This window comes from Cynocephalus volans, chromosome 6 (genome assembly GCF_027409185.1).
Source record: "Cynocephalus volans isolate mCynVol1 chromosome 6, mCynVol1.pri, whole genome shotgun sequence".
Lineage (NCBI taxonomy): Eukaryota > Metazoa > Chordata > Mammalia > Dermoptera > Cynocephalidae > Cynocephalus > Cynocephalus volans.
The window spans coordinates 147,083,382-147,227,560 of NC_084465.1; positions in this window are offsets into that span (position 1 = coordinate 147,083,382).

Below are 144,179 nucleotides of genomic sequence, written 5' to 3' on the forward strand. Positions count from 1 at the left end.
ACTGCTTTTTTCCCAGATTCTTGCCTGGGGATATTTAGGATAAACATCCAGGAATATACCATTTCTTACCATTTCTTACACAATTTCTTAGATTTTGGTATTTTCTTCTTTTCATCTTAAGTAAACTAAAAGTCAGCTAAACATTACAAACCTCGAGAGAAAAAAATGCCTCAAGATATATTCAGGAAAAATCTTTGCAACTATTTATGTGTTTTCTGTACATGATTCTACAAGGACATTAATGCAATTTTTTTTTGACCACGGGAGCAAGAAGCTTCAGTGCCTTTGCATCCATTTAAGAAAGCTGAAGTATCCAGACAAGAAATTACTTTTAAGAGGGATACCAGGAGTCAGAGAAAGAGTTAGATTGAATTCAAGTTTCAAACACTCTACAACCAGAGAAAAAGTTGGAAGAACAGCTCCTATGCAAAAAGATTATGGTGACAATGCCATTTGCAGTGTCTGTAAGGAGATTAAATTTAAAGGTGTTTAATGTAAAAAGTAGGCACACAGAAAATTAAAATATCTTGGAGAAGAGTTATAAGAGAATGCTGGAGTTATCTCACACTGCCTTGGCAACATTATGTACACTGGAAGCTCCTGACATGAATTTTAGGGTACTTTTCATCTAAATGAAATTGCCCCACTTTCCCGTAAGACCAGATCTGAACTTTTTAGATGCATATTTTAAATATTTTCTTAGATTGGGTTGGCACAAACCGATGGCTTTGTGCTGCCAACTCCTGATGCAACTGATGAACCAAGGATACCACTTCACCCTCCCTTTGCTAACCCACCACCCAGGGCAGCTTGAGAGGGAGCAGGCATCAAAGAACAGCTGCCTTAGAGTTTTCCCCAATGTCCCCCGTTCCAGTTCCTCTGTGTCCCCACCTCCTACAGCATAACACCTTCATCTAGTAAATATGTGCCTGGAAAGTTTCCCCAAGAGCCACATTCACTTATGTCCGCATTTCTGAGTGGTAGGTGATGGAGGTGGAGAGGGAATATGCAAGTTACCCACCCTACTGAGGACTTTGGAAAACACTCCAGTCTTACATCTCATTTCTAAATGCATACTTCGGGAATAAAAGCAAAGAATCAGGAAATCAGTGGGATCAACTAAATTCACTGCCCTCTTATTCCTTATTTTTATAACACTTTAGGGTTTTTTGTCTCATTAAGAACCTGGCAAAGCACTCATTACAGTGGTCCCATGTTCCAGATAAGAGTAACAGGTTCTCTTGCGATTTTTGGCTCATTTGCTTTAAGTGTTTCTTCAAGAACACAAGAATGAGTGTCAAGTCACCTCCAGCTCGGAATAAAGGAACTGACTTCAGGAGAAATTGTGCGAAGACCACTTTTAATTTAAGGGTGTAAAAATCCTTAAACCCTACTGTGTTCTAATCATTGCATGGAATTGAACAGATTCTGCTGAATTTTCATCAATATTTCTTCTTTCCATCTCCTTCTATGGCATTAGCCTGTAGGAACTAGTCAACAATCGCTACAGAGAAGCCTAATGCTAATGTGCAGAGTTCCTTCTCAGACAACAACTAAGCCAGGAGAAGAGGGAATGGAGAGATGAAGCAGAAAGCAGACACTGAAAAAGCTAGAGGTCACGTTCTTTGTACAATCTGCTGCTTGGCTCCATTCAGTGAGCTTTGATTTCCTGTAGTCTTGGGAAGGGGGGTTGTGTTTACTTTTTCTGACTAGGTTAGCTACCTCTAAATACAGTGAAATAATTCAGAAACTGCTATTTCAAAGACCTTAGGAAATATGGGAGAAGAAAGTAAGGAAGAAAAGAGAGACAGACCCACAACCCAAATCCTTGCCATTTCCTATAGAAAAGCTGTAAACTGTGCCTTGCAACCACTGAAGGCTAGATCTCCAGCCTAAGAAGAAACTCCCTTCTCCTAGAGCATAGGAGGGGAGGCTGCCTGGGAGTTCCCCAGAGTGAGCTCACGTTACCGTCATTGGGCCTTTGTATTCAAGACACCTGTATTAAGTTCCCACTGCTGTAACAAACTAGCACACACAGTGGCTTAAAACAATGTAAATTCATGCTCTCATAGTTCTGGAGACCAGAAGTCCAAAATTAGCTTCAGTTCGCTAAAATCAAGGTGCTGGCAGGGCTGTGCTCCCTCCAAAGGTCCTAGGGGAGAATCTGTACCTTGTCACTTCCAGCTTCTGGTGGTTGCTGGAATTCATTGGCTTGCGGGACATCACTACAATCTCTGCCTCCATGGTGACATTGCCATCCCCTCCTCTGTCTGAAATCTCCCTCTGCCTCCTTTTTATGACACTTGTGATCTAAGTGTCAGATAATCCAGAATAATCTTTCCATTTTATGATCCTTAGTCACATCTGCAAAGTTTTTGCCATGTAAGGCAGCACACATGGCTTCTCAAGAGAAGGGCCATGATTCAGTCCCCAGTATCCACAGTTTCCCTGATACTCAGATTACAAGAAAGTGGACTTGTTCATCATCTCTCTGAAGGGGAGTTAATTCCAAAGACTGACGAGCACAGTTTTGTCATGCTCAGGCCAGATTGAGGGACTACCATACATGAAGATCTGAACTAGGATTTCTAGGACTTGGAGTTGAATGTGTGTTAATTATACTAAAAGTTTTCATTCAACCTCCTGGATATAAAGCCATCCTCTGTGTACTTTGAGGGATTTTGAATTACAGGATGTTCCCATTTGTCTGAAATTTAGTCCACCCCTGGTGCTAAGCCACACGAATGGGAAAGGACACACAACCTGGTGTGGGGAAGGCAGGAGAGAGGTAAACAAGAAGTGGAAAACGGGCTACAGTGACAGCAGGAGGTAGCATTTAGGCTGGGTTTGGAAGGATGGGCATCTTTTAGGAAACCATCCATGACCATTTCTCCCAACATATACTAGTTTAGAGGACCCCTCCCATGTCCTTCCATGTCAAGCTTTGTCTCTGTTGCAAGACTTCTCACACTGTGTCTCATTGTCTGTTTACCCAGCTGATCTCCCAAACTAGGCTGAGGTCAAAGGTTTCTCTTGGTCGTTCACTCAGAGATCCCCAGTATGTAATGTAGCATGGTGCCTGCTGCATAGTAGAAGCTCAATAAATACGTGCTGGGTTGAATGAATGTGTGGAGAAGAGAAAGAAGGAAATTCCAGGTGGAAGGATATCTGGAGGCAGGGTGATTTTGCTCAAGTCCACAAAGGGTTAGTCACAGTGAAAAAAGTGGGGCAGTGTGACTAACTGGGCTGGGGGAGGGTTTAGCAAAAAGGAAGTGGGGACAGGGCTGCTCTGTGCTCAGTGTGGCTGGCAGTGCACCTTCAGCTGTTCTTGGCAGGTGTGAAGGAGGTGGCTGGCTGTCCCGGCAGAACACTGACGTGGGGCGTGGTGAGGAAAATGGGATGAGAGCATGAACCGCTCAGTTCGAGGCCAAGTTCAGCCTCCTGTGTGAGCTTGGGCACATTGCTTAGACTCCCTAGGTTATGGTTTTCTTGTCTGTAAAATGCAAGTACATCCAACAGCTCTGATCTGTGGATAAATAAGACAAGCCATGTAAAGACTGCAGCACCATGCCTGGGATGTAGGTAATGCTATTATCATGATTATATATCATATCTGTTAGGCTCCTCGCTGGAGGGAATGCCAGCCACACTGGGTGCTGGGTGTGCTTTGTCCACAGGACTGACTGGTGCTGACATCTGAGCCTTCTCTTCCTTGCATATTGGGCAACTGGCACTTGTGTGACTTTGTTAGGTCCCAGAGCAACTTTGAAGAGGAGTGTAGGGATTCTCGAGAGCAAAGGCTAATGTCTCTGAGGCCCTGCGTGCAAGCATAAGCACCCATACAGTGTTTTCTAAGGACTGTTCTGGCTCTGGGTCCATAGTCTACTTCCAGCTTGCAGAGCTCTTGTCTTGCAGCCTTGAGAAGCTTAGTGAAAGTACTCTAGAAGCTCTGAAGCATCCTAACCTTGTTTGAAAATAAGGGTCAAATGAGGGAATCTACAGTGCCAGATCTGATCTTAGAGCCAGACTATGTCTTTGGACCTACCTCTCAAAGAGATTAGACCAGGGATCAGAGCCAGTGGGACCTTTTCCAGTGTTAATTGGAATTAATTATAAACAACACAGAAATCCCTCCCTGTTGTGAGGCTGCCACACAGAAAAGGAACCAGAATACCCAAATGAGAATTTAAAAGGGGGTTTTTATTGGCCAGATGGTGACTGTTCCTCCAAGAAAGTTTTGGAAGGAAGCAGCCCTGAACTGAAGTTTAGAGGTATTTTTAAAGGGTACATTTTTACATTAGTCACACAGTTAAAATTATCAAATAGTCACACACTTACAGTTATTATATAGTCACGCACACACATACATACCCTCCTGGCATGAGGAGGGGGTTTGGGGAGGCCTAGTGCAAGCTGATAACTGAAGCTGAAAGAAGCCAGTTAATCACTTAGGGATGGCAAAAACTTTCACAGGGCGGTTTTCTTCTTAGGTTGTCTAGATACATCTGGATACAGCTCTTGGTCTTATCAGTCAGGGGCAGCATAGGCAGGAAACAGCAAGGGCAGGCTAACATTTAGCTTTTAACTTCTATTGGGGGGGGCTAAAGAGCCGAGGGGGATTTTAAAACAATAACACCATTTAAACTTAATTAATCTATCTTGTCACACAGCAAGCAATTTCACAGAAGCGAATTGAGTATGTTATAAAAGTGAAGGTCACCCTGTCTCATCCCCACGGCCTCTCCTGGTGCCTGTCTTACATGCTGAAACATACTGGGGAGATGCTAGCTGGTTTTAAGGTCTTCCCTCCCATGGCAAAGGCTGCACAGGTTTCCTCCTCCTCAGGAGGGTCAAAGGTCAGAAAGAGCAGTGCATTTCAAGTAACTTGATGGACTAGGTAAAACCCATTTACCAGTTGGATTTTTTTTTTTTAACAGATGAGGCCCTCACCAGAGTTCTAATTAAAAATCAATGTGATATATAATTAAATTCTAGTGATCACATATGCACCAGCCCGTCTCTATAGCTTTCAGCCAAAGGCAGAGGAGGAATGCTGGTATCGATCAATGCAGGAGCCTGTTGAGGTTGTCAATATGAGATGTCTCCATGGAGGGCGGCCTGGCTGTCCGGAGCCTGGCGGCATTCAGAGCCTGAAGGACACTCCACTGATTCCAGAGATGGGGTCCAATGTCCCTAATTATTTAAGTGCCCTGCCCAGAGGACCAGGATCCAGTCCACAGTCTCCACCTGCCATCCATCTCTCCAAGAAGCAAACTCTGAGGGGGAGGCCATCAAAAAGCAGAGGAAACCAGTCAGTGTTTTTCAGCCTCACATTGTCATGTTAGCTTTCCTTTTCCATTCGACCACAGTTGAGTCCCTCTGATTATTTTCAGTGTAGTCTGTCCAGGACAAAATTAAGTCTGCTGAGTCAGGATGACTAAGGATCACATTGTTAAAGACTTATATGAAGGCAGCTGAAGTGTTTAGGGAGTTGAGTCCAATCCGAGGTTCCACCTCTATTGTATGCAAAACTATTATTGGTATTTTCCATTTTTTTGAAAAAGATAGGTGTTGATGTTTCTTTGTATGCATTCATGGCGACTTCCCAAGCAATTTACTGTTAAAGCCTCATGTGTGTGAAGCATTTAAATCCTTCTCAAAGGACTTCCACATTTTTGGTTTTGTCTGCTGATTTGATCGTCATCACAGTATGTGAAGCATGGACGTGGTATTTTTATCCCCACTTTATATACGAGCATTTCCTCCTCACCAGAGGCAGAGACGGTTAAAGGATTTATCCAGGTTCATCAGCCTAAGAGATTTTTGGAGTAGAACTCGGGTCTTCTGTGTTCCATGCCCTGAGCCATTTATTCCTGCCTGGGCTTCCTGCTTTTCAGAAGACTTTGCCTCTCTCTTTTTAGAGCTCATTTAGTGAATATATATTTTTATCTTTGACTCCCCCCTTTTTATTCTTATTATTTGTATTACGCAAATACTAATACATCTTTGTTGTAAAGGATTGAAATTCTGTATGAGAATGTAAGGTACACCATGAAAGGTTCCCTTCATGGCTTGGAGCGCATGCCCCCCCACCGCTCTCCTGGGCCACTGGAAGGGAGTGACACTTCTTCCCTTTCCTCCCCTCCTCGTCCTTCCTTTTTTCTCTCTCTCCCTCCCCTCATGCCTCCACCCCCCATATCCATTTAAATAAAATAAAGATACCATTTTGCACAAAGAAAATGATAGTTTTAGAAACCTGCCTTGGTGGAAAGCAAGAATTTTACCAAAATTCACTATATGAAGGAAAAAGTCTGAAAGCCCTCGATCTCAGAATTCTCCCGTAGTGTAGAGCTGGGGCTAAAGTTAGGAAGAAAGAGGATATGACATAAATGGAGGAAATGGGCAGTTGATTGCTCATGTTCATCAGCTTCTGGGGAGAAGTGGGGAGCGAAGGCCAGGGGAAGATATGTAAACCCCCCTGAGTCACCTCCTGTTTTTCTCCTTTTCTCCTATTCCATGTAGAAGCTACCAGCAAATCTTCTCCACTCTGTCTTCATAATACACCAAAATTTGACCCCTTTTGACCACCTCCCAATTAACATCTTGGTTTAAGCCATGAGTATTCTCTCCCTGGGATTATTGCAACTGACTCTGTGGTATGCAGGAACTGGCTTGGTAAATCACAAGAGCCAATGGTTAAATTTCTAGGAATTTTGCAAGTCAGTTAAGCACAGCCATTACTAAAAATTAAGTAAGATAAACTTAGCATTAAATAATATTAAAAACCAAGGCAATACATATTTAAAGGTCATCACTTTCTAATTTTACACCAGTTTACTATAATCTGTGCTCCTGAGGCTATTGACATCTATTGTATTTGAATAGTGGAAATACTATATAGTAGTGGACTACTGAACATCTCTTTCCAACTCTGGTTTCAGTCTTATTGGTAGCTGGAAATCAGCTATGGTGAGAGTGTTAACACCATCGAAATTGGCTTACACTACAGATCAGTAATGGTCAATACTTTATGAACACTTACTGTGGATGTTTCACTCGGAATGATCAAAAGGCCCCATCTTCTGAAAGAAGAACTCATCAGATCTGAAACTACTGCACAGTTCCCAACATACACCTTCTCTAATCTGGGTAAGATTATCCTATTATACTCTGCTTAGAAGCCCAGCTAAAGTCTTATCTCTGTAATAAAACTTTCCTTCTATTTTATTAATCTTGTCTCCCCCTTTTCAAACTTTTCATTCCATAGATTGGTGCACAGCCTTAACACTAACTTGGTCCTATGTGTCTTTGCCTGTTCTATATATAAGTTTCGGGACAGAGTCAGTACACGTTAGTTACTAAATAAGGATCTACCAATGATTTGGGAGTAGGGACCTGTCCCAGGAGAGGATAATGTTACCAAGAGTAGTGAAAACAGATATTAAATAGCATTTCCATCGTACTCACCATTACCATCATCGGAGGGAGCCAACATTTGCCCTTTGTCATTGGTTTCACTCATTCGCATAGCTATCTGTGTGGTAAGCAGTACCTTCTCCACCTCACAGATGAGGAAGTTCAGAAACTTGCCCAGGCTCGACGGCTAGTAGGAGGCAAAGCTGGAACTGAAATCTGTATTCTTTCTAAGAGGAGGAATTTCAGCAGATTTTGCTGGAGGAAAATGACTGAGGTTTCCATGATGAACTGAATTTTCTTGGGAACTATAAATGACATTGGAGAGTGCTCTTGTGGTACCACTGAGGCCCTGGAATTGGAAACCTTTGTTTTCCAGATAAAGAGACTGTAAGAGGTATGTTGACTTTTCCAGAGTCACAATGTTCATGTAAGGCTTTCTGTGGTTCAGACATTTGTAACTAGGGGAGTGTTATCCTGTTGGGAGGTGGTGGGGGCTATTGGAAGTGATTTGCCTTGGTTTCTCAGTGGGGGGTCTGAAGTCAGTGGCCAATGACACCCTTGCTTGCCATGGGTGTCTATCACAAAAGAAGACATGTATCACCCCCTCCACAGCCTGAACAGGAGTTAATGTGGACCCTAGAAGGCTAACTAACATGGGTCCTCTTCTTTCGGGCCTGCTTTTGAATTATGCCGAGGTGGTCATGGTGATCTCAAAATCAAGTAATGCAGGTCATCCCAGAACCAGCTCATTTGATCTTAAATTTTGCATCTCTTCTGATACACTGAGATCATGTACCAGGACAGCAGCAAAACAGTGCAGGACTGCTGAGACAGATGGATCTGAGTGTTAACCTTGGCTTTGGCTCTTACTGGCTATTGCCTGAGGCCAGTTATTTTGCCTCTCTCAGCCTCAGTTTCTTCATTTGTACGATGGGGATATTGTTTGGATTAAATGGAATATAGTATGGAAAGTGCCTAACAGTGTCTGGCACATGATCAGCACTCATCAAGTCTGGGTTTTCTTCCAGAAATACAGGTCAGGGCCCCTCAGTGGGGATTTGGCTGGCCCTACCTGATGTCATTTTTCCCACCAGTTTCAAACTGGGCTGCTTGCCTGTGGCCAGGGAGTGGATTCCAAAGCATTCCTGTTCGCCAGCTCAAGCCTCAGGCTGCTGTGAAGTTGCAGTTCTTTTCATGGAGCTCATGTGTGTGACAGGGTGTGCCCCGCTCTTAAAGCGCTTTGATGAAAATGCCTTTGTGCTGCTAAAAGCTCTATAAATACAAGGAGCAGACCTGGGTGTGGTGTTTCCAGAATGCTCCCAATGTGAGCCATCATCAAAGGCTCAGGTCATAGAAAAGCTGGAAATGGAGGTGGTTTGCCAATTCAGTGATTCTCCAAAGCCGGAGTGGCTTTTCTTTTACAATTTCCATTTCTTGACTCATTTTGCTTGATTGTATAGGCCGATCTTGCCTTTCTTGTGTCCAGAGCTACAAAAACCTGATTTCAAGTATCCTTTCAAAGAACTACCAATCACATACTCTCACCCACTTCTCCCACACCCTGGTGACCCACCATCCAGCACCACCCAACAGCTCCCCCTGGTGGTCAGCATGGAAAGAGAGTCTCTAACCCCACACCTCTAGATCTCCTTTCCTTATCCTCCAGTAGGAATGCACATCATTCATTCATTCATTCATTCATGCATTCATTCAACCACTTTTTATTGGTTAACTACTATGCACAAGGCATTCTGTTAGATGCTAGAGGTACCAATAGAACAGATACGGTTCCTGACCTCATGGAATCACCGCTCAGTAAGGAAACAGACAAATAAATGATTATAATTACACAAAGATTGTGGCATAATAGAAGTATACAGAGGATACAATGGAAGCAGCAAAGAGGGAAACAGATGCATGTTTATCTTGAAGATAATGTAGCTGAAGCTTCAAGGCCTGCTCATTTGCCTGGGTTGCTTCTGAGGCCCTGACACTATGTTCATATGGTCACGTATTTTTATGAAGTATCCACTAGCAAGCTGTGTTAAAGGAATCAGGCAAAATTACACTTTTCTTCTACTCTAATCTTTTCTGTCATATTTCTCCTATTTGGTGACATGGAAACAGCAAAAGGTGTTTTTGGAACTGCCTAAGGGAAGGCCGAGTTGGGGATAGATTTTGTTTGGGCTTAGTGGGATATCTTTATGTGGCTCTTAGTCAAGTTACCATGAGGCCTCCTCCTGTAGGGATGGCTTCCAGAAATACTTCTATCACCCACTGTTCTGAATCCACAGCACCGTGACATAGAGCTTAACGATCAAAAGCTATATCACAATTTAAACATGTCTTCCAGCTCCCGGCACCAGAATTATGTGGAGGAGAAACATGGTTTATGTATGAAGCCAGAAGCTAGTCTGTGGAATGTTCTTCAAATGATCAGATGTGTCGTTTTGTAAGCAGAGGATTTGGTTATGGAAAAATTTGAGAGGTTTCCTCAGATTTAACAGCAATCTTAAAGTTTTATATGACATGACCCATATTGAGTTGTGAAGCTAAAACAAATGTTTTCAAACAACCTATAACCTAAAGCAAATTACCATAAACTATGTTACAGGAAAGAATGGATCTTTCAATTCTCTGCATAGAAAACAGAAGATATGAAATTGTCCTATGAAGTGATCAAAGAGCATGCAGATAAAAAGTAGAGGAAAGATAGGTATTACAGAGGTATGCTAGGCAATCACTATTTTCTGTGGATTTTGTAATAGCTGTGGTATTTGTCAATGTCCTGATGTTAGGAATTTTTTTTTTCTTATTCTCAATGAATATTCACTTTCATGCCTAATTTTTTCTTTGTAATTTTGTATTCTTTTCTGTAAAGTGGGCTTCCTATACTGTATAAACTTCAGACCCTATGAAACTTGGATCTGGCCCTGGGAAGAGACCCTAAGTTTGGCCTGGGGACACGACGGGGGCTTCACAGAGGGCCAGTGTGTGAACCAAGAGATGGAGGAAACTGATGAGTTTTCCCAGTAGAAAGCGATGACGGAACTTTCCCGGTAGAGGGACAAAGGTGAGAGGCAGGTGAGAGAACTTCCATACAGCAAAGTGGGACACTGCAACTGAGGGCACAAGAGGCTGGAGGGGCACAGAGGCCAGATGGTGGGGACTGCTTCTGCCATCTAAGGGGTAGCAAGGGAGGAATGCTGGAGAGTTTCAGCAGGGGATGAACAGAAACACATTTGGGTGTGCTCTCACTTTTCCTCTGTCTTTGTCTCTTGCAACTTCTGGTTAATTCTACCTCTTTCACTCTTTCTCACCTGTCTGCACATATCCTCTTTCATCTTCCTCCTTCCTCATACTGTGGGTTCATTCAGGACAATATTTCCCTTGTCTGCCTTCCCCACCACCCTGTCCATGCAAACAAATGCTTATTTCTCTCTTCCCCATTCACTTGTGAAATAGGAATGACTATAGTCATCAAATGAAATAAAACAATACCAAGGCGCACCCATTATATGTTAGGTGCTGAATAATTACTTGGTAATTAAAACAGTAAAGACCCTGCCGTAGAGGATCCTATGGGCTAGGGGGAGATTTAGCTAAACAGGCAACCAGACATCCAATTTTTAATAAGTGCCAGGAGAGAAACCGTATACCACAATTTGTTTATCCACTCATGAACTGATGGACATTTGGGCTGTTTTTTGACATTTGGGTTATTGTGAATAGTGCTGCTATGAACTTTCACCTGCAAGCATTTATTGGAGCACCACATTTCATTTCTTCGGGGCACATACCTGGGAGTGGAATTGCTGCCACTTGTTTTGATGCTTTGTAATCCTCTCTCTGGAATTTTGATTTATCGATTATTTTTTTTTGTTTCTTTAATATTCCCATTTCTACCATCTTCTGCTCCCTGTTGTACAAACATATTGAAAGACTCAGTTTGAAATAATTGTTCAAATACCTTGAAAGAAAGTTTCTGTGATTTTTGAATAGAGTGCCTCAATGTCAAACCATTGTAGAAAAATCTCTATTTTACAAAAGGATCTAAAAAGTATAATGGGAACTGAGGAAAAAGAAAACTTTAACAAATACAGTTCTAGGAAACCATTTCTCATCAGCCTCATTTCTTGAGCCATCATGATCATGATTGGCGGTTTCTACTTCTGTGTTGATTGGTTTTTATTGTATTGATTCATGAACTTATGAACACAAAAGTTTCACGCAAATTGAGGCTAACTTCTCTCCCTTTCCTTATGTTGATTTGTTTCTTGATTGAGCGAGCTTGCAAGTACAGATAGATTGCTTTTACATGCTGCTTTATAAGATTGAGAAACCTCAAGTCAGGTCGAAACAAGAGGTGATCAATTCAGCATACCGCAAAGGCCTTGCCTTTGTGTGGTGGGAAGGACATAGGCTGGGGAATTACAGACTGTATTCCTGGACAACCAAAGGCATTCTGTACTCTGCAGAAGTGGGAAGTATCTTTTCAACAATGTCTAAGTTGCTTTCTAAGGTTTCTTTCAAATTTAGAAGGCTAAAATTCTAAATATATTGCAGGCTTTGTCATGTGAATAGATACAAAATCAGCACCATTCCTATTGATGCTTCTTACTCTGAGTGTAAGCATAATAGATTTGTTGAAATATAAATTGGCTGCTAAACATATTTCCGTTTCTAAAAAGTACATTTACTTCACTTCCCTTTGCACTTGTAAGTTGTCCATGTTTCGTGTCGAGTGTTTGGTAAAGAATGTCTCCTAAGAGGGTCCTGGCGTTAGCAACGTGAAAGAATTCTTCAGTTGAAATTCCATGTAGTTCTTACCAGATGCTTTTTCAAGCCCCCGAATAGCAAGAGTGAAATGTCTTGACATTTTTATAAAACTCTTGAAAGACATTATGCATTCTGTTTTGTAAAACTGTACCATTTCATGCTACTACTACATTCTTTGCATTCTCTCCTTTAATCTCAAAGGTACTTGCTTCTCTATCAGTGACTTTTATATGTTTTTAAAAAACATATTATAATTTCTTTTACTTTTATTTGGATGGGGGTTCATATCCATGTTGTTTTAAAGTGGCATGCTTGAGTCCTGGGAAGCTTATTTTATTTGAGTGACAGGTGAATATGTATCATTTAGGCTTGTTTGTCCCACTTGCTGAGCCATTTTCAGAGAGTCTGCATATATTCACTTCTCTTTCCCACAGTGTGTCTGTTGTGCTTTGCTTCAATCCATCTATGCAGTCAGGTTGAGGTAGTCTTCTTGCTGTTTGCGATTCTTTCTTCCCATATGGGCATCCTCTGTTTGTACCGACTTGGAGACACGACACATCATTGATTCCTTCTTGTATTGTTTCCATTACCACTTGGTGTTTGACTCTAAAAGGGACTTGCTCAAATAATGTCTCCAGGATAAATGGCATGAAGGTCTTAGTCACTTAAATATTTCCTGCCTGTGTATATTTTCAGGTATTGACAATGGCTGCCCAATGAATATACTGTTCTCGCAGGGTCAGTAGTTTCTGGATCTCCAGGGGTCATCTTGTCTACTGATGAGACCATGGGGATTTTCAAAAAACATATATTTGCTTTGATATTTCATTGTGTAAGGACATGGATTGAGCAACTTGAGTGTGTTGATATTAGAGCTGCAGTGGCTGGAGGATTTTTTCATGGAAGAATGAAAAAAATTCTGCATTTTCTTCTCATTTAATCCCAGCATGATTTTTAAAATATAATAATAAGGAGAGCTAAATAGTTTATGAGAATAAACTATAATAATCAGTGAGAATGGGCTCATCAGGAGTAGTACATTTTAGCAACACTGAAGCCCTGTATGTGTTGAACTCCAGAAGAATTTGCAAGTACATATTTCACTTGAAAGTACTTACCATCTCCACCTCCCCCCAATAATGTGCATCGTGTAAATGCTCCCTTCCTCAAGAATTTGTTCATTTGACTACTATTTACTGGCTGTCCATTCTGTGGGAAGCACTGGGCTCCCCCTGGGCACACGGACGTCTACAGTCAGGTCCTGTGTCCTTAAAAAGCTGGCAAAGTTGCCCGAGGGGAAAAAGAGAAGAAAAATGTAATTGAGGGGCTATTTGTGTACAAACACTAAGCTCCAACATTTGCAAATTCAATAATGAGCCCCCAAGTTAATAGTAAACAACTTTCCAGCCCCGAAGTCTTCATGCCTCTGTTGAGGCTGGATAAATAATTCTACCACAAAATATTGGATTAGAAGAAATTCATTTATGGTTTACTGGGTTATAACAAAAATGTGAGCGCTGCTAGGATGTCTTCTACTTGTCTAAACTCAGAAAAATCTCTGAGCCCCTTCATTTTGGTAAAGAAGTGAATTTTCTTTTTTAGTGACTGTTGTCAATGGGCTTACTTTCTTGATTTCCTGTTAGTTCATTATTGGAGAATATAAGTGCAATTGATTTGGGGGCAATTTATTTTGTATCCTGCAATGGTACCGAAATTATCAACCAGCTCTATGAGTTTTTCGATAGAGTCTTCAGGTTTTTCTATATATAGTATCATGTCATCTGCAAATAGGAACAGTTTGACTTCATCTTTTCCAATCTGGATGCCCCTTATTTCTTTCTCTTGCCAAGAAGTGAATTTTCTTTTAGCTGCTCTTTGGACCGTGAAAACACAGAGAAGCTAGGCTCTACTCTCCTTTGTTTGCCTCCACTTCTGTCTTGAGTAATAAGCCCTGGAAATAAAGAGATACAGTTCATGGTTAGGGCTTACTTGGCGCTGATGTAGTTTTGTTTTAAAGACTGGTCAGAAATACAGAAACCATCACCTGGACCTTTAGATCGGAAGTCATCAGGAGGAAGCCACCAAAGAAAAAAGGAAACTACTGCTCTTGCTTTCACTGGTTGATGTCTGTGTTTCCTCTGGGCAGAAATGCAGCTTTCTCTGCGTTTGTATGGTTTTCTCTATTGTTTTTCCTCCATGCCTGTAAGAAGTTTAAGAGGAAGTAGAATGTGGATAAGAAACCTGTACATCCACATTTATTTTTAGAAATAACTTTGAGGCCTTCAGTGTAAAACAGTGATACATATACTTTCCTGTTCTAGTTCATTAATCATGTTAACATTTATGAGCCATAATATTTTTATTGTTTGAGAGAAAAAATTTGAAGACGATGTTTACACAAATTAAATTTTTATGGGCCTTCATATCTTGAGAAATGTCTGTTGGGAAAAGCAACATGCTTAGAGCGTGGTGAGGGTTTAAGTCCTCGCAGTCCATGCCCAGTTCTCATGGCCGCTTCCCAGTGCCTCTCATCTGTGAGCCTTTGACCCCAGACAGTAAATGACCTTGGTGAAGATTTTCAGTGCATCGTCCTACAATTGCTTTAGCCCTTCTGTGTTTCCTTACCTTTTTCTATCCCTAAAACCACACCAACATCATAGTCAATAGCATACATGGAAGTGAGATTTCTACTTTTGGTCTCCCATGAAGACTGGGCCACGCTGTTGGTGGGGGTGTGCAGGTGAGGGCTGCATAGCGCCATTAGGGATAGCAGAAAGAAGGTGCCAGCATTATGGGGAAATTGGTAAGAAAAAACATTTCTTGGGAACCTGAGTCTTTTATCCCTCCCTCAGCAGCACTTCTGATTTCTGGCCACTTCCATCACCAGGAGAAGCATAGCGCTCAATGCAAGGAGAATGGAACTGTTTTCTATATTTGGCATTTGCTCCTGGTGATTTTTTTCAGTTTAGTTTCAGGTCCTAGGCTGTGGGTTGACACAGCATTTCTGGACTTTGAGGACTGATGTGTACACATCAATTTGCACATGCACTCCAATTTAGCCACTTGGATTAATTAAGCTGTCAATCTGGCTCACTTGGTGGTTAATCAGATAAAATGTTTGAGCAGAATTTCATGTGGAGACTGTAGGTTCTACGGAGAAATGTCGTAAGTGTTCAAGTCCAGATTGAATTTGTGGTGTGGTGGGGGAAGAGGGCTTTGGGTGGGAAGTAAAGCAAGAGGGGATGGAAAAAATGTCAGCATGTTCAGAAACACAATTAAACTCACACTTCCAGGCTCTGGGCAAGTAAGAATTTAGACTAACATGGAGAACAACCTCTCGGCCCTTCCAACATCCTTGGCCAGCTTCATGGAGGAAGCCAGGACTGTGTGGACTCCACATATTCTGAATCCTGTCTCTGAAACACTAATGTGGAGCTCTTGATGTGGCAACACAGAAACACATCATGGGAGTTATATGCTGGCTGCCTGAGGACGCATCTTTCTGAGGAAGCTTGCGTAGAACAAGAATGAGAACTTTCCAGAAGCCTGCTCTGGGGTCAGAGGTCACTGTTACCTTTTGAGGTCTGCAGTGCTTGTCCTTATGTAGAGGAACAGAGGACAGAAAATGTCAGCTGTCATGTAGGCAGTGGGGACCACGCTGGTCTCCAGGTGGCCTCTACCACTTTGCAGCTGTGCACGTTTTCCCTTCCCTGGCCTAGGACCCCCGGCAGCACCCCCTAGAGGATGTTTCCTGTAACTAAATCCAAGGCGAAGAGACCTCCAGTCTCTAATGGGGAATTTTTATTACTGCCATGTAGCGGTAACTGAGAACTTGCCTCCTTTGTCGAAGGCGTATTTTGATCCTCTGGTAGGTGATTTATTTTATCTGCCTATTGACACAAATCACCTGAAGAACTCTTTGTTTATCATATGAAGAATTATTTCTAATAATTATGAGAGCTCTGAAAGAGGGGGCTCCATTATTTTCTGTTTCCAATAAAAGGCCTCACTAAAGATCGCAAGTGTACTAAGTTGTTTTTATTTAAACATGAAAATATTAATCATTTGTCTTTTTTTCTGTTCACAAAAGCAATATGTTTATGATATTTCTTTATATGTCTGTATTTTTTCTACAGTTCCATAATTAGAGCATTTCATTTTTCATGACATTACATTTTTTCTGTAGTAATATCTTTAATGGTTTTATTATATTTCTTTCTATATGTGCCATAATCTGATTAATTAATTTCCTATTGTCATACAGTTCTTATTGGTTCCAAGCTCTCTTTTTAAGCACTACCACATTGATGTATGCTTCTCCCAGAAACATACGATAGCATCCATATCCTCAAAAATGATCTACAAAGGGTATAATCACTTAAAAATTTTTTAAAAAATCAATTTAATAGGTAAAAAGGGCATCTTACTGTTGCTTAAAATTGCATCTTTTTGGTAACTTGTAGGGCTGAGTACATTTTCAAATGTTTATTAGTCAATTGCGTATTTTTGTGAATTTCACCTTTTATTCTTTCTGTATTTGGGGAAGGGATGTGTATTTTTTCCAGTTAATTATAAAGAGTTTTAAGACTATATTATGGATGTGATATGTTGCAAAGGAATTTTGTCATTTGCCCTTAAACTGCATTTACAGTTTTTGTGTTTTTTTGACACATAAAACATTTTATTGTTGTCCGAACTGCTCAAAGGTCCTGGAAGAAATAACAAATGTGTAAAGCACTATCTCTGTCTTTAAGTAACGTACAATTCAGTTGTGGAAATCAGAGATAAATATGTGTAAAATAAACTATACAATATTTAAAACAGCAGCTTTTTACAAAAAGTAGCCACTAAGAGATGGGACTTGTGCAGTATTTAAAAAACCCCTTAGACGCTGCTCACCGTCACTCTCCCCCTGCCCTGGTTGATAACCACAGATTTGAATATCGGGCTGGACAAGAATAAAGAGCATCTCCAGGCAGCGTGTGATTAATAGCACACGAATGTGCTAATGCACTTGGCTGACCCTCCTGACAGCCCTGACATATGTTCTCTCTTCTGGGCAACGGACTGCATATTTGTGCCAGCACTTTTGATGCTATCAGTGATCAGATAAGTTGTGTTGATCTGTGCTTTGTGAAAACTTAGGAAAGTGTTTGGAAAAGAATTTGGGGAGAAATGAGACTCAACATGCTATAGACTGGATGCCCCCCCACCCCAACCTCACTGAGCTTAAATCCCCACTGTAACTGTTGAGGGTGGGAAATCCTATTATGGTAATTGAAAGGTGGGGCCAAAGAGGTGATTAGCTTGCAAGACCATGCTGTAGTGAATGGATTAAAAATGATGGTCATGGACGTGGATTGGACGGTTTTAAAAGCAGAGTGAATGAGGTTATTCTCTCTGCTCTCTCTGCTATGCCATTTTTGCAATGTGACACCTTGTCATCACCAAAGTCACCACCAAAGAAAGCCCTCACCAGATGTGTTCCCTGGACTTTGGACTTCTAGCCGCTGAAACTGTAAGTGATACATTTAGTTTTATTTTAAAAATACACAGTTCTGTATATTTTGTTATAAGCAACAGATATGGACAAATACACGACATGAACTCTATTTTCTTTCTGTAACTTTGAAATTATATTTTGTTGTGCTTAAGAGTCAAGGTCTTGCTTGTCTTTGTACCTTTCTTAGTACCCTTTAGAGTACCAAGCATATCTGTCAGAATTCGCAATGCTTTTTAAAGACTAGAAACCAGGACCTGGCTATGTGTGGGGTGTTGCTGTGGTTTGAATGTTTGTGACCCTCCAAAATTTATGTTGAAACTTAACCCCCGGTGCAATATATCGAGAGGTGGGGTCTTTAGGAGTGATTAGGTCAGGGCTCTTCCCTCATGAATGGGATTAGTGCCCTTGTAAAGGGCTTATGAGAGCCTATTTGGCTATTTTGCCCTTCAGCCATGTGAGGATTCAGCAAGTAGGCCCCAGTTCAGGAGCAGACAGCAAGCCCGCACAAAACATTGAATCTGCTGGCACCTTGGCCTTGGACTTCTCAGCCTCCAGAACAGTGAGAAATAAATTTCTATTGTTTACAAATAACCCAGTCTAAGGTATTTTGCTACTAGCAGCCTGAACTAAGATAGGTGTGTATAGTGGGGAGGGGACAGGGAGAGATGACTATGGTTAAATAACCTGGTTGCAGAAATCAAGGAAACTCAAGGAAGCAGCTGCCCAAGCTAACTGAGGCCCAGTTTGTGAGGCAAGAGTGAAGGATGCGGTGTGAAGTATCTCTCTGGATGGTTCTGCAAAGCAGCAGGAGACATCCAGAGAGCAGGAACTTTTCCAATTTAGGTAGACTTCAGCCAGTGGGGTGCTGGTAAATACGTAACCGCCAGCTCTCTAGGGGAGCATAGTCCTGCTTGGAAGCATTTGTCAATTTCTGTGGTATAAATCCTCTCACCATAGTTGATTGCGAGCTACTCTACGAGGGAAGTCACTGAAGGTGCAGCTAGAAGGAGATGTATACCATGGGCTCTCATGAGCTGCTGTGAGCTGATGGCATTTTGTGTAATCCACCCATCCACCTATCCATCCATATATCCACCCATCCATCCATTCCATCCATTCATCTATTACTCATCCATCCATCCATCCATCCATCCATCCATCCATCCATCCATCCATCCATCCATCCATGGCAGGACCACAATCACTTCTTGAAGCAGGAGACAGAGGGGGCAGAGTCCAGCACCTCAAGGAAGGCCACCAGCACAGAACAGAAAGCAGGTACAAGCCTCATGTACAAGAATCAGGGCCTGGCTTAGAGGCAGCAGGACCTTGTGCTAAGCTGAAGAGCTTAGGCAAATTTCAGTTCTGACAGTGGGGTAGGAGGAAGACTGAACTCAGAGAGGCTGCAACAGCATCCAGCACTCATCTCTGGCCAGTTTCAAAACTGATCCCATGATTGATGCCCTCAAAGCTGTGGGTGTCCTTCCTTTCCTGCTTAGACCTGGCTTGCACAGACAAGGGGGAACCGGCTGAGGGACAACACTAAGGGCTCCGAAGCCAAGGGCTGGGTGGGACAATAAACAGCTAGTGAATGAATCTGATGTCTTAAGTCACCCACATATGGGGGGATGGAGTATTCCTATTACTACAATATTTGGCTCTTATGGGGAGTTACATTACATAATTCATTCAATTGACAAATATTTTTAGGTGAACCAGAGAGACAAGATTTTGCTGTCATGGAGTCTGCATTCTTGTGGAGGAGACAAAATAGTTTCAGACTGCGATGAAAGCAAGGAAAGACTGAGTTGTGACAGCAGGGACAAGAGATGTGCCACTTTAGTAAGGTAGGTGTGTCGTTTCTGAGAAGACATTTGAACTGAGGATGGGAAGATGGGAAGGGACCAGTCAGTCAAAGAGCTGGGGCAAAGGCAGGAGGTAAAGCAGGTGCCCAGGGCCTGGGTCAGGAAGAGAAAGGAAAACAGCATAGCATGTTGGAGGAAAAGGTGGGGGGACAGAGTGCTGACACCTGATGAGAGGTACAGCATGAAGTCGGAGAGAGGGTGAGCCCCTGCTCTGATAAGGCCTTGAAAGCCAAGATGGGAAGTTTACATTGTGTTCTAGGTGAAATGAGAAGAATCCTCATTACTCTAAATGGAGTCCATGGGCCAGGAAAAGGGCACAACCTAAAAGATCTGCCCCTGCCCCCGACATACTAAATCAGAGTACGTTTTAACAAGATCCCCAGATGGTTCATAGGTACTCTAATAGTCTGCTTGGGATGACATAGCAAAATATCGTAGACCGGGTGCCTTGAACAACAGAAACTTATTTTCTCACAATTCTGGAAGCTGGAAGTCCAAGATCAAAGTGCCAGCATGGTTGGGTTCTGGTGAGAACCCTCTCCTGTCTTGTAGGTGGCTGTGCCCACATGTGGGAGAGGGGTAGAGGGAGGGGGAGAGAGAGAGAGAGAGAGAGAGATGTTCCTCTTTTTGTAAGGCCACAGTTCAATAAGATTAGGGCTCCATCCTTATAATTTTATTCAACCTTAGTTACCTCCTGAAGACCCTATCTCCAGACACAGTCATATTGGGGTTTAGGGCTTCAAAATATGAATTTGGGGGGGGGGACACAGTTCAGTACGTAGTATGTACATTGTCTTTGAGCAGCACTGATCTAATATTAGTAATTATCAAACTTTGCATGCATAGAAACCACCTAGGGGGATTGATGAAACTCAGATGGGCCCCAGAGATGCTTATTTAGTTGCTCTGGATTTGATTCAATAGATCTGCCCAAGCATTTCCATTGCTGACAAGCTCTTAGGTGAGGCCGATGCTGCTGGGCCATGGGCCATAAGTTGAGTAGCACTGAATTAGACAACATATTTGGGTAACTAGTTTTCAAAAAACTAAGTATCATTTCATATTTAGAGAATTAAAAAACTTTAGTCATTTAAACCATTATACATGTTTAAATCTTTTATTTTAACTGATTTGTTGTTATTCTGGCTAAATGAAGTTTCTCTTATCTTCTTACCTTTGATAGCCTAAAAGTGCTTTGCAAGTATTTTGTTAACCTTTAAATCTACTCCAGGGAGAATAGTAAGTAGGTAAAAAAGTTAAATATGGAGTCTAGAAAACTTGAGGTATGGATAAGTCAGTGCTTTGTACAAATCAGCAGCAGAGCAGGAAGCAGGAAGAGGAGTTTGTTAAACAGAAGTCTATCAGTGTAGAGAGTGATGCTTTGGTTTTTTTTTCCCTTTCTAATATTTATTTATTTATTTATTTATAATTGATTATACATATTCATGGGGTACAGAGCTGACTGTCAGCACCTGTGCCCAAGAGGTGACGATCATATGCATTGTCACAGATTGCAGTTATTCCCCATGTCCTCCACCCAACCTCTCCTCAATCTCTCTCCCCCACCCCCACCCCCACTGTGACAACCCCAGGTCTGTTCTCTCCCTCTGCAAATCCAACACACCACTACAGTTTTTCTTTCCTTTCTTCTTTCTTTCTTAGCTCCCACTTATGAGTGAGGACATATGGTATTTTTCCCTCTGTGCCTGGCTTTTAAATTAAGCAAAGCACTTTTCACATTCATTAATGCATAGACACGAAGTTTCGCTTTTAATATTGAGTCTGCAAAAATCCACATTGTCTTGGGTCACAGTTTCCTGAATGTGTAATAATAAAACCCAATAAGGGCGCTTATATATCAGTTGTAGTTCCTCCTGGTAGTTTGCAGCAGCTAACTTAGAACACTTTTCAAAACACTGAAAGTTGTGAAGTTTAGCAACAATGCAATAATGAATTACAAAAGCTGTATTGTTTCCATTATACCACCATCTAACCTAATTATTTCTGGTATAAATCCCAGTGGAAACAATGCATATTTTGTTATTAAACTCTAGCCAGAAACTTTGGACCTCAGACAGTAGGAAACTTTGGCAAACACCCCATATAAAACTGTAGTATGTAAATTCCCACATACATAAAATGAAGCATTAAAATAAAATATCATGCTAAGAGCACATCACTGAATATTTGTGCATTTTCTATTAGAACTCATCTTGCTGTGAGGATAGCTGATTTTTTTTGCCTATAACTCAAAAATGTTAATTTAGTTATTGTCAGGTACAGCTCATTTCAAAGTGTATCATTTCCAAATTCACCTAAAGAAATGTTTAGGAGGAAGGACAATGTATTTGCAGTTAGTAAAGCCCATTCCTTTAAATACATACAAATAGGAGAATGCTATTGACACATTCACCTTGGGGAACACTGTGTTCCCAGATACAACTTAAGGTGACTGGAAGAAGACATGGTGCCATAAACTTCACAAGAGAGGCTTTTCCTATGTCAGAGATAGTTTTAAAATTACACTTTCTATTTTAAGGTATTTGTAGTGTTATGCAATTCAAGCAATAATACAGGGAGGTCCAAGACACACAGGTTTCCCTCAATGTTAACATCTTGCAAACCTATAGTACAACCAGGATATTGACATTAATAGTGAAGATGCAGAACATCGTCATCATCACAAGGATCTCTCATGTCCCCTTTTTACAACCTCACCCACTTACTTCCTGTCCCCACTCCCACCTTAACCCCTAGCATCCACAAGGCGTGTTCTCCATTTTTATAATTTTGTCATTTTAAGAATGGTATAGAAACGCAGTCATTCAGTATGTGACATTTTATAATTTACCTTTTTTCCTCAGCATAATTCTTCAGAGACTCATCCAGGTTGTTTTGTATCAACAGATCATTCCTTTTTATTGCTGAGTAGTATTCCACAGTACGGACATGCCACAGTTTGTTTAACCATTCACCTATTGAAGGTTACCTGCATTGTTTCTAGGTTTTTGGTGACTCTGAATAAAGCTGCTGTAAACATTTAAATACAGGCTTTTGTGTGTGCTCAAGTCTTTGTTTCTCTGGGATAAATGCCCAGGAGTGTAGTTGTGTCAAATGGCAGTTGCATATTTAGATAGTTAAGAAACTGTTTTTCAGGGTGGCTGTGTGATTTTACGCTCCTTCCAGCCATGTGTGAGCGATCCAGTTTACCTTCATCCTTGAGAGACTTTGTTGTTGTCACTATATTTCATTTTATTTTATTTTAGCCATTCTGATTGGAATATAGTGATATCTCATTGTGGTTTTAAGTTGCATTTTCCTAGTGGCTAATGATGCTAAACACCTTTTCACTGGCATCTTTACCAACTGTATATCTTCTTCAGTGAAATGTCTGTGTAAATGTTTTGTCATGTTCTAATTGGAAGGCTTGCTTTTTTACTGTTGAGTTTTGACAGTTCTTTAGATTCTAGACACTAGTCCTTTGTCAGTTATGTGGTTTGCAAATGTTTTCTCCCACTCTTTAGCTTGCTTTTTCATCTTTTAACAGGGTCTTTCACAAAGCAAAAGTTTTTAGCTTAGATATAGTGCAATCCATCAACTTCTAATTTGGTGGATTGTACCTTAGGTGTCAAGTCCAAGAACTCTTTGTCTAGACCTAGGCCTTGAAGATTTTTTTCTAAAAGCTTTATAGTTTTGCACTTAAGTTTGTGATCCATTTTGGATTAATTTTTGAACAAAATGTGAGATTTAGGTTTGAGGTTCAGTTTTTAGTTGTGAGTGTCCAATTGCTCCAGCACCATTTGTTGGAAAGATTATCCTTTCTCCATTGAATCACTTTTGCACATTCATCAAAAATTTGTTGAGTGTATTCATGTGGGTCTACTTCTGGGTCCTCTATTCCTTGATCTGTATGTTTATCCTTCTACCAGTACTACACATGTTGATTACTGTGGCCATATAGTAAGTCTTAAAATTGAGTAGACTGATTCCTCCCGCTTTATTTTTTTATTATTATTTTTTTAAAAACACAACTGGGGGCCGAGCCCGTGGTACACTCGGGAGAGTGCGGCGCTGGAGCACAGTGACACTCCTGCCACGGCAATGCTCCCGCCGCGGGTTCGGATCCTATATAGGACTTGCCGGTGCACTCACTGGCTGAGTGCCGGTCACAAAAAAGACAAAAAAAACCCCAAAAAAAACCCCACAACTGGTAAGGGGATCTTAACCTCTGACTTGGTGTTGTCAGCACTGCACTCTTCCAAGTGAACTAACCGGCCATCCCTATATAAGGATCCAAACCCTTGGCCTTGGTGTTATCAGCACCACGCACTCCCAAGTGAGCCACAGGCTGGCCCTACTTTCTTTCTTTCTTTTTTTTTTTTTCAAAATTGTTTTGGCTATTCTAGTTCCTTTTTTCCATATAAACTTTAGAATTTATATGAATATAACCTATGTCATATCTATAAATAAAACATATGGATGGAAATTGTGTTACATCTGTATTGATTTGGGAAGAATTGACATCTTTATTATATTAAGACTTCCAAACCATGATGTACTATATCTGTCCACTTGTTTAGATCTTGTTTGATTTCTTTCATCATCATTGTGTAGTTTTCAGCATTCAAAGTCCTATACAAGTTTTGTTAGATTTATACCTAAATATTTCTTCTTGAGCAATTCAAAATGACAGTATATTTTTAATTATATACTAGCACATATTCATTGCTAGTATATAGCAATTGATTTTTGTATATTTATCTTGTATCCTGTAAACTTGAGGATCTCATTTATTAGTTCTATGAGGGTTTTTTTTTGCAGGGGGGGGATTTTCTATGCAGACAATCATGTCTTCTGCAAATAGGGATAGTTTTATTTTTTTCCTTTCCAATATGTATGCCTTGCATTTTCTTTTCTTGCCTTATCATATGGCTAGAGTTTCTAGCATTATTTTGAGAAAAAGTGATGACAGTGGACATCATTGTCTTGTTCCTGATCTCAAGTGAAGCACTCAGTCTCTCACAATTAAGTATAATATTAGAAGTAGGTTTTTGTAGATGTTCTTTATCAAGTTGAATAAGTTTGCCTTTAAGATACTTGTTTTTATTTAAAAATTTGGCTATTTAGATCATATGAACATTATTGGAGTTTTGTTTTCTCTAAGTATTTCTTTTATATGATAAAATCATACTTTTCATCTTTTCTTTCAAGTTTACAAAAGGACTTTGTCATCTATTCCCACTGAAAGGATGCTGTATGATCATTTTACTTTCTGTAAATGTGTTGTGGAATGCTCTGCTTACATATTGTTCGCTATTGATCTTAAACCAACGAGACAAAAGAGAGAATAAGTCTCAGATCATATTTGGCTAGAGAAGGATGCACTTCTTTATAGCTTTGAGCATAACTCAGGAAGGTTGTTGGGAGACAGCAGAGGAAGAGACTTTAGGTTTAATGGTTATATGGTTCTCTCTGTCTTTACTCCACCCATGCCTCCCAGGCCTGCAGAGAGCTGGTGTTTCAGGCTAAATCAAAGGGTCAGAAGGATCTTTTTCTCCTAACTCTAATTCCTTTGTGCCCACTTGGTATTACCGAGCTCAGACAAAGCCCCTGTCCATCTCTGCCTCCTGCCTGAGCTCTCCTGAACCTTCTTTCCTTCTAGATCAGGGCTGTTCACCCAGCCTGTTCAGTGGGAGCTGCGGAACATGAAGGCCAGCCATGTTGCTTTCCTTTCCTTCTTTCTCAGACTTTCCAGGCCCATAGGGTTCTAAGTGTTTCTCTACTGTTTGCCCACTAAGACTTGCCCACGACAGAACTCTTCTGGTGTTACATTTTTGCTTTAAAAGGGCAAGAATTGATAAAGGGCCACGAAAAAATCAATTGCATTGTATAATGTTGAATATATTCATTATCCTAATTTGAAAACCACATATTGCACAGAGGTATTGATATTCAGTGCTGTATCCCGCAGATATATACAATTAACTATGTTCCAATAAAAATAAATATAAGAAGATGAGCCTCCATCCTAGGCTCTAAGTATTGCCAATCACAAAATTAAATAAAAATCTGTCAGATTCTGTAGTTCAGCCCTGTAGATATGAAGTAGGGTGGGATTTTGTTTGTTTTAGTTTGTTTGCTTTAATAATTTGGGTGGGGTCTCTACATTAATCAAACCTCTTTGGCAACTTCCAGTCCTTTTTCTTGCTCAGGTTTATGTTAACGTAACTTACTCTCTGTCCTTGGGCTCTCATTTTGTTTTCCTTTTCTGCTATCTTCTCTTTGAGAGGTGAAACTCCACATGATGCTACCACCCAGGATCACAATATGGGAAGCCCAGTTCACAGCTGCACAACATTTTGGAAACACAAAGCCCCTGTTAACCACATAATGCCCCTGATTTACTTTTGGCATCTTAGTGACTTCCCTCTGAGAAGCACAAAACATTTCAGATTCTTTATTCTGTCACTGGGAAATTTCATAAAATGCAACATATACCAGGGTTGACAGTCACTGCCATGTGCGGTTCTGCATTTTATTGACAGAGTGTTTTACGTAATTTTTAATGAAAACAGTTTTATGCACTTTATCCCACAGACCCTTTGAACATCCCTGGCTCTGAGAGGAGCTCTTATATTTGTTGCTTTGGCTACTAATATTTCCCCAATTGCTCTAAGTGATTTATGTGTTTAAAAAAGCATTAACACAGACCCTGAGTCTCTGGAACTGAGTAGAATGTAGAGAAGTTGTCAGTCCTCCTCAGCTAGTAAAGCCGGATAAGAGAGCTGGGTCCTGGCTACTGCGGCAGAGCTTTGGTACAACTGTGCCATCAGATCTGACCACGTGGTATCTCTACTTGGATGGGTAACTTCAGATATTATTTGGCATGGACTGTATCCTAGAAGAAGTTATGGAACCTAAGTTTGGGTACAGGGGGACTAGAAGGAAAATATCTCTGAATTGGCTTCAGTTGCAAATTGCTGCCTTAGAGGAGGCTTAAAAAGACTAAAAATAGGCCTAGCTTTAACAGAAGAAGCATTCTTATAACTCGAGGCAATGTAATGACAGTATAGCATTTCTTGCAATGTGGCCCAACTGGTCTGATCACAGACAGTGACATTGATCCACCTACTAGATGAACTGGCACCATCTTCGTATGGTTAGTGTCCAGTGCTCTGAGCAAGATGACGTTAGTTCCTTACCTCTAGGACAATAAAGCACGGATGACTCCTTCAGATAAATGGTCATTCGTGAGGCCTGTCCCTTTATCTATGTTCCTCTTACTGACAGCAAATCACATGTATTTATAAGAGGTGTGCACAAACAAGATTCTTATCGGCACATTTCTGTCTTTCTGTCAGGTTTTCCATTTCTGGAAAATCAGCAGCGAATGACTGTTCCTGGTGTTGAAAAGTGGGGCAAGTTGGTGTAGTCACAACTCAAGTTTGGGCCCAAGTACAAAGTTATGATAGCTGAAAAGTCTGTGAAGATAAAATTCGAGAGAGATAGATATGTAGGAAAAGTAGAGGTTGGACAGGGATCATAAAAAGAAATAATAACTATAGCTGTAACTATTAACTCACACTTGGAACTAGAAATGCACATCTGTCTTCTGTGAAAATTAGAAATGACCATGACATGTTCCATTCCCCTTCTAGAAATACACTGGCACCATTTAGGTTCTACCCATTTATCAGCACAACTGGCCTCTCCCCCGATCTGGTCAGCTAACCCTGAACACTCTAACCAAGAGAAGGTGAATTTGGGACCATGAATCTGACTCTCTAATGGACTGCTCTTGGTACATAGTGATAGACATTTACATTTTTGAGTTCATATCTTATTTCCTTATCAATATTTTATGCCTCCTAAGAGCAGGGTCAATGTCTTTCAGTTCTTCCTCGTGTGGTACCCTGCACCAGGAAGTGCTAGTGAATGTTTCCAATGCATGGTGATTGAAATAAAAAAGTATGGAGACAAAGCTGAGAGTTTAAAGAAAAAAAACAAAAAACAAAAAACAATGCTCAACTCTATGATTTATAAATTCAAGATTAACTCAATATTAAAGAAATGCACCGTGTTGGAGTTATAATGCTGTTTACATTCTTCCCCTCTGTGGGCCGTGTTCTGGAATGTGCCCATAAAGCAGTATAAAAATATCATCACTGCTCTGTTTCATAGCCTGAACATTGCTGTATACTTACAAGCTAGTATATGTATCAGGTCATAAGATTGATTTAAATGTAGTGATCATATCTTGAGCAGCCAAAGAGTAATTGGGGATGGCAAGATGGTTTTATAGCAAACGATTACACAAAATCTTACCTGAATCTTTTCAGGTTATCATTCTACTGTGCAATGTTTCATTAGCTAATTGTTATTGAGACAATGGAGGAATCGGTTCCAAAACAGTCAATTACTTAGTCCAATTGGTAATAAAAACATTGTGTGAATTGAAATATAGTTCACTTTGAAAGGAAATTGTGCCTCCCTGGAGGCTGTTAAATGGTTTGGGGAAAATGGTTCTTCTACTTGCCTCTTGGTTGCAACATTGTAGGTTGGAAAAATACACTTAATTATATTTTGGTTCACTCTAAAGACTTTCTGGCGCAAACTGCTAGGATATCAACAAAAAGAATTTGCATGCAAGAGTTGTATAGAGGAGGAACCTGGCTTCCAGAGAGGAAATAGGATGCACCCAAAGTGCGGCAGACGGGCCTGACAGCTTTGATCACTTGACTTTGAACCCAGCTGTCATTCTATTACTCCATACAGCAAAAACTGCAAATAACCAAACAGTTATTCAGAAAGGTCCCATATAGTTTAGGTAATGTATTTTATGTTCGACATAAAAGTGCTGATGTCTTTGGGAATTTGTAATTGTAAATTGTTTTTAAAATTTTTATTAGTTTGACTTCTATTTTTAGTAGTGAAAATGCATATTCTACTCAACAGTTACTAGATAAACATAATATTTTTTGCTCCACTTAAAAAAGCTTTTTGATGGCCTTTAGGAAGGCCTGAAAATGAGTCATTGTCATAAAACAATGTGTTTAGAAGGCTTCAAATTTCTTGAAAGATGTCATTTGCCACTACTGTCTTCTCTGCCATGTGTTTAACACGGATCCCCTCTCCTAACACCACCATAACTCACCAAGCAGCTTAGAAGGAGGGTTTTCTTGGGGCATAAAGATAGTGAATGTGGTAGAACAGTTCCTTTTGTTTTAAAAAATAGTTCTAATATTTCTCTCTCTTCTTCTTCTAATTTGTTGTTTCCTCTAACCCCTACTGCAGAGGTGTGCAGACACACAGACACACACACACACACACACACACACACACACACACACACACGTCTGGGCTTCATTTTGAATCTGGACGTGAGCCTCACACTGTGTTGTTATTTAGGACCTAACTGGCTGCATAAGAAGGATCTAGAGCCGCCTGTGCCCTTTACCTGCATATCCCATCTGAAGGTCTGCAGAGTGGTGTTCGCTCATGAGGAGCTCTGTCTACAAGTGACCCATCTGAGGAGTCAGAAGAGCTTGTCTAGGCACCAAGGATATTATCCCAGCTGCTGCTCTTTATCACTCTAGTGGGACCCAGCAGCAGTGCCACCACCTAGGTGTTCTCTGGTGAGTGGCATGACCCTGAGACACATTCTGTCTAGATGCAGTAATAAAACCCAACTGTCCTACCCACCTTGTGAGATATTCCAACTGCTTACGACTTCAGAGCCTGTCTCTGAAAGAGCAGAACAGCTTCAAATAAACTATGATTTTAGTAACCTGATGAAATTGGAAGCAACACGATATTTGAAGAGTTTATATGGTTATTCATTTCCTTGCCTCACACCTTTTCAAAATCACCTATAATCTCTTTTATACTGATGAATGCATAGTAGATACTAAACTTAATATTACTGAAACTGAACTGCTTCAAAAAGTAGAAATGTGTGTTACATACAGAGTATGGCTGCCTACCACTTTTCAAAATTATATAAGGTGATAAGTTGCAAAATACTATAGTCTATTTGTGATAGATGAATTGAACGAATGGCCCCAATTCATCCTCTGTCTATGACCTTTGCAATGTGCCGTTGCAGTTTTCCCATCCAGAAATGGAATATATTTCCTTAGCTCTGAATTCTGAGTTCAGACATATAACTTGCTTTGGCTAAAGTGGGTTAGCAGACTTGAGGTAAGCAGATTCTTAGGAAGGGCCTTTCACATTCCTACTTTTTATCTTGGTGCTCTGCCTATGCAACGAGAACATTCCCATGCTGGAATATGAGACAAGTCACCCTCAGTTGTCCAAACTGAGGCCATCCTAGACCACTGGCAGCCACCCCTTACCGTACCCTTTCCCCACTGACATATGAGAGAGGCCAGCCAAGAACAGCAGAGATGTCTAGTCAACTTAGGGTGACTGTCATTGTATGAGTAAGCCCAGCCAAGCCCAGAAAAGGTGCCCAGCTAACCCATAGACTCATGAGCTAAATAAGTGCTTAATATTTTACACTATTGAGTTTTGGGATTTTTGTTACCCAGCATCATTGTGGCGATAGATTACTAATAAAATATTGAACACAATGTAATCTTTCTTTGATTCAGGAGTTATTTCAGAATTTCACACCAGAGTAATTGTTATGAAGATTAAGTATTTCTTATTTCAAGTCTATGCAAAAGCATACAGAATAATATAACAAGCATCCATGATTTAAACCATATTAACTATCCAGATTTAACAGATAATAACGTTGTTTCCTATATTTGCTTCAGATTTTTCTCTCTCTTTCTCTAACAAAGTAAAATGTTTCAATTACTGTACAGCCAGATTTACCTCCAACCTTCTCCTCTACCTCCTGGTGCCCCAAAGATAATTGCTTAAATACTCTTCCCACACTTGTCTTGACTCATTTCTACATATGTCTCTATCCAGAAACAACATATTATGTTTTAAGTGTTTAGAATTTTATTTAGATGACATTGCATTGTCGGTATCTTTTGGCAACTTATTTTTTCACATTATTCTTGTTTTTTTTTTTTTTTTTTTTTTTGTCTTTTTGTGACCGGTAAGGGGATCGCAACCCTTGGCTTGGTGTTGCCCGCACCGCGCTCAGCCAGTGAGTGCACCGGCCATTCCTATATAGGATCCGAACCCACGGTGGGAGCGTCGCTGTGCTCCGAAGCGCCGCACTCTCCCGAGTGTGCCACAGGGCCGGCCCTTGTTTTTTTTTTTTTTTTTTTTTAACAAGATTATCTTATTTTATAAATAAAATATCTTTTCAAACTAAAAAAAAAAAAGAAAGAAAGAAAATTAAGTATTTTCATCAGGTCAGAGACATAGGAAAATGGAGAAGATGGGAGTGAATCTGCACAGATCCTCCTATCATATGGCTGTATATTCATCTTTAGACAAAGATTTGGGGTATGGGGTTTGATAAACATAAGAGGTGTTTATGACAAAAAATAGGAAAATTGTGGTCAAGTGAAGAAACGTACAATTATTCTATATACCCAAGTTATATAAAAATAAACAACAAAAGCAAAAACAGCAAGGCTCTTGTGGTTTCCCATCGTTTGCCTTTTTCTCATAAAAATCACAGGACTTAGATTATTTAACTTTATACTTAAACGGATTCTGGATAAATGTAAATGAACGGTTTGTACTTATATATATAACTCAGAACATCAAGGTTCATCATTTGCAAGCAACAGAAACTTAGTTTATCAGAAGAGGCATTTAATAGAAGTGCAAGGGGAGCTCACTGAGTCAAAGGGAAGGCTAAAAGACCAGCTTGGAAGTGGGTGGAAACAGGTCCAGCTCTTAGGATCAAAAGGGGAATAAATGCAAAAAGAATTTTTTAAAAATGTAGAGTCTACTATATATGGCTTTCATTTTAGTTTTCCACTGACAAGTGCTTTTTACACACATTCCCTTATACCAGGAGGAAACAAAGTCACCTCGAGGCCTTGTTTGTTGAAGGAAATGCTGTCTGGGGAGTTGTCTAAAGATAACTGGGTAAGGGAATCTGTCCTAGTGGTCCCTATGATGAGAGGTGAAGTTAGACCCCCCAATCTAAATTCTCTGGTCTGCAGAGGTAACACTCACAGCTGCCCGTGAGGCTGGAGCTACTGTTACCTGAAGGCACAGATGCACAAGAATGAACGGGTGGGGACCAGCTACCTTTGAGCTGGGAGACTCAGGTGAGTTTCTCAACCTCTCTGAGCCTCAGTTTCCTTATCTGTAAAATGAGGATAATATCCCAATATAATGCCTCCTAGGGTTGCAGAAAAGGCTGTGTACAGAATCCCTCAGCTACAGTTAGGTAACTTCCACTCGAGAGGAAGTGGGTGGGAGGATGAGTGGTTTGCTCCTCACAATGGTGAAGATTGAGGCAGGTGGTGAGGGGAAAGCCATTTGTTCTTGGCTAAATCTTTTCAAATCCTGGCTATATTCTTACTCTGTCCCTACAGTTGAGAGGATTTGGGGGGGGGCTGGGGGTGTGTGAGCAGGGAGAATGATTGCTTTTATTAAGGTAGGAGGGTGGGAAGGAAGGAAGGAAGGAGAAAGGGAAGGAGGGAAGGAGGGGGAAGGGTAGGAAAAACTATTTCAAGGAATACACCAGGGTTCAAGTTTCCCAGATTGAAATTTATATTTGGAGGACATAATGTTGGGTTAACTCCAAACTCTATGAATACAGGGTGTCCCTGCATCTAACGTGGCTTCATCTCCCCCTTTCCCTCCCACCCCTGCTTTCAAAGTCTTTCAAATCCATGCTTTCTCTCTTTTGGACTAAAATGGAGATGCTATATCCTTTAGAGTGGGATTTCTTAGAGAGAAGAGTTTAAAAACTTGGCAGACATTCACATAAAAGCAAAGAACTCTATTTGGGGCAAAGCCATTAAGTGAAAAGATAATGGAACTTGGGAAATCTGGTTCAGCTTAATATCTGTGATTCATTCACAGCCAGAGCACAGGGTTTTTCTTTAAATAAAAACAAAATAGTAATTTGCTGAAATGATGGTGCTTCTCCCCGTGTGCCTCAGATGGCAATGCATCCCACAAGGCTCTCTTTGGTCTACTGTGACATTTTTGTTTCTGCTTCCCCTCTGAGTGGCTCACTGCTAAGATTTTGCTTCTTCGACTTTGTCAGGAAGCAGAATAGTCTCAGGGCCAAAGATCTAGTCGTTTAGTTGATTCCCTATACTGGGAGACTCAGGCAACAAAGTGATAATTTAACACATTTAGAAAATGTGTTATTACGAATGCTCTCCGTCGTCTAGCTCCAATCTCTGTTTAGTTTTCCTAACAGCTAAGGTTCATTAAACTTCTTAAGTGTTGATTTTGTTCCATCCACTGATGTAAGTGCTTTCCATGGTTTAAGTCATGTTAACACTTGTGAGTGCCACAAGGATATTGGTCTGTTTTTGTTTGCAGATAAATCCCAAGAGCCTAGAACAGTGCTGGGCAGATAGTTGGTGCCCAATACATAGTATTTGTGTGAGAGTAAAAATCCCTCTTGACAGCCCTGTGATAGGTAGGCTATAGATGAGGAAACCAGGAGCCCAAGAAGCTAGGTGACCATGGCAGGGTTCCATGGCTAGGAAATGGAAGAGGTGGTACAGGGCAGAACCGGCAGTTGGCTACAGAGCCTGTGGTCTCGGCCACTACGAGGTGCGGTCTTGCTTCCTTTCAACCTGCTCCAGGAACCTAAAGCTCCAGAAAGACTGGTCCCTGCTTAACAATACCACAGACCTGCCCTATTCCTGCTATGCACTTCACCTATATACCCAAGTCCATTACAACCACACCCCCATTTCTTCTGCCCCCCTTTCTCCTGCTGGCATCTGCTAAATCTCATTCATCTTTTCATGGCCAGGTGAAACAATTTTTTTTCCCTCCTTAGCTGTCAGGGATCTCTTCTTGCCTAGAGGTGCCTATACCACTCCTTCAACACTTGCCAAATGAAGTCTTGGTTACCTTTCATATCCATGAAGATTTTGTTCCTCCAGTTGGATCACAAGCTCCTAAGGAGCAGTGACAATCTTGGGTGCTTAGCTCTAGGCCTTGATCAAGCATAATTGTCTAGCAGGGAAAAGGAGGAGTGACCAGTCACCATTCTCTTCCCCCAATCTCTCACCCCAACTTTGTGCTGTTTTCTTCCTCATAGTAATGAGAAATCACATCTAAAGGGGCTAGTGATTAAAGAAAGGTTAAATAAAGCTGAAGGCAAGGTTAAGTGTAGGAGAGGTAATTGAACACAGTGCTTAAGAGTGTGGACACTACCCTCAATTCACTCAAGTTGGAATCTGAGGGACATTCTATGAATGATCTATTGCTATAACAAATTGCCCAAGAACTCAGTGCTGTAAAGTAACATTAAACATCATACATGTTATTCCTCCAGGGTCTCTCATGAGGCCGCAGTCATCTGATGGCTCAACTGGGGCTGGAGGATTGGCCTTCAGGGGGCTCACTCACACTGTTGATAAGACATCTCAGTTCCTTGCCATGTGGCCCTCTCTGCATCACTTCTGCCATATGCTGTTGGTCACACGGACCAACATGTGATGGGACAAGAAAAGGACATGGATACAAGGATGTGAAGATTGCTGAGGACCACCTGGAGGCTGGCCACCACACCCACCTTTTATAGCTGTATCAGCTGGGACAATTTACTTAATGACTCTAAGCCCAATTCTCTCATCTCTATAATAGGAATAATTATTGTCACTATATCACATAAAGCTGTTGCAAGAATTAAATGAATTAATACAGATAAGGTGCTTAAGTCACTATTCAAATACTATTGTGATTAGAAAGCACAAACTCATCTCAGAGTAGCAGAAAAGAGGGAGTGAGTGATAGTGTGAGTTAAGAAATCCACTGCTAGGACCAGGAGAGTTGTGTGAGTACACCTCAGATCCGGGGATCTGTGCATGTTGATTGCTAGGCAAGTGTTGATGCAGCCCAATTTCCATGTCACCTTTGGGGTTGTCATTACTACACCTCATTCAAATCACATCACACACACTGTGATCAAAATAGTGACTGTGTCACTTGGACACAGGATGACAATTGTAGTGATTTCTACAGAATTCGTGTCTTTGGGAGAACTGCACAGAATATAAATTACTTCATGCTGATTTGTTACTCACTCAGAAAATCAGTGATTAACCAGATCCAAATCTGACTGCAGCTTTGCAGAAACCTAAACATAAAGAAACAGAGACAGACATACAGACAATCAAAGGGAGTTTTGTTTCTCAATAGATATGTTCCTGAAATGTTCGTCAATTTTTAGTAAACCAAATAATATGTTTTGCTTTAACTTTATATTCTCATTTCAGAGATAATTAATCTTAATTTATTTTCAAATGACAATGAATCTTAATGTTTTTGACTAAAAGTTACTTTCCTTGTTCTTTCTTTCTCCTCTACTTCCCCCACCCCAATTTTTTGTGAAGAATTTAATGATCTAAAAACACTTAAAGCCATTAGGAAGTTACCATAAGGAGAAGAATCCTTTCACAGTATTATTAATTCATGGCTCTACTGAGGCACTGAGGTCCAGCATATGTTTAAAGGACAATATTCTGGAGACAGGAGTCTGAAGCAGAGGACCTCTGACTTAAGGGCCCAGTGAAGTTTATGACGCAGAATAGAAATGTGACTTCTCATCTGCTTTCATTCCTTTACTTGAAGGTTTTCTTTCTTGGCCTGGACATATGCACAAATTAAAAAAAGGAAATTCTCAAAGACACATACAGCCTATATTATAGTCACGAACACTGGAAGACTGTCAAAGAAAAAAAAGGGGAGGGAGGAAGTAGCAAAGTTAATTGAAACTTGAGTCCTAATTCACTATTTCATGCCTTGGCAATGGAGTTGATACAACAATAATATATCAGGGGGCCTTCCAACTCCAGGTGGGAAAGCTACAAATTATGGGTTAGTACGTTTTCCTTTGTACTGAGAATGGAAAACTGGCCCCAACTTAAAGGCAATTGGCACAGTAGGTGATCTAAAGACAGTTTCAACTTGATCCCAACATGCATATGCACAAAAATTGATTTTTTTCAGTAAATTTTGTGAGCATTCTTAACATAATTAAGGAAGTAATATTCAGAGCAAGAGAATATCTATGTATGTTCCTTTTTCAAATAGAAAAGAATATGAGGATATTGGGTGTGACGTTCCTTTTCATAGTTGCATTTTGGAGTTCAATCTCTGTCCAATGTCTCCTAACAAATGAAAAAGCTGTTTTGACTACTCATGTTGCAAGCAGAGGCAGAATTAAAAAATCATTTACATGGGGACTTTACTGCTATAAGGCTCTTTGGATATTGCTCATTGGTTACCTGAAAACATCCTCAAGTTAATTCTGAACATATTCCCTCCAATCCTCCTGGAACAGGTTAAAGAGAGCTGAAAATTCCTTGACACTTGTAATGAGATGGAGTCTTTATCCCCTCCCGTTGAATCTGGTCAGGATCTGTGACTTCTTGGACAAATGGAATATAGTAGAGGTGACACTGTGCCAATGTCCAGGCTCAGGTTTGAAAGGCCTGGCAGTTTCCACTTTGTTTCTCACATCCCTGCCATATAGGAAGTCAACTATTGTCAGAGAGACTACGTAGAGAGGCCTGGCCAACACATACAGAAGGAGAAGGATGTAGCTGGACCCAGCCTTCCTGACGCCCCTGTGAAGATGTCAGGCATATGTGGGAAGCCATCCTGGACCTTCCAGCCCAGCCCAGCTGCCAGCTGAAGATCACCTGGTGTCCTCGGTCAATGTCACATACAACAGAAAAAGTGCCTAGTCCAAGCCTGCTGAATTTTTGACCCACAGATCATGAGAATATATACAATTATTTTTGTCAAGAAGCAAGTCTCTAAGAAACTTTGAACCATCAAAAAAAAAAAAAATGTTTTCCTATTTTAGGAACTCCTTTCTAAGACACATGACTCATTTATAAGCCACCTGCAGATTACAATCTACAGCACAAATTCCAGGCAGTGCTGGGGCATCTAAATTTGATTAGGCAGACAAAAAAAATTCCTATATTAAATTCTTATCTGGTTTTGAAAACTTTCTCATAGACGCCTTGAGAACAGATGCCATTCATTCTTACTGACCTTTGCTCAACTGATCATAATCACATTCCCAGTCAGAAAATGCAGTAGATCAGAACAAATCATCATTTTTAATAGGTTGTTTCAGGAGCAATATATTAGATTTGTAGAAACCTCATTCCAGAGCATCAAGTGTGATTCTGTTGAGGAAATATAAGAACTAAGCTCTTCTACCTTGCAAGAACTTAAAGGTATTGGATGGCTAAAGTTACAAATTGATTTGATATACATCATAGTTGGAGATACAACTCTTCTGTCTAAAATAAATCAATAATTGCAATCAGTCTTTGCTCTGTTCATAGAGTGCTCTACAGACAGACAAACTCCTGTTTATCTAAAATGGTTGGAATGTTCTGGTTATTCAAATATTTTACATAGTTAAGAATTCTTATCCATACCATACAGCATTTACCAATTTCAAAAAATTACAAATAAATGAATTACCTTACAATTTCCACCAAACACTACTTTTTTCTTACTTGATGCTTAAAAAGGCTCTTCCTTTCCACAGTGCCCAAGGGCATGGTGAGGAACCTCACACTGTACATGAAGAAAGCCCATGAAACTGGGAAATTCACCTTAAATCTGTTTCTATTCAGAGGTTGTTGTGTAGAATTCATCCCTCATAGCAACTTGTTCATTTATCATTTCTCTTTTGTTTTCATGAAAGTAGAGCTTGGAAAAAAAAAGTCCATCTGCTTGTTTAACTTTTCTGTGTGTTCGAATTGGGTGTAAATGGAAGATTTCCTATCCATAAATATGTGCTGTACCTACTCCCTGTGAATAATGTTTTCTTGGTAAGCTCCTGGAAGTGGTGGGATGCATTCTCAAGGGACCCTCGCAGGAACCATTTAAAATCTCCCTGGCAGGAGCGTACTGGATCCTGGGAACCGCGGTGGCTGTTAAGAATGAAGCCAGAGTGAGCCCTTGCCTCCCGGGCTGCAGCGCGGTCACCGGTTCTGGCGATTTCATCGGTGACTTCTGAGACCAGCTCTCATAACTCTGCCTCTCCCTCATTGAGGAGTTAGCATCGTGGCTGTGTAATTGCCGTCCTCCCTTCATGTCACAGAGGGAAAGGGAGGCGAAGGTGCTTGTCACCATCCATATTAGAAATTAAGACGAGATGACATAGGGGTGGATCTCAGGGTTGGACAAGGACAGGGAGAATCCACTTCTTTCCAGTCCTGCACAGAGACGTCTATGGGGCAGTTTCCCTAATGGCCTGGGCCACAGCACGAGAGGAACCTACAGAGGAAATGTCACAACTTAAGGAGCCTCTGGAGGCCAGCCTTGGTCAGGCATTTCCCCAAATGTGTCCATGTGTTCACAAATGCAGACACTTCACTGCCAGTTGCGGGTGGCCAGAGTGCTCAGCATTCGGAGTTTTTTTTTTTTTTTTTTTTTGCTGAAGCTTTGGAGACTTTGTATACACGATTGGCAGAGCTAACCCCAATTTCTAACCGACCTGGACCTTTCACTTGCAAACTGGCTTTGAAGCACATAGAATATCCATATCAATTCCTTTTCATGAACATATATTTTAAATAGAAAAAATGGCAATATTATCAAGCTAAAATTTCCTTATGCCTTTCAGATATCTGCAAACATGAAGCACAGGGAATGTATGAACGGCTACTGAGTTTGCTGAATCATCTATGTCAGTTTCCTGTGGTGAACCCACCAGCAGCAGCTCCCGTTAGGGGAAATAAAGATCTATAGGAGTGAATGAATATCTAGCAGATAATTGAGTTAATTATAAGTGAATTAGACATAAAGACATTGATTTTGCCCATCTCAACATTCTGAACATGTGAAACCTCCTGGGTTGCTTGGGCACATGCTTTCATTCATTGATTCATTGTTCATTCAGCAACTGTTGATTGGGTGCCTGCCATATGCCTAGCTCTGTGCTAAATACTGAAGATATAGCATGAAACTAGACAGACATGATCCCTGCCTGCATAGAGCTTACAACCGGAGGTGAAGCCATGCTAGACAAGTTATTATGTAAATTACTAATTATCACGTGTCAAGTGTGTTAACGGAGCTGAGCAGGGTCCTGTGAGAGCATAATATAAAAGACATAACCCAGAAAGGTGGTAGATTACAGCAAGATTCTCTGTAAAAGGGACATTTAAGTCTATAGGAGTTAGCTAGGGTAGAAGGGAAAGGTGTTGTAGGCAGAAGGAACAGCAGTGGGAAAACCCTACAGTTACACAAGAGCTTGGCCCATCAGAGGAGCTGAGAGGAAACTTACTAGCTAGTGAAGTGGGAGAGGTAGACAGAGATCACCAAGGACCTTATAGAATACTTTACAGATTCAGGATTTTATGCTAATGATAGTGGAGAAGCACTATGGGTTTTAAGCAGTGATGTGATGTGATCAGATATGAATTTTTCACAGATGACCTTGGTTGCCCTATGGAGAATGTGCTGGAAGGACCAAGGATGGATACAGAGAGAGCAATTAGGAGGCTACTGCAGAATTCACGAGATGGATGCTGGTGGTCTTGCCTGAGAGCTGGAGGTTGGGGACAGAAAAGGATCTTTGATGTCTTCACGTCTCCTTTCCATAGCATGCTCACCCCACAGCCTGCCACTCATTTTTGAAGTGGAAACGGGTCATAAGAGAATAGAAGCAGGAGGGGGAAATTGTCAAAGGTCTGGTCATTTTATAACTGTTTATTGCACACATATCAGGCGCTGTTTATAGTACTGGGAGAACAGCAGTGAACAAAACAGAAAATTAAAAGACCCTCATTCCGTCTGCTCTTTTGAGGGCTTGTAGCCTTAAAGGCTATATTCCCCCGGTTTAATGAACCTCCAGCACTTCTCTGTCCCACATTATGTACTGTGAGGAAGCTCCATACAATGTTTGCAACTTTTCCTACATTTCTTTTTCCAGCATTTTTGTTTTTCTCCTCTCTTCTGAGATAAAGTCCAAAGACTTGTTATCAATTTGATTCTACCTTTCAAAAAAAAAAAAAAAAAGCTTGAAAAATGAAATGCTAAAAAGTTGAAAATGTATCCCCCCAATTCCCTTCTGCATAGAGAGTGACTTCCCCTTGCTTTGTGATCCAAAAGTGAGATATTTATTTATTTGGCACTTACCAGGAGCTGTATTTTATATATTTATTAAGTACATGTATATGCTTAATATATGTATATACTTAATTCTCTTAATAATTTATCTTTATAGCATTAGTAAGTACTATAACTATCCCTATTTTATCCCCATTTTATAGATAAAAAAGTTTAGGCACACAGCAATTAAGTAATTGCAGAGGGCTACACAGCTAGCAGCAGCAGAGTACTGTGCTGCCTCTCCAGACAAAGAGACACGTGGGCTTCCTTCTTTCATACCAGTCTCTACAGGGCCATTGCCCTCAAATCTAAGCTTAAAACATCCATAACCCCAAATCCATCTCCATCAGAATGACATCCTCAGGAGACTCTGCAAACCCATTATGCCGCTTTCCCTTTGTGTCACAGGCCTATGGCTGCTGCTCTCCCTATAAGGAGCCTGATTCCTTTGCGCTCTGGTAGCCACACTTTCCCATGCAGGACCCTCAGTATGCCATTGAGAGCCACGATAATGTGATCACATGGTACAAGGCCAGAAAGGGGGAACAAAGGGAGAGAATGGTCCTCAGTTTCATCAGCCCATGGAATGATCAATGATCTTTTGGAGGATGAAGTTTATAAGCCACAAGTGAACCTGAGATTCTGTCTGACCAGACTCTGAAACACTTCCCGTCTGTTTTGTGAATAAAATGGGCTTTTCATTTGCAGAGAAGTTTCAAATCAGGGATTATGTTAATGCTAGAGATGGAAACATTGCCAAGAGTAACATCACTCAGATGGGATTTTTTTTGGAGAATCTACTGAAATTAGTTGCCTGATCCATGATCTGTTTCCCGAGTGAATGGGCACAATCCTGCTTGGTTCCACTTCTGGCCCACGGCCTCCTTGACAGCTAAATAAGGAGGAGATTGGTGGGGAGAGGGGTGGGGAGCCGTGACACAGCAGGGAAGGGGATGTGGAGACAGGAGACAGGGTAAGGAGAAGAGAGTGGTTAGGGAAGAAATCAGCTCAGTGGACGGGGATGAGTCTCGATGCTTGTGTGGTGTTAGGAAACTCGAACTGTCTATGCTGTCCAGGGGTGACAGCCTCAGTTTGATTTATCTTGTGTGAAATCACCACAGCACCATAGAGGGCCCTGCCGTGAAATGGATCTGCTTGACCGAGGAACGAGGAGGAACGAGGCATGTCTTTTCTTACTTGTATTTCTCCTCCAATCCCTTTGATGGGTCCCCTCCCAACGAAGGGTCTGAAAGAAACTTCTATGTCCAAAGTGAGAAAAATGATGCAGAGAGGCCGCGTTCATCACCATTGTTAGAGAGCACTGGGACTGGAAGGTTTGAAGGCAGTGCTTGAAGGCCAGTCCACTAGAATTCCCAGAAAGGTGTCTTTAACACAGAGATCTCCGTGTGGAATGCAGGCCACTCGCTGGGCTCTGTCTCCACCAAAGAAGACACGACACAAGGAAGTAGGCTCAAATGGCCATATGAAAACGTCTTGTTCAGCATGATATGAATAGACAGTAAAAGAAAAGTCCCTGTATGGGAGAAAGAATCTGACAGTTGACCCAGGCCCCAGGTCCAGAGCCCAGGAACTGATTTTTAAACTTTATTGTGAAAATACCTCTGTGGCTCTGGAAATGATCGTAATGTCATTTTGATGCACCAAACAGTGATTGTTCGGTGGACGTACTGATGGAGATGGTGGGGGTACTGATGGGGACAGCAGGGGTGCTGATGGAGACGGTGGGGATACTGATGGAGATGGTGGGGATACTGATGGGGACGGTGGGGATACTGATGGGGACGGTGGGGATACTGAAGTGGATCATGTGGGTAGTGATAGATATGGCAGGTGTAGTAATGGGTTTGTGGGGGTTACTATATCTCTGAATAGCTTAACAAGTACAGATGTCTTCCCTATCACCAGCATCCTCATATCCAGCACCTCCACCTCCAACATCTCCATCAGTTCCCTTGCCACCCCCATCACTACCCCCGCCGTCCCCATCACTACCCCTCCCGTCCCCATCACTACCCCCGCCGTCCCCATGAGTACCCCTCCTGTCCCCATCACTACCCCTCCCGTCCCCATTACTACCCCTGCCGTCCGCATCAGTTCCTGGCCGTCCCTATCACTATGGAGATGTTGGAAGTGGGGGTGCTAGATATGGGGATGCTGCTGATGGGGAAGGCCTCTGGACTTGTTAAGCTAGTTAGAGATGTGGTAACTTAAGAGACTGGAATAGTTGTATCTTCTCTTCCTCAGTCTCACTTCAATGTTGGGTATGAGAATGGTTAAACCAAAGTATGTGTAGGAGCCCTCCCCAGCCTAGGATGCAAAGAGTGCCAGTTAAAGGGAGGGACTTCATGTGGCAGAGGACATGGGAGAACTTTGGGGCCGGCTGTGGGTTGCTGTCACTGCCCGTCATCCAGGCCTCAGAGCAGTGTGTGCATGTGTGCGTGTGTGTACGAGGGAGGATATCTGCAGAGCCAGTGGCCCGATTTGCAGTCACCTTAATTTCACGGCATAGGTGACGGAGGATGGACATAGCATGGTTCACCTCCACCCCTGTCTTGATGGGGACGAAAGGCAGAGGCTTACTGCCAGCAGGACTGACCTGAATGGATTCTCTAAGATGCTAAGTGATTGGAGATGGCACACGCCCTCCTTCTAGAATTCCCACAGAAGCTTTTCCCTCTGACAATGAAAAAGCAAAATCCTCCCAGACAATAGAATGTTCAGCCTTTTCATTTTCTCACCTGAAAAAGAAGACATCTTGTAGGACAGTTCTTGAGACATCTTGTAGGACAGTTCTCATTGACTGTGACATTAGGGACTAAGAAAATAAAAATTTCGATATTTTAGCATACGGTTGCCACTGCTGACGGGAATCAAATTTACAACACCAGGAAAGTCTGGTTTTGATTCCCGCCGCCTTCCTGGGAGAGTGGGTGGCATGGTTAATAAAGCTGATCTCTCACTTCTGGAATTGGACTGTGTTCCCAAGCTGAAACACGTCTGCATTTAATTTGGATCTGCTGTGTATTCCAATGAGAAATGGGGCTTAATGTATGCACCGTGGCACTGACTGAGGGGCATTTTAAGGGGTTACAGGTCTCCTAAGACACGGGGATTGTAAGCCATTGCTTTTCAAAAGTTGAATCTGATTGTGCATGTGTCAAAGGGAAAGTGGTGGCAGCGGAAGGGGGGACACGGTGTTTTACAAAGAGTCATAAAAACGGAGGTGCATTTAGCCAGATAGTTCTCTTTACTTTGCATGCATATCTAGGAAATAAGCCAGAAACTTAGTAAAGAATCAGAGTGATTAGTGATACTACACAGCTAAAAAATGTCTCCTCCCTGGTAGTTTCTGTTTCTGCCAGAGGTGGCTGTTTCTAAAGGACTTCAAAATCTTGGTGTGAATTAATATGAACAGAGCTAAGAAGAAAATCATGTGATTATCTCTGATAATGTTCAAGAAACACATTTGACAAAAATTCTCAACCATCCATGTTAAAACAGAGGAATTGAGAAAACTTTCTTAACATGATAAAATATGTGTATACCTCGGCCCAAAGCCTGCATTTACTTAGTGGGAAAACACTAGAGGTTTATTCACTAACTCGGGAGCAAGACAAAGGTGGCCACTCTTTCCGTCACTGTTTTACCCTGTACTGAAGGCATTAGCTGATGCAATTGGACAAGAGAAAGAAGACAAAGAGCTGGAGAAGAGGCAGTAAAACTATCCCCATTTGCAGATGATATGATTATACATCTGGAAAACCCAAAAGAATCAATGAAAAATCTACTCTGAAAATTCACTAAATTTTCACAGAGGCAGGATATAAAACTCACAGAAATCAAAAACCATACACACACAATCACACACACATAATAACTAGTCAGAAAAGATAATAGAAAATAAACCACAAAGTAGCAAAAGTCAAAATACCCAGGCTTAAACTGAATAAGAAATGTTCAAGTTATATGAAGAAAACTATAAAACATTCTTGAAAGCCACAAAAGTAAACTTGAATAAAATAAGACACACCATGTTCTTGCGTTATCAAGGTCCAGCAGATGTCAATTCTCCCTATGTTAATTTAAATATTTAATGTGATCCAAAGAAAACCACCATCAGTTCCCACTCCCTACCCCCCTTCAGAGCTAGACAAATTGATTTTAAAGCCCATTTAGAAGGATTAAAAAAAAAAAAAAAAAAAGAGGGAGGGGTGAAGGGGGACTAGCTCTACAAGATATTAAAATATTTTTAGTTGGTATTAATGTATAAATAGACAGACTGATGAAATCAGATAGAAAAATTCAGAAATAGACACAAGTGTGTAAGGAAAGTTAGTACATGGTAAAGGTAAAATCTCAAATCAGTGGAGGGAAAAGAAGGACTTTTTAGTATATAGATAACTGAATAGTCATATAGGAAAATATAAAATTTAGATATTTTCCTCACACTATACACCAAGATAATTCCAAATGGGTCACAGATCTAAATGTAAAAAGTAAAAACATTTGAATACTAGAATAAATATGGGTGAATTCCTTTAAAATCCTTGGCTGAAGAAAACCTTATTAAGTATACTCAAGATTAAGCAGCAACCAGAAAAAAAAAAAAGAATAACTGCAAAAGATTGAAACACATCAAATATATGAAAACTCATGTGTCATAATGAAACCCGAAAAAGAAAACTCATTGATCATTTTTGGAGGTTGTTAGAACATCAACTCATTATTCCGAAAATTCATATAAGAAAAAAATTTAAGTTATTTTTCTTCCCTTTTCTGTAAGGACTATATTTCAAAGTAACCAAATAGTTGATGGAAGAAATTTCTTCCTTAGAGAAGAATTGCTGTGAATAAATGCAGAAGGGCTGACAGAATTAGAAAAATCACTGTTTTGCAACTCTAATGAAATAATACACCTAACAGACAGTCGACAGTGACAGCTAAACCCGTTCGGTGAAACACCGATGGAACAATTTTATAACAGATGGTTTGACTGGCACCTGAACCCAGTGATGTTATCTTATCACCACTAAAATTGGCATAACCAGGCATTATGTGCACTCTGATGTGATGCATCAGGAAGTACTCAGCACCACCTGTGAAATATTCTTTTTTAAAACTTTGACCCAGAATATAGTCAAGCCTTTAAATCTGACAACGTGTTTGCAAAATTATGAAGGGTAGAAGAACATGGTAAACAATAACATGAGAATGAGGGAAACTTCTATTGGACAAATGATCCAATTTCTTCAGCAAACAAATAGCATGGGAATAAAAGAAAAAGAGATGAATTATAAATTTAAAAAGACTTAAGAGACATAATCAAGTGCAGTGTATATTTTTATTTGGATTCTGATTTGAACAAATCAACTGTAAAAAGACATTTTTAGACAACCAGGAAAATCTGAGTATTGAAGAACTACTGTTAATTTTGTAGAGTGACAATGGTGTTCTAACTGTATTTTTAAGTCTCTATCTGTTTGAGGTACACACGAAAATATCTTGGGGTATAATATAATACCTGGGATTTAATTTAGAATATTCCAACAAAGTTAAGCATGGCAAGGGATTCAGATGAAGCGAGTAGGATAGAATGTATATGTCTTGAAACTAGGTGATAGGTACACTGAAGTTTATTAATTTTTTTTTAATCTTGTGGTTAAAAAAGGGACAATATGAGAATATCATGTAACATTTTAAATGAAACCTGTGGAGTGAGAATAAAGCATTTAAATCCATCCAATTCAAGAAAGCAAAGACTGTTCTTTGGCCATAGTCCCAAGCTATGAATAAGTAACCACCAAAATTTGTTTTAAACTCTTCCCAATCATCAGCAACAACTTCCCTTTGGTTCTCATACTTCTGAAAGTCAGCTAATCAGAACAGCCTCGGTTCATCAACAAGGCTTTCATGGCTAAAGATCAACCAATCTCTCAACACATTCATTTCCAAAAGTCTCCCAGTCTCCAAATTTTATGTATCCCCAAACCCTAGATTAGAACACCAGTGTGCTTTGTTCAGTAGGACTGTAATTTAAAAGTCCAGGTCTTCCCTGCAACAAGTAATACATTTAAGTCTTTGTTTCAGATCATGCGTGGTGGCCTCTTCCTTTGATAAAAGAATAAATCCATTCAAAACAATTTGTGAAAGTCTGCTAAAATCAGCCAGACCAAATTCTGGGGCCTTGACCTGCATTTGTAATCAGCTCAAGTTGCACCTGCCTTTTGAAGGCAAATTCTAGATAAGGCCCAGCCATTGAATATGAACTCCCATCTCTCTTCTCTCTTCCCTGAGCAGGAGGAATCAACCCTATTAATAAAATCTGGCACTACTAGAGAAGTACTGGGAAAAGGGGAGAGAGCAAAGTTATGTTTTGTAAGATACTTAAGGATGATTTATGGACTTTGTAGTTCACCTTCCACCCTGAAACAAACTGCTAATCAATGAATGTTTTCAAAGGGGCGTTTATTGTTTCAAAGGGGCATATACTTTATGTGCGCTTTTAGATTTCCATGTGTCTGTCATAAAAGGAAAAAAGGCTCAGGTCACTCTCTCAAAATGTTCATTTCAACTGTAATATTTACACTGAATGAATTAAAAAACCATGTCCCAAACCACGTTGTTTCCTGAGTAAGATCTATAGTTTACAGAAGTGCATGTATAAATGTTGAAACTCCAAAAGAACCATTCTCTGACCTATGATCTGAGTAATACTTTTCATTTGAGACCTCAAAAAGAGAAGATAATATATATAAAAACATATGATGTGGCGATGCTTGGATTAATTTATTCAAGATATAGGTTATAAAACTGGTCCTTTTTAAAGCTTTTTTTTTTTATCAAAGTTATCATTAGGACATTTGTTCAGGAGTCAGTATCATCTGTATCTTATCAAACTGTGAAGAGTTTCAGTATGGTAATTTAGAGACTTATTATGCAGGAATGTCAGATAGCACAGGACTTTGCTGCTATTTTTTTTATACTAAGAAATGACTTCATAGATTTTTCTGATGACTCTGATTAAGTTGTTTTTAGTCTGTCAAACTGATATAAAAACTTACCACCATCTTGAAATGATCAAATATTAAATACTCAACTATATGTAATCTGAGTACACCACTAAAAAATCAAACGCTTTGTGAATGAATACAGTTAAAAAGAAATATTTGGGAAGCTGTGTGTGAATATTTTTGAAAATTGAGGCATACTTGTGGATAGAGTATTTAGTACTTTCTTTTATGGTCTAATTTTTGGATGTTTCCCTATGGATAACATTTCAAGTACTTCTCCGATTTTATCAACGTGCCTGGTACTATTCCTTTATTTTTGTAAGTTGTGACATTCACATAATTTACTGGGTGATGGATAGAAAATTATAATATCAATTAGAACAAGCAATAACTATGGTTCTAATATATTTACTGAGACAACTAAACTGAGCAAAATGTTCCAAAAGACAAGATTAGGAGTGGCAAAATGATAAGAAAAAGCCATTTTAAAACAGGTTCTTACTCTGGTTTTAAGAGTCAGGAATCTCCAGAAACGTGCATTTTTTTGGAAAGAGAGTCTTTAGCCTATCAGATTTTCCAAGTGGTCCTTAACTGTGTAGTCAGATTAAGGCTAAGTTTGCAATGCCAACATTTGGATGGTGTCCAAACATTTCAGCTATCTGGATATTTTGTCTGCATAAACCAAACCAACCACTATCTGATAACAACGATGTCCTACTTTTACCTGGATATGCTAACCACATTTATTATTATCCTCATTTTCCAGATAAGAAAACTGGGTCTTAGAGTGGTTAAGTGTCTTCTGCAAGGCCACACACAGTGGTAGAGCTGGGATCGAGGTCCAGGCAAACTGATTCCAGAGCTCTCCTATTCTTAACTATTGTATAATTCCATATTCCCCAAGAATAGCTTAACTCAGGGAAAATAAAGTTATCTCAGTTGAAACTAATATTTTGTTGAATGCCTTTCTCCTTCTTTTATGTGTTCTCATTACATCCATTCATTCAGCTTGAGTAATCATGGGTTACTGGTCTGCTCCCCTTCTGAACTAGAAGGCCTGTTAGTACAAGGGTTGTTTCTCATGTTTCACTATATCTCTAGCACTTAGTATGAAGTGCACACATAATACGTTCTAAATTAATATTTGCTGAATGAATTAATGTATTTTTTTTCCCTTTGTAGCTATGCATGAAGGAGAATAATCTTGGAAGCTATTGCCTTATCTAGACTTGGTATTGGTTTTAGTTTGTATTTCAATATCAACCAGTGAGGATCTAGCCAGATCAAGGAAAACAAGGTGTTCCAGAAAGTCAGATGCCCTACACACCATACCCTGACTCATTTTTCTATTAGTGTAATCTGAAAATAGTAAGTAAGAGGTTATGTACAACGATCTGCAAGATAAAATTCTGAGTTAGGCAATATGTGGCTCTAGCCATCATCTTGTACCTGACTAGGGGGAGTGGAGGAAAACAAAACAAAGCACCAACGAAGGACCCCAAAGATGTGCCTCTTCTAGGGGCTCAGAGCAAGAACTTATTTGTGAGTTGAGGTTTGCAGGAACTCCCTACCATGATATGCAAAATTTGGTTGCTTGTGCAAGAGGGTGCATCTCTAAGAACCAGGCTTTCCTCAGTGGCTTAAAGATTGTGGCACTTTAAATAAAGGGTTAATAAGCACAGTTTGGGGGAAGCTGCATAATCTTGTGGTAATAACCACATCTTCTCCTGGGCTGCGCTGTCAAAGCATCTGTGTCAGAGCCCCAGCTCGCCAACCCGGTAATTGCTGGTAAACTTTCTTTCTGCTCCACTGGTCTTTGAGAAGAGAGAATGTGTTTTCATTCATTTTTGTGTCCCTAACACCTAGCATGGAGCCTGGTAATGAAAGAGTCTCAATAAATCAGGAAAGAATGAAGACTTATTCTTGAATAAGTTGAAATTGTGGATAGTGCAGTCTTCAGAATCTTGTAGAATCTCTGGAATAGATTAATAATCTTTTATCATGTATCTCAGTTTCTTAGCACGTAAATTGGGGCCAGTATTACACATTCTGGGGGAAAAATAGATAGCAAATGCTTAGCTGCTTCAGAGACTAATTGCAGGAATAACAATGTACTTTTTTTCTTCCTGGATTCATTTGCTTCACATTTTAATTATGAAAAAAATAAAATCCTAGATATTTTTCTGACCAACTAGTTTGGCCAATAGTAGGAAAAATGTGAGTCTTTAGTACATTGTGGCTCAAGTCTTTTGAAGTCTTTTGAGAATTTTCCTCTAAAATTCCTAGAACTCTGTATTTTGCCAGATGCTCTTCTTGAGGCTTATGGAAGAAACCTATTACTAGAAACTCACAGAACTAGAAAGAATTTGAGCTGCACAAACAGGGCAACCAGCATTGAACTAGAAAAAAAAACTTGGGACTTAGTCTAAGTTCAGTTATTAACTCAAAGGTGATCTTAAGCATGTCATTTAATCTCTGAGGACCTCTATTTCATCAATCTGTAAAGTGAGAGGGCTGGTTTAGATAATCCTTAAACACTCTTTTTGGCTCTCACAATCTATAAATCTTTAACCTAGTTCATTTCCTCTTTTGAGCAGGAACAGAGCAATTTAGCCTGACAGTCTAATGAGAAGCAATCCTTTTGGATTAAAGTATATGTCCTGGATTTCTCTGTATGCATCTCAGATCCATTCCCACCTATCTCCACCTTATTCTCTGTCCCCAGAGGTTGACCTTTAAGGATTTTATCACCAGGCTCTGTTGCCCTCTGGCTTTTGGTTAAGTTTAACTCCTGGAGGCACCAGCAGGAGATGAGAAGATGGGAGCAAGGAGGGAAAGGTCAAGGTTCTCACTGCCCGGCCCTGGTCTCCCCTGGGGCCCCCTGGTGGCGGGGGCTGCACTTCTCTGTTGCACTTTTCATGATTCCTGTCTCGTGCTCTCAGTGATAGCTACAGCTCTGGAAATTCCTCCTGCTTTTCTCTGTAGGTCTAGGGGTGATAGTGGCTTCCTGCTCTTGCTACTCCTGAGGTGCTTCCACACCTCCTATCGTTGGGTTCTCTTCATCCTGCAAAGAGCTCATTTATTAAACTGTCTTCCACCCTTTTCCATTTTGGGAATGAGGTAAGCTATGTCTACTCATTAGCAGAAGAGTGGTTCTGAGAATCATGCCAGCTGGGAGTTTTAAAGCTGATTTAGATAAGCAAAAAACAGGAATTTATTAAACACTTTGATAAAAGTGGATCTGCACAGGGACCCAATAGAAATTACCTATACTTTTGAAATCCTGAAAATTATTTCACAGGGTAAATAGACTATTTTGACTAACCTTTCAATCTTTCTTAAACATCAAAATGATAATAGTTCCTAGATTTATTGGCAGGGAATGGAGAGGTTAGGGTTGATCTCTGTTTGTAAAAGTGCATTTTAGTTTGTTTACACTCAGTCTAATTTCTTTAATTAGATTACTCTCCCTTGGAAGGTGAGCTTATATTTTCTAATAAAAAAATACCCACAGTATATCCTAGAAGACTGAGCACTCTGCAATGTGGTTGACCAGTTGAACAATGGCGTAATTCAAACATAGACTCTTGGCATGTTAATGGCAAATTTTCCCCAAAAAACAAATCTGGTGAATGTCACCCTAGTTGAACTCTATGTCTCATGAAAGAATTGTAAAAACAGGATTTTTAGAGAAGATGCTGAGGACCTCTATAACCTTAGCTCATTGAGATCTCTTCTGGAGTCAGAGTAAAAGCAGAAATAGTAACAAGTTCTTTAAAAGACTAAGAAGAATTTAATGGTTTTGCTGATATATTAAGATTTAAATAAGTCCTAAAGGTGAGATAAGGATTTGTAGGTAGAATGGGGAAGGGAAAAGGCTTTCACAGCTAAAAAGGAAGCAAAGGCACTGGCGCACGGAATGACTTAGTCCTTTCAGGGTCAGCAAGGAGAAGGATTCTACTATAGAGCTCAAGGTAGAGCTATAGCTGGAGAACAGACTAGAAAGGTTGTGTATGCTGTGCCAAGGACTTTGTACATTATCCTATAAGCCAGGAATTAGTTACCATATGAATTAAATTGTATCTCCCAAAAAGAAGTGCTGAAGTTCTAACCCCTGGAACATGTGAATGGATCCTATTTGGAAAAAAGGCCTTTACAGATGTAATCAAGTTGAGTTGAGGTCATTAGAGTGGGCCCTAATTCAATATGACTGGTGCCCTTATAAGAAAAGGAAAACATCATGTGAAGACAGAGACAGACACTGGAGTGACTGAAGCAGCTGCAAACCAAGGAACTGCAAGGACTGACAGTCACTACGAAAAGCTAGGACGAGGCAAGGAAAGATTCTCCTGAGACAGTCTCAGAGGCAGCATGGTCCTGCCTACACCTTGATTTTGGACTTCTAGTCTCCAAAACTGTGAGAGAGTAAATTTCTGTTGTTTTAAGCCACCTAGTTTAAAGTACTTTGTTATGTGATTACATAAGTACCTGTAGGGACAAGGATTGTCACATAAATGGGTGACATGGACCAAGTATAAGATAATAGGGGGTGGAGGTAATTGTGGTAAACTGGAGAATCTGCAGTCTCCTTCGTATTCAAATACTGTTAGAACATGACCTACAGCAAATAGGAACAATCTGTGGACCAAATTAGACCCAGAAGCTCCCAAGAGTGTGACTTGTACTTTATAATGGTAAAAATTCTAGGGGTGTTAAGTTGAGGGCTGATGTTAGTTTTGCATTGCAGAAAAATTGCTCTGGTGGCAATTGGAGGATAGATTAAAGAAGCATGGTAAACAGAATTTTGTATGAAGCAGGTGAGAGATGATAGGAGATGTAGACTAAGAAAAGGACAGTGGAAATGGAGAGGCAGGGCTGTAGATCAAAAGCATGTGGGTTTTAAAGTAAGGAAGTGGGCGAGCTGGATTGGGAGAGGGCACTGAATAGGTGGTGAATGAATTAGCTCTTGTCATGAGTAAGCTGTATAACAAACCACCTCAAGACTCAGTGTCTGAAAACAACAATGATTTATTCACAGGGATCTGAAGGTTGGTTGTGGCTGGGTGATCTAGACTGGGCTTCGCTAGATGGCTCTGCTTCAGGCTGTAGCAGCTGGGACAACTGTGCTTCTCAGTGAGAGTCTCTGGTCTGGGTGAAATAGTGCTGCTTCTTGTGTCCCTCATCCTGTTCAAATCAGCAAGCTGCAAGGGCCTGTCCCACTGTTGGCAGTGGCAGAGATGCAAGAGGGCAAGCAGAAGCACACCACACCTCCAATGACTGGGCTCAGAATGGGCACATTGTCTACTCCACACATGTCCACTGGCAAGCAAGTCACATGACTATGACCAAGGTCAAGGGACAGGGAAGTGCACTCCTCCCACAATGAAGCTGTGGCAGTCATGTGGATGCAGGAGGGGAGAAGAACTGGGGCCAATAACTCAATTTGCAATAGTCTGCCCACTGACCACAATTATTCACATCTCTTCCACATGCAAAATGTACTCACCAGCATCCCAGTAGACCCAAAGTCTCACTGAATCGTGGCATCCGGCTCAAAGTCCAAGACATCATCATTCACATCAGGTCCAAATGTGGCTTTTCTTAATTCAGAGACCTATGAACTAAATAGACAGGTTTTGTGCTCCATACATGCCTAACATACAATGATGAAAACAAGGACAAGATAAACACAACAAACACTCCCAATGGAAAAGAGGAAGAAAACACATAGTGTTGGCCCATAGCAATTTGGAAATCTATCCCAGCAAATGTTGCTAGGTCCTCTTACCTTCAGTGGGGAATATTTCTTGATTAGACCCAGGTGGTGACCCTGAGAGTGACCTCTTAGTTCTTTGGTATTCATGGCTCTTGGTTACCCATTCTAGGATGGCTTTTTATTTCCACCTTCTTAATCAGTCATTTCTGAAGAGAACATGAAAACTCGTCCATTTTGTTGCCTGAGCAGCTTTCCTTTAGAAGGTTAGGGGCCTTTAATTTTGATAAGGTTTGGTCTCTTTCAATTCAGGCTGGCAGTTCTTTCTTGTAGATCTTTATAAATAGGCAGCAAAAAGTAACCATTTCATGCTTTTAACACTTCAAAAAACTATCTTGCCCAAGTGTATAGGTTCATTAAGAACCTACCTTGTCTATCTTCCGAAATTTCATAGGTAGCAGTCTTACTAATCTTTTTACCTCTGCATATAACGGGCCACCAGTGTTTCAGCCCCTGTAACACTTTTATTTCCATTGTTTGACAATCCTATGACAATTTCTTCACCTCTTGCCACCCAATGTTGTCCTAAAGCCAATATTACATATGTAAAGTTTTTCTTATGGAGCACCTCACTCCCAGACAGAATGTCTGCTTTGGTTAGCTATTGCTACAAAAATGTCACTCCAGTTCTCAGTGGTTTAAAACAAGACTCCTAAATCCCCACGGATCTGAGAGTTGTCTGGCATATGGCTGGGGGCTGCACTGAGCTGGACACAGTGAGACCACGGCTAAGATGAAGATGCAGGATACCTACTGTTCACCATGATAAGTGAGAAGGAGGGAAGAGAAGACCTGGTGGGAGGGTGAAAGCTGAGTTTTGGATACATTGATCTTGTGATGCTGGTGGGACACTTAGGTGGAAAAGACATAGCATGGAGCCAGAGAGAATGAGCTTGGCTAGAGAGAGGGAGTAAAGTGTCATCAGATTATAAACTGGAACTAAGGACATAGGAATAGATGACAGTCCAAGGTGATCACATACAGTGACAAGAGGCTATAATATGAAACCTTAGTGTGCACCAACATTTAAGAGGTGTGGAAAGGAAGAAAAGCTACAAAAAAAAAAACTTGTATGGAACAGAAGTACAGGAGAGGATGATGTCATGGTAGGGAGAAGAGTGTTATTATTGTGAGATTGAATAACACTGTCAAACACTGCAGAGTGGACAAGCAATGTGAAACAGAAATGAGTCTTTTGGATTTGGCAATTAGGAGATCATTTGATAGAGAGACCAAATAATTTATCTTCAAACTAGGACACCTTTGAGAGTGAACAGAGGTGCTATTAATAATTACCGCAGAACGACACGTGTTCTTGGGCAAACAAAGACATATGGTCACATTAGTGTCTAGGGATCTTTGCCAGGCTGTTTCTACAGAGTAAGTGGAATATGAGCTTGGTTTGCAGTGGGTGGAAGAGTGATAGGAAATGCGGAAGAGTTGAGACAGCCAGAGTAGACTTCTTTACGGGAGCTTGCTTGGATAAGGAAGTGGGACGAGAGGACAATGACAAAACTGCAGGCTTCGTAGAGATGCTGGAATCTTCTTATAACACAGAAGTCCTCCAACAGCTTTTAGGATTGTGTATCCAAATACAACCGACCATGAGATTTTTCTAAGAGGATTTAGAAAGCAAAACCAGCTGGTAAGACCACCCTTCACATTTTTTTTTAGCAACAGAGGGGGCAGATGTGTTGTTCTCTGAATGTATCAGAAGGTAATGCACAATGGAAAAGAACGATCACCTGGGTTCAGGTTGGGATATCCTTTTCAGCAAGAACAAAACCATATTATATACATGATCTTGAAAAATTCTATTGTCAAAGGACCTCAGTGTTACAGCGATACGCACTAGGGAAAACCCAACATAAATAAATATGCTATGATACAACCAAGTCTCAAAGTGCATAGAGACTATAAAACAATCTAGAATGTGATGTACAGCTGCCCCTCCCTCCTCCACCACAACCAGTCTCCTGTTAAAAATCATTCTAAAGCCAGACTGGTGGCATAGGTCCCAGTTTAACAAACACTCTTTGTTAGCAGCATCAGTTGGCTCAGGAGTTCATGTGAGCAGGCATCAAGAATAATTTCATGATAATCTAGGTCAAGTTTTCTCTTTCCCATCAGTGCCAGAGAGTGAGAATGCCAGTTTCACTGATTTCAGGAGCCAGCATGGGACACAGGACTGGGCTTTATCTGGGTAGTCATGTTTCTTTTACTGGGCTGCCTGTGGGGGGATAACAAAATCCCTGCTGTCAGGCATCACCGTGAATGATTCTGAGAGATTTACTTGATCTCAAACCCTATCAGTGTATTTATGCACATTTGGGTTCTTTTTTTCCAACACTTTCAGTTCACTAGTGACTAATAGAATAACAGTACATTTTGGAGAAGCAGAATGTGAGAAGCGAAGTTCCATTTGAAAAATAATCTCTTCTTTTAGGACATAAAAGATAATTGGCTAAACAACTGGCAACAGTAAAACCACTCTACCAATAACAGAGTCCCAAGATGTAAGCCAACCTATTTTAAACATTTAACTTCACTGAAATTTCAGGACTGCTGTAAAAAAAAAAAAAAAGTTGAAAAAAAAATTGAACAAAAGAGCTTTAAAGACAAGTACATGACATGTAAATTGCTTCCTCACACTATGGCAGACTAATGGGCCATTGTTGTATTCTTCCTTTTGAACAGGAGTGGGAAATGATCACCAGCTCTGGGGGTCTGCTTTAACCTGGACTCGGTGAAGAGTGGCTAAGTCAGAGCTGACTTCTAAGTCACCCCTCCTTTCATTAGCTGTGCTACTTTGGGTAAGTTAACTAACCTTGCTGTTTTTGATTCTTCCTCACCTGTAAATAAGGAGAAATCATAATGGCCACCTCCTAGGACTCTGTTGTAAATATTAAATAAGAGTGTGTGTGTAAAGCATCTGATACAGGACCAATTATAATGTAAAAGCTCAATAAATGTGAACTATCTTACTATTTCTCTTGTCTTGGATCCTGCCTGAGGAACCCCAGAAACCAACCTCAACAAGACTCTAGAACACCCTCGTATTTGGGAAGAACTCTTGCAATCTCCAAATCTCAGGTCTGAACAATGGGACATGGGCACTCTGATGCTCTCTACACATAAATGTTTAAGTTCAGAGAACCCCTGTTATTAGGGGAAGAGGAGGCTTAACTGAGAACAGGACTTATACATCCTCCAGCCCCAGTACAGGCCTGTCCTCGAGCAGCATCACGATGGGCTTCTGTGTGCTCCACACATTGAAACTCTCCAAGTTATTGGCCTGGTTCTCCACCTACAGTGCTTGAACCTTGGGCCTTCTAGAGTCTTAGCTCTAGTAGGTCCATGGTCAGGGAATCGTGGCCTTTTGACCTGGCCTCGCAGCTGTGGCCTACAGCTTATCTCATAATGATTGCCACTCCTGGCCTGCCACTCCTCCCCTAAGAGAGACCCTCCTTCACTGTTTGGGAGGCTGTCTCAATTCTACATGAGAGCAGGACATTTCATCACTAATGGTAGGGGATCAGGTGGTATATTATGACTAAGTAATATACAGATATTATCCTCTGTAAACCAAACTCACTCGTAGGTTTTATTTGGCTTGTTTAGTGCCATGTGTCTGTGAGATGTTTTTTAAAATATAATAAACACAATAAATATAAAATGACAACAGAAAAGTCAGTCTCAAAATAACTCTTTATTGTGACTTTTAGACTATGTTGTAGAACTATTTGGATTGTAAAGTCGTGGGAGCTTATTTTTTTAAAAGCAGTTTTAAGTTCTTACAGTTGGATAGGCGATTGTGGAAGGAAAGTGTTCTTTGTAAGTTCCAGTAGAATAGACACATTCCACTTTGCTAGAGATGCTAAGAAGGGGAACAGTATTGATGATAGATGTTCTATCACCCCTGAGCATGTTCCACAGTGCTTTAAAAAGTCACTTTTAATGTGTGAATTTATATATATCTTTACAGAAACAATTTTATAGAATACTCCAAAAGTTTTAAATATGTTTATAACTTTTTACCCAGAAATTCCAGTTCTAAGGTGCTATCCTACGACAAATATTTATTGAGTGCCTACTGCATGTCAAGAACATTTCTGGGCATTTGAGATACATCAGAGAAGAATGTCATTTGTCACTGTCCTCTCTGAGCTTACATTCTAGCAGGTAGATACAGAGCATAATAAGTAAATTATATAGAGTATGTCTGAAGAATATGTGCTATAGGAATAAAAGTAGAGCAGGTGGGGGGATCAGGAGTATGGAGACAGCAAAGAGCAGGTTACAGCATAAATAGGGATGCATACAACATTTTTAATGGATGCATAATATTCCATAATTTGGAAGCACCATAATTGGTTAACCAATTTAGTTTATTACTAATCCACTATTATACATAAAACTTCAATGATCATTCTTATACGTATGTATATATGTCTACCTATCTATCTAATATCTGTCTGATTGTTTTCTTAGGATAAATATTTGGAAGTTAAATTAGTAAGTCAAATACTATAAACAGGTTCAAGGGTTACCTCACAGAAAGTCTGAACCAATTTATGCTTCTTCCAGCACTTACACTTTTTACTCTTGCCCAACTACATTTTTATGATACATGCTGCGATATAAAATGAAAACCAAACAATAATCTATTTGATGTGACACTTATTAGATTATACACACACTTTACTAGATGTTAGTATATCAGCATTTTAATAGTTTTTCTCTAATACAAGTATGATACTACTGGTGATTTTTGCTTTTTTCTTCATACTTTTCTCTATTTTCCAGGTTTTTACACTCAGAATGAATTTACTCCCTATACTAGCTTTTGCTTTTATTAATAAGATAAATTAATTCTAATTAAGAAAACAGTATTGGGAAGCTTTGTCAAAGTGTATCACAATTTCCCAGGTCAACAAGTACAATTTCTTCATTTCTTTGTTAACCTTCTAAAATGTCTAAAGTATCTTAAAACATGAACTAACAGCTTTTTCTGTCCTTTTTTGGCCAGAATGCTTGGCTATTTGTTTAGGATATATCAGAATAAAGCCTATTTCTCTTTTCCTATGTGGCTGGGTCCCTAAGCTTTAGAAATGAGTTTTTTCCTAAAAGACTAGGCTTAATTCAATTTAACTTGTATTATTTGAGTTGGGGGGTCTTGTAGTGTGGTCCTAAGTCTGCCCAAAGAAATGGCTCATACCTTCCCCCAAAAACAAACTTTTAGGGGACCAAATCCACTAAAAGTGGCCAAGTAAGCAATTTATTTATTTGTGCAACAAATATTTTGATAGATTGTTCCAAGTGCTAAGGATAGAAAGTAAATAAAACAGATGCAAAAAAATCCATGTCCTCTTGGAGCTTCTGTTCTACTGGGGATACCTAACAATAAACAGGATAAATAAGCACGTCATTTGGTAGACTGGACAGTGATACATGCTACGGAGAAAAAAATAAAGCAGAAAAGGGATATGAAATGTAAAGAGGGGAGGGAGAGGTTGAAATTTGAGATGGAGTGACCAGGTAAGGCAGCTTCACTAAGTCACGATGTTTTCGGTAGGATCAAGGAATATTCATGGCCAGGACCTTGAGACATTCTGACATCAGGAGAATGAATGGGCTGTTGGACTCTTGTTCCAGTTAATATCACAGGGAAGGCCTTTGCAGATCTGACTTGTCCTTTGTCTTCTTTTAGGGTAATTGGGAGCTGAAGTGATGAATGGGTAATCAACAAACTGGAAAAGCCAGCTGTTGCATGGCTGAGAACGTGGGGAAGAGAAATCTTGAGAGACAGTGAATTTCCCTGAAGCCAGGAGAGATGTCAGGCATGTCTCCTGTTTAAACTGATCTGCCTCCCCTCAGTTCCTGTCCCTTCATTTCTGCTTTGTAGTTCTTTGGCTAGCTGCAACTGCACTTGAGACACCCTCCAAAACAAATAATCAAGACTCCTACATGTTTAGAAAATGTACAAGGTAAGAATTTTTTTTGGAAAGGCAATTTTGTGCCTTCACAGACACTACTTGTTGGAAAATAGTGTGATTATTATTTTTTTTTGGAAACGTTGAAAACAAATAATATTTTAAAGTGGCAACACATTTTATATACAGAGAATAAACGTTAATATAAAAGAACCCTTAGCATTAAAAGCATTTCTTCCTTATGGATAATTACCACACATGCCTGGATCTAAGCGAATTTGTTTATTCCTTCCCATGCTTACTTAAATACGAGGTTTATATACCGCTTACAGCTTGCCCTCTGAGTGCTTCCAAAGCAAGTTTGCAGAAAAATGGAATTAAAAGATAATGCAAATCCATCCGCGAACATTTTGAAAACCCTCATACATCATTTTCTTGTAAAAGAAATATATCTATATTAACAATGAGTATTAATGATGTAATGCAGGGGGCAAATGCAGATGGTTTAATAGTAAATATAAAATACATGCTTTTTTGATAATATAAAGGTGGTTTTTACCCAAAAGTCTGCAAAAACTTTTCAACTTTGACCTACCAAGTTTCCTGTTTCTAATGTAAGTACAAAATGGCATGAAGTGTCCAAACTGTGAGATAATCCCCAACTCATGTTTACTTGCCTTTGATACATTTTTGTATGAACCTTTGCATATCAATACGTCTGACGTTCAGCATCAATAAGTCCAATAAAATGACCCACATTATGACTTGGGGTGCTGGGAGGATAAACAGCTTGTTTCTTCATTCGGATTCTATCTCAGTCTCTACCTGTAACTCCCTGCTAGGAGGACTGTGTCTTCAAGGCTACTTTGGCTAGCTTTCTCTCAAGCTTCCTGGGAATACTGGAAATACTCAGTAAAGGCTGAAGGGCTGGATGAGTTGAAATCTCAAGAGTTCAATCAATCTGAAGGCCGAATGTAAGTGGAGAAAGTGAGATAAAGAGGAATTAAGTAGAAGAGGTGCTAACACTTGATAGGACAAGATGTGTGTCTCCCTTTTCAGTGAAACAAGCTGTATCAGGCGTCCTCCACCACGCCATTCCGAGTAGCCTACCCGGTTTAACTGAAGCTGGTGTGTAATGACTGCTGAAAGGGGAGATGGGGAAGAGAGACTCAGGAAATAAGTCTGAGCTGTATTTACACTTTCAACTGAAATATTTAAAGAGAATGTCTGCAGTTACTGGAAACTGGATTGGAAAGCTGGTCATTGAGCCTGCTGTGATCCCGCTTTTGTTAGTGAGTGCAGATCGCCCGTGTGGAGCGCTTGGGTGGAGCCTCTGCCTGCGGGTGCGTGTGGATGGAACCCTGCCATGGTTTCACTGACAAAACAAAAAGCCAGCCTTATTCAGATCACACGCAGAGTGGCCTGGGCTCTGCCACCAGACAGCAGCCAGAATTACTGAAGGTCCAGTACATGGGGTGACCTACTTAAAACTTTTTCTCTTGCTTTTGAAACTCCTTGCTCTTCCTGATTCCAACTGCCACAGGAAATGCAAGGACTTCAGTCCAGACTGCTTTAGAAATAGCTTTGAAGGGCTCTAAAAGATCCCGACCTTCCTGTGTCTTCTTTCTCTTTGGTTTTACCTTCATTTGGGGCTGCAGTAGGTACTGGGGTATCAGGGGATTTCTTGACTCCCTAAACCTTTTTTCTCCTCCTCGAGGGCAGCCTGGGTTGCCTCCTCCTGCCTGGGTTTAGATCACTCCTTCTCTCCCCAGGGCACACCTGCCAACGTGAATCTTTTGTGTTCAGCCCAAACTCCGGGCTTAAGTGAATACATTTATTTTTATATAAGCCCTGCTCTCCTCCCCAGAAATCACCAGGGAAGAACAGGTTTGTCTGGTGTGGCTGGTAATTGCCAGGTCGCTGTTGGCCTGCTGGCTGTTCTGCTGCAGTAATGAGGGTGGAGGGTTGACAAGCTGATCTGATTCACGTTTCACTGGGAGAAAAGGAAGACAGCTCAGAAAGGAAAGCTTCGAAGTGCACTATTGCCAACCATCCTGGAGAGACATCGTAGCTTCTTTAGTATACATGTGAATATGTATATATGTATGTGTACGAGGGGTCTTCAAAAAGTTCATGGAGCAATTCATATTATCTTGTAATTTTATCTTTCCACCAATGTTTTGAGGTACCTCATATGTATACATGTGCACATATATAGAAAAACTCATAAAAGAGTTTGAAGCTGAAGAATGCTTGGCTGTTTCTAGCTTATTATTATTTTCATATCTAGGCAATATACTGAGCAGATTTTCCCCATCTCCACCTGTCTGGATCCTACACACTCTTTAATGTGACTGAACAAGAGCTTTCATGAAATTTTATTGCTTCTTGTAGGAAAAAAATGTATAAGTATATGTATGTGTGCATGTGTGTTTATGTGTATATGTGTATGTGTGTATATGTTATCATGTGTGTATGTGTATGTATGTGTGTGCATGTGTGTATGAGTGCACGTGTGTTTATGTGTATGCACACGTACATGTGTGTATGCATGTGTGTATCTGTATGTGTAGATGTGTGTATGTGTGCATGTGTATTTATGTGTATGCATGTGTGTATGTGTGTGCGTGTATGTATATGTGTATGTGTGCATGTGTGTGCATAAATCTGATCTTGCACAGAACCCTTTGACATCTGTCACGTCCTCTTATATTAGTTTTGTGTGCATGGCATAGCTCCTTGATAAATTCTGAGTTTAGCACCTCATGCATCTGTGAACCTCACAGTGCCTTCCTTAGACAGAATGAATGTACAATAAGTAGGAAATGAATGAGTTGAGAGTGAAGGTGTAGGTGGCAGTTGGAGTAACAGAGACGCAGCCGTGCATACCACTGGACTCTACTGTGTGTCTAGCTTGAGTTCTGCTTACACTCAGCTGTCTCTAATTAGTGGTTGCCCAACTCTGGCTGCACATTAGTGTAACTTAAAAACAACAACAACAACAAAAGCCTGTGTCCAGGTGCTACTCCTGACCTGGGCATTTGTATTACAATCAAACTAGCAAACGGATAGACAGACAGGTGGTCCTGCTCTGCAGCCAGGGCTGTGAGCCTCGGCACTACAGAAGTGGTGTACAGTAGTGCTTCACAAACATTCTGTGCACGGGAGTCACCCGAGGATCAGTTAAAGGGTAGGTCTGAGGTGGGGCCTGCGAGTCTGCATTACTAACAAACTCCTAGGTGATGCTCGATCTTCTGGTGTGCAGACTAGAAGGTCTGTCCCCTGAAAGTTCTGATTTAGTAGTTTTGGGATAGAACATGTGAATTCACATTTTTTAATAAGTATTTTGGAAATGCTCAGTTTTAGCAGTGTTTTGTGACAGTGGGTATTCATTAAAAAATCACTGGGTCACTTTAATAAGCTAGCCCCCATCCCCACTACAGGCCCATTCATGGTTCCAAGGGTAGGATCAGGATATCTACATTTCAAAAATCCAGAGGTCATTAACTGCACCCAAAGTTGAGCACCCGTGAACACGGTAACAGTGACTCCTATGCTGGGCGGGGGGAGGTGGAGGGCAGGGGAGTGCCTTGGGTTACTGAAAGAGTTGATGGAATCTGCAGGGAGAGACAAAGTTGGCACCTGAGAATAACTGGCCTTGTCGCTGCAAATTGTTGGATTTTTATAATAGTTAAAGTTTGTGTTAGCACCAGTTGTTCATTAACATAATTTCACAAGCAACCTCTCCATGGTAGCTTCTATCAAGCTGCTTCTCTTAAAAAGAGAAGGAAGGTTCCACACCTGTCAATTCTTTTGCATATGTGGTCCCAATTCTTTTCTCCTTTGTCTATACAAATAAACATGTTAAAAGTTCCCCATTGCTATGAAGAGTCTAATTTTATATGGTCAAGCAGGTTTGTATAAACCTTCTATGCCAATGTGATTTCCAAGTTACATGACACTCACCTGCCAGTGCTTCCAGTAGGATCACTTTGAGATGTGACTGAAATGCACCCAGTTTAGCGTTTCTTTCCAATGATGTCAACTGGCCTTTGGCTTTGGTGGAAACAGTGATCACTCCATTTTGTAGAAGAAACTCTCTGAAGACCTGAGAGTCTTAAGTCAGGAAGAGAAGGAGGAACAAAAATTTGTCTTGAAAACATTTCCTTGTTTCCCACTTATAACCATGAGGAGTTTTCCTGCTGAATAAAAATCATAAAATTATAGACTCATTGTCCTTTGATCAATTATAGTATTAGAATTTCTCAAAAGAAAAAAATGCAATTAATGAGTTTTTCACCAAGGGAGGGATCACTGACATTTGTTGAGATTTTCCAAGGTACTGATAGGAGCACTGAAATGTTCTATCATTTAATCTTATATTTATTTAAATTTTATTTGTCATCTGGTAGTCCAAATTTGGTTTTGGCTCAGACCAGGACAAACTTCCCAGCAATGAGAGATACTCAACAATGGAATGGCCATAGCTGATACTTCATTTTATAGAGGCGATCCCTAATTGAAGCTAGCTAAGCATCCTTTCCAGATTGCAGATAGACTGTATCAGTGGTTTCTTTTTTTTTTTTAAAGAAAATGTAATTTTATTCATATCATTTTTTTACATTTACATTCTATGATGTTGTTGCAAAGCAGTTGGGAGGGAGGGGGAGAGGGGGAAGGGAAAGGAAATGGGATGGAAGACGAAGGAAGGAGGAGGGGTGGGATTGAGTCCTGTGGCACCCCCCTCATTCCCACAGAGGAGACCAGGGGGCTTCCAGCAGTGGCTTGGTCATTACTGAGCTGGATGTAGATGTCAGGGGGGTGTGGCTGAAGCCCTCACCCCCCACCACCCCAGCTTGGGAACCTAGGGCCTTTCTTGCTGCAGCTTGGTGGTTGTCACTGGGCTAGTTGCATATGTTGGGCGGGTGTGGCTGAGGCCCTTGGCCCCCCCACCGCCTTCCTGTGGCAGCTCAGTGGTCATTGCTGGGCTGTTTGCTTGTGTTGGGGGGGGGTGTGACCAAGGCCTGAGGCCCCCCACGGCCCCAGCTCAGGAGAGCCTGGGGTGCTTCCTGCAGTGGCTTGGTGGTCATCACAGGGCTGGCTGCGTGTCAGGGGAGCATGGCCTAGGCCCCAGGCCCCCCACTGCCCCAACTCAGAATTGCTGTATCTGTGGTTTCTAAACCTGGTCATTCATCAAAACCACATGGAGTACTGGTAAAATACAGATTCTTACAACCTATACAGCTAATGAATCAAATTTTCAGGATGGAGCCAATAAATTTTTTAAAAATTCAAATTATATCCACTACTGGTCTACACATTAGCATTAGGGGATCAACCCTGGACTATCCTTCTGATTCCAGAATTCTAGGATGCTCTGAATGTCTTTGTATAGATATAATAAGTACTTTGTAAACTAGAGAGTGTAATGTAAACAAAAGGCATTGGTAGTGCCGTGGTTTGAATGTATGCACCCCAACCCCCTGCCAAATTCATGTGTTAGAACCTAAGACCCAATGTGATAATATTAAGAGGTAAGGCCTTTGGAGGTGACTAAGTCATGAGAGCTCCAGCTTCATAAATGGAATTAGTTCCCTTATAATAGTGCTCTAGGGAACTTGCTAGGCTCTTCTACCCTCCCAACTCTTCTGCCATGTAAGGACACAGCAAGAAGGCCCTCACCAGGCACCAAATGATGGTCCTTGATCTTGGACTTCCCAGCCTCCAGAACTTTAAGAAATAAACTTCTGTTCTTTATAAATTACCAGGTCTAAGGTATTTTGTCATGGCAGCAGGAACAGACTGAGACAGCAGTCGCCAAACACCTGCGTGTTAACACTGTGCATCTATGTGGGACTGAGTTTACAACCCAGGAGGAAAAATCAGGCTGAGCACTAAAGAAAGGCATCCCCAGGAAGGAGGCATCTGGTGTTTCACTGGGGTTTAGGCTGCTGTGGACATGGGGGCAGGAAATCAGAAACAAGGCTTGAAGTTCAGCAGGCATGAAGGTTAGAGGAAGATGATGACTCAGAATAAGGGCAAAGACAAAGACCGTGAGTCAGGAGAGAAAGCTAGACAGAAGTCAGGCCGGTGGAAATGAAACTGTGGACACACGTCTCAGTCTTCAGAGTGAGCAGGGAGACCCAAACCTGGGATAAGCAGGAACTGGGACGCCCACAGCAGATGCACAGAAGACTGAGGTGCAGGACAAGCAAACAAGAAACTACTCTAAATCCCAGGATGAGGCGCACTGACAACTGAGGAAATGCCTTTCCAGGGAGAACTTGCTTCCCAAAGCTCATTTGGCTGGGGCAGTGGAAGAGCCTGCTCAGAGAGTGTCCAGGTCAGAAGACAGTCCCCACAGGCAGGCTGGTTCTGAGACTGGCAGATAGCTCCACTTCTCTTCAGGCCTTTAGGGTGTGAAAACCACATCCTGAAAGATCGGTGAAGAGTCTGAGTTCCTCAACAAGATGCACCATTGTCTGGAGTTGATACCTGTGGGCCAGCCCAATGACCTGTGGCAAACCGCTTCATCTCTCAAAGTTCAATATCCTCATCTTTAAGATGAAGATGTAAAAAGGACAGATAGCCTCTGACGTCTCTGTGAGTCCAGGCAGGTTGAGCAAAGGGAGCGAGTCAGGCACCTCCCTGGCTGTTAGATGACCTGTTCACAGGGAGGTGGACTGTTGACTCCTCATAGTCACATATTGCCTGCTGTCATGTACGCCACAAATAGCGCACGCTGCTGCCACCAACAACTGGACCTGTTCTTTCTCGGCAAATAGGCTATGTGGAAAGAGCACGTATGCCAATTTCAGCTTTGTAAAGCTTTCTGGCATTTCATTTGTTATTACGTTGAACCATACGAAATTGTTAATATCAAATTCTTGATCTACAAAAACAGCAATTTCTTATGGTTCAACTTAACATAAAGAAGATGGGTTGACCTGATCAGTGATTTTAATGCAGAACTCTATAGAAGTTTCGTTTGTTTTGATTTTTAATAAATATTTACTGAATATCTACACTGTGTCAGGCCCTGTAGTACTAGGTTCTGCACACACAATGGTAAACAAAATGGTTTCAGGAGCTAACCTCACAGAGCTTACCATCTACTTAAGCACAGTTTCAAAGATCCTTCTGTAAGCTAAATTTGTCGGATCATTTAAATACTCCTAAAGCAACATATAAATTGTACCTTCACAGGTGGGGGAAAAAACCTACTGTAGGAAAAGTGAAGGAAAATGGTCAGGGCTCCTCAGATGTTCATAATCCTGCCGAGCATTTGATGTGAATATGCATGTGCACCCAGGTGTTCCTTGGTTATTGTCTAATGTAATTGTGCATGTGCACCCAGGTGTCCTGGCTTAATGACTAATGTATAAAAGGCGAGCAACTCTGATCCACAGTGTCCCCCACTCCTGGGATGCCTTGAGGGTTGGGTGGGGGCCATGGGGAGGCCACTATTGCTGCTGGAGGCTGTTGCTGCCAGTGCCCCTAGGATGCCCCAGGACACTACCACTGCTGCTGCTTCTGCTGCTACTGCTGAGGACTGAGCTTGTGTCATTTGCCAACAGCTCCTGGGATCTTTCCCAATTACCCAGAGCGTGGACCTGCATGTGAGGGGTCTGGTGACCCAGCCTGGCATGTTAGGGGTCTGTGACCCAGTCTGTACAATGGATTTGAAGGGTCTGAGCCTTAGCCCTAACAATACAAATGTGAACTCAGTATAACTAAAATAATGAAACGTTTTGGCTTTAGTTATGAATTGCCTAGCCATACAATGGGCACAGTCACATAACCCAACAAAAGGCGTAGTTGCGTAGCTTTACACCTACCATCTGGGAAAAGATTGTCAAACTTAATTCAGTCTCTAATGAAAGGACAACTAATGCTATCATCTGAAAATACAGTTCAGAGTAGAATCTGAGCAAGCAACACCCTTGATGAATTTATCCAAAAGCTAAGATAATGGAACATCTTAATTCAGCTATTTGAGAGAACAAAGGTTGGGAATATTATAATATTTTACTTATGGTCAGCAGGCAAACATGAAAAAGAATTATTATTGTGCAAAACATGTGACTTCCAACAGGAGGTGTTTTGAAGTTTATTGAAGTTTAAATTGCTCTTAAAACATAATGGACTTAAGCAAAAAATGTAGCTTTCATTTTGATAGATCCAAAACAACGTCAGGAAAAAAAATCACAGCATATTGGCTTTGGTAAAAATTTAATAAAATGAGCTTAATTAGTCATTTGTTGATAGCATTTTAAAAAATTGTTGACTTGTGACATGGAAATAATCTATTTTATTAAGGCCTGGTCTTTATACTTCAGATTTTTTAGAGTAGTTTGTAATGAAATGGAGAGTGGGTTAAGTTCCAGATTGTATAGGTTGAATCATATGAAATGGAAGGTCTTCAACTGTTTTTAACCTATGCAATAAACCATTTCATATGGGTCAATCTGATATTTAGTATAGAAGTTCATTGGTTGCTCATAAAAAGGTGATGGTGTAAATTCCACATGAGAATCCCTTTGGCCAATAAAGAAATCTCTTCTGAAATAGTTCTTAAATGTATGGTGATTGTATCAGATGTTGCAAATATCTTGCTAATATTTTTTAATAAGCTAAATGAATTCAATTAGCAATGCTAGGTCATAATGTGCTAATAACTTCAGAGTTGAACATGGAATCAAAATTTAAATTTTGGACTCAACATGCAAAAGAGGACAAAGTCTACTCTTCTGCAACTGAGCAAATGTCTGATAGTGACAGACACCAAGCCAGGTTTTCTCTTGTTGTTAATTAGATCACTGAAAACAAAACAAAACAAAACTCGTGTTACAGATACATTTTATATTTTTTTCTGCCACAACATGAACATATGGAATAGTTGAGGGGTCTTTCCACTGTCTAAACTAAACACCGACTGTAGCAGAAGGATACTTGCCCATGAAATTAAGAGAAACCCAATAAAAAGTATCTTAAATTATAAGAATATTTCTCTTTTCACATAACTGAAAGTCTGGATGTCACAACACCATCATTGAGGACCCAGATGCCTTCACTGTTTCTGCATCTGTACTGTGTTGTCCTGGTCCCAAGGCTACTACAGGGGTTATTAGTACCCCCAAGAGTGTCTGGCTGAAGTTGGTGCTCAGACATCCACTCAGACTTTACCGTTTGGAAATACTTCAGCACTAAGGTGTTGAGAACACCTTGATTCTTTGAGGTTAGTCAGCTTCACCTTCGGGGGCTGAGGACGGTCTCAGCCTTCCTTGAATGACCTGACCATTTAGAAGAGGGTAAGCAAAATCAAGGCTCTGTTAGCAAGACACCATGTTGGGAGGGAGCCGAGGGTGTAGGCCAAATCACTAATAAATAAAAGTGTATTTCTAAAAAATGTTACAAGCAGATTAAAATCTGTGGTGCCTTGGATTTTTCATCACCTGGCACTTCTGGATTAAATTCTGATTTCAGCAGGAGTCCAGGTGATGGTGAGTTCTCACATTATGGCGCAAATACATCCCCCACATTCACTCAGAACTGTAAGCTGAGTTTTGCTGAAGCAAATCTAATTTCCCCGTTGATTTTATTTTATAAAATGCCTCTCCCACTTTTTCCATAGTCTGAATTTTTAACAGGTTATAAGATTCTGATTAAGTAATCAGTTCCATACAATATTGGGCAATCTAACCATCCATCCTTCTGGAAATGCTTTGGAACTGTGGACACTACTCCTGACCCACCATTGGTCTTCCTTTGGCTTGTCACTTTTGTCCACAGATCTTTGATATGTCTGACTCCACACTTAATGTTTTGGTCCCTAAACTCCTGTTCTCTTTTGTCTGAGTGTGAAGAACCTCTAATAGATCGCATCACAGTGTCACGCTAACCCTGCATATTACACCACCTAATGGAATAAGCAAGAAAGAAACTAGAGCAATTAGTTGTCTGTTCACCTCTAAACATTCTTTTGTCTGAAGGATTTGGATAAATTAATTTTGTGTGCTAATTTATCACCTTGGTCATTTAGGAATCTGTAAACCAAGGAAAACAAAGATGACTTACTCTATAAAGCCACGTGTTTAGTCACCACAGAGTGGCGCTTGAACTGTTAAAAAGTAAACCCCAGTGACCAGCAAGCAAGCTGTGTTTGCTACCTCTTGCCCGAGTGAGGGGAGAAAACTTTTAATAGAGGGTCTTGGGAAATAACAACTTTTACATAATTAACGGGAAGAAGGTTAGAGTAAAATGTAATGTCTCCCCTCAAAAATTAGGAAGATTTTACAAACTCTTCCCATTATTTAGAACAAAGAAAGCGTCATTTTTAGGAGGCAAAATTCATTTGCTTTGGAATAAAAGGGCTTTCCAGAATTTCAGCATGTTAGTAGCAAATACAAAGATTATTAGCCAAATCAATAGATACTGAGATAAATAACATATGCATAAAATTTTAAGAATAAATGTTACTGATAGAAGCTATGAATTCTATGCAATTAACTTGTCATCTGTTATGAAAGAAAGGGCCATTAAGGTGGGAACTCATAACAAGGTAGGCAATAAACCAGTGTGGGACAGACACAGAGGCAAACACATGGATAAAGAAAATATTGGGATGTTGATGTAGAAAAAGAACATGGTCAGTCCTCCCCTACTCATTGTGCAAAGGTTAATGGTTGATAAGTTAGTCCTACACCTTTCTATTATGTGTGGTTACTTAAGAAATAGTACATAGTTCATTCTATATAATGGTTCGGTTCTTCTTAGTTTTTGTGCTTTCTTTATAAAATCTTAAGTTTAAACAAACAAACAAACAAGCAAAAAGCCCAAAACAACTCCTTCAGGGTTGCTGAAATGGGTTGATCCAAATGAATTTTGTGGTTGAGAACCCAGACCCTCAAGTGGCCAACCAGCTTCCTGACATCGGATGGTTGGGTATAGGGCCTTCTCTTGTTTGTTTCTGCCCCAGGGTTTCGTGTATAAATTGATAAACTGACCAAGCAGTTCAGGAGTCCACACAGGAAGGAAGCTCCCTTTTCAAGATCTTTTTGAAGAAACTGCTTCTATATCAGTCAAGTAAAAAAAAAAAAAAAAAAAAAAAAAAAAGTTAAGAAAACTATTATATCTAATTTTTTTCCTTGGGTTCTTATATTTTAATTCATTGTCCCTGCTTTCTTGCCAGGTAGATATGAAGCTTTTGACAAGGTTATTCACCAGCTATTTGACATCTTTGATCTCTCTCTATTCCCCTATCCACCTTCTTGAGTTACACAAGTTCTGATCTCTTTTCTGCCTTTCCTGCTACACTGACATCTTGGCACATAAAAATTGTACATGCTTCTCTAATTATTTCCTTAAGATAATATTTCCCACAGAGATGGACCAATGACCTTTTGAGGTCTCTCCTTTATCCACATCTCTTCTCCAGGAGCCCAGGCTGCCCCCCCACTGACAAAATGTTTCTTCTCAAGCTCAACATTGTTACTTCCTTCCAAACAAAATGAGAATGAATTTCACTCTTTTTAGAAAAAGAGACAGGTAAAGCACAGAGATTCTTAGAGTTAAAAGACACTTTAAAGATGAGTGGCAAATGTGGGGAGCGGGACGATAACATTTTATTTTACATACAAGCAAAAGGTATTCTTATTATAAGAAGACTGAACACAAATTAGCAAGAATCAGACAAACAATCCAAGGAACAAATGGGCAAATGATATGCCAGCAATTCTCAAAAAACAGAAAATTCTAATAAATATGCATTTAAAGTTTTTTAAAAAAACTGTAACAGTAGAATGCAAATTAAAGAGTGACATCACTTTTTACGTATTGACTGTCACAGACTGAAAAGAATTATGACTTCTCATGTTGGCAGGAGTGTGATGATATGAGCTTGTCATACATGGGGGCTGGAATCTACATGAGCACAAATCTGCCCCAGGGCATTTTGATGTACTTATCAAAGCCTTAAACATATTTCTAATCTTTGAAGAACACTTCCAGGATTTTATCCTGAGGAAATAATTAGAGAAGCATGCAGAATTTTTATGTGCCAACATGTCAGTGTAGTGTTATTTGTAACATTAAAAAAAAAAAGGAATCACTAACTGCATAACATTAGAAATCTAGTTAAGTCAATTATGATACATCCATGGGATTGAAAGAGAATACTAAACAAAAATCATGTTTTCAGAGACTACTTGGTAGTGAGAGGATTTATCACATTATATTAATTGAACAGATAAGTGTAAGCATGCAGGAAATGTGGCCTGTTGTGCAATTTCTAAGCAGAATCATGTTCCACCAATGGCAACCTCATAACATTTCAGAGATCTGACCCAAGGTTTTGAAATGATCACCTTTCTAGAGGATGTTTGGTCACAGCCTAAATCTGGTTTCCACACTACATCCTAAAAGCCAGATGTAGCAGAAAATGCTTATTATGCCCAGGGCCAAACAGGCTAGCAACCACTCAGTCTTGAGGTTAGGGAACAGTTATACTACTAAAAGACCAGTAGCCAAACGTTTTCTAAAAATCTATCATTTTTAAATCCTCCTACCCTGTTTACATATCTATCTCAAGTTTTTTAAAGAATTGACCGGACTACAGAAGTTCACACTACCCTTTGTGGGAAGTTACAGAGTCCAGGAGACCTAAAAATGGCTAGAGAAGCCTTCAATCACAAACTGAAGCGAAGAGGACTCTCAATTTTATAGACCCATTAGCCTAACTGTATACTCACGAAACACTGAAAGAATTATAAAAATCTGGTATAAGTTTTTTAAAGCACTATCACATATTAGATAATACACACATAGAAAAGCCCCTCAAGAACTAGATTATCAAATGTGCATCGTCTCATTGACTGAGACCTCCTTGTGTTTGGATGACAGAGATACATTCTTGCACAGTTGTCCTGGCAACTGGACACAGAGGGAAGACAAATCCCATAGCAGAGTGTCTTCAGTGTCTCTGGAGTGACAGACAGCACAAGTGGAATACTTTACAAACGTAATTCTCTTTGTTGTATCCACGCTTTTATTTTCTAAAAATATTCTCATCCAAGCCTACTTAGCAACGTCACCATGAATTCTTACACTACTTTTATAGAAACATAGTTAACAGAAGTTGACTGGCTAAGCCTTTTTTTTTTCCCAAGGTAGGACTGAAGCAAAGAAATCATATTTCCCGACTGCTGTGGAAGTCCAAAAGTCTTGATTTTGGAGCAGAAGTCATGTCTAAGATAATGGTTCTTCAAGTGTTCCCACACCAGCAGCATCAGCATCACCCAGAACTTGTGAGAAATGCAAATTCCTGGGCCCCACCCTGTATCTACTGGCTCTGAAAGGGGAGGGGAGGGGCAACAGCTCATGTTTGAACAAGACCCTAGGGGATTCTGCTGCAGCCAAAATTGAGAACCACTGTCCCAGGATCCCGCAGTCCAAGAAGAAATGGGGTGTTAACACCTGCTTATTAAAAAAGATTCTTTTTGAGAGAACGGCCTGGGGCAGTTGCAGGCAGTGCAGGTAAATCAGCCCAAGCCACACCTGCAGGCAGCTCGATGACATCATTGATTCAGAGGCAAAGCCTTGTTCCAAATTTCCCAGCCATAGGAATGTGAGTGTTCTTGAGCAGAGCTTCCAGAGTACAAGTGAATCAACATTCTTTCAAATGTTTTCTAGAAAAAAAGAAACATCCAGTAATCTATAAAGTTCAAGAAAGTCTGAATCTAGTCTTTTTCTTCCGTTGGTCACTTAGAGATGGGGTGTGGATTGTGTGTTAGTAGTTATTCACAGTAGTTGTGCTGTGGAAATTATTCCCCTAGTGTGATGGCTGCAGTGGGGGGACAGCTGCACACTCTCAGCACCACCTGTGAGATCTGAGTGTTGCGACATGTAGACAGCACAGCACCAGGGCTTTCCTGAGCACCAGTGTCCTCCCGGAGAGCAAGCTGTTGCTTCGGGTGTGTTGTGTGTTTGCCCCTTGGAGGCAGGAGGAGGGGAGATGTTAACAAATAGGTGTTTCTTAAATTGTGAACCTGGGGGCACCTATACCCAACCCCCCAGGGGTCTTTGTTACAATGCACAATCCTAGGCACCTCTCTAAAAATGCTAGTCAGATTCTCCAGGGCTGGGTCATGGGACTCTTCCTTTTAATGAGTACCCCATGTTTCTCTTAGATGCAGTAACATTTGACAGCCACTGACCTATGCCCTCTGACTTTGCCTCTCTTTACATATGGATTAAAATATACAATCTGCTTTCTGCTTTTACCGATGGAACTTTGGTCTCATAGAAAGAACATAAACTTGGAAATGAGACAAATCTGGCTTCAAATCTCAGATCCAGCAATGATCAAAGGTTAAGACTTTTGGTGAGTCACTGAACTTGCCTGAACCTCAATTCAGTCCTCTGTAAGATGCTTTGATTGTAATACTCAGACTGCAGGAACATTGGGGAGAGTAAACGAGAAACTGAGAGCGAAGTATAAAACACACACCTGCTGTTTAATACAGAGGAGCTATCTGATAACTGTTTCTAAGAAATTCACGTTTTCTAGCTCTACAAGATGTAATTTTAGAAAACCCCCCAAAACAAACCAAAAAACCCTCTTTCCAAATGGTGGAAGGAAGGAAGGAAAGTATGAAGGAAGGAAAGGAGGGAATTATAATATCTGATCTAACAATCACAACATCCCTGTGAGGCAGGTGTTTTTATCATCTAGAATTTACAGAAAAGTCTGCTGAGAACTAGAGAAATAAAAGAACCAAATTTCTCTGCTTCCAAACCTCAGGCTCTCTCAACTCCTGGGATAATCCAGCTTTGATTAAATCCCCACTACCACATAACACTGTAATAATTTAAAGTCACTGGAGGTGTGGAGTTTGCTGGTACACCATGGAGAACATGCCTGTGAGGTTTAAGCAGATGTGTTCCCAACTGGAAGGGCCTTTGAGTGTCAGATTTCCTGGGCCCAGCATCCCCAAACCTAAGGGATTTTATGCTACAAGGAATGACTCAGTGCTTTTCCACCTCTAGCCAAATAAACTGTGTCCCAATTACCATGCTATGAGTGTGCTGTCTGAAAAAAGAGGCCTAAAAAACCTGTCTGCCCTTTGTGGCGACAGAAGTCCTGGTTCAATTTTTAATGGCCTTTGTTGCTCTGTAGGAGTTATGGTGACTTACTTTGTTTTGAATGTCAAACTTGATTCCGGTCTTAGATATGGCACCAAGACAAACCTATTAAAACTTGACTCTAAGTGTACTGCAAAAACTGGAATTGGTATTTTGGGGCCTGGGAGAGCTGAAGATCAAATCAAATGCCCAGGTCATTGATGACGTCACATGCACTGAATACTGAAAAACAGTCCTGGCAAAGATGTTAATCTTTGTTTGGAACACTGTAATTCCATTTAGGGCAAAATACACCAACCACTTCCCATGCAAACTTCTGCAAAGACACTGTTCACAGACTGTGAAGAGTCTAGGAATGAAGGCAGACACACTCAATGAAAACCAGGATTCCAGATCTTTTTGGACTTGTCAGAGATGCAATGGAAAACAAACAATCCCTGGATAATCTAATATTGCAACAAAATTAGCTGTATCTATTTCTTTCATTTGACGTCAAAGCACAGAAGACAAGCATCTCTTTTCCCTGTGGAAAAGTCAGATCATTTGAAAACTCCCAAAGATATCAGTTTCTTCATACGTAAGGGCCATCCACAAATTTGGCTGGTCTTTTCAAAGCACACATAAAGAGAGATGATATTTCATATATAGGCGGGGCCATCATTATGTCAGGGTGTGTGTATAATCACCCTAAAGGTAACAATTTCCATGGAATAAATGCACTAATAGCAATGAAAGAAGACACCCTAATAATAGAATTGTTATAGCTTTTGCCTTCGTTTGCTGTTTCAATAGAAAAATATCTGCCTAATCTCAGAGCACAGCTTCTGGTGAAACTTCTGCTTGTAGTATTAGGCGCTGTGGTCTTATCTGTGATCCTATGACACCCTCGTCCCACCACCAGTCAGTCTAGTCCTATGGGGTCTAATTTAGGGAAAGAGCCTTTGGAGAATTTCCCTCTGGCTTCTTTCTCAGCACCATGAGGACCTGAGAGATTTCTGTTCCCGTGGCCCATTCATTTGGGGAAACCCTTGACAAATCATTTCTAAGCAGAGGAAGAGTTCTTTGATGATTTCTGGGGCTTTCCAGAGTTTCTAAAGCTTGCCTGCAATTACAGAAAATGTGAAGGTGGTGATGAGGCTGCTGAGAATTACTGAGCATGAGGTAGAGAATGGGCCCTTGCCATGTTAGCATCCGTCATAAAAGCAAATGAGATGATTTACATTTTCCAGAAACAGCTTTTTGGAAAGATTTGATGATCAGCAGTCCTGGGCTCTAAGTGACATTTGTCTTATATCATCTCAGAGAAACAGTGTTTGGGTATTTAAATGTTGTGTGTGTGTTTGCAAAAAGTTGGAATAATAACGAAATCCTTTCTAAATTGCAAAAGCCAGTTGTTCAGGATATGCCTTAGGCTCAGGCTCTGTTTAAAAGAGGAATATTGCCAATATTGCTGAATGTTCTTTAGTCTCAGCTTGAATGTTCTTCTCCTCTGACATACATTTACTGCTCATGGAATCTTAAACAGATAACCACATTAATCCTCTCTCTGAACTCTATATTTTTTTATTCATAGCAGATAGAGCCCATAATTATTTTATTTGTCTTTTTAGTAGTTTCTTGCCCTAGAATGCAAGCAAGACCTCTGAAAATGGGAACTGCAGACGTAATCTTGTTTACTGTCTTATCTCTAATGCCAAGCAGCATACCCGTAGGTGATTAATAAATATTTATTGAATTAACGGTCAAAATGGGGCTGACTCCTTGCGGTAAATATGAAAAGAGGACCTCTGTAATACTGTGTCAAAATCTTGAAAGGAGGACTGAAAAGGAAAAGATACCAGACAGACTAATTTCTAAGGTGACGATTAGATTGGCTCACCAATAAGGGGTAAAACTTAAGTGTAACACATTTATTGAAATATGATTATTTAGGATATAGGAATAGATGTGGGAGTGAAATCCTCATATTATCACCTTGGAGTGTATATATGGTTTCTGGAGAGACCACAGGAATATGTTTACTCCCTGTGGAGCTGAACCTGCACCAGATAGGGCTGAGTGGGGTTCCTGTGGGCGTGTGGCACGATCACGTGCACAATTGCCCCATCCAGAGATGAAGTTTCTGGTAATGACGGAAGTTTAGAGCATGAGGAAACCATGCTGTTCTCTTTAGGAGCTCTTCCTCTCCTAGAACAGAGGGCAGCCAAGGGCAAACAGGTGAGATTAGATAGTCCCAAGAAGATTCCCATTATGGAACTGAGGAAAAAACATTCTTTTTTAAGCTCCTAGTATGTTTCAGGCATTTTACAATGCTAAGAAGCAGGTGCTGTTTCCATCTCTCAGTGGAGGAAACGAGGGTCAGGACCATCTTCCCAAGGGATTAAGCCAAGGTTCTTGGACTCCAGAACTTGGACTTGAGATCAGGACAAAGGCATAAAGAGTGATCTTTTTTCTACATGTTAAGCCCCACGGGTGGGGGGCATCCATGCTATTTGATTACAAGAAAATGAGCCTCTCCACAGAATGTCTGGGGTGTTTGTTTTGACTTGCTCTGTTTTTGAATTTTTCCAAGTCTACTAGGTGGCTTGTGTTTTAACTCCCAGTCTACTTCTCACTAGCTCAACCCCAGAAAGCAAGTTTGAAATGGAGCATTTAGAGAACATGCAGACAGTTAGGGTGTGGAACCTGAAACTCTTTATTTTCTAGTCTGTAAAATGGACACAGTTGTTTCTCTCATGAGGTTCAAATTAAGATAGTGGGAGCAAAAGCACTTTGAAAAGCATTGTGTCTTACCTCATGGAAGATTATTTTTCCTTCTGTCTAAATAATTTTCTAAGTTAATTGAAGAAAAAATAATTAGATTTCCATCCTGACTCTTGGAGAAGATCAAAGATTGGCTTCTGTACTTTTAAATTTGAAAAAAGCCACTTACTTGTCTAGTGGCTTTTTATTTGCACTTTCTGATTGTCTGATGAATACACACCCGCAATTTATTTGCATTAGAGCTGTTTTTTCCTCTCTTCTGCTAGCCTCTTACAGCTAATTGTGTTTAATAGGGAGAATCAGATGTTTAGAAATGCTCATTGTCCGGGACTCATTAATAGGTCGTTCTTACTCTATTGTATCCCGTAGAAGAGTTATAAGTATGTCATTCTCCCCACCCCTTTCAAAAACTTTTGCAAAGATCAAGCCACAAGTACACATTACAGATCATCAAAAGCCGGCACCAATTTGGCTAATGGCGTACACTTTGTTTTCAGATTCTCTTAATACTTTAAGCACTTAACTGGAGCCTCTGTTCACTCCGAGCTCCAGCTTGCGGTTTCCAGGCAGAAGCAGCCCACCTGACTTTTAGTGCCCTGTCTGTGAGCTGATAAGGCCGTCTGGAGTCTCTAAACTCCTTTAAGTACTAAATGTCAAGCTGGAATTGGGTACCTACTACTGAACAATGTGTGTTATTTTAAAATGACTACTTACTATGAAGAGGTTTCCAAGCACACTAATGCCCGGGGTATTTAAACAGTGTAATGGGGTATCTTTAAAATGCCTTTTTAGTTGGCAACTTAATAATCTCTCTCTTGTTCAAATATTATTTACACCACAGCACATCTGATACTCTGTGGAAGTTAAACAAGCCATTCAGGAAAATGGGATTGAGTTGTGACAAGAAAGGTCGTGGGCTCATTTCTTCATATATGGTGAAGATATCCCTTCCCACCTCTTTTGTCAGTTCTGCTTAGGTGAGGGTGAGGAATTTTACCTGTAGATAAACAGGAAAATGAGACACATTCACTTGCATCTATTAGGCAAGACTTTGAATACATGCAGAGCAATTTCTGTATAAAATCCATTTCCTTTTTCTCTACCTAATGCTCTGGAAATAAGGAGATAGAGAGCTTTCATCTATGTGAGGATGATTCATTCAATGCAAAATAATTTAATTAAATTAAAAAGTTAAAATGTGGAACAGAGAAGAGCCCAGGAACACCTTGGCTCCTGAAGGCTCTAAGATGTTCAGGGAAGACCTGCAGCCCTGTGGGGACCTGCCTGGATCCAAAGCCATCATCATGTGAAGCTGGGGTATACCCTCCTTCTGCTACAGTTCTTGCCTCATCTGTCCCCAAAATGTTCTTTCTTTCTTATTATTCACCCTGAACTACATTCATTTCTATTACTTGGTGACTCCTGTTATTATTAATTCTTGGCTTTAAAAAGTCTCTAATTATGGAAGAAAGAGGGCTGTGACAGTAAGTTCAGGGTATCAGAGTCGAAGACCTATCATTGATATAGTCCAGAACATGCTTCAGTTCTGAACTTAAGTGGAAATGAATTTCACATTTATATACAGTATCAGAAGAGAAAGAGTTTCGTGGTACTTATTCTCTGGATATGGCTTCCCAGCATGTAAAATGGGAGTAAAAAGGGAAAAATCTCTTCCATCTTTCAGGTGTTTTGAAAAGTCTGTATATTTGATGTTATTTAGGCAAAGCCTCTGGTGATGAATGGCTGTGAAGGAGGAGAGGTGGGAAGAGAGAAAGAGTAGTGAACCATATCAGCCACCAGCCTGGGGTTCCCAAAAGCTTGGCCTGAGACCTTGGCATTTGTTTTCTTATTGGTCACATAAGGATGAAAAGATCATACAGACACCCTCCACCCAGATGGCGGGAGCAAAGGACTCAAGGTGGGTTGCCCTTTTGGTCACTTTCCTTGTTTAATAAGTCCCAGCACCCAGTGTGGGCTGTGGCCACTCAACCTCAATGGCCCTAGTGTAACATCAAGCTGTGAAAATGAGAGTTGTCAGGCACACCCAAGAGCACCTGCCTTCCCCAGAAGCAGGCCACTGTGAGCAGCACTATCACCAATCATGACAATCCCTGCAGAGTAGGGGGACATTCGTGCATGGTATCTTACCTGAGTCCCAAATCATGGCCCTCTAGCTAAAGCAAACGAACAACCCCCACCATTTTCACCTGCCAGGTGAGCCCAACACTCTTGCAGGCAAGGGCTGTGGTCCTAGACTCCAGCAGGACTGTCACCCTGAGTCCTGTCCCTCACACCCACGAGCAGACATGGAGCAGCAAGTGACCTGGAGCACATACTTATTCCCTCAGCTTCTCAGGGCAGGGCTCAGGCGCCCACCAGTCCCAGCAGGTGAAAGGACATACCCGAGGTCCTGTGCACTGAAGTGCTGGTTTTGTGGCCAGGTCCAGGGCCTGGGTCTCTTGGTTTCCAGGCCCCTGCCCTTTCTGGCTCAATGTAGAGCATCACTGGAGCCAGTATAGGCGGGTGTGAAGTCCCCAAGGGCTCTATTTCATCACCAGGAAGCTAGGATTAACACTGAATTGGTGACGGGAGGAAAAGCAGTGTTCTATAGGGAAAGAGGGCAATTTTCTACTTGTTGGCACCTAGAAGAGGCCTCCAGTGATGGCTGGCAGCCTTTGAAAGTCCTTCACAACTGCTGCTGGAATGAGAATTTGCCTGGCCTATGTGGAAGTCATTTGATCCCGGGGCTGGGGGCTGTGCAGAAATTATGAAAGCAGTTTCAAAAGTCCTGCCGGCACCATTTCTGTTTTCTAGCTTATAAATCAGTTACCAGCAACTCCTGGGCATTGTCACCCATCATGAGAGCTGCGATTGAAACCTCAGGGGACAAGTGCCTGGCCTCAGCCCATGGATCCTTACACCCTGAAGATGCACAATGCCTACTCTTTGTTTAGGAGGGCAGCCCCCCTTGCAGGGCCTGCTGTCTGTGGCTGTCTTTGCTTGTCTATACCTGGGCCCTGCAGAAGTGCACAAGTCAGGAGGCAGCAGTTCAGGCTGGACTCTCCATGCTGTGGCCCACTGTGGTGTCTGCCTCTTGAAGTCTAGCCACAGTGGTCCAGGCCATATTTCTTCAGTCTGCTCTGCTTGGGCACCCTGACTCTTACCAGAGAGCAGCTGCTTGAATCCCTAGTATTCAGTGCCTACAGTCAGGGCCTGCCCAGCTCAACCTAGTCCAGGCCAGCTGTGTCCAGGCCAGCTCAGGGCCCCAAGAATGCAGATGGACCGCATGCCAGAGTCACCATGGCAGGTCCCAGGGTCACCACTTATAGGGCACATGAAATTGCTAAGTGACCCTGTTCAACCTGTTGAAACACATTTCTATGTAAAACATTAACATAGGGGCAATATTTGGCATTAAGATATAAGAAAACATTCTATGAATATGGTTAAAAATTGATTCATTGCCTTGGTGATTCCCCTTGGCCCTGAAAGTTGTTTTGCCCTCATTCGGGCAAAACAACTCTAACTCTAAGTAGGATAAGTGTCACTTTCCCTTCAATCTATTTCCTTGGTCTCAGCCTATGCACCAGTGAGGCACAATGTCTCTTTTATAATTTTCTCCAGTGGCCCAGTGCTGCCAGCAAGAAAAATTATAGCCTCCACTGTCATTAAATCCAAAAGTCTGGTCCAATGACCTTTGCTTGGAGACAAAATTTCTCACCACTACACCAGAAAAATCCAGTAAAGGGCTTTGATCCTGAAAAGCATTAAAAGAAAACAACACACAAAACAAACAAATAACTCAGCCCAGCCCAGCCTCGGTTAAAGGGAGTTTCTTTTCATGTGGTTTTCTTTGCGCCTACATGCTATGACAGGTTCAGGATGTCTCTGATGGGAGAACACTGAAATTTGATGTTTTGAGAGAGGAAAGCTGACCGGCCAGCACAGAGCCACATTTAGAGTCCGTTTCAGCGCTCCAACCCTCACCTGGCAGTGGCCTCAGCACAGGAGCCACTGTGGCCGGCAGGTGACTCCTGCTGCATGTCCGAATGGCAGAGCTCAGGTGAGAGGAGGCAGGGTATGGGCAGAGGGACAGAGCACTGTGCTGCACATGTGTGTCCCCTGCAGCTGCGGTGGTCTTGTGTGTCCCTCAGGTCCTTTCTGCTCCAGACGCTTCTCCCTCGAGGACCATTCCCTTCAAGGACAGGGGCCCGGTTGATCAAGCATTGCCAGGGACCTGAGCAAAGAGTGCTAAAGGAAAGTGAGGGTTCCACCAAATTTTACAACCGTGACATTGAGGGAGATGTCAAACACATGTCCAGTTCTACATCAAGCATGTGTGTGGAGGGGTCTAAGTGTAAGAAGTTTCACTACAACACTGGGGTTAGATTTACATATTAGAGCATGATGCCCCAAAGAGAAGAGAGACATTTGTCCTCTTTATAGGCTTGTGCCATGTTCGGTATAAAATGTCCCATCGGGTAAATGCTCAGCAGCAGCTGTGGTGGCAGCAGGACCAGACATGCTTTCTATCACAAACATGAGCCTCCAAGAAACTCTCAGATATTCGAGGGGGCTCTTCAGAGGTCGAGCAGGTGGAGGTGGAGTCAATGAGGTGTGGCTATTATTGTTGATGTTTCTCCACTTGAATCCACAGGCTCGGGAGACCAGTTACAAAAATTACTGGCCCTGCCAGTCAGCTGTGAGGAGCCATGATCCAAATGGAACCCGTGGAGCAGGCATTTACACTCAGGCCTTAATACAGATTTAGAGTAAAACATTAAAACGGGATCTACTGTGGAAGCCACAAATGTCCTTGACAATGGAATTGGTGCCAAGTGTCCCCACATCCTAGGAGACTACCGCATCAGGAAAAACCAAACTCCAGCCTCTGAAAGACGGGGCATTGAAGAGTTGCAAGAGGAAGATGTGACAGTGAAGACAGCTGCGGTGCTTGTGCATATTCTCCAACGTTAGGACAGGGAAAGATACCTCCCTCTCAACTCAGGGCAAGTGACAGGGCTGCAAGAGAAGCCCTGGTGGAGGTGGACTGCATCCTCTGGAGTTTGTGGACTGGTGCTTGAGTCTCGCTGTCAGTCAACTGGAAGGGACTGCGGGGTCCAACAGCACCAAGAAAGCAGGTTGCATTGGGATGTGAGTTTCATTCCATCAACAGCATGACAGAAACACCTGTATTTCTCCCATGCGTCCAATGGATCCATGGGAAGGAGAGGACTTAGAGATGTCTTGAGAGGAATCTGCCTAAGAAAGGAATTCTGCTGGGACTTAGGAGAAGCAGGAAGTCCAGAGGCCCAGCAGCCAGGCTGACTCACAGGTGAAGGCTCCTGGCTGGAGGAGCGGTGGGCAGGTGACAAAAGCAGGGAGCCAGAGAAAAGATGGACACCCACATCTGCCACCCAGGGGCTCAGCACCAGAGAGCATCAGTGTGTCAGATGCCCAGAAAACTAATCCTCTCACTACTGTCCCAGCCCTGGAAAGGGTCAGAAATGGGGGCAGGTGAGAGAAGGAGGTGCGATAAAACACCACCAGCGGAGACTGAAGGACAGCCAGCCACCCCCACCTCCTTCCTGCAGCCTTTGGAGGGAAACACTGCAATTTTGATTGAAATCCATAGTTTCCATTAGTCTGAGTTCAGTACCTCCCTCCCTCCACCGCCACGCTTTCACTTTTCATGGTTTCAGTTACCTGTCTTCAACCGTGGTCTGAAAATATCAAATGGAAAATCCCAGAAATGAACAATTCCTAAGTTTTAAACTGTGTGCCATTTTTGAGTAGCGTGATGAAACCTCACGCTGTCCTGCCCCATTGTGAGGTGACTCCTCCCTTTGCCCAGCACGTGCGTGCTCTGTGCTCTGTATGCCGCCCACTTACCAGATCGGCTGCCGGGGCATCGCAGTGCTGGTGTTCAAGTAACCCTTATTTTATGTCATGACAGCCCCAAAGCATAAGAGTAGTGATGCTGGTATATTGTTACAATGTTCTATTTTATTATTAGTTATTGTTGATAAATTAAGCTTTCTCATAGGTACGTAGGTATAGAAAAAGATGTAGTATATCTAGGGTTTGTATATCCATGGTGTCAGGTCTTAGAATGTATCCACTGCAGATAGACAAGGACTACCGTATTTTAATTGCTGGATTGAGATTGTTCATGGAACTAAAAGGGCTTGGAAGAGCTATGATATCTGTTTCAGATTTCATCTAGAGATATTTAAGAACAATCCTAAAGGATGACTTTAAAGATGACCGGTGGAAAAGAATACATTTTGTTTTGTTTGTTTCTCTTTTGCACATATTAAGTTCAGCTCATTAAATAAAATGGTCACACCATGAAAAGAAATACCCCTCACTGACTTCCCACAGTGACCAACCTGACCAAGGAAAGCAGAAGGAGGTGGCTATGTTTGTCTGCTGGCGCTGCCACAACAAACTCCCACAAACTGCATGACTTAACCAACAGAGTTTTATTTCCTTATCGTTCTGAAATCTGGGGTTAGTTTCTTCTGTACCCTTCTCTTTGGCTTACAAATGGCTGTCTTCTCATGGTCTTCCTTCTATGTCTGTCTGTGTCCAAATTCCCTCTTCTTGTAAGGACACCAGTCATATTGGATTAGGACCCACACTAATGATCTCAATTTAATTACCTTTAAATGATCACTGTGGTCTGAATGTGTCCCCCAAAATTCATATGTTGAAACTTAATCACCAGTATTATAGTATTAAGAGGTAGGGCCTTTAAGAGGCGATTGAGTCGTGAGTGCAGAGCCCCTGTAGATAGGATTAGGGCCCTTATAAAGGGGTCCAAGGGAATGGGCTTGCTCCATTCTGTCTCTTTTGTCACATGAGGATGCAGAGCAAGGCACCATCTTGGAAGCAGGAAATAGGACCTCACCAGGCACTAAACCTGCCAGTACCTTGATCTTAGACTTCCCAGCCTCCAGAACTATGAGAAATACATTTCTATGATTTATAAATTACCCAGTCTTGGGTACTTTGTTATAGCAGCACAAATGGACTAAGACAAAGACCCTGTCTCCAAATACAGTCGCAGTCTGAGGTTCTAGATATTAGGACTTCAACATATGACTTGGGGTCAGGGAGAGACACAAGTTAGCCCATATCAGTGGCTACTTAAATTGAAAAGATGGAATATGTGTATATGTTCTTGCCCCAAGGGAGGACTTCGCCAATGTGTATACGGTGTGTGTGTATGTGTCTGTCCACGTGTGCACATTCTCTCTGGAACTCATAGTCCATCAATGGCAACATCCACTATGTCCCTAAACTCTTCTCTGAATAGTCCCCGCACCTTCTGCTGTTACTGAAACCCGGCTCTTTGCTGAGGACTTGGCTTCCCCTGCAGCCCTCTCAAGTAGCTCTCCACTTTACATGTGACTGAGCTTAGGGATAGGGTAGGGATCCTCCTTGTCTCTTATTGCCACTGTTAGTCTATTCTTACTCTCTCCTCCATAAAATCGTCCACCTCTGAATCTTACTGTTCTACCATCATACGATCCCCTACTGTATATTTTGCATTTATCTATGACAACACAGTTCACTTCTTACCCTCTCTTATTTTTTAAAAGATGTTTAGGTCCTGACTCGCTGTTACTGTCTCCATCACTACTCTCATTATTAAAATTGTTGATAATTTTAATGCCCCTTCAATTATAATTTTTTGAAAAGTTAAAAACATGACTCAAAAATACTGAATGAATACATATCAAAGATTATTAATTCACTAACCAAGAAATCAATAATATGGTAGAGCTGGTTCCAAGAATACATGTAGGAACTGCCATTGATATACATTTTGAAAAAAAGAGTTAGGATTGCTAGGTTAGATAACAAAACTGGTTAATGTCCTACAGGGCCATTGCTGTGGATTGATTTTCCCCCCAAACTTAGTCCCCACTATGACAGTGTGAAGAGGGTGGGAAATCATATTATGGTAATTGAAAAATGGGGCCTTGAAGAGGTGATTAAGTTCTGAGGACCATGCCTAGTGAATGGATTAATAATGGTGGTCACAGGCATGTTTCTGAGGGCTTTAAAAGGAGAGCTCATGAGAGTCTCTCTCTCTCTCTCTTTCTCTCTCTCTCTCTCTCTCTCTGATCTGCCATTTTCTGCCACGTGAGACCCCTGCATTGCTGTAAATCCACCATGAAAGAAGACCCTCACTAAATTTGTTCCCCAGACTTTGGACTTCCTAGTCTCTGAAACTATAAGCAATAAATTTCATTTTCTTACAAATTATCCAGTTCCACGTGTTTATGTTATAAGCAGCAGAAACAACCATAAAAGTATAATCTTTGGGATTATCTGTCCCACACAGAATGGACAAGTTAACATGTAACTTTACAGTGTCAGGGATCTAATCAAATAATAAATAGCAGAACAGACACAAATAAATAAATAAATAGATAGATAGCCAAGTCAAACACAGGTACCAGGTACATTCTCCTAGATAATGAAACAAACCATGGGCGAGGCTGCAAAACATGCCCTAGTATGACTCTGAGGAGATCTGTCACCCCTCCTTCACCTTAAATCCAAGCTTTAGATAATGTTTCAGAACATTCGCTGTGGATGATTCCTTCCGTATCGAGGCCTCTCAGTCCCCTGTGTCCATCTCCTTCGATGATCTTGCTCTCCACTTTACCTCTCCCTGCTCTACTTCTCCCCTGTTCTTGTCCCCCAGACCGTGTCATAACCAACCACTGCACCCCCTCGTGATCTCGACTGCAAGCATCTCACTTTCCAACTGCCATCTCCCATCTTTCCAGCTCACTCCCTCCAGTTTCCTATCTCCAACAATTTTTCAGCTCTAGTAGAAACTACAATCCATTGATCCATCACTATTTCATGTCTCTTCTCACCTTTTTGTCTCCACATCCCTCCACACCGAGATTAAATTTCATAAGCGGTCCTCAGAATCAATCCCTTTATCCACCATATCCCTCGCTCAGCTCTCACTTTGTCCCACTCCCTTCTCCTCCCTGTGCCTGCTCCTGTGCAGCTAACAATGCTGGTGAAAAACACCAGCATATTGACTTCTTGCACTTGAAATTCATGTTCACTAACCTTGAGTGGGTCTTTAGTGTAGTCAATAAAACTACATTTCCCAAGTCTCTTCCCTCTCCTATTTTCCTAAATCATGTGTTATGAACTGAATGTTTGCATCTCCCCAACATTCCTGTGTTGGAGCTCTAATATCCAATGTGATGGTATTTAGAGGTGGGGTTCTGGGGGTCATGAGAGCGCAGCTCCCATGATGGATTAGTTTTCTTATAAGAAGAGGAAGAAAGACCAGAGTGCACTCGTGCTCTCTCTCTCTCCCCTGCCAATCTCTATCTCTCCCTTTACCTCTGTCTCTATCTCTGCCTCTGCCTCTACCTCTCTGTCCCAGCCATGTTAGGACATGGCCAGAAGGCAGCTGTCTGCAAGCCAGGAAGAGAACCCTTACCAGGATGAATCTGCTGGCACCTTGAACTTAGAATTCCAGCCTCCAGAATGGTGAGAAATAAATGTCTACTGTTTAAACTACCCAGTCTGTGGTAGCAGACAGAGCTGACTAAGACATCATAAACGGGTAAACTTTTTCTGCAAAGGGTAGTAAATATTTTCAGCTTTGAAGGCCATATGGTGTACATAACAACTACTCAGCTCTGCAGTCACACCGTGAAAGCAGCCGTAGACTATACACACACGGATGGGCGTGGCCGGTGGTTTCCCAACCCCTGTGCCCGAGATAACCAAATCCTTTCTCTCTCTCCTCAAATTCCAGCCCCTCGTTCTGGATTCTCACTCTCAGCTGAAGTTCTATTCCGCTGGGAAAATAGGAGTGGCAGAAGAATGTGTACAAACTCCTATGTCCACATCCACCCGCGTCCGTGCACCTGCGCCCGTTTGTCTCCTCCCCTGTCACTGTGGCTGGGTTGCTTTTGCTCCTCGGGAAGTCCAGCCTCACTGCGTCCCTGCCCCTGTCACTGACTCAGGGCACTGCTCCAGCAGTTGTGCAGTTTGTGCTCTGTATCATCAGTTTTCCTTCTCTATTGGGTTGTCCCTCTCAGTGTACAAATAGAATGATATTTCTCCCATTAATGAGAAACGAACAGTTCTTGACCTCACTTACCCTTATAGCTAGTGTCTCCTTTCCCTGGTAGCAAAACCCCTTGGAATCATATATCTAATTGTTTCTGATTTCTGTCCTCCTAGTCTCCTGGCAAACCGCGGCAGTCACGTTTTCATTTCGTCACTCCACCGAAACTGCTCGGCCTGTGATCCTCAGTGACCTCCACCTTGCTAAACCCTGTGGCCGATTCTCAGCCCTCAACTCTCCTCGGCCGATTCTCAGCCCTCAACTCTCCTCACCTGCTCACAGCACTGGCACTGTGGATGTGATTCTCCTCCACAAAACGCTTTTTGTGTTTTTTCACGTGGCTTCCAGAACATAATGCTTTTGGTTTTCTCCTTGCCTTTTTAACTTCTCTTTCTCGATCTTCTTGACTGGTGAACATTCCAGGCATACTCCTACCTCAGGGCCTTTGTTCTTGCTCCTCTGCTTGAAATGCTCTTCCCAGGCAGCCATGTGGGTCTTCATCCTCTGTTCCTTGAGTGTCACCTTCCTAGTGAGGCTTTCTGCAGCCACACTGTTTAAAATTGCAACCCCTTCTCCCAACACCTCCTAGTGCCCTTCTGTGCTGTATTTTTTTTTTTGCCTAATATTCAGGTTCATCTAACATAGTATCTATTTTATGTATTTATAGTGCCATCTTTATCTTGTTTAGGCTCTGTCTCCAAGAATGTAAAATATTTAACTGTCTTACATAATTTTTGTGAAGATCAAATGATGGAGATCTTTGTAAAATCTAAAAACAGAGATTTGTTATTAGAGTGGCTGGTATACTGGGCGAACCTAACAAAGATCAATTCAGCCAATGAACTCTCTTACCACTTTTCTTAAAAAAATTAGGAAGTAACTGAACTGCTTTCAAACATATTCTTTGAGAGAGATGCAAACTTCTTTCGCTGTGCCTCCTGATTCTCTCAGGTTTCAGATTAGCAAGTATGAGACTCTTCATTTCAGACTCTTTTTGGACACCAAAGTATGATCCCCATAGCTCCTTTCCTTTCCAAATCACATTCTAGACAAGAAATTAGCTTCCAAATTATTTCATGCAATTCTAGAACCATCTTTCTATGGTTTCAAAAACCCTATTCAGTGCTCATAAACTCAGTCCATGGATATGTAAACTCTATAAGGAAAATTTGATTCAAATTGGCTATGTCTGTTTATATAAAGAGTCCATCTAAGAATCGGTTTCTCTGCCTTCTTAGTTTGTTTTGGGGTAAGAATATGAGATCCTGGCTGGGATCCTCTACAGCAAGCATATTTTCCAGTGCCATTTTTATTGGCAGAAACTTTATTATGCCAATCTAAATGAACTGATGAAATTATTTTGAAAATAATCTTTAAAGGTAATCAATAAGACAGGTCTGACTTTACATAGATCACTTTTCTCCCCATCTAAGCACCCCAGACTGTCAATCATAACTTTAAAATAGTAAATGTTTTTTGTACTAGTAGGAAGAGGAGCCTGAGCAGCAGAAAAGCAATAAAAACATTTGACTTCAGGCAAGAGAAGCAAATCTCTTTTAACTCAAATATCAGAATGAGGGGCATAGATCCCATGGAAAACTGAAAACAGTGATGTGATCTTCAAGGAGGCCAGCCACCTGGCTTGTCCTGGGTTCAACTATAAACATTTTCCCATTTTGGGGTCTTCTGGTTCCTGGTGTTAGAAGACATCTCATGGAGCACGTGCAGATATAGTGTGAGTTGGGTCTACAGCAGCTCAAACAACCAATCAATACAGTGAAAGGATTCCTCAAAGTAGTTGTGTGAGATTTTGTTGCCAAGATCCTTTTGGTTGACTACATTCTAAAATTTTCAACTGACTGTACCAGCAGTGACTTTCCTGAGAGGTTGTAACAATAATTTTCTGGTAAATGAAGACCAACCTTTGGTTGAGACCTGTTAGAATCCACTAACAAGCTATTTAATGGATTCTCCAGAAAGATCTTCTGTAACCTTGCCACCAGATAAAAGATTACTAATATGCCATTATGAGTAGCACATTCACCTACCAGATTCTAAACATCATAGACATATATCTCAGGGGTCTTAATAAGTAAGAGAAAGCAATGCTGCGTAAGTTAAATAAAAGGGAATTTACTATGAAGATTCTTCTTCCACAATCTATCACGGGATGAGGGATTAGTACCATGACCATGTGGAAGCCAAAGGAGCTCCAGAGGGACAACAAGCAGGAAGTAGAGCAATAATCTCATGATCTGACATGTCTGGTTAGGGGCTCAACACTGCAATAAATGCCTCCCACAATTCTCTTTTTCCTTCTATCATTCTCCAAGTCTAAAGTCCTAGGAGACTTCTTATTGCTGGACCCTGAAATGTGCTGGTATGGGGGATGGTGGTGAGAAGAAAGATCTGGGTCCTTCAGATTTTGATAATGGAAGAAGCCCTTTGCTACAAAGTTCCACACCATGAAGGATAGATGAATCCCTAGGATAGATGAATCCCTAAGAATGTCAGAGCTTTGTTATATATATATATATATATAAAATAATGCTTTTTATTACAGCACACCTGGGGACCAAAACCTTGAAAGTACAAATTGTTTATATTGTTTATCCAAGAGTATAAGTTTAAGCAAATTAATTTCCAAGTCATGCCCTACAAAAAATAAATGCATTTTAAATACTAAACTGTATTAGTTATCTACTGCTGTCTAACAGAAATATCCCAAAACTTAGTGGCTAAAAGCAACACACATTTGTTATCTCAGTTTCCGTGGATCAGCCATCCAGGCATGGACAGTGGTCTCTTCTGCTTCTGGGTCTCTCATAAGGCTGCAATCGGTATCACCGAGGATTGGGGTCTCACTTGAAGGTTCGACTGCGAGAGGATCTGCTTACAAGTTTGCTTACATGATTGTTGGCAGGATTCAGTGTCTGCTTTTGGCTAGAATTAATTCTCAGTTCTTTGCCACATGGACCTCTCCAACATGCAACTTTCCTCATCAGAGTCAGCAAGAGAGAATCTGCTAGGAAGACAGAAGTCACAGATTTTGTAACCCCATCACCCAAATGACAACCCCTCAGCGTGGCTGTGTTCTACTGGTTAGAAGCAAGTTACTCAAGGAGAGAGGACTATCAAGGCTGTGAATACCAGCATGCAGAGATCATTTGAAACCATTTAAGAAGCTACCACATGATCAAGTTATATTAAATTGTAGTAAGCACATTGACTTCTCTCAATAAATAGACTAATTGGTCTGGATTTGTGCAGACAGAGCAAAGGTGCTAGTCCCACACCAGCAACAGGACTTGGGAGACAGCCCTCAGAAGCAGGAACATGGAAATCCAACAACAATCATCAAGAAGCGGCTTTGGTTATTTTCTGGCTTCATGGATGCTTTTGTTAGACTGTGTATCTATGAAATCAGGGACCATGCATTTCTTACTGATCATCACAGCAGCAGCAGCAGCAGCAGCAGCAGCAGCAGCATCTAGCCCAGTGGCCTTAGAGAAAACAGATGGATGGAGCACTGTCTTTTTTCTTTCATTAAACAAATATATAAAGTGTTTAATCCCTATTCTTGTATTTCATAAAACCTGGCTCCTTTCTAAGGATTCACTTGCCCAGCAAACCTCTGGACGGAGGTACTTATCCTCCAGAGAGCCCAGAGGCCAGCAGGTTTCTCTTTGCACTCCAGATGTGCTTCTAAACTATCACTCCTCTCCCCTCATGTAAAATCACCATTCTTTTGAAGCGCCCATCATCCACGCACACCATCATGTTTCAGCCCGTGCAGCTGTCATCGACGGACTTCCTAGTCATTTCTCATACTCACCAAACTCTTCAGCATCTCTGGTGCATTGTCTTCTCCTATACCCCAAGTGCCTCAGCAGTTTTAGGGATTTGTATATCATTTTCCCAGCAGAGTCTGACAGCTCAGAGGAGAAAGATAAAGCAGACGGGGAGAGGTCCCTGCATTGCACATCACCTCCAGCTCACAGATCCTTGACCTCTCCTACTGCTGTTCCAACAGCTGCTCTCTTCCCTCCAATGCAGCCAACACTACCCCGTGGTCATGCTGGACATTCTCATCACCTGGAGCTGTTCTGCCACTGACACCTCGAGCTCCAGTCTTCCCCTGCCTGTCTGGTCATCACCCCCAACGCTTCTGATTTGCTTATTCCCTGACCTTCACACTCTTTCTTCTTTGATCCTATCAAGATATCCAATCTCTTACACCTTTGTTGCTACAGAAATTCATTTTATTTTTTTTGTCCACCCTATCCATGGTCCATCACTTATTGGAGGCTCTGCAGTCAGACCCCATGAATTTGAATCCAGGTTACATTATTTACAGCTCTGTCACTTGAAGCGAGTTACCTAACCTCTCTGAGTGCTGGCTTCTCTGTTTGAAGATGGTGACAACAATATTATCTATCTCATAGAATTGTTGACGATTAAGTGAAATAACAATAAATGCACATAACTTAGCTCAATGACCATCAAATAATAAGTGTGAAATGAATGTGTGTTGCTTCCAGCTGTGACAGTGTCTGTCGGTGGTCAGTTTCTCACCAATATCCTTTCTCCCTTGCCCCCTCCCGTACCTGAAGCACCAGTCTATGTACATGCTGTGTCCCACTCCTCCCCTTTTCAAGGCTTTGTTCCAACACATATCTCCTCTTCCAGTTGTGTGTTTTCTGCTGCCTCTGAGCACACAACGTGGTCCAACCTTACCCAAATTAAACAAACAACAAAAAACCTTCCTCAAATCTGTCTCCTTTATCTTTCTTCTTTATTTCTAAACCAAAATTTTTGATAGACTCTGCCTTGTCCTAATTACTTTATTGAAACCAGTTTTTTGGAAATCACTACCTCCTTTCCAGCTTTCCTACACCAGAAAATAGTTCCAGTTACAAACATTCCCCAGGGGAATGGAAACTTGTGCTCCTTACAGCCATGACACTCACACTATTCTTTTCCTGGACAAAGAAGATCTGCTCCAAAGTGATGCCCTTTCAGTGGAGAAGGCTGGAAATGGCTGATGTCCTTTAAAGATGACAGATTCACACACACTCACACATAGAAACACGCACACATGAAATCTCCACCTAGTCCCAAGTCCCACATCAAACTGCCTTTTTATCACTTCCTCCACGTGCCAGGACATCTCTTTATATCTACTTTAACTCATATCTCCTATCTACTTTTTGTGTGTGTGTGTCAGGAGGTGGGAAGGAAAGCAAGCACAGAAATCAGTGCCCCATCCCGGATTAAAAATTCACGATAGCCTTTCCAAAACATCGCAGCACACATGCATCACTCTGTAATAGATGAACCTGCAAACCCAGGTGCACATGCACCCATTGAGTTGAAAGGCCAGACAGAGGACTGGAGAAGTCACATAATGGAGACGGTTCTCCTCATCACCACGGTCACAGACACAGTCAGCGACAGAAGAATCTGTGCTTGGCTACAGGGTTCCCAGTCCAGCCTGAGTGTTCAGAATATCCATCCCTCCCTTCTTTGAAGATCCTGGGATCCTTGGGAAGGCCCTGCTGTAGTCAGGCTGCCTCGATGGCTCATAGAGATGGCATAGCCAACACCCCCACACACACATACCCTATTAAAATCTTACTCAACCCCCCTCGAAGTCTTTCCCAGACACCCTAGTCTGAACTTATGTTGCTTTAAATCAGCCACATAGAAAGGAGGCACTAAGGTCAGAAGCCAACTGTGGTGTGTCATATTTATTATTTTGTGGTCAGACAGACAGTAAGCCCTTTGAGAAAAGGACTGTATTCTCTTCTTGTCACGCCTCCATTCCTAGCACCCTGCTCTGAACACAGTAGGAATTTAATTAAAATTTGTTGATAGATTGATTGTGTCCGATACTTGGTCCTGTTGTGAAAGCAGAAGCTTGTCTCTCTGAGGCTTTACTCTCTCAACCCCAGCCAAGCTAGACAGTGAGAGAGGAGGCTGGAAGCCAAGCCCTCCCAAACCACCCCAAGCTTCCCACTGCCACCGTCGAGGACTTGCCCGTGCTCTTCCAAATGTTCCTTGCTCACCTAGTTATCAAGGTCCCTGATCCATCCCTCTTGGTCCCTGCTTTTCTCAGCCTCAGGTGACTGTGGCTTCCAGATATTGTGGCTTCTGCATTCTGTCCACCTGGTCTCGGCAGGAGCTCTCCCCTCAGCTGGTGCAAAGGAGAAGAGCCTGGACTGGGAATCAGGGGACCCTGGTTCTGGCCCTGACTCAAAATGCAGGTTCAGAAACTTGCTCCTCCATAAGAATGAATGAGTGTCAGGGTCTGCTTTGAAAATGCGAGAAGTGGACCTGACCTAAACTCCCTCATTTCTGCTGATCACAAGTCACCTGAGATTCTTGCAAATCACTCAGATCCCTAGGACACTCCTGAGGACTAAAGTTCAGTGTGCCAGGGGAGGAACCTGGAATCGGTGTAGGTACAATCATGTCTTATGAGAGAAGTTTGGCGAAGGCTGGTTGACATGTTTCTGAAGTCTCCTTAGCTCTGACAGGGTCCTGTTCAAACGTCTTAAAATTGGGCTGCCAAATGGTGGTCATTGTGAATCACCTTCACAATTTTGCCATATTTGTATACCCTGTGAAGCTATGAGCTTCATGCTTTTCTTTAAATCATCCTGATTTAAAACAAAACAAAACAAACAAAAAAAACCAAAACCTTGTTTAGTCTATTATATGTCAGGATGGGGCAGGGTGTCCTGAGCCGGGGTGCTCTGAGTCAGGAGGGGGCGGCAGCTGCTGTGGCAAGAGAGCTTCCCAAGAGCTGGCCGCATTTTCCTGGGTGACAATGAAGTTGCTTTATCGTTATTCATAAAAGTGGTGGTGACACAGAAGTTGCTCTATGGTTATTCATCAAAGGATACTTTATGTTTTGTATACTCTTCTTTTTAGCTTCATAAAGAAAATAAAAAGAATTGAGAGAGTTAAATGGACGAGTTGCTGTAAGAACAGTTAACTTAGTGGGCCTCCACTGAGTGGACATTTAAACCCTTTCTCACCTGCAAGAGGAGCACTGCAGCCTGATAACCAGGGGCTGGGGTGGGGCCACTAGAGAGGGGCGAGATCTGGGTAGCTTCCAGAAGCTTTGTGCTATATGCTTCTAACCCTTATCTCCGGAATTAAATTGCTGTGTGCAAATGAGGCTGACACAGAAAAGCTCTGTTTAATCACAGTCCTGGCCCAGTTCTTGAGGGTGTTACTTTGGGGAAAGAGGAATGCACAGTACCATGGCATTATACACCACGGTTCCGGGTGTTATCCAATCCCCATCTGCTTCCCTCTTCACACACACACACACACACACACACACACACACACACACACACACACACACACACACACACACACACACACACACACACACACACACACACACACACACACACACACGCCACTTTAAAAAGGAATCCCAGTTAAGGTAAGCATGATACCTTAAAAGCAAAGCCTTATCTTTGCTCCCCATCAGACTCCCTTAAAAGAGCATGCTGTCTGGCTAGTAGTTCTCTAGGAATCTGTGTTCTTTGTGGCAGCTGCTGAACCTAATGAATCAAACCAATAAACTATTTTGACAGCATTTGCTCTTTTATTCTTCCTTCTCTCCAATCCCAGCCCCAATCAAAAAGCCTCAGACCCCCACCTCCCCCTTAAGGCAGACATCCTCTGTGACTAGTTAATGGTGCCATTCTGCAGCAAATCAGAAGGCCTTGGCAGGGGCCCAGGGGCCAGCCTGGGGGGATCAAGTTCTGTTTTCCAATTGACACATTGACAAAGGCATTCATCGGATTGGTCACCTCATCTCCTGAGGAGACTGCCTATGGGGAGAGCCTGGCAAGGCCATCTGCCCCCAAATATACCTTCCTGTTGTTTGTCACCATCTCTGGCCGTCAATCATTTATTCTCTTAAGTCTTCAGTGTCTTCCAGAGTTTTCTATTAAAAGCTCAGTCCCCAGGGAGATGTAGTAACACCCCAACTTAACACCCGCAGGGTGAGTCAGTACCTGGCTAAGTCACAGGCACCAGGGGATTGGGTTACCTGGAGGACAGAGTTCAGCACAAGGTGAGCCAGCTAAAGGTCGTGGTGAGGAGAGAAGGGAGGGCACTGCAGTCCTCTCCTGGCCCACACTTTGGCTGACCTGGGTTAGGTAAGCGCAACTTCGTGGCGCTACCATGAATAGTTTGTCTGTGTGAGGGCAGCCTGAGGTCTGGGAGAAAGGAGGAGTCTCTAACTTCCTAAGCTCCTGTACTTTTGTTTTAAATGTGGAGAAAATGCAAAGTTTCAGTGCTATGGACTGAATGTTTGTGTCCCCCACAAATCCACATGTTGAAACCTAACCCCTGGTGTGACAGTGTTAGGAGGTGGGGTCTTTGGGAGGCGATTAGGTCATGAGGGCAGAGTCCTCCTGAATGGGATTAGTGTCCTTATAAAAGACACCTGAGGGAGCTCCCTTGACGCTTGCACCATGTGAGGACATGGGGAGGAGACACCGTCTATGAACCAGAAAGTGGGCCTTCACCAGACACTGAATCTGCCAGCGCCTTGATCTTACACTTCCAGCCTCCAGAACTGTGAGACATAAATTTCTGTTGTTTATAAGCCACCCAGTTTGTGGTATTTTCTTACAACAGCCTAAATACACAAAGACATTAAATCATTGTTACAACAATAGGTGGATTCTTGGATTTCTAGGAGAGTCTTTCCACAAGATAGTAAGATGACTAATAAATAGTCTTTATATTCCATAGAGAAACTTACAGACTGGTAATGAATAGGCAGGTACACCCTCTCAGTCCATCTGCACTGCTGAAATGAAATATCTTAGACTGGATAATTTATAAACAGCATAAATTTATTGCTCACAGTTATGGAGGCTGGAAGCCCAAGATCAAGCTGCCAGCAGGTTTGGTGTTTGGGGAGGACCTAGTCTCTGCCTCCAAGATGGCACTTTGAATGCTGTGACCTTGGAAGGAGAAAGAACAAACATTGTGTCCTCACAGGGTGGGCGGGTAAAAGGGCTGAAAAAGGGCTAAATTCTGTGTGAAGCTTCTTTTTTGAATGCACATACTAAATCCAGAGGGCATGGAAGCTGACTGAATTCCCTTTGTTTGTGTAAAGATTATTGGGATATATTTTTACAGGAAAAACTGGCTGTGGCCATTACTCAGCTATTAAAACCACAGAGATCTTGACTTGTGTTCACTGAGATGAGGCTTCCATCAGCATTTCCCCTAATAACATAACACTCTGATGCAGCAGATGAAAATTAAATCAATGACATCCACAAGACATGGGCCTTTTTTCTTTGTCATGGGCTCATCTAGACATCTGCGGTAGGAGGTTCTGAAGTGTGGAGCATTACCAATTCTGACATAATAGCACATTTATGTCCCGATCAAGTCCACCTTTAACTATCATCATTCTGTCCATCATAAAGTAGTTACTAAGCCAAGATCATGTTTCTGGACCCTGGACGGGTGGTGTGGAGTAGAAAAAGACCTTTCTCTTAAAGAGAAGACACTATGCATAGAGGGAACTACAGCTGATATTAAGCCAGAAGACAACCATCAATGCTCCACTAGGGAAAATTTTAAAGGGACAATCAGAATGAGCAAAGACTTGGGGACATGCCCTCAGATGGTTAAGAAGCAGAAAGGAGATGCAAGATCAAGCAAAAGGTATTTTGTACAAGGATACACATTCCCGTGTAATAATGTAACTCTAAAAAGAAAGTAGATGTCAGAGGAATTGGCTTCACAGTCGCCATGATTACACTTCACCTGAGGTGTGAGATGAATGACAAGTCGTGGGTGGCACCTCCTAAGGGTGAGCAGCACAGTGCTACAGCCGGGCACCTAGGCAGAACTGCCAGGATTATCTAAAGCATTCTGTGGACCATGAGTGCACGCCACAAAGTGTTCCTGAGCTTCTTGCCATGCCATTTAAGTGAATGGACCCATCTGGCTGGCATCTCCAACTTCAGAGGTGAGTAAGAGCTTCCGTCAGTTTGAATTCAGAGTGGCCTCGGTCTCCATGTTTATTTCAAACCAGGAACTAAATGTAGGGGGAAAATATGGAGGGCAAAGTGCAAAAGTATTTTCTCTTGGATATGTCTTCAATGTCCTGCTTCTTCTTGGGAGCCCTTCCCTGGATTGCAGGTAGATTTTGCTTCTGTCTCCTGATGTGCCCACCCTGGACTCTCCCTTGAGACCGATCCTTCCTCATGAACTTGGGAAAGTTCCAAACAGTCTCTCTGACTCGCAGCAGGAAAAATACAGTGCGATATAAATATTGTGTATATTTAGCACGACATGTAAATATTTTATAGAATCTAAGGTAAATAATGTATATGTTTGAAATGTCTGTGTAAATATTTGATAGGCTGCAGTATGACTGGCGAGTGTGGGCTCTGATATGCTTGGAGCTTGGCACGGGACCAGTGGCAGACAAGGGCAAGGTCAGAGGAAATCAGAAGACAACCTGCTTATGACACATCTGAAAGTGTTTCTTCTCCCTCTGCCTGGCCACTGCTTTGAACACCCAACCCTTAATATTAAAATATTCTCTCGTAGATTATCCACAGCAACTCAAGACTAACTCCTCTAGCCTGAGAGGCTGCCAGAAAGACAGTAAGGAAATCCTAAACGACTAACCAAAATTATATTTATTTGTTTGTTTCCTTGTTTACGTCTGTCTTACTCGGAGTGTAAATTCCAGGAAGGTCTGTCTAAAACAGTGCCTGACACGTACGAATCAATCACTCCATAAGTATTTCTTGATTCAATAAATGGTGAGATCTGATGCCAAACAATAGTGATCCACTATACAAGTTTCAAAAAACTGCAACCTCAGCCCCGCCTTGAAAAGGTCAATATCTTTAATCCGTAAGTCACACAAACCTTGAGTGTGGGTTTATTCAGGTTCACTATAGGAAGCAGCTGAAGCCAGCTGTGTGAGGGGACATTGTTGTTGTTTCACTGGCATAAGAAGGTATTTGGGATCATAGGGTTCCAAGGTGAGATGCCACTTTAGTGGAGAGTCATTTAGGATGTCATGGAAGCAGAGAGGCATTCTGCAGATACGGAATAAAGGAGGAGAAAAGCCTGAGCAGAAGATGGTGGGGAAGTAGGAAGATACTAGAATATTTTCACCATCTTCTCACGTTTTTCCAGGAAGTGCCCTCTCGCAAGCATAACAAGAGTTATGTGCTTCAAAATTAAATGGAACCTACTACTAGTTTTTTCCAGGGCTAGTTATCCAAAATTCTTTACTTCATCTGGAATGCATCTGTGTTAGTCCTTTTCTGTTGCATATAATAAAATAGCTGGAACTGGGTGATTTATAAGAAAACAAGAGTTATTGCTTACAGTTTCTGAGGCTGGGAAGTCCAAAGTCTAGGGATCATATCTGGTGAGGTTTTTCTTTGGTGGTGGCTTTACAGCAATGCAGGGGACTCCCATGGCAGAAAACGGCAGAGCAGAAAGAGGGAGAGTTTCTCACGTGTGCTCCGTTTAAAGCCCTCAGAGCCACGCCCCTGACCACTGTTATTAATCCGTTTGTTATGGCAGGCTCCTACAATCTAATCACCTCTTCGATGCTCCTCTTTTCAATGACCATAATAGGATTCCCTTCCCTCAACAGTTACAGTGGGAATTAAGCTTCTAATATATGGACTTTGGGGGACACAATTCAATCAGTCCACAGGAGCATCCGATAATGGCATTAATAACTATTAATAGCTTACCGTATCCCAAACACTGTTGCAGTTACTTCACATGTGTTCCTTCATTTCATCCTTAGGACAACCCCAGGAGTAACAGAAAGAAGAGGAAGAAGAGAGATTCAGAAGATTGAGTGACTGAATTATCAGGGGGTTTTCATGAGCTATGCTCCCCTTACCCACGAATATCAAATAGCATTGGTGTTAGTGGGCAACACGTTCCTCTTTCTGGATACTGCCTCGTGTGTGCGTGTGTGTGTGTGTGTGTGCGCGCGCGCGTGTGTGTATTAAGGTCCAGGATCCAGGGAAGGTATCTGCCAGGTAATCAGAATCTGCTTGGAAATGTCTCTCATCTCTCACAACATCATAGAGCCTGAGGCATGAAAAGGTCTTGAGAGGGCCTGAATCTAACATCTCTACCCAACAGATGCTTGCAGAGAGGAATTCCAGGGCCCCACTGTCACAGGCTCTCCCTCAGCTCATTAGTTGCAGTAAAACCATGTCATGCACTGTCCCCAAATTTCTTGTCAGGCTTCACAACACAGTAAATATCAACTGGCTTTGTTCATTGGAGAGGTGTGGGGTATGGAAGGGACAAGAGAGAAGGAGAGAACATAGAACAAAAACCTATTTCTCCTTTCTGACATCACTGTTGTAACAGCACTAGGCAACTGAGCAATCAATTGCAGACTTTTTAAAGTTCTTGTTCTTTTTTCAATTTAAAAGTTCTCTGCACTGTGGTGCTAGCAGAGCCTGTGCTGCCTTGTAGTCACGTCCAACAGAAAGGACGACTTCCTTCTCATTCCTAGCTGGCCATGTTCTGAGATGGCTTTGAAATGTTGTTTAGACCACAGGGGACTAAGCACATAAGTCGCTCCACTGTCAGGAGGGAATCCAGCACCCATGTCACTTCATCCACGGTGCCCAGTGCTGTAGATGATGGCCATAGGAGCTAAACGTCTCACAAGAGAAAGAGAGAGTGTTTAAATAGTTCTCAATGCCAGGGGACTCATAGAAGCCTGAGGTGACAGGTCGGACCTTTCTCTAGGGCCAGACGCTGGGGGCCTGGACACGCTGCATACTGCTCCTCTTGTCTCCATGACCAGGTCCTCATGCCCTGCCATCGTATCGAGGCACATGGAACACCTGTCCTCTTCCTTCTTCTCATGTATCAATAGACTGGGCACCAGACCATTTTGGTGCATATTCAAACCATCATTCTTAAGAGGTTTTAATTTAGGAGCCTTGGGTGGGGCCCAGGCACCCGTACCTTCTACTTTACAGCCAGGTGGCCTAGACTCCATGAAGCATAGGACAGAGCTGGGCTTGGGAACCTAAAGCCAAGCAGTGTATCAAGTCCTCAAAGAAACATCAAACTTCTTCCCTGAACTACACTTGTAGACCAATGTATTTTAGTGACACTTTCAACACCATGAAATTGGACACGAAGTGTTTTCTTTTCTTTTTTTGGTCTTTCTTTTGTTGTGTCTTATTTGGGGTGGCTTTGTTTGTTTTGTTTGTTTCACCCTGTCAGGCAGATATTTTAAGGAACAAGAAGATTCTCTTTAGTTTCATTTGGATAAATGAACATTAAAAGAGCAACAATTGTTTGCTAGACTTGTGTTGCTTCTGTGGATTGAGAGACGAATAAAACATACAGTCAACACTTACATGGTAAGTGCTAGAGAAAATACATACATAGGGAGCAATAGGAGTAAAGACAATGAGTTCCCAACCCAGACAGAAGGAGCAAGGAAACTACCGGCAGAAGGTGACACTGATGTCACAGTGGACTGAGTTTCTGTACTTGTATTTTTATCCTGTGCAACCTTTTATAGACTTCTGCAACAAAATCCAGATTTAGAGTGGAACAGAGCTAGGTTCAAACAATAGCTCTGCTGCTTGCTGTCTGCATTAGTCAGTGTAAGCTATTTGCTGTAGTAACTAGCCTTCAATTCTCAATAACTTCAAATAGTGAATGTTATTTCTTGCTCATAACACAGTTCAATGCAACGCAGTGGGGTTCTGCTCCACATGGTCATTCGTGCTTCTTACATAGATTCTCCTGTTCTAGGGCCTCATCTTTCTCGGCATGAAGTTTCAGATGGGGAGAGAGAGAGCAGAGAAGACCCACTTGCTTTTAAGCTGCCCTCAGTCCAGAAGTGACCCACATCTCTCCTGCTCCCTTTCCATTGGTGACAACAAGCTCTGTGGCCCTGCCTAGGTACAAGGAGACTAGGAGTGTAGTCTAGCTGTGGGCTCAGGAAGGGGTGTTAGTGTGTTAGCAATCTCTGCCATACCAGCGATGTCGTATCTGTCAGGTTACCAAACCTCTGTGTATACTCGATGGTGTTGCTGTAGGTGAGATGGCAGCTTCCATTTGCTGGGCACCTACATGCTTCTTTGTGACCTGGGAGCACTTCTGTCCTATGCTGTCCTGATCACAACAGTCAGCCAGCCAAAAGCATACTGCCAGGCCCTGTGCTGGTGTGGGAATACAGCTATGGACCAGAGAGGCTGGGTCCCTGGCCTGGTAGAGACTAATACACATCACAATCTCAGAACAGAATAGAATATATTGCAGGATTTTCTTGGCCTTCTAACTTAGAAATCCTTTAGGGTAAATTACATGTGTATTAAAAGGGTGTAAAGTATTTATAATTTTTAAAGTAGATTAATCTATAGTTGCCTCTAACCTTTGGGTCTCATGTGTTTTCTTGGAGCACTGAAATATTACTTTTCTTCATGCCTGGGGATAGATAACTAAAGGCCAGGTCATGAGGAATAATCTTGCCGTGCTGTTTTTTTTTTTTTTTTTTGTCGTTTTTATTTCGTGACCGGCACTCAGCCAGTGAGTGCACCGGCCAGTCCTATATAGGATCCGAACCCGCGGCGGGAGCGTCGCCGTGCTCCCAGCGCAGCACTCTACCAAGTGCGCCACGGGCTCGGCCCTTGCCGTGCTGTTTTGCTTCCAGAGTGTGAGGTCGTCCAATATAAAATACTCCAGATATGTTTCCTGGTACAACATGCCTTGAAAATTACATACTTTCATCTCAAAGCATAATTGGGTACAAGAAACTTATGTTCATGCTGTTTTATAACATGTGTCTCATAGCCTGTGGCCTTTCACCCCCCTCCACCCCCTCGAGTGCACAACTGTTTCAGAAAAGAGATTAAACCTCAAAAGAATCCAAGGGAAATCTCCAAGCGGCTATGGATTTGTCAGGAAGGTCTGTTTCCACAGCAGGCTGGATACTGTTACCCTGCACCACATTCGTCACTGAACCCGGAGTGGCAGTGTTTTTACAGACAGTCGGGATGAAAAAAAAAGGAAAGATAAAATTTATGGATGTCCCTTGGTCCTCACAGTACCCAGACAGCAGTAATCAGATGACGCTAATCTAAGGGTGTGGAAGCTACAGACTGCCCCTTGCGAAACTGAAAACCAGGGCATTTAAAAGAAATCAAAGAGCAAATATCAAACAAGCAATACCTCTTCCATCATCTATTCTGTTGTCTACATAATCCTCCATACTTTAATCTGAGAGATCACTTGAAATTCTGGGGACCTTTCAGGAGATTATCTCTATCAGTTAAGGCTTTGAAGTAGGAACTGCTGGCATCTCATTACTGACAGAGATCAAAAACCAAAGCTGGAGTGCAGTCCCCGCCTGGAGGCCTTCATTCACACATCACAGAAGCACTAAATTATCCAGGTCCAGGAGGTCTTTATGCGCTACCTGCTTAGCCACAAATAGTCCTTCTCGCCTCCTGCTGTCCTTCCGCTCTTGTTCTTACTGTCCTTCCAGCTTGTGCTAACTCCCTCTGCTTTTTCTAAATCAAAGAAGTCTTAAAGGTTGTAATGGCTGTTCTCTCCTAAGTTAAGGAGAGAACACTTTTGAAAAAAAAGAAAAATTAAGCCTCCATGGGGCCGAATGGTTTAAGTGGAAAATGTGCTTTGATGGAAAAATGTTTTAATAGCAGGTCACTCTGTGGTTCATTGGTGCAATGGTGGGTTTAGCCATAGAGTAAAATTGGTTTACTTATGGTCTGAACTTGGCATCTAACAAAGAGTACCTGAGCTTTACTTCATAGTGTTTATGAATCTGGACTGTTAACTAGTGCAGTTTCCTAGCCCAAATTCTGTGTCCTGGTGGGAATTTTCCTGGTATGGTAGAAAACGGTAGGTAAGAAATCTAAGCAGCTGCTTAAGTTTTCCAGAAAACTTCCTACCTCTGCAGATGCAACGTGGGGTCAAGTTGTCATGGACTGATGCTGCAGGCTTTTGAGAACCTGTCCTCTCTTCCTGTGCCTGCTGTTATTTTGTGAAACATCTATATTATTACTCTTGTAATTAGGTCAAATTCACTCAATAAAATGCTAACCTAGAATCAGTCCATCCACTCTTCTAGATCTCATACCTCCATTCTTGGAGCTCCCGGATAAATTCTACCTCTCAACTGTTGGATACTGCTGGAGAGAGTTGCTTAACTGTATTTTCATGGTCTCCAACATCAGCTGGGTCTTGCAATCCTTCCACACTGCTCCAGTTAGTTCTCTGCCAGTCCCCACTTTAAAAACCTTTCCTCTCTCCTTAAGGTCCTTTTTTACCACCTCTTCCAAAACTCTCCCCAATTAGCTTGTTTCCTTGTCATTTTGAAAACAAAAGCCAATGGGCAGGAACTTCCCCAAACTCTAATCCACTCCATCCCTCCCACCTGTAAATTTCTCCACACTCTCCTCCCATGTTTCTTCCCTCTCTCAAGTTTCAAGAGGACATATGTCCTTGCTCTTGACTATGGCCAAACCCACCCTTGTTTCTCGAGTCCCTCCCCTTCCTGCTCCTTGGGAACCTCAGCCCACCTTTTACCCTCCTGCAATTTCAGCCTCTCCCGTGCAAATGGCTCTTTCTCACTTGCATTTAAACATATTCAGATGTCTCCCATCTGAAACACAAACACACCCGTCCTTTGACCCCTTGTTTCTCTCTAGCTTCTGCTTTTTACTCTGATTTTCTTCTCAGTCAAGATTCCTGAAGAGTTGTCTGCACCAAGTTTCTGCATTTCCTCATCTGCCATTTGCTCCTTGTCTGATCGCAGTTTTGTTTCTGTTACCAGCATTCCACTGAAACTCTCCTCCCCCAAAACAGCAGTGACCATCTTCCCATCAAATCCAGTGGCCACATTTGTCTTTATCTGACTTTTCTTCTCATGGTCATTCAATATCAATGGTCCTCTCTTCTTGGGAGACACTCTTTCCTTGGCTTTCTCTGATGCCAAGATCTCTTAATTTCTCTTTTCTCCAGGTGTTCTGCAGAGAAGTGCCTACCACATAGTAGGTGCTTCATAAATGCTGAACAATAAATTTCCTTCATTCTCCCTTTATTCCTGTTTCCCATTTTTTTTTCTCTTTCCTTTTTTATTCTCCTCCATGCCCCTGATGTGCAGACAGACAGTCAGATACTTGCTCTCTGGTAGGAGATGGGGAGGAATTATTGATCCTTACCCTACTTTGCAAGATGTAAACCCAATGGTCTGATTACCTATAGGAGGCCCACCCAAGGGAAATAGAAGCCCGGCCCAGGTGCTGACCTGATCCTGGAAGCCCTCAGCAGGGAAGGGAGCCACAAGACCAAGTGCTTGAGCTGGATCAATCTTCCAGGAAGGGAGAAGGCATTTTGGCAATGTGTTATGGACTCCTCAGCCCTAGGGGCTGTATCTGCTCTCTTCATTGAAGTTCCTCAAAGTATATATTATTTCTGAAAGATTTTTGATGGATAAAAATGTTTCCACAATACCATTCAACAGGTGACTCTATCTGCAAATTCTAAAATGCAACTTCAAGCCTAAATTTGAAGATTCAGGAATTTTCCTAAATTTTTTGAAAAGTCAGCATTTTCTTTCTATTAACAAAACTTGGATGTCTGTGGCAAAATGGAGGCACGTGAGAAGTTTTGTACAGCTCCACATCTCTTCTGTGCCTTGACTCGGACATTTGGTAGCACTGTTATTGCCCATGGTCATGAGGAAGCACAAATAAGTAGAGTAAAAATATATTTGAATTGTCAATGGTCAACTTTGTGCCGAGAACCATGCTAGGTACTTTGCATATATCAGTTCTAATCCTCACACCTATTTTGGGAGGTAGACATTATCATACCCATTTTACAAATGACAAAACTGAGGATAGAGAGGAGCCTTACCCAAGCCCATGCAGGTAGCAATTTGGGGAACGAGGAACTGAGGCAGCTCTGTTGGCCCCACAATCATTCCATGGCCCCATAAGGCCTCCAAATGCAACTCTTATCAGGGTCAGCAATGACCATCAATATTGACGGTGCCACCAGGTAGGATAATCAGGTAGAATGATATTTAACCAGAGGTGCCGACACATTTATACTAAATGAGCACACATCTTACCTCCTTGCCTTTTACCTGTTCCTCTCTGGTGAGGTTGCTCAAAAAAGAGCAATGGAAAGAGCTAAGAGAAAGAAGGAAGAGAAGAAAAGGTTTCACTGTAGATGTTCACTCAGTCATTCAATAAAATCATTGGTGGAGCAAGGCATTTGCTAGGTACTTGGGAAATTCAAAGATGAATGAAATCCTATTCCTTCCCTCAGAGAGCTTACAATTTAGAAGAGGAGATAGGCAAGTGGGCAGAATCACAAGATGGTGAAGAATGTGATATTTGCCAAAGAGAAGTTGAAAAGGAGGAGAGTGAATGAAATTGGGTAGCGGGGGTATCAGAGTCCCATCATCACCAGTGGGGACTGACCTGCGCTTGGGGGCAGTGCAGATCCAGGCAGGAGCGAAGCCATGAAAGAAGGGGGCTGGAAATCCTGGAAAAGAAAGTGGCAGGCAGGAAAAAATCTTGAGTATGAGGTTAAAACGATATTTGGCAATATTTTGAAAATATGAGAAGTCTTCAAAAAGCGCATGGAAAGATTCATATTATCTTTTAATTCTACCTTTCCACCAATTTTTTGAAGTCCCCTCATGTTTCCTCCCTCCTGTGCATGGAAGAGGAGAGTCATAAAGGAAAGCAGGAGAGAGAGCACAAATGCAAAGGTCTGATTCAGAGTCAATCTTTGGCCACAGAAGTCATCTGGCCTAGATGAGAGATGCCATGACCCCTCCAGGGTTTGACTGCCATGGGGGCAGGGCTATCAGGAATGTGTCACCAGGAGGAAATGGAGCCTGGCTTAAGTAGCTCTAAAGCCAGATTTCAGCTGAGATTGCCCTGAGGGTGCCTGAAGAAATAGGAGCAAAAAGAGATAATAAGCGAAATGGCTGTGAGTTTCTTTCCTTCCCTTCTCCTATCGCTGAGCTTAACAGACAGGCCTTTCTGTCCCCATGTGTCCACTTTCCTAGGGGCTGGTGGGGAGGGTGGGCTTATCAAACTGTGATTGGATCTGAAGTGTATGCAGTTTCCATTGTGAGGTTGTCGGGACAATAAGGGTGTACAAAGAGGAAGATAACGGGCATCCGGAACATTTGCTGAAGCATGAAGAGGGGCCCAAAATATCCATATTAATTGCACCCCTGTCAGATTTATGCCACTTTCTTATGTCAGCGAGTCACTTCTGCTTACTGAACCGTACACCCCAGACAAAGTGCATGTCCCTGAGTTGCCAGGACAGCCCTGTTTCTGTGGCTTGGAGGGATGTTTTGGGAATGAGTCCTGCAGACACTGGGGGTACCAAAAGCAGTAGAAGCAGACATTTGCCACGACTGTTGAGGACTTGATGTGAGGTTTCTAGGACCAGTGGGAAAATATTTGACTGAGACGGGAGTAGTATTCCCTCGAGCTACATTTAAAAGTGGGCAGTTTCTTACTGGGGGTAAACTCATTTTTGTGCCTGCTGTGTAGAGTTTTGAAGGGAAGGGTGGAGTGACAACTGAAGGCTGATATGTTTGTAGACTCAAAATTGGGCACAGTGGACAATGGACTCATTCTGAAATTGTCCTCTTGCTACTGGCTCTTTCCCAAAAGAGAGCCTTGTTTTTGTTGCTGTCATCTGTTTGTGTTCCAGACATTTATCGCTCTAGGAGGCTCACACTGCCCAAATTGGTTTTTCATGCCCAACACACCTCTCTAGGGGAAGAATGACTCTGTTGAACTGTGAGCCACCTTATAAACAAGGCAGATCTATGAATACAGAATTGGATCCTCAAAGCCTCCGCTAGAACTGAAGTCAGACTAATGTGGAGAGCATTTGGACCAATGTCCAGTCCCATGCTGAGTTTCTGGCGCAATCCCAGTCTTCCCTGCGTCCCTGAACTACCTTCATACCCAGCCCTGGTCACACCACCCAGACTGAGAGCTGGCCATCCCCTTCTCTGGGTCTCTCTGGGAAGTATGAATTGGTGCCTTCACCAACGGGATAAGGGGTCAAGCACTTTGTGGGTCGGTGCTATGGTTTGAATGTCCCCTTCAAAACTCATGTTGAAGCTTAAACCCCAATGCGGTGATGGTGAGAGGTAGGGTCTTTTAGGAAGTGCCTGGATAGCAAGGGCTCTGCCCTCATGAATGGATTAATTCATTCATGTATTAATGGATTAGTGGGTTATCACAGGAGTGGGACTGGTGGCTTTATAAGAAGAGGAAGGGAGGCTTGAGCTAGCCCATGAACACTCTCTTGCCCTCTAGCCATGTGATGCCCTGCACCACCTTGGGACTCTGCAGAGAGTCCCCACCAGGAAGAAGGCCTCATTAGATGTACCCCCTTGACCTTGGACTTCCCAGACTCCAAAATTGTAAGAAATAAATTCTGTTTTTTAAATAAATTGCTCAGGCTTATGTATTCTGTTATAAGCAACAGAAAACAAACTAAGGTGGCAAGGGAGGGCACCAACAGATTGTTGGATGAAAGAACAAGGGAGGACGAATGTACTTTACCCCCAGACATCAGGGCCATGGTGGGAGGGGCCGCCTCGCTCCAATTACATAAGATGATCCTGGATGAGGCTTCACAGTCACAGATGAGGGGTCTTCAAAAAGTTCATGGAAAGATTTCTATTACGTTTTAATTGCATTTTCCACAAACTTTTTGAAATACTCTTTTATAATTTTTAGTGCTTCCAGGTTCTCCAGGACTGAAAAATACTTATATGCAGAAAGTACAAATTATTCTAGGGTAAAAAAAATCTTTGAACTTCAAATTATGTGTGTATGTGTGCATCAATAATATTGATAATATTAAATAATATTAATAATATTAAATTAAATATTAAAATATAATATTAAAATATTAAAAGAATAATATTGGCTTAATTTCTGAGCAATATATAATCATTCACTCATCAAATAGTTACTGATTGTGTATAAAGTTCCTGGCACTGTTCTGTGCTATGAGGATACAACAGTGAGCAAAACAAAACTCCTTTCCTCTTTGGGAATTATTTGTTTATTCAGAATAAACAAATAATCCAGTATGATATTTTGTGTGCCATACAGTGATAAGTTCTATTTAGAGAACTAAAACAGGGTGAGGTGTAGAGAGTGCCGGGGTGGGGGAGAGTTTACAATTTAAAATAGGATGGTTAGGGCAGGCAATGGACAAAGACCTGATGGAGGGGAGGGCTCCTGACATGCAGCTCCCTGGGGGAAAAAACTTTCCAGACGCTTATTCCTAATAAAATGCATTTCAAAATACCCAACAACATTACAAAGTTTTCATCAGTGGCCCTTAGTGTGGAGGCCTCCCCTATCTCTTTGAGGTCACAGCATTTTGTGGTAACACTGAGACAGAAGGCCTGGCCTCACCTAGCACAGCACATCCTCCACGAGGAAGGTATCAGGGAGTTTCTGAGTGGTGAGGGCCATGGCAGAGAAATTGCATATCCTCAAGTGAAACCACAAACCCATCAAGCAACCAAATTAAAAGACGGAGGTAGGGAAGGGGGTCCCACTAAACGGTCAATTTTTAGATCCTCTTCTTTCCTCCTTTCAACCACATTTTAGTAAAGTTCAAGTCAATTCAGATTTAAAGTATTATTAAATATGTGCACAAATAATTCCTGGTATCACAGCAAAGAGCATATGTATGTTGTTCTCCAAGATACTTGAATGCAAAACAGAGGAGGGAACACATCATAGCCCAGGCCTTGTCTCCAAGGAGACAAATGGGGTTAACTCCAGGGAGGGAGCTCCGTAGCTAGTCACAGTTAACAGACTTCATCCTGTGCGACAGAAACATATGAAAGTTTGGTGTCGCTCCAGCCTTCATCATCACGTAAGGGGAGGGTACACTGACTCATTTCTGCCGCCAAGGCAGCATCTAGCATAAGAGGACTGGTGCTCTGAACACCGTCACTGTTCTCAGATGCCTTTAGGATTCATTTCTCTGCCCTCACTCTAATGACCATCAACCACGTGGATGCTGGCAACCTCCAGCTACCCAATGCTAGCGATCCACTCAGAGTGCCCTGATGTAAAAACTGATGTGAGTATGATCCATGGCCTGACAACCCCAACAGGATCATTTCCTAGGGGGGGCAGTGGAGCTCTGCAGCCTGAGCTTCAGTGATTATTTGGAATATTTTATGTGTGGAATTGTAGGCAGTGAAGTTGGAAGGTGTGTTAGTCTGTCTCTGTTGATTATAACATAAATAACTGAAACTGGGTAATTTATAAGAAAACAAAATGTATTGCTTACAGTTTCAGAGGATGGGGAGTGTACAGTCCAGGAAACATATCTGATGAGAGCCTTTTCCTGGTGATGACTACAGCAGCTCAGAGTGTCACGGGGTGAATGTGGCAGAAGCAAAGTCCTCAGAACCACACCCATGACCACCACTAAACCATGACTACCATTAAACCATTCACCATGGCAAGGTCCTCACAACCTAATCACCTCTTCAAAGCCCCACCTTTCAATTACTATAATAGGATTTCTCACCTTCACAACAGTCACAGTGGGGATCAAGCTTCGAATACATAAAACTTGGGGGACACAATTCAATCCTTATCAGAAGAGAATTTGTGAGGAGAAATATTACAGGGTGCCTCAAACTATATAGTCCTTGCCCCCATTTTAGCTGTGTCACTTTGGTAACTTACTAGCCTTTTATTTACAGTTTCCATATCTATAAAACAAGCTGTGAAAATAGGGCCTACCTCATCAAACTGTGATGAGAATGGAGTGACTTAATATTTCTAAAGCAGTTACAATAGTGCCTAAAACATAGCAAGCACTTAACAACAGTAATTCTTTCTATAATTCTTAGGGAGCAAGGAAGAGTTCCACCTCTACTCTTTGGCTTTCTGTGTACTTTACAAATTTTCTGGATTCTAATCTCAAACTCTGCTCACTGGAAGAGTGATCTTAAAGTTACTGGCACTTAAAAAAGGAAAGCCCTGAGCTCTTCCCAGGGAAGACAACCTGAGGGAATATCTGACTGAGCCATGTTTCAGGTATAATTTTCTTTTCTTATTAAGAAGGGGACTAAACTGGGAATTGCGATGCTTTGTATATGTTTAAAGACTATGTAACTTTAACTGTACTGTTTTGTACAGTCGATTTTACCCACATATTTACATGTCATTTTTTATTTCTTCCTGTATCTTCAACCTTCTATTTGGGAACATTTTCTTTCTTATCCTCACTTCTGTATTTTCTATCCTTTTGATTCTCTGTGTTTTATGCTGTCCATTTTTTTTTTTTTTTGGTTTATCTTGCATTTCACTGATACTTTCTTTAGCTATGTCTAAACTGCTCTTATACTTATTCATCAAGTTCATAATTTTGGTGTTATATTTTTCAGTTCTAAAATTTGGTTCTTTCACAAATCTTCTATATCACTTTTTATACTTTCCAATTTTCTTCCAAATTTTTCAATCTTTTTCTTTTTTTACTCCTTTGAACATAGCAAGCATAGTTATTTTTAAGAATGTATCCGATAATTCTGTTATTTGGAGTCCCTGTGTGTTTATGTCTATTTTCCTTGTGTGTGTGTGTGTGTGTGTGTGTGTGTGTGTGTGTGTTTGTGTGTGTGTGTGTGCAGTTTTTATTTATGTTGTCTTGTCTCCTTCTTATGTATGAATAACTTTTGTTTTATACTGGACATTGCATTTGGGAAACTGTTTGTAGAAATTATATATGAACTTTTGCTCCTGAGAAGTTTTTTTTTCCTTCTTTTTCCTCCAGGTATCTGACTACATTAATACTTTTGAATCATCTTAATCCAATTTCAAGAACTGGGATTTTCTGTGTCACCCACATTATTAGAAACTGAGTGGTAATTCACATGAGAACTGATTGACCGTTTTCCTGGTGTTCATCTTTTCTGGGTCTCACTCACCCACTTCATGAGCCTTGGACACCAATTTTTTCTCTCCCAGACCCATGAAGCTTCTATTTTATTCTTGACTTGGCTTGATGAAATTTTATCTTGATTAGCTTTCTGATGCCTTCAAGGAGATTTATATAATAATTTTCCCAGATTTTCTGATTGTCTCTGACAAGAGGATTTGTCCAAATTATCCCAAGGGGATGTTATTGTCTCTCCTTCCACTGAGATATTTTCCTGAGCTGAAAGACTTACATATAATTTCTATCCTTAGTGCAAACAAGCAGTATGAATTTGGGTGAATAACGTCAGCTTTCTGGAATTCCCTTTCTCTTCTATATCAGGAAATTCAATAGGATGATGTTTAGACTCCCTTTAAGGTTCAAAATTTTATGATTTGGGGGCTCAGGACTTTCCAAAGAGAAAAATATTGAGAACAGAGTTTTTTAAACTCATAGAGGTTTAAACTGACTAAAAGTGTCAAACATGTCTGCAATAATCTAATTCCAGAATGTTAGGAAAATGTTTCCTGAGATTCAAGCCAATGGCTGAGCTCACATATCTGAGAACAGAGGATCCCAACGCCCGTCTATGTCGTGAGGATCCACTCAGGCAGTAGGAACCACACCAGCTTTTTAGAAGAGAGAATTTAGTAAGGAATTGTTAGCCAAGTATTGGATAATTCTAAAGGCCAAAAGGGAACGCTAAGGCACCAATCGCTTCGTTGCAGCTACCACCCCCAGAGCTGGAAGATCAAAGAAAAGAGGATGAAATGACTAAAACAATTTGAACCTCTGAGGAGGCAGTGCTGCTGGTGCTGGTGCCTCAGTAACTTTGAGGAGGAGCCCCAAGGGCTAAAACTCAGCCTCTGAGGAGGGTCGCTGTCAGGTGTTGCTAAGGGGATACAATAAGACTGGTTCTGAGAGTGCTGGAAAAGCTGCCAACTGGAATCAGTGGCTGCTACTGAAACACACTGCTGCTGCCCAAGCGTAAACAGGAAGGAGCAGGTCTCTCTCTTCTGCCTGGCCAGCCTCACGGCCTCTCTCTACTGCCCCCCACTGGACTGCTAGAGCCTCACATAGAGCCCGCAGGCAAAGGAGAAAGACGAGCCACCATCACAAAGCCGATTATAGTAGGATGGGTTTAAGCTTGACAGACTATATCTTAATCACCAGCATATCATCTTTACAATATGTACTGAGTCTAGTTTATTTTTTCATGCTGTCATTGTGGATTATTGCAGTTTTAGGATAACAAGCTGTGTTTATGCCCCGGGTGTTTATGTTGTCTTATGTGGACATATTATGTCCATGTGAGAAACATGGGTATACTATATATAGCAAAAGAAAGTGAACTTTCAAAGTAATAATTGAAAAAAAGCCACTTAAAGAAGCAAAAAAACCCTTATTTCTTCTCTTCCTGTTTTTAACCCATCCATACTTTACTCTTTGATGAACTAAACTTAACTTAGCTTGTTCAACAACACAGTCTTGTAATATACCATTACACAACAATTCTTGTTCCTTTATCCCAACACTAGCCTCACTATGAGGCTCTCAGGCTTTCCATGATTCATATGTTCTCACAGGGCCTCCATCTAAACACAGACAGACTCTGAGAGTCTTCCCTCTGTGACCTGGGATTAATCCGGTTCCTTGTAAACAAGTAAGGTTCCTTCTGCTTTAGGTCAGTGCATTTCTCTGTCCCTTTCTTTGCCACTGTGTAAGAACTGGCTCGAATTGTGCTAAAAATCAAATTTCATTGCAATAAACTCTGCAGTAGGATCTAAATTATTGACATCATTGTGGAGTTTGTTATAGCAAGTAGTGTTTGTTGGTAATCAAGTATTTAATTAGGTTGGGAAATTCTTATGTTATATTGAGACCCAATTGTGAAGGGATGTTTGTTTCGTAATAAATGAATCATTCAGATTTGGTGGAGTGCTCAGGGCTATTAAAAACCAGCTGAAGAAATGAGAACCCCAAGTTCTAGAAATTTACACCTAAAATAATTAGCACAGGTACTAACATTCATGCAGCTAAACATGCTTTCACATTTACCAATATAGGACAACTAGACAGAAACCAAGTCCAAAGCTGAAACATTATATAAATTAAGCATAGGCTTTACTATCTGTTAGAGGTAGTAATAATGAGAACTTCAAGGCATGGAATGTTTTATACCAGCAGTTGTCAATCAGACTTCTTAAGCTGCAAACAATAGAAACCCTCTGCAGTAAGTTCAACAGAATTTATCAAAAATATTGAACCATTCACAGATTCTTTGGAAGGGCCGAAAAAACAATCTTGGAAACAAAGCATCCAAGAATAGTGCCCAAATCACACCCTAAAAATCACTCCAGTAAAACTCCAGTTTTAATCCAGTACAAACACAGTGACTCCAGTACAGGGCACAGACACTGAAAATTGCCCTTTTGATACTGATTTCTGGCCTCCAGTACTAGAAATGCTGCCACTTCTGTCTGTGGAAGCTTGAAGGTATCTGCTTGCACTACGGACTCTGAATGCATTTCCTTCTGATATAGTCATATGGGGCTGCATCCGGTGGGCCGGCTCTAGATCACACCCCTTGTCTCCCTTGTAGGGAGAAAAAGCATGTTTCTCCCTACAAGGGAGAAAGAGCAAGTCTAGAAGACACTGACTCTGAAGACAGGGAATTCCTAAATGCAGGAATAGCGTTTAAAGGTTCTGACTAACCATAGAGTATGGAAAATGGCTAAGGCACTTCTCAAAATGTGGTTCTTAGCATCTACATCATAATATCTCGGGGTGCTAAAGAAAAACGCAGGCTTCTGGGCCCTACTCCCAAATCTCATGAATTAGAACCTCTGCAAGGAAAGCAGCCATCTACATCCCCAGGTTACTCAGGTGATTGTAATGAACACTAGAGCATGAGAACACCCCCCCCCCCAAAGTTTAGATTGTGAAAAGCACTTTAAACAATTGTGTTGGATTTCCTTTTGGAGTTGAATGGGAAGAAAGCTATAACTGCTGCCTCAGTGAGAGATTAAAATTTCTATAATTTTCTATAAGAAAGCCCCCTGCTACTAACAAGAGAAATGACAAGTGTCTGCTTTCCCCTCCCAGGAGAAGCATCAGAGGAGAAGAGCAATGGAATTGCAGTGTGGTTAGGAGCGTGGGCTCACAAGCAAGCTTGCTGGAGTTTGAATGTACTCTATCTCAATGAGCAGTATGTGGATGATGGTATTTTTCCACAGATGGCCACAGCAATATTTCCCATTCCATGTGCTCTTCCAGAATCTTCTAGAATCTTGCCATTCTCCCGTCAAGAGATGAAAACAATTTCCCCTCTTTTGAATATGGGTTGGCCTTTGTGACAGCTTCAACCAATTGAATACAGCTGAAGTAACACTTTGTGACTTCTGAGGGTAAGTCATAAAAATGCTGTGCTCTGCTACGTGCTCACTCTGGGAATGCAGCCACCATACTATGAGGAAGCCCAAACAGCTGCGGGACAGGCTGCCTAGAGAGGAACTGAGATCCCTGGCTCACAGCCCTGGCTGATTCCCTTAGGTGACCAACTTGCCATCCATGTGTGCCGTCTTGAAAGTTGATCCTCTGGCCCCTAGTTGAGACCCCATAGAGCAGAGACAAGTCATTCCTATTGATAATTGCCAAAATTGTAGATTTGTGAAAAAAAATACACAGTTGCAATTGTTTTTAAGCCATTGAATTGGGGTGGTTTGTTCTGTAGCAATAGATCACCCATAAGCAGATGAGTTAATTAGCTTCTTTGTGCCTCGGTTTCTCTGTATGTAAAATACGAAAAACAACTGTATTCACCTCATAGAATTTTACTGAGAATGAAATAAGTTATCACATGTAAAGCACTCAGAAAATAGCCTGACACATAAGTACTGTGTAAGTGTCAGTTCAAGAAAAGGGGCAAGGGCGGATGACCAAGGACATAAATAGGCATTTGGGGATTCCTTTCCTCTGTAGTAAAATTGCATTAATTTCACATGTCTGAGGTGGGGCGATTTAAATCAGTCACCATCCAAATCACTTTTTAAAACATAAAATGAGTTGTTTTGCTTTTAATTTTAGCTATAGTTTCAGCTAGACTAATGTCAACAGTAGTTACTTAATTAAAATGAATTAATTATTCTTATCATGTGAATCATTTATTCCTATCATTTCCAAGTCAGGGCTCAGGGTCTAGATACCTGCTTCTGCTTCAGATCTCCCTTTTGCTTCATGAGTGACTTCAACCAATTACCTCAGTTCTCGCCAAAGAATTAGTAGTTTCCATATAAACATTTGGAAAATAAATGAAGCTGTCAGATATGATACTAATGTCAGCTCTTCCTGTTATTCCAGCACATGGTTGTTTACCAGACAAATGACCTGTTGGAAATAATGGAACTGGGAGTCAGAAAATATGCCACTGCAGCTCAAATACAATAAAAATCTCCTTGGGCACTAAGATATAGAGACAAAGAGCCAGGAGAGGGACCATTGCTTAGAGAGGCAGCAGGCACGATGAGATGCATCTAGAGCGACAGGAGACCCTCCTAGGGTCACAGTCACATAAACTTCCGTTAACCATCAGTCTTCCCTAGGACTTGTGGAAGATTGTCTAGTAGCATGAGTGCTTTCTTTTTTCCACATATTTCAAAATGTCCCATGCCATTGTCTTCATTATCTATTGCTGCATAGAAAATTGCCCCCCAAAACTTAGTTTTATAAAGGGACTTTTTTCTTTCCCATTTTATTATTCCCTTATATCCAGTTTTATAATCTATTTCTTTGCCTCCTTATAAGGATGGCTTTAAAACAGGTAGCCACACACAAGTTGTGCTCTGTAAATACATTTGGTGTGCAGGAAAGCCAATGTGCTCTAAACTGTTCCCTGAGAAGCAGCAGCATCAGTAGGACCTGGGCGCTTGGTAGAAATGCAGAATTGCAGGTTCTACCCTGGACCCACTAAATCAGATTCTGCATTTTTAATGAGATTCCCAGGTGGTTAGTGTGAACGTTCGAGATGAAAAGCTCTGTCAGTGAATGCTGAGTATCACTTGTGTTCTGGATGGAACGTACAAGTTTACATCCAGGCCAGTCTAGCAGCTTGACGTGGTGAACATCTGGGACTTTTAGAAATGTCTGTTTTTCTTTCTCCCTGTCTCTCTCTCTCCATCTCTCTCTCTCTCTCTCTCTCTCTCACCTGCATTGGTTTTATCTTTTTATTTTTCTATGCAAATATTGAAATAATCGAGACTTGTTTTTATTTTCCTCATCACTTGGAGCTGATCTCTTTCATCATTGATTCAGCCAACTTCCTTCAAAGCTAAATATTAAACAGTTCTGTCTTCTGACAGCTGACCCCAAATAGGGATAGCAGTGGTCTTTACCCTGGGGGTAGAGAGCCGAGCTGGAGCTGACAAAGGTAGAGCAGAGACAGGACGGAGCCAGTTCCTGTCCCCTAGGGAAGCCCAAAAGTTGTGTCTAAGCCTTCACACAGCCAAACAACCGATAGCTTCTGGAAGGCATTCTTGCAGAAATTCCTTTTTTTGCCAGAGGGTGAAAGGGTTGCTAATTGATTTTGTCTGCCTTTCAGATGGACTTAGAGAGACACAAGAGTTTGAATTCTAACAGAGAGATAACATTTTTAGATACTGGAGCAGATTTTCTGTGTCTCATGTGACCTAGCTTTGCATATTGTTTTTTTCTTTTTTTTCCCACCAGCTTGTCACCCTGTTAAGTGAATAGGAGCAGTAAACTTAATTAGGTCGACCATTTAAAAAAAAAAAAATCTGTATCAAAGACCATTTCTTATTTATAGCAATTGAATAAAAGAAAGCTAGCTCTTCCCCAAAATGCTTTGACACATTGGTGGCCCCAAGTCTCACTGGAGATATGGGTGAAGAACACAGTCCTGAGATCTCTGGCCAAAGAGAAGCCACCGTGGTGCCCTATTTATGGCCTTCATGGTTTGTGCTTAAGCACAATGTGCTTTGGGTCTCAAATCTGATATGCTGTATGTCAACACCCAAAAATATGGGAGAGAGAGGATAGGTAGGGAAAAAAGAGAAATCACAAAATACAACTTTAGGCTTAACATTTCACACCGATATAAGAGAGAGCTCTGTAATGTTGTACAAAAGTGTAGAAATGCCAATTTCTGTTCTAGTCATTGTAAATGACCAAAGTTTTTGGGAGAAAAAAGTCACCTGATTCAGAAAAGCTGCCCATAATCTTGAGTCAAAAACCTGGGGTCAGAGTAAAAAGTTAGTAAGGATCCATTTGCTTGCGTAAAAGGAAAACTGTGGAAAACCTAGGAATTTAGGTTCAAAAGGTCTTTTTAAGCCCTGTGATTTCACTTTCATCCTTCCTTTCTTGTTTTTATGGATTTGAGTGTTGTTCTTGTGATTTGTGAAAAATGAAAAACATGGGCTTTTACCCTTGCCCAATACATGCATCTCTGGAAATCTGGAAATAAGAGGCAAAAAAGTGATTTTATTTACTTTCTAGCCACCAATCAATCAAGTATGAGCATAAGAATTGTTAATATGTTTGTAACATAAAGAAGAAATAAGGGATATATTGGATTTTGTTGTTGTATTTTGTTTATTAATTTAAGCTATACCATAAGAGTTTTGTAGACACTATGAAACTTAGGATCATTACTACTTTAATAGAATTTGTGTTTGAACTGGGTAGTGGAGAATAATATTCATAACTGCATACCTCATTTCTAAGGCAAATCTACTTACTGACATTCAATAAACCTACTGGGTAAGTAATAAAATTATAACCCCAGAGGAAAATTTTTAAAGCAGGAGGTCACACTATCCTTTGGAAGGAGAAAAAGAGAGAGAGAAAGAAAGAGAATTACAAGAATTACCTTCATTCAAAGAGTAAATTTCTTGTTTTTCTACTTCACTTTCACATATCTTTTTGCAGTTTACATTTTTCTGTTATGGGCCCCAAATATTTCTGGAACAAGCAAGAATATACATTTATTATTTTGATAATTGTCTGTTCAAAATTAACTTTTGCATATTTATTTTAAAACCCAAATTTATTCTTGAGTTCAGTAACCCTTGGTTTTCTAACTTATTAAAAAGCAAGGGCTCCTCCTAGTGATACTGTCAAATCAATGCAGTGTACTAATTCCAGGTGCATTTGTTTTCTTTGTTGTGTAACAAGTTCATTATCCTTAGTAAACACATACTGAGGATCTATTGAGTTCTGGGATCAATAACAGACATGTCTGTTTTAGGTAAACCGCAGTAACTCCTTCGTGCCACTAGGGGCTATTTGACTAAATTCTCTTCCCAGGTCAAGGGAAAGGTCCCTAGTAGACCCCTAGGGAGCAAAAAGTGGAACTGCTCCCACCCCAAAAAGGGATATTCCTAGGAGTAGAATCTGGGTTAGCATAGTCAATAAATCAATTTATCAAATTTTATTATTGTTCAAAACCTTCTTAAAAGGAAGAAACAAATGTGTATTACCTCAGTATTCACACTGGAACCAATTACAATAATGCGATTGTGACGTAAAATTGTACATTATTGTAATCGGTTCATTAATGTACATTTTTGTAGTGCACATTCTTGTGCAATAACGGTGAACATACAGAAAGATTGCTCTGGCCTATTTACAATTGTCAGCGAAAGTGGAGTAGAGGAAAAGCAAGGAAGCTGACGCCCCTGTCACTACCTACTGCAGTCAGATATTGCTTGCCTACTCTATGCTAAAAGAGAAATGTGGCTAAAATCACTACTGCCCACCCCCCACCAAACTCTCCTCCATACAATATCCAATTTATCCTCCTGTGGAAGACAGAAGAAATGCACCAGTTGCTAATGAAAAAAAAAAAAAAGGTGCTATTTTCTCTTCCACTGCGCCTGTCTTTATTTATTAAATGGTACCATTCCAGGCCAAGTGTACCAGACACCATTGTCTTTGCGATGGTAATTAAGCAGATTTCATAAGATATCATCCTCCTGGTTTTACTACTACTGAGCACAAGAAAGGACTATTGAATACAACCACATAAGTACCTTTGTCCTGCATATTTAGGTGGCCGTGCAGCAGGGACCACAGCAGGGCCGAGGCTCAGCAGATTGTAGGAAGGCCTCTCCTTTCTTTTGATGAGGTTGCAAAATGGCTCATTTGCTGCTTTGTGGAAATAGCTTTGAAGGAAAGCACTGGAAGCTAGGTTGCTGTAATTGGATTTAAGTACTGTTGAGTAAAAAACAAAAGTGACACATCGTCCTAATAATTAAAGTTGTCATCTCCAGGTTTTACTCAAAGTTTTAATCACGCTAGAACTTGCAGATTTGCCTAAAAGCTTAGATGCTTCATCTAAAAAGACAACTTGTCTGTAGGAGTGTAACAGGGAATCCAGTAGCAAGTTGGAGTTTTCCTCTAGAAAGGGCTGTGGTCTCAAAATGCAATCTTGATCATCCAGCTCCTGCCACACAGGTGATTGCTAAAGAAGGGATGTCAGAATTGGTGCATGACCCTTCCTCCTAACACATATTGTGTTGGGATGTCAGGGTGAGGGCTGATTTTCCAGGTTGGAGTCTTTCTGTGGTTTCAGCTTGCTTATCCTGGTATGTGGAGTTGACAGGGAATTCAGTTTGAGCTTTAGGTTGTGGACAGGAGGCAGGAGTTTTGTCAGAATTATAACAGCCTGCCAAGAGGACAGAATGGTCATAATTGGTGTGGGTCCCAGGCCAAGACCCCTACAGAGCAGGAGCCAAGTCGGGGCTTCCTCCCTGGGCTACTGCAGCTTGGCCTGTGCTTGGATGACAGACAAACCTTCTTCTGCTTCCTCTGAATCACAAAAACAAATAGGCTGGGCCAGGATGGAATAAATGAAGCTGAAGATTAAAGACATTTTTAAGAGAGACGTGAATTAGAGAGATGGAGAGACCATGTTTTGTCTTTTTTGTGTCTCTCCTGTCAGTAGTGGGACCAGGGTGGCTGGTCAAGCAGCTGGGACTGCTGCAAGGACCTCAAGAAGCAGAAGAGCAGTGAGGACCCGAAACCAATGGAGTGGACTCTGGCACAGGAGGGAATGACGCTAGAGCCCTGTCTATAGGATTCTTCATGCACATTGTGAAAGTTCATACTTCTTGCCCCATCATTTTTCTGGAGAGCTGACAGTAAAAAACAGAGGGACATCCACAGTGTCCATATGTTCCTAGGTTAGTTCGACTCCCTTCCCCCAGAAACCCCAACCCCATACATGTCAGATTCTTCAAGATCCATTTGAGCTCACCATGAACTGCCCACAGCAAGAGTATCAGTCCATTTGTCTCTTGAGACAGTTTCTGGTATGTTTATGTAATGAGCACTGGAGACTCCAGTTTCACAATCAACAACGTACCTAAAAATAGAAAAAATAATTGTTCCAAGATAATTTTGTCTTGAAACAGCAAGATCAACAAAAGATGCCTTTAGGCAACTGGTGGTCCTGTACTCAAGTCTGATGAGACTCTGTGCTGCCTCTCTGAGCCTGGGGAGGGTGTGGCTCCGATGCAGTGCTCTTCCCAAGCACTTCCCAGTAGGGGGGAAGCTTTGGATAGAACATTGTGACTTTAAACCATTAGGAACCCTATCACCTGGGTCTAGGTGGCACTATCTAATGAACTATCTCTGGGCAAGACAAGGCCTGCGGTCTAATTGTTTGGAAAGCTTTTTATGAAACCCAGAATGCTGGTTGCCAAGACTCTCTTCCTCTAAATTTTTAAATCCTTGGATAATTCCCTGGAAATGTAATCCGGATGTTTCTGACTCATGTATATTTAAACCCATCCCATTGTTGTTTTCAAAAGACATTTGATGGATATTCAGGGTAAGCCTTTTGTCTTTATCCAATTAAGGACGCCCATAAATGAGACTCACAAAAGTCAACATGGGTTGATGTGAAGTCTGACTAGTTAGGTCTTATGTTTGCAAAATTTTTTCTCACTGGCCTTGTTAAATTTCCTAAGAAGAAAGGAGGAAGAGTCTTAATATACTTTCAGTATCCCATGCCATACAACCTTCAGGGTAAAGCTTTCTCTCTCTCAGCTGGCAAATTGGGATTCCCATCAATAAGCAGTGAAGTAATGTGGAGTTTCTAGCATGTTAGCTTAGGAAAGGGAACAGAAGAGAATAAAGCAAAAATAAACATCAACTCCCAGGTCTTGCTGCATGGTAGGAAGCACTTTCTACTCCAGCTGGTGGATGTAGAGACAACTTGGCTGTTATGGCAGCAGACCACCGACCCCAAAACACAACCAGATTCAGCAGAGGATTTTGAAGTTATAAGGCCTTGGATTTGAATTAAAGTTCTGTCCCCCTTCTACCATTCCCAACTAGATGTATGACGTGAATAAATTCCCGGAGCCCTCTGAAACCACTATTTTCTCATTTTTCAAGTAGAGGTAATAATATTTAACTCATAACTTTTAACTAACGTCTAGTGAGTACATAGTATATATCAGACATCGTGCTAAGAACTTCACAGGCATTATTTCACTTTACCTTTATAATTTCGTTATTCTACAGATGGGAGAATTGAAACGTACAGCATTTATACAGACTGCTAAATGGCATATCTGGGACACAAACACAACTCTTTCCAACTCCAGAATTCTCATCCTATTGCTGTGAGTATGAAATGGGATGAAAGATGTATAAGGGAGGGCTCATAGTAGGTAGGAAGAGAACTGACATTTGCTAAGAATCGACCTACTGTGTGCTGTACCTTCTTCATTTTCGAAGGCTGTTGTTTTGCCTGTGCATGCAGAGCTTTTGTGTGTTGGAAAGTTCTAGCAGAGGTCACAGGGACAAGTATACATCTGGCTAAAGAAAAGTCCTCCAATTTCCCTGGAAAATGTCCTCTTCTACCAAGCACACAGCTTTAAGAGGATACATGTAGAATGGTAAGTGAGGAAGAAGGCAGCTACTCACTCAGACAGATGCTTTCCAAGTCAATCCTTGAAATAAATGGAGCAGATGTCTCATGCTGAACCCACCCTCTTCCCAAAGGGGTTTAGGCATGCCCCTGTACAGCACCCACATAAGAACAGAAGGAGGAAGTATCTTCTGTTCAATGCTTTATTTGTGCCAATGACAAGGTTTCTAAACCTTTTTAAAATTTAGCAGGTGGCTCTATTCAAAAAAGCCAAGGGTAGGCAGGTGCTCTGTCCCCTAAAAGATTCCAGAAGCCCACACAGTCTGTATTTGGCCATCCTGATTCAATTCCCTTTTTTCTGATGGAGAGGAAATGTAGCTCCCTGTACTGATAGGTGTCCTAAAAATTCCTTGACTGGTCTAATTACAAAAGAAGCATGTTTAGGCCAGCCAGTTAGCTCAGTTGGTAAGAGTGTGGTGTTATAAAACCAAGGTCAAGTGTTCGGATCCCAGTACCAGCCAGCTGCCAAAAAAAAGAAAAAAAAAAAAAATAGAAAGAAACAACTGTGCAGGATTGAGCCAAGATGTTGAGATAAGAATGGACAAAGTGGTCACAACCGATGAAAATAGGAGGAACAAAGCTGATGACAGCGGGAATGCTTTTTGTTTCTCTTTACAGTTGCTTCATGGAGGAGATAAACCCCATAAATCATGTTTATATTATAGACATTGTAGGACATGGCTTTGAAAGAGATGGAAGTTTCCATATAGCTGAATATGCTGGAGCACTTATTAATCTCTTTTTACTTTAGGAGAAAGAGAAACACATCACAGAAAAGACATAAAATGATTGAAATGCCCTTTCAAGCTCTTTCCCCAAAAGCATGATGAAACATACGTTAGACCTCATGATGTAACCTTGTTAACATTTGTGCTTGACACGAATCACAATAATAGTGACAATAGTAACTTCCAGCTTATTCTGCATCAAGAACTGTGTTGGCCGCTTGATATCAATTATTCTATCTAATTTTTTCATTAATTCTGTTGAGAAAAAAATTGTTAATATATATGCACCAAACACTGGAGCACCCAGATACATAAAGAAAACATTATTAGACAGACAGAAACTCAAATTTTAAGTGATTTTTCTAAGGCCACATTCATAATGATAGATTTGAATTCCATGTCTCTTTGTCTGCAAAGTGTATATATAGTAGTCCACACCTCCTGCCTCTAAAAAAGCAATGATGTATGAAGAGAAAAAGGATAGGGGTGAAGGGGGTGGGAATTCGCCTCTGTTCAGTGCCTGGTCTATGTCAGGTCCTTTACATGTGTTTTTGCATGCCCAAGTTTACATAATTAATAAGTAGGTGAGCTGGGATTTAACACTAAATGGAGCTTCTTTCATAGTTCACTCATGTTCCCTCAAATGGACATTTTGCCGGATTGCTTCACATTAAATTTTTAGGTGGATTTGGGAACCACCTAATCCTGAAGCTAACTAAAAGCAATATTGGGAAATAAACTTTAAACACTGATGTCCTGGTTATCAATTGCTACATAACCCCAAAGTGTAGTGGCTTAAAAATAACAATTTATTATTATTATAATCATGGTTCCATGGGTCAGAAATTCAGGCAGAACACAGGAGGATGGCTTACTACTGCTCAGCAATGCCTAGGGTCTCAGATGGAAAGCTGGGGGTGGAATCACTCAGGGCTGGATAGTCTCTCTCTCTCTCTCTCTCTCTCCCTCTCTCCTTCCCCCCCCCTTGCCTCCCTCCAAAATGGGAAGCTTGGGCTTCCTCACAATATGGCAGTCTCAGGCTAGGTGGACTTCTTCAATGGCAGCTTTTTTTTTTTCCCAAGAGCAAGTGTTCCAAGAGACAATAATTGAAAGCTGCCAATCTATTAAGACCCAGAAGCTGATACAATATTATATCTACCATATTCTGTTATTCAAAGCAGCCAGGGGCCTACCCCAATTTAAAGGGTGGGAACAGAGACCCCATCTCTTGAAGGGAGAAGTATTAAATAATTTGAGACTATTTTTAATCCACCACTGTTAAATGTCGAAATTGCCTGAGTATATTAATGTTGGCTGAATCACTGACATCAATATGACAAGCAACATACACATTGAACTGTTGTTTTTCCCAGACATTATATAACTTGTCAATAAGTATTAATATTGGCCATATAATAGATACATCATCATTTGGGCTTCTTTACCTATATGTGAAGACCTTGAAATGTATCTTAAAGAAAGAACAAGCTACTAATTATTGATAGCCTACCTACTGTCCAAAGGCAGTGTACCTATAATATTTCATTCAATCCTCCCAATTACCTTAACGTGTTATGTCTGTTTTACAGATGAGAAAGCCAAAGCTCAAAGAGGTTCAGAGTGCTTTCTAAACATCAGGATCCTTGTGCCTCCAAATCCTTTAAACATTCTAGGTCACTCTTCTTTTAAAATTTAAATGCGAATTACTCTGGCTCACCTCTTGTGTAAGAGGAATCCAACATCTGCAGATTCTCAGGCAATTATGTCTCTTCTTACTTATCCATTGTTCTAATCTTTTGTTTCTACCTAATTCTTGATCAGTCAGACTTTGTCTCCTGTTATTGGACACCTCCTTTCATCCACCCCACCCGAAATGTGAATCCCAAGCCCTTTTCCTTTGATTCCGTAAAACTGCTATTAATACAAGGCTGTTTTGAATGTATCTGAGTTGTCCTGAAGGTTTGATGGTAATGGGGGATCCCATCCCACCTGGCAGAGAGATGACTTTTAAATGAATACTAGACAGTGCTGTATTGAAAAACACCTAGTCCCCCAGACTCTTGGTCTCTGGAACCACGTGTAGTTTTCACCTCTGTTCCCTACCAGCTGCTGCTAGAAACTGACATTCCACTGATTGCCTTTATGCACAGCGGTTAGGTTTCCTCCTCTTTGTCTTGCCCAGGGCTGTTGCAGAAATAGCCTGACCTGGTAGGGTCAGGGTCTCCTTCAACATCCAGAGAGGTCACCAAAATACTTTTATGCACAATGACACTTCTTTTCCTAATAATTCTACTGTTATCTTTTATAAAAACAAGGGGCTTTTCCCTCTTCCTGTTATAGCAAAATTAAACCCAAGTCAATCTGAGTCTCAAGTTTGGGATTTTTCTCTTTGCTGCTGCCTCTGAAAACCTGACTGAAAGCACAGGTGACAGTGGAGATACCAGAGAGAAGGTGATACTGCCAATGTCCATGTCATGGACATGCTTATGGATTCAGTTTCAATTAGAATGAATATTTTTAAAATCTAAAATTCCTTTAGCAAATAAAATATTCCCTGTGTATAATAGATATTTAATAAATAGGTGAAGAGTGAATAAATAGTGCTACTGAATAAGGAACTGTAATGTTGAATAGTAGAGAAAGCCTCAATACTTTGTTTTACAGTTTGATAACTAGACTAGCAAAATAATGAGTGAAATTCAATGAGGGATCACACAAAATTGCATGAAAATACACAAAGAACAGCTAAGGGAGACCAGTGAAGAGTGTCAATGGCCATACAATGAGGTGGAAGAAAAAAAAGGTAGCAGGTTTACAGAAGTTAATATTGGTTGGATACATTCAAGTTTATCTAATAAGTATTTGAAAGTATAAATGTTTTAATAAGTCTTTCAATAATTTACAGAGTATTGTGAATGTTGAGAAGTCATAATGTACTGAGAGATTATCTAAAGAACTAGAAGAATGACTGTTCTTGGAATTTAGACAAAGAAATATCAAAATAAAGCAGCTCTAAGTGAAGACAGAACAGCCCAAGGAGGAGAACAAAGGAATCATTTAAATATGCATAAAAGTAAGAGCCAACACACCCTCTTTTTATGAATTCTTATTTTCCTCAGTGCTCAGTCCTGGTATAATGCCGCTGTGTTGGCCTTTGTTACACAAGATGGCAGATCATGGAAACTGTGCTGGAAAACCACGCCCCATCTTTAGCTCTCTAGACAACAGTCCATGGTTTACACAGGGTACACAATGTGGGCTGCTTCGTGGAAAAGAAGTTTTCCCACAATGCCAATTAAGTTAAATTTGGAGGACACAGTCATTTTTTCCCCTAGGGCTCAGCTTGAACCCACTGGAAACCATCTTGATCCCTAGATACTGTGCATTCCTGCTGAACAGAAATCCAAATTGGTTCTCCTGTGCCATGGAGTCCTGCTGAGATCACTAAACTCCTCTGACCACTCATAAATTTAGCACTTCCCTTTTCCATGTCAACAAATCCTGGATAATGATGTTCATTATTTCACTACATTCTCAAAAGCAAAGGAGACCAAACAAAAAATAGTTCCAGTAACAAGCTATAATAATACAAGAGGAAACTTATTTCATATTAAACTAAGCACATTTGGAAAACTCATGTTTTGTAATATGCTATTATAACTACTTTTGCACCACTTTATTTTGGGATTTTTAGTCTTTTGAGAATTTCTAAAATATACCAATTCAGAAAGAGGATGCCATTATTTTTGATTGAAAGCAAATGAAAAACAATACCTGCATACATTAAAAGAGTGATGCTAAGGATATTTTATCTTGTAGGAAATCTGGAATATATTTTTTAAGAACACACCTATTTCATTAGTCCCACGCCCATGAGTGATAGTGGCTTTATTTTTCTTGCACTCCTAAATTTTGGGGAGGATGAAAAAAGTCCTATGAAAAATAAAATTTTTTTCTTTTTAAGTTTTCTGTAAAGCATATAAGAACCCAAAGGCTACCACCCTCTAAAAATTAGTAACAGGAAAAAGCAAGTATCTTCTGAAGCAGTGAAATGCTGCCTTTCATCAGATGCTGAAGACAATGTAACCCATTGTTTTTCCTCTTTCCCTAAACTGCCAGGAAGCTCAGAATTAAACTTAATGTTCAGTTACAGTAACTATTTTAAACCTCTCCTTTTAGATGCTTTTTGATTTTCTGTCTATTTTAACAACCTTATTGTGTACGTATGTTTTACTGAAACCTGCCTAAAGTATTTTCTGGAAGAAGGAAGAATATAAGTTATTCTATAAAAAACACAAAGAATCATGCAACTCTAATTAGATCGGAATGTATGGGTTATTTTAGATGAAAATCCACGGGACAATCACGAATCATTAAATTACACTGAAGAACTGTCTTCACATATTCACTGTGTCTCTGTGCATAAAAACACCAAATTGAGAAAAGTAGAGAGGCCATCTGGAATTTGACTTCATGGTGAAAATTACCTTCTGATTTGGTTCTACACCGAACTTGCACCCTGGGCTTGGAGAGCAGAAAAAGTCCACCTCATTCTCATTGTTTTTTTTCTCTAAGATATTCCCAAATGATGAATTAAGTTTAGGAAAGTTCTTTGTCCCAGACTAGCCCCCGTTATGGATCCCTGCCCTGATGTCTGTGGGTCTGGGTATGAAAAATTGGGGAAAGGGCTATTTAAGTAGTCTTTATCAAGAGAGGCTTGTTCCAGCTGGCTTCCAAGGAGCATAAAATGCCATTGAGTCTGGCTTTCCAGTACCAATGTTGGTACTCTAATGTCTGATATTGCACATTCCAAAGGGCTAAAAAAATACAGTCAAGGAAAGCCAACCAAATTGCTCTAAAGCTTTAAAAATAAACATTGGTGTTTCAATCATGGGTAAAGGCCTGGGAAAGAGGGAAGACTCTGTGGAAGTATTTAAATTAAATCAGTTTGCCCACTTCGAATCGCATTCTTAGACCAGCAACACATATTGGTGGTGTTCTTAAACCCCTTGTGATTGTGTGGTAAACAATAGCTTTTTGAAAGAGCTTATGAATTACGATTAGAATCTAATGCTGAAGCCCAATACTTCCTTTTTAAAAAAATATAATCAGTGAATCATTCTTTATGACAAAGACCCTGGGAAAAAATTAAGAAAGGTCACACAGGAATTTGTGACCAATCAGAAAGTTTCAGAAAAAACAAAACAAAAAACAGTTTGCATTCAGTATGACCTAGAGACCATTTGGAAACTTAGTAAACCTGGAGTAAAGTTATTTGAAATGCCGGTCATAAGTAAAATGGTTAAATTCCACTCATTCCTACGCTTATCTCTGAACACACACCAAAACACACAAGATCCCTGATGCCTATCTGCCAGCCCCAGAGGGCAGCCTGGCAGTGGGAGGAGGAAGGAATCTTAAGAGCCTTATCTTTTACGATTTGTGCTTTCTACCAAATCTGTCATCTTTTACTTCTGTCCATACTGGAAACTAAGGAGCAGGCCTTTCCAGATGGCAGTGGCTACTGAATATGGCAATAAATATATACGTGAAATAAAAACAGAAAAAACCCAAATTAACAAGCTCCTGAATTGCCCGGTTCCCTCTACCCTCCCTAAATTAATAATTCAAATGTAATTTACTAGAGGTCTGCGTTTCTTTCAAAATATTTAAATATATACTAATATTTTTTTAAAAAATAAGAACATTTGGTCTACAGTAATATCTAAGAATATAAAAAAAGTAATTTTTAAACACAAATTCATGTTTCTATAATACTAAATTGACATAACACTAAGAAAAACTCCACCTCTTGACCATGTTTTTTTTTTTCTTTTTTGACCGGTAAGGGGATCGCAACCCTCGGCACAGTGTGGTCTGCACCACGCTCAGCCAGTGAGTGCACCGGCCATCCCTATATAGGATCCGAACCTGTGCCCTCAGCGCTCCCAGCGCCGCACTCTCCCGAGTGAGCCACGGAGCCAGTCCTTGACCATGTTCTTATTGTGGTCTATATCCGTGATTTCTCCTTGCCATTAGAAAAGTGGTGGATAGCTTGTCACCTGGAACAGGGAGGGAGAGAAATGGCTGTTTTCTGTGCTCAAAATGATTTTCATCTGCCTGCCTGTTCCTCTGCCTGTCCATGCCCTCTCCAAGCAGACCACCACTGTCTTCTCAGAATTAGAGGAGCCGGGAAGAATGATAAAATTACCAGGTACTAGTTCATATCACAATTTATTAAAAACTAATAAATGCTATATCCACCACTTCTTTCTCTACTATTGTCTTCTGGTGTTTCCCCAGTGGTGTTAACCATCAAATATGTCCTTCTCACCACAGACCTAAGAGAAACGTCTGACAAAAATAAAGTTCCTTTCATTATAAACGGAGGCATAAGATGCTAATGAACCCATGGTTTGTTGTTTGAGTCGAATATTAAATTCCATTGGTTGGAGGATGTTTGGTTTCATTGCAGGCTGATAGCTCTTAAAGTTGTGGTCTGGATCACTGGGCCTTGCAGTCTGCACAAGTGTGTACAGGGATGAGGGCATACTGTGTGCAGTGACACTTGGGCACTGAGACCTCTGGGTCCATGTGGACTTCCTAAGCATGGTCAGCACATTTACAAATGGTATTTGATGGGCAAATTCTTAACTCCCAGGGATAACCAGAGTGTTATGTCCCAGAAACCAGTGGTGCGCTTCACTTTCTCCATTCTGCTGCATTTCTGTACTTTGCTCTGTGCCCAGGAAGCCGACCTCTGTAGGTGGCATCAACTGGGCCCCTTTGCCTTTGACTTCCATGTGGGTTTAGCCAATGACAGCCACCAGCAGCAGAGCAGAGGGTGACTGCATTCTTTTGCTGAAAGCCACAGCTCCTATCAGGTGGTCTTAGAGCTCGTTGGGTTCTGTAACTACTTCTGTCCTTGCTTTTTAGGCTTTGAGGTGGCAATGACTTCTTACTCTTGCTAGCCCCACAGTGCTTTTGATTCCTTTATTGGTTTCTCTGCCCACACATTTGTATAACATTCTTTCATTAAACTCTTTCTAGTTACCACTTTTGAGTGTTATCTTTTTCTGACATGTACATGTAGCTGTGTAGATAGAGTAATAACTGTACTTTAAAAAAATTAATAACGCTGAGATGAACATGTTCATCGCAGCTCTATTTACAATAGCCAAGACATGGAGCCAACCTGAATGTGCATGTTACCGATGACTGGATAAGGAAAATGTGGTATATATACACCATGGAATACTACTCTGCCATAAAAAAAGAATGAAATTCTGCCATTTGTAGCAACATGGATGTAGCTTGGAGAAGATCATGTGAAGTGAAAAAAAGCAAATCACAGAAAGAGAAATACCACATGTCCTCACTCATAAGTGGGAGCTAAGAAAGAAAGAAAGACCACAATAAAGCATGGAACTTTCAGAAGGAGCGAATAGACCTATAGCTACTAGGAGCGGGAAAGGGAGAGGGGGATAGGGAGTAATTGGGTAAGAGACACAAACAGCAATTACTATTTGTAGTGATGAACATGCTAATAATATTGATTTGATCATCACATACTGTACACAAATACTGATAATCAACTCTATACCCCATAAATGTGTAATCATAAATAAATAAATGAAAATAATAAAATAAAACTCAATAAATTAGACCTTTCATTAATTCATGTAGTCCCTCCCTTTCCCCCTTGGTCCAGTGTATCATGCAGTATTGAAATGCAGGGATAATTAATAAGGGCCAATACTGTCATGTATTGAGTACTGAGGTGCTAAGTGTCTTGCACGTATTATCTCATTTAATCCTTATTACCAGCCTAGAAGGTGAGTGTTGTTATCCTCATTTTCCATACAAGGAAACTGAGGCACAGAAGTGTTAAGGAACTTGCCCACGAGCCCACAGCTAGTAGTCTGCCTGCATTCTTCACTCTCTATGCAGAATCACCCAGTGCATTCCCGGGCTCAGAGCAGTTGCTCTTAAATGTGGTCTCCTTCCCTGCTTCTACTCTTTATTTCTCCCTTTCCTGATTTTCTCTCTCTCTCTTCCTTCTCGTTTTCTTGCTGTCTGTTCTTACTTCCCCCATTACCTTCTTACCCCTTTTATCTTTTGCTCAGCCTTTCACTCTCTCATGAGTTGGATCTTCTCCTGCAGTGCAACGCAGAACATAATAACACCACCACAAAAATTGTTTTAAGAGTAAGATGTAGCCATTAAAAATGATGTTTATGAAAATGTTTTAGTGGTATGGAAAAGGCCGGTCCATGAATCCCCCAAAGCAGCACCTGTCTCGTTCATTGTGCTTCCGAGTGCCTGGCGCGGGGCGGGCTCTCCGCTGGCATTCAGCACGCAGTTACTTAAGGAATGCAACATTAAGCTTAGAAAGCAGGACACACAGTTACATGCAAATACAGAGCTACGTCTGGCTGAAACTGCAAGTGTAGGGCAAAGACTGGACAGACGTGTGCTCATAGCGCATCAGTAGCTGTTTTGAGCTCCTGGCTTTTCCAGGAGTTCATTTGTATTGTTCAACTTTTCTATATTTTCAAAATTTTTCATGCTGGGCATGTTTTACTTTTTAGGCATAAGTATAACAAAAACATAGCCAAAGGGGAACAATTTCATATAACTAGATAACAAGCCCCAATTCTGCTCTGGTATGCTGGACTGTGGCCTGTCCTTCTTTCTGCCCATGGAGCCAGACAGGGCCCCCAGGCAGTTCATCTATACCTGACATGCTGCCTTTTATGGAATCACAGGCTCTGTGCCTCAAACAGCCTGGGAGCTTATCTACTCCAATAGCACTCCAATAACAGCTGTAGAAACTGGGACCCAGAACTGATTTACCTCCCATCAGGTAGTGAGTTCTGGAGAGACACAGGCTATGACTTCTGTCACTGGGTTCCTAGTCCAGAGCTCTCTCCATTTGTCTTTGCAGCTGCCTAGAAGAATTGATTTTAAGGCTGGCATAAAGCATTTTTATTTCAACAGGTGTTTGGCTGTGATTCCTGTTCTTGAGGTCAGGCACTGTTGAAAAGACACAAAAGTGTCTGGTAGTAACGTAAAAGAGGCCACTTTATGACACTTCCAGGGACACTTGCCACAACTGGCACATAACCGTCTCATGACAGGAATGCCATTTCTTTGGGCTGCAGGATAAATGTAGCTTCCCACTTGCAGGGAGAAGGGGATGAGCTAGCATGGAGTTTGCAAAGAGCATGACGTCTGGGCCCCACTTTCTCTTGCTCATGGCTTCTTATCCACAGAAACCTGTACAAAAAGGATGAAGCTGCCTTGAGCTAGATTAACGGAGTTGAGAAACACAATGCAAAGTAGGGAAAAAGCAGTCTGGAGAAAAACAGGTCACCTAGTTTCTCCATTGAGCCCTGAAGAAGAACCTGTCTTGAAAAAACCTTAAAAGCACCCCACTGAAAGCACAGGTCCCACTTTCCTTATCTTTACGGCCTCCATCCATGCTGATTTTGTTGTATGACATTCGGGATGCATTCCACATCAGGAAGTTTATTGGGCAGGACCCTTTCAAATGATTCCTCAGAAACGGCCTGCCGGAGAGAGGAGAAAGCAAATCCCAGCTGCTTGCCACATTCGTTGCAATCGGGAAGATTTAGTTGAGCATGTAAATAGTTCTTGAAATTTGAATACTATCAGATGCATTATTTTTAAGAGACAGATCTTTTCCTGAGAAGGATCACACAGTGTAGAAGTGCCTATCTGTTGGAAGACCCTGACCATGGACTTCCCTTCTCTAGGACACATCCTGGGCATGAAGACTTTAGCAGCTGGAAGTGAACAAGCACTTCCAAATAAAAGTTGTAGACCAAAAGCACCTTGGAAACTCAATACGGGGACAAGGAAATTATTTCCAGAAGCCAACGGTATCTGAAATTTAATGGAATGGGAGAAATAGGCCCTTTGCTCTTAGTCAAAAAACTTGCTTTCTCCTGTCATCAACAGGTAAATATGTTGCAAACAAGGTCTCATTATCTCTAAACTGGATATTGTTTTCTTCCTGGAAACTCTTCCTATTTTCATTTTCTTTCTGAAGACTTCTGTCTTACTGTCTTACTCCTACTCATCCAGATACCAGGAAGGTGATGTAAGACACTGGTAAGGAGGAAATATAAGAAGCCACATTGAAGAATGAATTGTACTATGGTTTCAATTAAACTGCTTTAGCTAAGTCTATTAGATTGTACAGTCTCCTGAGAGTAGAGATCATTTTTTAAAATTTATATATTTTTAGTCTCTTACAGTGTTGCTATATCTAAAACATAGTACACACTTAAAAAAATCTATCTGCTTAAAGAAAAAAAAAGTGATCATAGTATTTCATTGCAGCATAGGTTTTCCTAAGAGAATAAAAGTGCCTTCTTTCTCTCTTTTAGTGAAAGTTTGTTTTCCAAGTTACAATATAGTTTTTGAAATTGGAAAAAATGTATAAGGAAAAATGACCTGAATTGAGTGAGAGACTGATTTTAAATAAGTTTGGCAATTTAAAAATTTTTTGGTATTTGGTTGATTGGATTTAGCATTAATTGGGGCTTAATCCTAAATTCATTTTTGGTCAGGTTACTCCTATAGATATTTATACAGTACGTCTTGTGTGAACCAGAAACACAAATGTGAGTAAGACAAGGTCTTTGCCCTCAAGGTGCTCTCACTTTAATGGCTTCTAGAGCTTTCAATTTACTATTGAAAAATGTTCTCGGGCAGGTAAGCATTCAGTACAGCCAAGACCTGCATTCATCTTTATATGACAGTTCAGGATTTCAGGCTGCCATTCATGACATAGATATTCATTCAACTGATGCTCTATCCTGAACTCCAGACTCACATATCTAAGTGGCTATTTGACATCTCCACTTGGTTTCAGTGCCTGGAACTGAGCTCCTGATTCTCCTACCCTCAGTTTCCATTTCTTCCACCATTTTGCCTCTCATGAAACAGCAACTCCACCGTGCTGGTGGCTCAGGCCCATGATATTGGAGCCCTCCACTCATTCTGCCTTTTGCTGAATGTGACAGCTCTGGACCCTTCCATGGAACCATGCTCCCCCTCCTCCTGGTTTATTGCAATAGCCTCTTGATGATGCCCCTGATTCACCCTTGCCCCGCACCCCCAAACCCTCTCTTCACAACACAACCACCAGAGTGATCTTTATAAACAGTCAGATCATGACTCATCTGCTCCTGTGGCTTCCCTCTAACTTAGAAGTCAACATCTTGCAATGGCTTCTAAGTCCCTGTGAGGTCTGGCCCCCTCACCCCGTCTACTGGGGTATCTCCTGGCATGCTCCACCTTTCCCCCCCTGATATCCTTGCTGGTCCTTGGAAACACCAAACACAAGCCCACCTCAGAGCCCTTACACTGGCTGTTCTTTCTCTCTGGAATGTTCCTTCCAGTGATATGCACATGGCTCACTCCCTCTCTCCTTACAGGGATCTGCTTAATGCCACCTCACCACTCAGGCCTTCCCTGACCAAGTTACACCAACAGCACCCCCTACCTCTCGCCTGCTGCATGCAATCACCCTTATTCTAGTTTGCTTCTCTTCCATAGACCTTACGGGCAGTATGTTTACTAGTTTATTTGTATATATCTGTCTTCCTTCCCCTCCCCCATTCCATCCCACCACTTGAATATAAGGGCAAGGTCTGCTTTGTCTGCTGCTCTGTCCCCTGCACTTAAGCAGCAGCACCTAACATGCCACATATGTTGCCCAGTACTAAGTCTAAGAAAGCTCCGAGTTTGGCTGACTCTGTTCACACTTCCAGAACTCAGTTCTTTTTTGATTTAAGTCTATGAGATGGGTCTCTTCTCTTATTTTTTGCCCCTTTCATGTCAAAATGGAATTTTGGATTCTGACCATTTGAAGGAGTCAGATCCTAAGACTCTATTTTGACAATTAAAAACTATGAAGCAATAGTTAATAACATGGTACTCAGTGCCTTCATTTTCCAAATGACTGCCCCAAACTTAATCTACCTTAAGTCATAAATGTGATGTAAGCACAAAATAATAATTAGATAATAAAGACTTTTCACACGGTTAGACATTATCAAAATAAGTATTATTAAAACTGCATCTTCTTTCAAGTCCATAATGGTATAGAACAGCAGTTATGAGGTCAGGTCAGGCTCTGGAGTCAGATGCATTCAAATCCTCATGCCATCACTTAGAGCTGTGTGCGCTTGGACAAACAGACCTGTCTACACGTCAGTTTTTCCATCTCTTCAATGGGAGTAATAATAATAGTACTAAGCTTATTATGAGGACTAATAAGGTAATGTATACAAAGTTCTTAGCACAGCTCTTGGCTATCACTCAATAAATATTCCTTGTGTTTTTTGTTGCCAACTCACATTATTTCCTGTTTTTAAACTGTGGGTCACATAAAATTACTAAAAGAAAACATAAGGGAAACACTTCAGGAAGTAGGACTGGGCAAAGACTTTATGAAAAAGACCCCAAAAGAACAAGCAACAAAAGAAAAAATAACCAAATCGGATTATGTCACACTAAAAGGCTTCTGCACAGCAAAGGAAACAATCAACAGAGCAGAAAGACAACCTACGGAATGGGAGAAAATATTTGCGAACTACACATTCAACAAGGGATCCATATCCAGAATACATAAGGGACTCAAACAATTTCACAGTAAAAAACCAAATATAATCCAATTAAAAAATGGATGAAGGAGCTGAATTGACATTTTTCAAAGGAAGACATACAAATGGCCAACAGGTACAGGAAAAAGTGCTCAGTGCCACTAATCATCAGGGAAATGCAAATCAAAACCACATTGAGATATCATCTCACCCCAGTTAGACTAGCAATTATTAAAAAGACTGAGAATAACAAATGCTGGCGAGGTTGTGGGGAAAGGGGAACTCTTCTACACTGTTGGTGGGACTGTGAATTAGCACAGCCATATGGAAAACAGTACGGAGGTTTGTCAAACAACTACAGATAGAACTACCATAGGATCCAACAATCCTACCACTGGATATACACCCAAAGGAATGGAAAACATCATGTTAAAGGGATACCTGGACTCCCATGTTCATTGAAGCTCTATTTACAATAGCTAAAATATGGAACCAACCCAAATGCCCATTGAAAGATGACTGGATAAGGAAAATGTGGTATATATATACAATGGAATACTACTCAGCCATAAAAAAGAATGACGTTCTGCCATTTACAGCAACATGGATGAGCCTAGAAAAATTATGTTAAGTGAAATAAGCCAGACACAGAAAGAGAAATATGAGAGAAGAAAGAAGAGAGAGAGAGAGAGAGAGACAGAAAGAAAGAAAGAAAGAAAGAAAGAAAGAAAGAAAGAAAGAAAGAAAGAGAGAGAGAGAGAAAGAAAGAAAAAGAAAGACCAACCATAATAATGCATTGAACTTTAATAATGAGAAAACAAACCTAAGGATACTAGAGATGGAGGAGGGAGTGCATTTGGGGAGGGATCAGTCAGGTAAAGGGCATGAAGAATAACTATGATTTGTAACAATGAATATGCTAATAAAAATACATTTTTAAAAATGCAACCAAAAATGTGGGTTTACCTATTCCTTTCCAGATAGGACTTGAGGTATCTTGGCTTGCAATTAAAAAAATAAAACTAATGATTAAATGGAAATTGGAAAACAACATTGAGATTAATGAAGATGCAAATATAACTGCCTTAATTGGGTTTCAAATTAGACTTTTAGCACTTTCTGGAATCTTAGACTCTAAATTTTCACAACTCTTCTTATTGGAAAGGAAAAAGGATACCAGCACCTTAGGAGAAGAAAAAATTTTCCTGACACTAGATTCTAAGAAGAATTTTTAAAATTAGAATTCTATATATGGATACTGATGATATACTGGAATTATATTTAGATTCAGCTCTATTGTATAATAAATGTGGAAGAGGATTTCTTAAGGTCATTTCTGATGGGGGACACAGTGGCTCCAATGGATGAATTCTGACACAAAAGAGTGACTCAGAGAGACTAAGATATTAATTTTATTACTGATAAGTGTAATATTGGAGAATGAGGCTTTTCCCTGCAGATAAATTGGGTTTCTAGTGCTGGACCACATGAGAGATTTATCTACCTGGTCATAGGCCTCTGCATGTGGGACCTGCCCCTGTGAGACACCCACAAAGCAGCGTGAATGTCTGATTTCTGTAGACAGGGTCACTTCCAAGAGAAAGGGCCGAGAAAGGTCTGGGCTATGGATACCCCGTTCATTATTTCAAACTCAGCAGTAGAACCAGCTCCACCTCGTTTCCTGGAGAGATGAGAAATACCACACTAGTGAGGTGAAAGCACTCTCCCTGTAAGGTTTCTTAGGGTAACCGCCAATAAAAGCCAAGAATATACTCCAGAGCAGTCTTGGGGTGATCCAAGGAAAGAATTTAGAGTTTCTCCAGGAATGGACAAATAACATGTCCAAATAATCTTCCCTTTCCATTTATTCATTGAATGGCTTGTCTGTCAGGTGTATATGTGCTGGAAACACAACAGGTGGCCAATGAACCGATACTGAGTGTGTAAGTATATGCATCAGCCTTCTGTGTCAGTGGGTTCAGCATCCGCAGATTCGACCAACTACAGAGAGAAAATATTCAGGAAAAAAAAAGAACAATACAATAACAAAAAATAATACAAATTAAAAATTACAGTATTACAACTATTTACATAGTGTTTACATCGTATTAGGTGTTATAAGTAATCTAGAGATGATTTTAAATATATGGGAGGGTGTGTATAGGTTATATTCAAATACTATACCATTTTATATAAGGAATCTGAGCATCTGCAGACTTGAGTATGGGGGGGGGCTTGGCCTGGAACCAACCCCCCATAAATATAGAGAAATGATTGTAATAACCAACAGAGGTAAAAGTCATAAGGAAAAGATACAGGCAGCATTGAGAGTGTTTATTGGGAAATCTGCTCCAGGGTGAGCTTCTAGGAATTCTTTCCTGAGGACTTCCACTTTGGGCTCAATTTTAAGGGATGCTTTTGAAACATGGGAACAGCATCAAAACAGAGGGAATACCATGTGCAAAGGCTCAGAGTTAAGAAGAGTGAGATATGTTGGAGAAAGTTACAGAAAGTAAAGTTACAGAAAGCATAGAGGGAAGAAGTGAAGAAAGATGTTGGAGAGGTAGGCAGGGGGCCCATCAAGCAAAGTGTTGCAGGCCATGTTGGGGGTTTTGATCTTTGTCCTGACAGCAATGGAAAGCCCTTGATGGTGTTAAGCAGATGGAGTAACGTGATCAGGGTTTCATGGATAGACTTCGATGGATAGCAGACTGACTGCAGCTTTTTACACTCTGTTGAGGACCCCGTGTTGGTGTTTGATGGTAGAGCACTCCACCTGGAGCACCAAATGAGCATGTTAGCATTCTGCTAGGTGGGCTGAGTTGCTTAGTTTGTGTTTTTCTTCCCAGGTATACTATCTACCATTCTACCTACCACCATACACAGTGGATTCAGCAATATCTCACAGTAGATAACTTCATGTGATTTTCAGAACTTGTACAGATATTCAGTTGGATTCCTAGGTATTCACGTTTCAGGTTTCAACAGAGAAGGTTTGGACTTGAATTTTTTTTTTTCCAAAAGGTATTATCAGTATTTTATTTCATTTTTATCCCATCTTTTAAAAATCTAAATATGGCTGATAAAAATACATAAATTGTAGAATGGAAACATAAAGTAAAAGTATATGACAAAAAAATCCAAGGATGGGGTACTTGCAGTAGATTTAAGACTGCAGCTAGTAGCCAGCTCCAGCCTTGGTTTCAGGGGAAGGGGGGCTCAGATTGTTCTTTTTGATAACTAAAAAATCTGCTCTCTCCAGGTCAGCTAAATTATAGTGCCTTGGGAAGCTTGAGATAAGTCAGGAGTTATGTCCATATGTCCTAGAAAATGTTATCGTAAGACTGTTTTAGGAAGTTAGACATGCAGGCACCAGAAGAAGTAATAAAATGACCCAGAATCCTTCTTATAACTCCTACCCTAGATTCCTGTGTGTAGGATGTAACCTAGAAACAATCCAAAATTGACATACGCACTAGCCAATAGAAAAACTGATGTAATGGTTAGGACAGCCTCCTAACAAAGGAGAGAGTCTTCCCTTTTGTATGATTCTAAAATGCTAAGCTCTGCTGTTTTCCTTCAGAGTGGATTTCTCAGGATGACTTGACCTGTGCATTTCCCCAGCTTTAGTTGACACAGGGGCTTAATAAACTCCATGCTTATATGTTCGGCCTCAGTTTCTTTTAGGTCAACACTTTGGAATGTCTGATACTGAGCACGGCCGTCTGATGTCTCTGTGTCTGCTTGGGTGTTTTGACGGCAACGTGTAACTCTGGCAACTGAAAGTGCTAACGTGATGGCATTTGAAGAATACATGTAAAAGACAATTTTGACTTCGTTGTAATTAACCTTAGACCAAATTTCAGGAAGTAATTGAGTCACTTTAAAGATAGCTCCAGGTTTATTCTCATAAAATGTATCATTAGCACATGGAGAGACATCTTGTTTTCTTTAGTAGCATGTAATTAACCTAAAAGAGATTATTTACTTATTTATTTATTGCATATTAGGTGGCTTATTTTACTGAGTTTACTTATTTTATCTTTGCAGGTAGAGTACTTCCCTCTGACACATGCCCAGAAGGCCTAAGAAGGACAGGACTGGGCCCACGAATTCAAATAAAAGAGTTTTAAATCATTAAGGTAAAAATAATAAGAAATCAGAACTCAGATGTTTTATACTACTTAGAAGTATCTTGTCTGTCTAGAGTTTAACCCAGTTGCTCTTGATTCCTGGAATAGCTTTAAAATATAGGTTTTGCAAGAGCTTTCATAGTCCACTCATGTAGCTAGGCCATAGACTATAGAATCCCCAGAGAAGGAAAGGCTCACTGAAGATGAATGAGAGATACAAGTGATCTCAGTTTTAAGGCAGATTAATCTATAAAATTAAAAGATATAAAGGTAGTCCTTCATGAAACCTTCTTGCTCCTTGAGTAAGAGTGTCATTAAGTTTTTAGAGCTATCAAAGAACTATTTAATTTTTTAAAATGGGGACAAACAACCAATAATTATTTGCACTCCCTATCTGTTATTTAACGTACTTCCCACTCTCCCAAGCTTTATGTTGCCTGCAGGTATAATAAGAATACCTTCTACACAGTCACTCTAGTCACTGATAAACAGGATAATACCTAGAACTAAGAATATGCCTCTAAAGAAACTATTCCGCAAGGGGACATCAATCAGCTTCCCATGTGTCTTTGTTCTCTACCAGCTACTAATGTTCCTTAATTATTTTAGCTTTCAGTCCATAGTTCCCAATCTTGTCTACAGAACAACATGACATTTATTGTCACATACCTTGTTGAAGGTCCGACTTGTGGTGCTTTCCCCTTCCTTCACCCCCTTTCGTGACCACCTGTGTAATCAGCTTGTCCAAAATGGAAATTAGAGTGGTTGGACTTGACCCTTCCTTAGTGAATGCGAACTGATCGCTCTTCATCTTACAAGCTTTACCCTCTCCTTTAACAGTCCATCTTGAATCCTGCCCTTCCTCTCTAGGTTAAAGACAACCTTCAATCTTGGTTCTACTTATTTTTATGTGGGATTAGAAAGTACAGTTTGTTAACACATCGGTTTTCATTGGCTTTCATTGACCGTGGACAGTTTTAATCAGGGTAGTTTCAAACTCTCTATGAATTGACCCCCCAAAAATCATTATACCAAATTCTTGCCTACGTAATATAGGAGTAACCACAAGTTTGTAATTCAAAGACATTTATGGCTTTCCCAACTTGGTGATGACAAAGGCATGAACACACACACACACACCTTGGGTAAGGTAAAATCAACTTTGCCCTTTATATTTTCACGTCTCCTCTTTCATTCTTCTGTAAGATCTTTTTGTTTGTTTGTTTTGTTTTCCTTGCCTTTCTCTGGGAGCTCTCAAATGCCCATGTTTCCACAACTATTTCAAGCCTTCATTGAAATTATTACATTGACCTGACTGAGGAGTTTTCTGCTCATGCATAATTATTAAGCATAGATGTCTCAAGCAAGACTTCTTATCTGCTATTTTTTATGGGCCAGAAGTGTAAAGCAGCTCTTCCTTAATTTTCTTTCCTAAGAATCAAAGAACAGTATCTGCTAATTTTTTGTTCCTATTGTAAAGGTCTTCGCTATTATTTCGTCAGAATCTATTCTGAAAACAGAAGTGGAATTTAGGCTGTGTTGAGTTCTGAGTGACAGCATTTCTGCCAGATTCTCGTAAATATTGTCTATTATTATGTGAAGTTCAGTGGACTGACTAAGGTGGGCAGTTCTGGGTTTCTTCTGGGTTTGCAACCTAAATACCACCAGTATTATCACTAAAACAACAAACCTAAGATAGACAGAAACACTCTGCAAAAGGTTAATGCATCATTGGCTCCCGATGGTACCCAAAGAAGCAGCTGAGTGTCAGCAAGCAGCAGAAAACACCAAAGATGTCCCCGTCTGTGCAGATTTGGAAAATGTTGTAATTGCATATACCTGACCTGCTGTTAAGGTAACTAATTATCCTCTAGCTAGAGCAGGTCTCGCCTCCTGAAGAACTCGCTTGTCTTAACTTTGCGGCATTGATGTTGCCATTCCTGTCCAATCCTGGGATAAACTTCTGAGATTGCAATGCCAGTTTGGACAGCAGCAAATTCCAAGGGAAGCCTTGGGGTTATCGTGAGCTCCAGCAGCCCGCATTGTGTCATGGTGCCAATTTCAACAGAGCTTGACCTCAGGCTGAACTCTACATTACCAGGCTACAGAGAACTAAGCAGAGCAGCTGTGACAAGTATAGGCCTTCCCAGCCAAGCTGGAGACCACCTAAAATAAACCCATAGCCTTTCCTCAAGAGACCTTTCTGTTTATTTATAAACAGCATAATGGCAAAGTCCCCAGACTTCAGTCTTGGGGGGGGGTCAACTCATGTTGTTATACCCTCAGACTATCCTAAGTACCCCCAACCTCGCCAAGTATGAATTCATTCTCTTCTTGAACTTCCTAGAACCCTGAGACCCAGGGCAAAGAGCAATAGCCCAATTTATGGTGGCTAGTGGCAATCTAACACTTCCTTTCCCTGATGGGGGAAAAGTGCCTGAATTTAAGTTCGAGATTCAACGTGGTAGAAATCATAGCTGCCCTCACTATGTGCCATGTGCTGTCCTTGCACATCATAACACATTAACGTGCATTAACTCCTTTAATCCTCAGCACAACCAACCCTGTAAGGTCACCTGACAAGGACATGCTATGATGAGCTCCCTTCACAGTTGGGAAAATTTAGGCACAGAAAGCATGGGTAACTTTCTCCGCTAACAAGCTGTGGAGGCAGGAACTGATCACGTAGTTTGAAGGCAGAGTCTACACCATTACATTCATTCTTTACAACCATTAGTCATGTAGCAGAAGGGACCCAGTGTTCGGATTCCCAGCCAGGTGGGCTGGGAAAATCTAGACATTTCCAAATCTCGAAGTCACAGAAATGGAGAGAAAATAACAAAAGGTACCAAAGGGAGGGTTCTCAGCAGAATTAAGACTAAGAAGGTTTGAAGGTGGAGTCTCCCCCTCCTTCGCCTTCCCATCCTCATCCCTAGCCTGCGGGCAGAATTAAATTATGAAGGAATTCCCATTCAAAGGCTTGGCCCTAATTATGTTAAATTCCTGGTGGCCAGCAATCCCAAGTCATCCAACCAGAGAAACCAGCCCTTTCAGTGTGAAGAATGCCCTCATTCTTGCAGTCTTTCTACCTGGCCAGGCTGTGCTGCTCTGGCCTCCACCCTGGGCACCCACCAACACCCACAATGCGCTCCCACAGCAACACACTGAGCCACCTCTGCCTGGGACGTGTTCTAGCAGTCGGGATGTTTACTAGTTGGCACTTGTCACAATTTCTGGACAAAGAAATGTGATGTTCCTAAGATGACTTTGATCCCCTGCAAGATCCAGTTAGTCCCCAATGCCCATCACAGATTCCATTTTCAATGTAAGTTTTGTTTGTAAGGTCATTTATAATATTTCAGGTCTTCAAAAATTGACATCATATATGATATACACTTAATACAGTAGTCAAATTTTTTTGCCACATCCTCCACCCCACCCCCACTAAACAGCTCACCCAAGTAGGAAGAGCCCCCATTCAGATACTATATCACAAAGGATACTACTTGTGAGTTTCCAGGAGAAAGGCTGCAAATATCACATGAGTCAACCAGCTTTAGGTACACCTCCTTAACAGTAACTTGAAACAGAATTTCTCAAACTTGAAGGTAAATACAAGCAACCCAGGAGTCTGGTTAAAATGCAGATTCTGATTCAACAGATCTGGGGTGGAGTAAGATTCTGCATCTCTAACAAGTTCTTGGGTGATGCTACTGGTTGGGGACTAAACTTTGAGGAACAAGACCTTAAAAGTTTAATTTATCTAGGGACTGTGCTGCTGATTGGTGTACAAATTTATACAACCCAGAAACTTCCAAAAGGTGCGTATCTCCTTAGAGCCATCTGTGAAAGAAAACGAATTTGTCCTGGGTTCTTTGGATGGGAGGGTCTATTTAGATCTGAATGGTTTTAAGTTTCTTGACTGAGTGCTTTGCCATTACTCAGAAAATGTTTCCTATTGGACTGTTTTCCTGTCTTAATATAAGCATCTCCACCTCAAAGGAACTCCCTGTCCCTGAGCTTAAACTCAATAAAACTTTTTCAGGGCTTTGTGGTTTGGTTATTTCATGTCTCTGCATGTGGGTTACAGGATAGTGTCAAAGTGGAGTGAAACAAATGTCCACTCTATTAAAATTGGAACAACAACTGGACGAGAATTTTAAGCTTTTTGAGGACAGCCACCTCACTTAACCCCACATAGGCAAACAATGTAAGAGGTAATACAACAGGGAGGCAAGATTCAAGGCTTTGCAGAAATATTCAAGTTATAGTCTGGAACCCACAAGAGTTGTCACATTGGTTAGGTTCCCTAATCTTAGTTTCCTTAACCATAGGCCAGTGGGACTGTCATGAGCAAAAGAGCATTGGTGAGCGAGGTGGCAAGACATAGACGGTCAAACTACGTACCTTACAGTTTTGCCTGTGACAAGACCTTGCTGGGTCCCATCACAGCATCCTGGTGGTGGTTTATTGTACTGCACAGGAAAAATGTAATTAGAAAACACCTTTCAAATTTTGTTTTTGGGAAAAAACTAAAAACAGGTTTCTCAGTGTATTAATCTGTTTCTGTTGCTTATAACAGAATATGTGAACCTGGGTAATTTATAAAGAAATAAAATTTATTCCTTACAGTTTTGGAGGCTGAGAAGTCTAAAGTCTAGGGGACACACTTGACGAGGGCTTTCTTCCTGGTGGAGTGACTCTCCACAGTAACCAGGGTACCACATGGTGAGAGAGTGGCCTGACCAGGAGAGCTGACCTCCTGGCTCACTCTCCTTATAAAGCCATCAGAACCACGCCCATTACTCCATGAATGGATCAATCCATTCACATGGGCACAGTCCTCTTTCAAATATGATAATTGGAGTTCTGATCCTCTTAACACTGTTACGATGGGGGTCAAGCTTCCAGTACATGAACTTTTGGGGGACACATTTGACCCAAAGCACCCTGTTTAAGTTTCTTGACTGAGTGCTTCCCTAGTACTTAGAAAATGTTTCCTACTTGACTGCTTTTTTTCTGTCTCAATGCAAGTGTCTCTGCTTCAAAGGGATCGATTAAAACAATAAACCAAGTTTCATGTGTCTTCCTCGTGCTATAATGGTACCTTACTTCTGGCCAT